Raw genomic sequence first — 138752 nt, forward strand, 5'->3', positions numbered from 1 at the left:
AAGTTCCTTGGATTTGGAAGGCCTTGCCCACCCCCACCCCCCAACACCACCCCCCAACACCCCCCCCAACACCCCGCCCCCCAACGACCACCGGAAGAATAAGCCAAACACAAGAGGAAAGGCTGGAACCTCCCGCGCGCCTATCACAGCGCTCACCGGGAACTTGTAAATGGAACGCCACCAGCCCTAGCGATCATGGCCAGGCCCCTTTAAGGGAGACGGGGTGGATCCCTGCCTTGAATCGCTTGCTAAGAGCACCGGCCAATGGGAGGACCGGCCAATGGGAGGACCGGCCAATGGGAGGACCGGCCAATGACAGGACCGGCCAATGAGAGGTCCCGCCTGCGTGCGCGGTCCGGGGCGGGGCTTGCGTGCGGTGAGACGCCCCAGCCCTCGGAAGTGAGCGGGATTGGAGGTGAGCGCGGCGCTCGTGCCCCGCGGTGGGAGAACTGCTGGGGCGGGTGCGGGCAGCCGGCCTTAGGGGTGTCGGGGGACGGCCTCCGTGGCCCGGGCACCCCGGGTCAGGGACCTGCCCCGCCCAGAGGCCGCGGGCGGGTGGCAGCGAGGGCCCGGTGGCGCCGGCCCTGGTTTGCGCGCCCCGTAGGTGGGCCCCTGGGCATGAAGAAAGGCGGGATGTCTCCGCGTGTCTGTTTCGGGCAACAGAAGCCTTTTCTGAACCGGGGCAGTTCTCTTGTAGTTCGTTCGTCAAGACAACCACCAGAATGTTAAATTTGAAATTTATCTTTCAGGTGATCAGAACCACATAATGTCAATAGCTCGGTCATCGGTCCATGCCAAATGGATCGTGGGAAAGGTGATTGGGACAGCAATGCAGAAAACCGCTAAAGTGAGGGTGACCAGGCTTGTTCTGGATCCCTACTTGTTAAAGGTGAGGAGCATTTCTGTTTTAGATGCCAGTCATAGCTCACCAACATTTTATGGGTTCTACATCTCCCTGTAAGAAGAATGTGTGGAGTCTCCACTGCAAGCCAGGTACTGCCCTGTCCTATGGATATGACTTGGTTGTCACTCATATCCAGGAGCGCAGAGTTAATTTCAACAGTATAACTACTTGTGGTCAGTCTATAAATAAAGCACCTTGGGAGCAGAGAACCGCACCCTTTTCCCAGATTGCCCTGAGAGAGCATCCTCAATTAATTAAGAGACATTTACACGGAATTTCACATGAGATTTTTATACCAAGGACCATATGGGGGGAGTCATTCACCAAACTCCAAACTTCTGCTGAAGTTTGCAGAAGTTCATTTTGCCACCATAGGTGTGACATTCAACAGCAAGTGGCCTGGCGAGATGGAGCCCAGAACTTGATACTTAGTAGGCACTCTTGTGAATGAATGGCAAAGACAGTTGGAGCTGAACTGCAAAGGGTGTTCTGTGGTTTGGATTTTATCTGTTACTTAAATGAAAGACAGACTTGGAGACATAGGAATGGGGATGAGGACTAGAGGTAAGGGAATGGGATATAGAAGCCATTGCACAAGTTTTGGATGGAAATGGACCTGAACTAAAACTGGAGCAGTAGGCATGCAGTGGGACAAGCAGATTTCAGGAAGAATGAACAGAGTCATGGACTTGTTAGATGTACACAGAGAGGAGGGCAGGTACCAAGGATGGTTTCTGCATTCAAAGTTGGGCCCACAGGTAGTCAGGAATGCTGTTCATTATCTGGGAACAAAAGCACAGGAGAAAGCCAAAGAATGGTGTGTGGTATGGTCATTGGCCTTGGAAGACCTTGGCTTGAATGCTGACCCTTGTCAGCTGTGCATGTTTCATGACTCTCGGCCTGCTTTTCTCTCTATAAAATGGGAATTCTTGCTACAGTTAAGATGTTATGAAAAATAGGTGATTCCAGTGTAATGGCCTTTTTTTTTTTTTCTTTATTAAACAGGATCCTGCTAAGTTGCTGAGGTTGGGCTGAACTTTAATCCTTCTGCCTCAGCCTCCCAAGTTGCTGGGAAAATACAAACAGTCTTTGCCTCTCCCATCTTAGAGCCTCTTTTTATGGTTTGAAGTGGTTCAGTGACTTGCAGCTAGTGGAGAGAGTAGCATGTTTGTAGGTTGAAGGGAGGCTTCAGGGGAAGAACAGTTTAGTGCAGGGAGAGATGACAATGGATAGAGCAAGGGAATGGACTGGAGACCCAAGGACAAGACCAGCTCTGGAGAATCCATGCTGGCTTTCCAGGAATTAGGCAGCTAGTCTCTGTACTAGTGGTCTTTAAGCATCCTGCCTTCTTGTCCCCAAGTCCTGGCTTGTTCTGTGTTTTAGTTTTTCTAAAAAAAACTGCATTGTCTGGTCACTGATTTGTTCCTCTCCTTCTCTCAACAGTATTTTAATAAGCGAAAAACATACTTTGCTCACGATGCCCTTCAGCAGTGCACTGTTGGGGATATTGTGCTTCTCAAAGCTTTACCTGTTCCACGAACAAAGCATGTGAAACATGAACTGGCCGAGATCGTTTTCAAGGTTGGCAAAGTCATAGATCCAGTGACAGGAAAACCCTGTGCTGGAACCACCTACCTGGAGAATCCCATCAGTTTGGAAACCAATTATCCCAAAACTCCAGAAGAACTTGATGTTTCTTCATCACCGTGAAGGAGTGGAAGAAGGAGCCAAAGGGAAAGATCTATGATTGCTTTATGGGGAAAAAAAATATATCAGTTTCATTCTAAACTGTGTCCAATTTTTCTTATTTATTTTTTCATTCAAAGGAATCTTGAGTTTCTCTAAGCCTCTCTTAGAGAAGAAAACCCTTCAATATAAACTGATAAAGTCATATTCTCTGATGGTATCTATTCAAAATTAAATTTTTTTTCTCTGATTTCACCAACTCACAAGGGGAAACAGTCAATATGTTTGTGGTCAAATTTTTAAAGACTGAGCTGTATTAATAAGAATGTTGACATGTAGAAAATAAAATTTTAGACATTGTGTTGTTTATATCCTAGGCTAGATGAAGTGGGTATGAGTTCTTAAAATGTGAAACATTAAGTTGTGGGACTTTTAATGTATTTAAGTTGGAGGTTTCTGGGTTTTGTGGCAATGTGTTAATAAAGTGAGATAACTTAGATTCTGACCTGAGGAAATACTGAGCTGTGTATCTCAGTTTTCAGATTCCTAGAAAGAGACTTGGGATATATTTCAACTCAGCTAATATGTGTGTTAAATAACAGGGTTTCAGTGATGGCCACAGACATTGGTCATAGGCCTCAACAAGGCAGGGAGGTATGTATAGGTGCCTTCATGGCAAACAGAATCTTTTAGGGGAGAGGTGGTTTTGTTGTTTTGTTTTGGTACTAGGGATTGAACCCAGGGTCACTTTACCACTGAGCCACATCCCTAGCCCCTTTTTTATTTTTTGAGACAAGTTCTCACTAAGTTGTTTAGGGCCTCGCTAAATTGTGAGGCTAATCTCAAACTTGCAATCCTCCTTCCTCAGCTTCCCAGTCACTGGGATTACAGATATACATCACCATGCTCTGCTGTTTGTTTTTGAGATGCTAGGGATTAAACCCAGGATCTTGCATATGCTCGGCAAGCACTCTACCACTGAGTCCTAGGGGAGCATTTAGAGCATTTTCCCAGGAGAAATGAGACAGTGTTAAGAGTCTTTTGGGGTAGGGGGTGGGCAGTGCTGGCAATGAACCCACGGACATTTAACCACTGAGCTACATCCCCAGTCCTTTTTATTTTGAGACAGGGTCTTGCCAAGTTGCCCAGGGTCTTCTTGGTAAGTTGCTGACCATCCTTGAATTTGAGATCCTCTTGCCTCAGCCTCCAAAGTTCAAGGATTATAGGCCTGCACTATCACACCCGGCTAGAACTGAATCTTGAAGTCTTTGGGGTAGTAGATGAGGGTTGTGAAAAAGGCGTTGGGGCAGAAGGAACAGCATGTAAAACTCCGAGTGAGAGAAAGCATAAGCAGGGGTTCTAAAAGCAGGAGAAAGTTATTGGGACATTTCAAACACAAGTGGAACTAGAGAAATAAAGAGTTATACTGTAAATGACGGTGGATTATTTGAAGTTCTAAAAATGGTAAAGTTTCATTTCAATAAAAGTTAAATAGCACCAGTGTCGAAAATGCACCGGAAGGAGAAAGGTAAGCGGATATCTTGAGACCTAAACTGGATAGCTGACATTGCAAAGTGGAGTTCTTGGTGTAGTGCCAGGATAGGTGAGCAAAGGAAACAGTATCTAAGTGTCTGCAGGTAGAGCTTTGTGACACTAGTTAGTTGGGAAGGGTTCATGCAGAGCATCTCATGCTTCCCCAAGTGGTCTCCCAATAGATGACAGGACACCTGTACCATCAGTTCTGGGACAGAGACCAAGCCATCTATAAACTGTTTTAAAGGTTTATGTGTACTCTAGAATGTATTTTTATTTAAACAAAAATTTCATGGGTTGGGGTGTAACTCCTACTAGAGCAGGAGGCTGGGGTTCAATCCCCAGCACTGAAGGGGGAAAAAAAAAAAAACTATCATTGGGTGTATTTATGTGTATGTGAAGGCATGGTCTCATCCACACCTGCTCTGCAGGACTGGGACAAGCCTCCCTTTGGGTCTACATAAGCTCACTAAACCAATGCTGGTTGAGGCAGAGAACTCCCTTGGCCACTCAACTTATTCCCACTGACCTCCAAACACAAGTGCCTCTCCCCAGGCAAATTGTTATGATGCCTCCTCCACCCACAGGACCCATCCCTGCCCCAAATGGTTGCTTCCCTTATTATTATGCTCACATTCTGCCCCAATCACATAGCTTTGTCCCTTGGTCCCCAGTAGTCACAGCTTCAGAAAACTTAGCCAAGAAACGCAATTTTTGCCTCCACTGTTCCTAGGCAGAAATCTCCAAGCGGCCCAGGCTGGCCTCCCTGGAATGCTCCCCTTTGGCAGCTGGGGCCTGCTCTACCCGGTCACTCGCTTCTTCCGCTTTGTGACCACCTCTTTCTTCTCGTCTGTCTTGGTTGAAGTGTTCGCCATGGTTACATTTGTGCCTTTTTTTTTTTTTTTTTTTATCTTCCCACGAATAAAGTTTTCTTTATACAGTGCCAGAGACCCGCGCCTGTTGCTTAGGTTCCTTCCCCCGGTAATGCTCTGCTCCTAGGATGGAGCGGTCCAGCCAGCCCCTCCAGGAGCTCTCTCCCTTCGGTGCCGACCTCGCGTCGTGTGAACACCTGATACTCCATCCAGTTATTCACGCCGGTCCCCATCAGACTGGACGGCTTTGGGACGGGCGCCGGGGCTGCCGGTGGCCAGCACCGTCTGGTGCCAAAATGCACGGGCAGTGTGGTCTACACTACCGGAGCTAGGCATGTGTCCCCGGGCACTTGGATTAGGATGCGGCTGTTTGCAACAGTAACGTTCCCTCGGTGCCGCACTCCGCAGCAGGCGGGGAACGCCGAGCTTCGGGGAACACCTGCCGCGTCTGCCCTAGCTGCGCGCGCCGCTGCCCGGACACCTGGCGCCGCCGTCACCTCACGCGGCTCCCCCAGGCCTCCGGCGGCAGCTCCCCCTGGCGGCGGCGGCGCTCACTGCGGCGGCCGCGGGGCCCGGCGCGGGAACGGGGGGGTCGCGGCGGCGGCGGCGGCTCCCGAGCAAGATGGCGGCGCGAGTGCTGTGCGCGCGCGCGGCGGCCGGGGCCGGGGGCCTGCTGCGGGCCGCGCCCTGCGGGCTCCGGTGAGCGGCGCCGACCTTCCGGGAGCGGCCGGGGTGGGGCCTGTGGCGGGGCCGGGCCCGGGGCGGCGGGGGGGCCTTGCCAAGGTCAGGAGGAGGCCTGCGGGCCGCGGGATGACGGCGGCGCTCGCGGCGGGGCGGGGGCGGCCGGTGCGCGGCCGGTCCTGCGGGAGTGGCCCCGCCGCCCGGGCCCCGGGAAGCTGGCTCCGCTCCTGTGCTCGGGACCCGGGCGCCGCGCGTTCGCCGCGGCTGTCCGTCGGGGCGCCGGGGAGCGCGCGCATCCCGGAGCTGTCTGTCTCGGCGCCGGTCCCGCGGCGGTGGACCCCGCGTTGCGTGGCTGGTCGGCCGAGTGCCGGGAGCGACCTGCAGGGAGGAGCGGGTGTGCGCCGCGGGCGGAGGCGCCCGGAGCAGGCCGGACCGGGTAGGCACTGCCGGCGGGGCCCAGGGAGCGCCCTTCCTGGACTGGTGTGCGGCCTGTGGGCTCCGTGTCCAAATCTGACGTTTATGTTTCCAGGATGGTTCACATAACAACTTCTAATTTTTAACGTCATCTGCATCTACCTTGTGGCTTTTTGCTTTTTTTTTCCCCTCCCCCTCACCAGTGATATGAGCCCATCGATTTTGTATTTTGTTCTTTGAAAAAGAGGCAGCTGAAACTGAAGGTGTGCACCCCACAGGTTTGCCCCAAGCCCAAGGTCACAGAGCTAGAGCACTGGGGATTTGGACCTGGGTCTGCCCAGCTGGTTCTTTGATGACCCTCCCAGGTTCCCCTATGCTTTGTGACCACTTGTTCCTAGCCTCTGGCCGGCCTTCACGGAAGGCATTTCCAGGACTGCACCTAGACCCAGTTAATTTGCTAAGTCGTGTGTTGCACTGTGTAATGTGTGAAGCCCCGTGGAACTGGCATGATAGCCAGGGCCACTGTACCTGGGAAGGATCGTTGGAGGTAAATCTACAGACTACAGCTAGGGCATGTTGAGAGAGAGAAGACCAGGGAGACTTGTGCAAATCCATGTGAGGCCTTGCCAAGAAAGTAACATTGAGCTGAGACCTGTGTGAGAAAGACTTGAGTGGGAAGGAGTCAGAAACCCAAGGAAAGTCCATAAGGCTGCAATCAGCAGTAAAGGGAAGAGGCGGAAAGGAACACGGGCCATGTAACCTCAGGCCTTATAGGCTTGGACTTTATTCTGAGAGGTATGTAAATATAAGATTTTAGTGTGACATGATATGTTTCTTTAAAAAGTAGTCTTATTTTGGAGAGAGGACAGAATTAAAGTTAATGACCAAGTGAGAGGATACTGGTGCCATTTACCTAGAGTCATTTGTTCCTTAAATATGTAAATGCTGCCCTGTGCCAGGCACTGATGGCTGTTGGGAACATCAGTGCATAAGGAGCACACAGCTTTCTGGGAGCTTGCTGGTATTGCAGAGAGGAGGAAAGGGGAACAGTGAGAACCTTGTTAAGTTTCAGGTGACTGCGTGCTTTCCAGATGGAAAAACCAATAGCCAGCTGGCTGTATGACTCCTCAGAGGAGATGTCTGGGTTGCAGGCAACATGTGGGAGTTACCAGCATATAGGAAGCCACTTATTGATAGATGAGGTTTGGTTTCTTTCTGTTGTTGTTGCAATGCTAGGGATTGAACCCAGGGCCTAGAGCATTCTAGGTAGGCACTCTACTCCAGCCCCACATGGGTTTCATTATACTGTTTTATATTGAGTCAAAAGTTTTCATAGTAAAGTACATTTAAAACCCAAAGGGATGGATGAGGTTACTTGAAAGAGAGTGGATATGGATGGTTAAAAGGCTGAGAAATAAGCCCTGGTATGTGCCAACATTTTCAGGCTGATTGAAGGAGAGGGGCAGCAAGGGAGACTGGGAGAGAGCAGCCAGCAGGTCGTTGTTGCCTGACAGCTGCCAGAGGGAGGCATTTCAAGGAGGGAGTCCATCTGCTGTGCCAAATACTGCTAGAAGGTTAAGTAAGATGACAGAAGAAAATGGAATTTACCAACAGGGGTGTTGTGGGTGACCTTGAAGATCAGTTTCAGCGAGGAGGTTGTCCTGGGAGACTTAGCCAACACGTGTTCCTTAGCTGTGCTCAGTACCAGGCCCAGCGTTCCCAGCTGCTTCCTGCACATGTGCACTGGTGTCCCACAGGTGCTAGAAAGGCTTATGTACCTGGGACTTAACTCCTACTCCACCAACAAAGCCTGCTGCTCCTGGATGGTCTTCCCAAGCCCCCCTGCTCTTCCTCCACATATGTCAGTTCTTCCTGGAGTATGCCTTGGCTCTCCCTCCTACATCCCCTCCACCCTCTCAGCGTGACTGTCAGCAACACTCCATGTGCATTGCTGTGATGAGTGTATACTTGAACACAACCAAAGGATTTTAAGACACAGGGCCTGTGGAGCATACCTGTACCCCCAGCTGCTCCAAGGCTGAGGATCGAAAGTTCAAGGCCAGCCTGAGCCCTGTCTCAAAATAAAATTTAAAATGGGGCTCTAGCTCAGTGGTAGAGCACTTGTCTAGCACATGGGAGGCCCTGGGTTCAAACCTCAGGCCTGGAGGAAAAGAAAAGAAAGAATTCTAAGAATTCTTTTATGGGGGGGCAGTTTGGGGCATTGAAAATTAAATTCAGGAGTGCTTTATTACTGTGCTACATCCCCTGCCCTGTTTTATATTTAATTAGAGACAGGATCTCACTGAGTTGCTTAGGATCTTGCTAAGTTGCTGAGGCTGGGTTTGAACTCATAATCCTCCTGCCTCAGCCTCCCGAGTTGCTGAGATTACAGGCATGGACTACCATGCCTGGCCTCCAAACACTTGTTATATTTTATTTTGAGACAAGACCTAAGCTGCCCAGCCTAGCATCAAACTTGATCCTCCTGCTTCAGCCTCCTGAGTCACTGGGTTTACAGGTATGCATCACCACACCTGGCTCTTTTTTTTTTTTTTAATTATTATAAAGGTCTCTATTATATAAATCTTGACTGTATCCTAATCCTTCTTCCATTTTTCTTCCATCACCCTTGGCAAGAAAAACATAAAAGACATTTAGGGAACAATTAGGGACATTTTAAGTAGGGAATAGATACTAGATATTATGGAATTATCTTTCTTAGATAGCATTGTGGATTTCTTTGTTCTTAGGAGATACACAATGCAGTATTTAGAGGTGAAGTATTATATCTACATTATTTTCAAATAGTTCTGTAAAAATTTTTTCAAAAATGTAGAACAGAGAGGAGACAAAAAGATAAGAGGGTAATAGGGTGGATATAGTCAGCATGGGTGATGTGCATGTGAGCGTTTCAGGGTCAGGTGAGTGAGGCCCAGGGTGTACTGCTTCCCAGGCTGAGGTCTACATGCAAATGGACTTCTCTTCCCCGATTTGCCCTGCACCCCTGACCAGGACCTGTCAGTCTTTTCACCTTGGACATGTCTTTTGAATGTGTTCTTTCCCTTCATCCCTACTGCCATCATCTTGACCCTGAGCCACCTCTGGGTCCATCCAGTGCGTGTATGTTGAATACCTCCTTTGAGCTGGTGCTGCTGGGCATGGCCACCAGTGGGGAGCCCAGGAACCACAAGCCCCGCCTTCATCACTGCTGCTGTCCGCCACATCACTGTCAGGCTGCTGCCCGCCACATCACTGTCAGGCTGCTGCTTATACTTTTTTGAAAACTTTCCAGCATAGCACCGTGTTCAGGAGAAAACCCAGCTGATGGTCCTGGTGCACAGAGCCTCACCACCCGTCCCTTTTGTCCTCCTGTCACCCCTCTCCATCCTCCTGCTCTGTTTTTCTGCCTTATTGAGCTCTTTTCTGGTCCAGAAACATGCCTTTTAGCTCTAAGACCCCATGCCCTTGTGCACATTGCTCCCTTTAGAATCATCGCCTTCCTCATCCACCTATCTTGCCTGCCCTCCAAGATGGCTGGGATGTCTCTGCTGAAGTCCCTCGGGCTCCTGAGTCCAGCCGGTGCCTTGTCCCCTTCAGCTCCCACCACGTGTCTGTCTGTAGTGCCTGAGATCGCTCTGGCCCTGACATTGAGCAGGCTCGTCTGGTCCAACCTGACATTCACAGAGCCTGGCCCATGGGTCACTTCCATCTGAACTCTGGTGTTCTGCAGAATGTGCTTCTCGCTGCCCTCTGTAAAGTGCCACCCAACATGTGACCTTGGCAATTGTCACTGTCACAGAGAACCTAGGCCTTGCCTGGCAGTCACTGGCATAGCTGCTGTTTCCTCCTTCTAGGGTTTGGCCTAGACAGCTGGATGGACTGGGCACATCAGGCAGCATTAGGCACCTGACCTTCAAAAGATTCAAAGTGTGACAGTCAGTTGAGGGTGAGATTGTGCCAGATGTTTTAATTGGCAAAGTAGTTGCCGCTCAGGCTCACAAACATTTGCATCAGAGATTCTTGTGTGCCGCTTGACTATTTCTTAGTCTCATTCCCTGCTCTCTCTTTCATTTGTGAAATATTTCCACATCCCTTACCTCATTTTATCCATCCTAAGGTGAATCCCTTTTACTAAAATATGGCAACAAACACCATCTGCTGATTTTTGCTCAGATGAGGAGGTTTCTAATTGGGAGCAGTCCCTGAGGAGCAAGAACATTTTGAGCTTTATAGTAATAGCTGAATTCCTATTTTTTATTTGGCTCAGGTTGTTGTGCCTCTCTGAGCCAGTTTTAAAATGCAGTACCCACCTTACTAGAGTGTTTTGAGGACCAAGGAGATGATATAGACAAAATACATAATTCAGTCCCCAGTAAGAAGTATATATTTGTTAACTTTTAATCTTGTTGAGTTCTAAAGAGGATGAAAATTTCACTGAACTTTTTTCCAGCCCTATTTAGCCTGCCAATAAATCTTTTTTTAAAAACATTTTTAATTAGTTGTTAATGGACCCTTATTTATTTATATATGGTGCTGAGGATCAAACCCAGTACCTCACGCGTGCTAGGCAAACACTCTACCACTGAGCCACAACCCCAGCTCCCAATAATTATTTATTATGCTCACTTATAAAGTATTAAAGGCCATAAAAATTAGATGTCAGTATGTACACAGATAATAAATGCTTATCTATGCATTCCTAGAAGAATACATTAAAAACAATTATCACTGTGGCTTAACTACTTGGGAGGCTAAAGCAGGAGGGTTGCAAGTTTGAGGCCAAGGTAACTGAGGTAGTCTCTCTCTAAAACACTTTTTAAAAGGGGCTGTAGCTCAGTGCACAGCACCCTTGGGTTTAATCCCTGTTGTGATTTAGATATGAGATGTCCCACAAAAGCTACGCGTTAGACAACACAAGAAGGTCTAGAGGTAGGCTGACTGGTTTAGGAGAGCCTTAACCTAGTCAATGCATTAATTCCCTGATGGGGATTAACTGGGTGGTAACTGTGAGCAGGTAGTGGCTGGAGGGGGTGGGTCATTGAGGGTGTGCCTTTGTCTATGGTGAGGGGAATCTTTCTCTCTGCTTCCTGATGACCTGTCCCCAGCTGCTTTCCTCTGCCACATCCTTCTACCATGATGTTCTGCCTCACCTCAGGCCCCAAGGAATGGAGTCAGCTGCCTATGGACTGAGATCTCTGAAACTGTCAGCCTCCAAATAAACTTTTCCTCCTCAAAACTGTTCTTGTCACCGGAATAGGGTTGTGGCTCAGTGGTAGAGTGCTCGCCTAGTATGCATGAGGCACTGGGTTCGATTCTCAGCACCACATGAATATAAAATATATTGTGTCCACCAAAAAAAACTAAAAAATATTTTTAAAAAACTTTTCTTGTCAGGTCTTTTGGTCACAGCAGCAAAAAAAAAAAAAAAAAAAAAAAAACTGACTAAAACAGAATTTGGTTCTGAGAGTGGGATTGTTGCTGTGACTAAACAGACCAGTTGAGCAGAAGCAAGCAGCACTCAGAAAGAGGAGAGCTCCAAACTTTAGTTTATATGGTGGGCCCAGAGGGAAACAAAACTCCAAATTCTGAGTGCTGATCCACGGTTTCTTACAACATATATTGGTATTTTGGTGTCATCTTAGATCCATCCTATCATTGGGTTTTTTTTTGTTTTTTTTCTCTCTTAAAAAAAAAAGAATCCTAATGTATGAGGCTGAAGGCCTTGTGCAGGGTCTCTGACATAAAGCAGTTCACAGAAATAGATGAAAAGAAACCTCTTTTCACAGTCAGCTGTTACATTTCAAGAGGGAGTAGTCAGACTCCAGGGGCAGTTATTTACAACCCAGAAGGTAGGAACCCAGGGTTAATTAGGCTTTCTTGAGAAAGAGGAGGGGAACTGACTCTTTCACCATGCATTGGTTTCTTACCATAACTTTAATTTTTTTTTATTTAGTTGTAGATGGACATAATAACTTTATTTTACTTATTTATTTTTATATGATGCTGAGGATTGAACCCAGTGCTAGACAAGTCTCACATGTGCTAGGCAAGCACTACCCACTAAATTACACCCCCAGCCCTACCATAAAGTTTTTATAATTTCATTTCATAACCAGGTCTGATTTTGCCATTGCAACCTGACCATGTGGGTTCAGAAGCTTTTGGAGCTTTTGTAATTTGTGAGCGGAATTTTGGAAAATTTAGCAATGGAAGCTGGAAAAGCTTTAGAATATTGTAAGTGGACCATAATGACCTATTCTGGTGGGAGTTCAGAATGTCTAGAGGACTGTGTACAGTAAAGACAGGGCTCAAGAGGTTTTAGAGGGGAAGGATTTCCCTATTGGAAATGGGACTAGAGGCCATTTGTGTTACATTCTGACTAAGAAGTTGTCTGCATTTTGCCTGTGTCCTGAGGCTTTCTATGAGGCTGAATTTAAAAGTGATGGACTTCATAATCTAGCAGAAGAGATTTCTATGCAGCATAGCATTCAGGCTGTGGCATGAGTATTGCTATCAGCTTTTTTTTTTAATTTTTTTTTTTTTTAGAGAGAGGATTTTTTAATATTTATTTTTTAGTTTTCGGTGGACACAACATCTTTATTTTTATGTGGTGCTGAGGATCGAACCCATCACCCTGCGCATGCCAGGCGAGCACACTATCACTTGAGCCACATCCTCAGTCCCTGCTATCAGCTTTTAACGAAGTTTATTGTGATAATTGGGAGCAGAAATCAAGGCAGAAAGATTTGAACATCTTGAGGTTTGACCAGAAAACAGTAAAACTGGAGTTAAGGAAATTGTGTTGCTAAAGACCTTATAGCCACTGAAGAAACACTAAAAGCTTTACCAGAGACAATAGCAAAGATGACTTGAGGACATCCCAGGAATTGGCAAGACCACACCCATTTCAGGCTCAAAGGAGTAAGAGTAAAAATTCTCTTGAGACCAGTGTGGCACCCAACTTGCACAGGAGAGTCTAGGAAGTTGTTTTACCATGCTCAGCTACACAGACACTTAGAGGCTGCTGCAGCCAGGGTCCCTGGAGGCTTAGCTACTGCTTGAAATAGTAGCAGGCCCTAGGGTCAACCAAGTGGTGCTGATTCTGCTGGGATGCAGGATGCTGGAGTTGGGGGGTCATGGAGGCTTCCACCCAGATTTCAAAGGAAAGCCTGGGAAGCCAAAGTGCAGAAGGGTCAGCATCCCCTGAGGGGGCAATTCGTGGAGCTGTGAGGAGGGAGCCAAAGCTGTATTGGAGTCCCCTGAGATTAAGAAATGCCAGTAACATGGACATTTACTGAAGAAAGCTGCAGGAATTGAGCAGAGACAAGACAACAGAAAGGTCATTTGGGCTACAACCAACAAGGCCATAGCAGCAGAACTACACAAGCCTTTTCAACAGAATATCACCATGCTATGTGTTCCAGATGCCCAACGTGGAACTACAGGACTTGTTTGCCCAGCTGGATTTCAGTCTTGCTTTGGTCCTATCCCTTTTTTCTATGCTCCTATTTTTCTGAATGGAAATGTTTACTATGTATCTTTATATATTGGATACATATAAATTGCTTTTGATTTTTAAAGGTGCTCACCCTGTGAGCTTGCCTTGAGTCTCAGTAGAGAATTTGGACTTGGACTTTGGGTGATCTTGGAACTGTTGAGACTATGGAGACTCTTGGAAATGGACTAAATATATTTTGTATTGTAAGATAGGCATGAGTTTCTGCAGGCCAGAAGAACTCATGTATGAGACAAGGCAAGAAAGTTCCAAGGTGAAGTGACTGGGTTTTGAGAGCCTTAACCTAATCAGTGCATTAATCCCCCTGATGGGGATTAACTGAGTGGTAACTGTAGGCAGGTGGTGTGTGGCTAGAAGGGGTAGGTATTGGGGATGTGCCTTTGGGGTTCATATTTTCTCCCTGATGAGGGGAGTCTCTCTCTGCTTCCTGGTGCCAAGTCCTGAGCCACTTTTCCTCCACCACCCCCTTCCACCATGATGTCCTGCCTCACCTGGAGCCCCAAGGAATGGATTTGGCCGTCTATGGACTGAGACCTCTGAAACTGTGATCCCCAACTAACTTATCCTCCTGATTGTTCTTGTCAGATCTTTTAGTCATGACAGAGAAAAGCCTGACTAAAATAATCCTCAACACCAAAAGGGAAACAATTGATAGTAGTCAACATGGTATTTCTTATTTTAAATTAAACTCCCTAGTGTAGTATTTTTGGACACTTTCTTTGTACTCCTTTTTTGTTTATCATTGTTAATCCTAAATCCTTACAAGTTATTTAGCCATTTTTTTAGATATTGATGGACCTTTATTTTATTCATTAATTACTGTGGTGCTGAGAATCAAACCCAGTGCCTCACATATGCTAGGCAAGTCCTGTACCACTGAGCCACAACTCCAGCCCCAATTTGACCAATTTTTAAAAATATTTTTAGTTGTAGATGGACATAATATCTTTTATTTATTTACCTTTATGTGGTGCTGAGGATCAAACCCAGTGGTTCACATGTGCTAGGCAAGTGCTCTACCACTGAGCCACAGCCACAGCCGTAACCAATTTGGGGGATACTGGTGCTGTACCATAACCCAGTGGTGCTTACCACTGAGCCACAGCCACAGCCGTAACCAATTTGGGGGATACTGGTGCTGTACCATAACCCAGTGGTGCTTACCACTGAGCCACATCCCAGCCCTTTTTATTTTGTATTTTGAGACAAGTTCTCATTAAGTTGCTTAGGGCCTTGCCAAGTTGCTAAGGCTGGCTTTGAACTTATGATCCTCTAGCCTCAGCCTTCTGAGTCTCTGGGGTTACAGGTATGGACCACTTGTCCTCCCTGCGAAAAGATTTTTAATACAACCTTTGTTTAAATGAATTTAAATCTCAAATAAAACACAAGAAACACAGAATTCCATAAACAGACCTTGACACTTTCTACTTTGTCACCAATTCTATATGCTTGTCATTGTGCTTCATGGTATTACTAAATAAATATCCCAAAATGTGGTATGTTGGAAACACTTGAAACAAATTAACAAAATGTTTTTATTTATTTATTTTTATGTTTTTAGTTGTAGTTGGACATAGTACCTTTATTTATTTTATGTGGTGCTGAGGATAGGTAGGCAAGTGCTCTACCACTGAGCCACAACCCAAGCCCCTGTTTTCATTTTTATTGAAATAAATTTTACTGTGATTCATTTGGAAAATTGCCTTTTTCTCGATGAGTTTATTTTTTATAATCAAAGAATGAATTGAAAGCAGAAACAGGGCCAGGGATGTGGCTCAGTGGTAAAGTGCTTGCCTGGCATGCATGAGTTCCTGGGTTCAATCCTCAACACCAAAAACAAACAAACAAACAAAACAGAAACAAATAGTGGATGATGTTGGTTTTTACTCAAGAACTAATAGTTTTAATTTTAGAAAAGTTCTATTGAAAAATAGTGTTAGAAACTTAACTTTTAAGAGGCTTTGCACATGTCAGGTGCTGTCCCCAAGTACTTTAGCACATTCTCTAGGCACACACACACTAAGACCAGTCGTGAACACGGAGCTGAGCCTCTCTTCTCCAGCCATCCGCATCAACATTTCCTAAGTCTGAGCCTGGGACCTCCAGTAAAGGCAGAAGGAAGGCCTCAGACTTCCTCCACAGGTGCAATAGGAGCACTTTTGCCAATATCTTGACAGAAAGGTCGCCTGCACTGGCCTTAGCTTGTCATTTCACTTGCTTAGTGTGAGTTTGCTGCTTTGGGGGAATTGAAAAAAATGCTTTTTTTGTTCTTGATCATTATTTATTAAAAACATACAACAGCTAGTTGAATTTTAAGCTAAAAAGAAAAAGGCTGCCAATAGCCTGTGAAGTTTAGAGTACTGTTATTTCCAAAATACCAGTGCTGGGTGAGAACAGGAATCGAACTCAGATGTTCATCTCCTGAAACAGTGGAGAATGTACTCCTCCAAGAGCTTTTCTTGTCCCTATTTGAACTCTTAGTCCTTTCCTTTGTATCTGGAGTTAACTCTTCCTCTTACTCTGCCTATTGGTAAGTTTGCTAAGCAGATTAGTAAGAGTCTTGGAAATCATCCAGTACCTACAGAGATCCCACAGAACAGGGCTGTACTGGCCGTCAGCATCCCACCTCGCTTTGAAGCACTAAGGACCATTTATGGTGGCCACTTGGCACCCCAGAACATTTCTGCACCTAGTATGATGTAGGAAGGGGCAGAAGAATCCAACAAAAATCAGAATTCTAGAGTATGCCACAAAGACTCTAGCCAGAGGAGATGGTCTCAGTCCTAAGGGGACCATGCGGAAGGCCGGGCTCATTGCTTAAAGGAGAGCCCTTGCCTAGCAGGATCCCCAGCATGCCCTCAGAAGAGGAGGGGAGAGAGTGCAGGAAGAAGGGCAAATTCAGAAGCCTGCTGGAAGTGAGAGACCTCTAGAGAGGCAGGGCTCTGGGCAGCATTCACTTGCTAGAGTGGAAGGGGTCAGTCATGAGAGGAGTGAGGAAATGTTCCTTGTCTTGTCTGAACTGTGTGGCATAGGTGACTGCATTTGCCAAAATTCATAGAACTGTAAATCTGAACAAAAATGAAGTCAGTGGAGGGGCACAGTTTGTCCTTTGATGCTGGTTATGTGAAGTTTGGAAGAGGATGAGTCTCCACTAGGTTCTGATTTCTTGCTTTTCTTTTTTCTTTTTTCTTTCTTTTTTTTTTTTTTTTTTTTTTTTTTTTTGATATTAGGAATTGAACCCAGGGTTGCTTAACCACTGAGCCACATACCAGCCTTTTTTTTTTTTTACTTTGAGACAGGGTCTCACTAAGTTGCTTAGGGCCTTGCTAAGTTCTAAGGCTGGCTTTGAACTCGCAGTCCTCCTGCCTCAGCCTCCTGAGCTGCTGAGATCACAGGTGTAATGAACACTCTGTGTGTCCAACTTCATGCACTTCCAGCTACCTATAGAATGCAACTTCAGGTGTAATTATTAGGTCAAAGGTTACATGGAGTTTCGGTTTCAATGTAAATAATTCACCCTGTACTTGAGGTTAGACAGATCTGTGTTCTCACTGGTGGGCCTGTGGAGTTAGACATGCACTAGAAAATTCAAGATGAAAAGTATAGTTCGTAGTTTAGCCAGATTTACTTGGGTATTTACTCATTTACTTCTCGGGGTGCTGGGGATCAACCCCAGGGTCTCCTGCATGCTAGGTAGGCACTCTGCCACCGTAGGCCCCCCGCCCAGCATTTCTACAGGTGCAGTTCAGTGGTGTGGATCAGGTTCAGTGACTCACAGCCATGCCTGCCATTTCCTGGCCAGATGCCTTTATAAATGATGGTGAGACAAAACCTATTAAAACACAGTGTTGTCACTCTCGCCATTCCTAAGCACACAGCCCAGTGGCCGTAAGAGCATTCACACTGTAGACACTTCACCATATCCATCCTCTGAATGCTTCCTCTTCCCACAGTGAAACTCTGTGTCCCTCCAGCAGTGACCCTGCCCTCCCCGCCCAGCACCACACTCCACTCATGTCTACAGACTGACTGCTCTAGGTTTCTTCATGTGTGTTCTATGTCAAAATGGCTTTGACAGCGCAGCTCACAATAGCCAAGTTATGGAACCAGCATAGGTGTCCGTCAGCAGGTGAATGGATAAACAAATTGTGGAATACATACACAGTGGAGTTTTACTCAGCCATAAAGAAGAATGAAATCATGCCATTTAGGAAGATGGATGGACCTTGAGAGTATTACATTAAGTGAAGTAAGCCACAGTCAGATAGTCAAGATTCATATGTTTTCTCTCATACATGGAAGCTAAAGACAAAAGGAAAAAACAAAGAGGGGGATTTATCTGGTAAATTAGAAAAGAGACAAGTAGGATGAAGGAAGTGGACCGGAGCCAGGGAGAGGAGGTACTGGGGAATGTGATTGACCAAGATTATTTTGTGTGCATGTGCAAATATATCACGATGTATCTGTTAGGTGTAATTATGATGCATCAATTAAAAAGATCTGGGCATGGTGGTAAATGCCTGTAATCCTGGCAACTCAGGAGGCTGAGGCAGGAGGATGTCAAATTTGAGGTCAGCCTGAGCAACATAGTGAGACCCTTAGCAACTTAGCAAGAGCCTGTCTCAAAATAAATAAAAAGGGCTAGTGATGTGGCTCAGTGGTAAAGTGCCCCTACATTCAATCCCTGGTACCAAAAAAGCAAGTAAATAATAAAAAGAAAATTGCTTTGGAGGAGAGGAAGCACAGAGTGCTAAGTAAACATGGGAACTGTTTGGAGTATGGGGAGTTACCTCTGCATGCCTCTCCTCACTCAGTGTGCGCTGGCAAGCTGGAGAGCACATGTTCTGTGGCACCTGCGTTCAGTGCCTGTGCCTGGAAGCCATCCTAGGCGAAGCTACCTGAAGACACTGAGGTCTTCATATTTCCAATTAGACTCAGATGGGTGTGTTTTTTGTTCCACAGGAAATTGACCTCTTCTAACAACAGACCTCGAGAAGACAGTTGGTTGAAATCCTTGTTTGTACGGAAAGTTGATCCGAGAAAAGATGCTCACTCTAACCTCCTGGCCAAAAAGGAAACCAGCAGCCTGTACAAACTACAGTGTGAGTTGCAGTTTTGCTGTCTTCGTAGCTGACTTTTGTTTGTATGTGTATGTTTGTTTGTTCGTAAGTTTATCACTGATTTTCTTTTGTTTCAGTTCACAACGTTAAGCCAGAATGCCTAGAAGCGTACAACAAGATTTGGTGTGTATCTCAAACTCTTTTCCTTGGGGGAAAGTAGTGATGTAGATGTTTGCTGTTCAGCTAGCACGTGGTATCTGAGAGATGGGCTCATCCTCATACAGCTGAATGTGGAGAGGGTCTTACACCAGGTTTTGTGGGACGGCCAGTGGCATTTTATTTTAAACACACACAGTTAAACCCTCTCATACAGCTTCCATGTATGAGAGAAAACATATGAATCTTGACTATCTGACTGTGGCTTACTTCACTTAATGTTGTTAGAAGAGGTCACCCTCATCACTTAGACTTCAGAATGCGGTGGAACCAAGGTTGGAGGAAGCCTTGCAGGGTCCATCTGTTCATCCCACACTCAAGTTTCGGCAGACCCTCCTGATGCCCAGATACAGTCAGCCTATCTGCAGCTCTGGGTGCTAGAATTAGAGCTCGTCCCTGCGACCCTGCTGTCTTTAGTCTTGCTCTTGAGGAAATTGCAGCTGCCATTTCCTGCAGATGTTCCCTCTCCAGAACCCAGGTCCCCTGCTGAGTATCCCAGGATGTGGAGCCACACCCTCTGAGGCCATTTGTACACCTTGAGATGAAGGGAATTAGCTCAGCACTTCTTTTTTCAATATATATATATATATATATATATATATATATATTTATTTATTCATTCTAGTTTGTTATACATGACAGCAGAATGCATTTCAATTCATAGTACACATACAGAGCACAATTTTTCATGTCTCTGGTTGTACACAGTTACACTACTCATGTCTTCATATAAGTACTTGGGGTAAAGACGGTAATTCCACTGTCTTTCCCTCCCCCTGCCCCATCCCTACCCTTCCCTCCCCTTTACCCTAGCTAAAGTTCCTCCATTCCTCCTATTCTCCCCCTCACCTACATTATGGATCAGTATCCTCATATCAGAGAAAACATTCAGCATTTGTTTTTTGGGGGATTGGCTTACTTCACTCACTTAGCATAATATTTTTCAACTCCATCAATTTACCTGAAAATGCCATGATTTTATTCTCTTTTAATGAAGAGTAATATTTCACTGTGTATATATACCACAGTTTCTTTATCCATTCATCTATTGAAGAGCATCTGAGTTGTTCACAATTTTAGCTTAGCACTTCTTAACAACAGATAATGCTTTAATGCTCAGTTCTTTTTAAAATATTTTTTTAATTGTTGATGAACCTTAATTTTATTTATTTGTATGTGGTACTGAGACTTGAACCCAATGCCTCATGTATGCTAGGTAAGCATGGCTACCACTGAGCCACAACTCCAGCCCCTTTAATGCTCAGTTCTGAGCAAATGTAATGAAAAAGTGTTTTTATGACCTTTAATATCTGTTATTTTCAAGAGAAAGTAACTGATTTTATCTATAGAATCAGCAAAATTTTCAGGAGCAAAACCCCCTGTTTTGTTGATTTATTTCTGGAGGTATTTAGAATTTACTGCACACCTCAGCTCATTTCCCTTTGTTTGAAAAGACCTCTAATGAAGTAGGTGTGTATTTATGAGTCTTTTCTCCTGAAGTGAAATAGTCTCTTGTGCTGGGTTCCTGACTCTCTTCCTGTCTCTGATGGCTTCATCTTCACCTCCATCTCTGGCCCTCTGGCCCCTGTTCCTATTTGTATTTGAAGGCCTCCTCTCGGTCCTCAGGCTCAGCTGGGAGGCACCCAGCTGTTCCAGCATCTCTGCATGGCCATGTCTGACAGGCTCTCTGCACCTCTGTGTGGTCAGCCAGCCCCTGAGGCTCTGCTGCCCCACCTGACCTGATTGAGCCCTCCGCTAGTTTCCACTCCTCCCCTCGTGCAGCCTCCCCTCATATAGGTAGCCTCCCCACCTGCAGGTAGCCTCCTCTCCTCCTCCAGCCTCCCCTCCTACAGGTAGCCTCAGGTAGCCTCCTCTCCTCCTCTAGCCTCCCCTCCTGCAGGTAGACTCCTTTCCTCCTCCAGCCTCCCCTCCAACAGGTAGCCTCCCCTCCTCCAGGTAGCCTCCCCTCCTCCAGATAGCTGCCCCTCTGGGCCTAAAACTATACCTGGCTCCACCCATCCTTCAGTTCCTTGCCCAAAATGTGTCAGACGGATTTGCTTGATTTCTCTCTTCTCCTCATCAAGTTCTTTTTTCTTTTCTCTGAAACATTGAGCTTCTCCCTGTTTCCAGAACATAAAGACTTAACTTCTGTTGGTTTTTAGGGGCCCTATAGTGAGATTTTGCTCAGCCCACCCTGTTCTGGGTACAAGTACTGCCTGCTTTACACCTTCTATTCAGGTAAGGCCAGGGCTTGTAAGAGCAGTTGGAGCCCCCAGAATAGAGGATTGACTCTGCTGCACATGGGCCTCTGTCCTGTCAAAAACCCAGCACCCCCAGGGCCTGTGCCTTCCTCAACCACAACTGCATTGTCTGTGTTGACTTCTTCCTTCACGGTTCTACTTCTGGCTTGTGCCATATGACAAAAAGGAAACCCCTTTTCATTTTCCTAACTTAATCTGTCTCTTCCCACCCCTGATTTTCATCAGACCCATTATTTCTGAACATTCATGGTTATTGCATCAGATACATTTAATATAAGATCTTAATTTAAAAAATAAATACCATCCTTAAAAGAACACATGGTGCGCTGTGGTGGTGCACACCTGCGATCCCAGCCATTCAGGAGGCTGAGGCAGGAGGAGCTCAGGTCCAAGGTCAGCCTGAGCAGCTTAGTGACACTTTCTCTCAAAATAAAAAGCGGGGTGCAGCTCAGTGGTAGAGTGCTTGTCCTGCGTGCTTGTGGTGCTGGGGATTAAACCAGAAAAAAGTAATAATAACAACACAAGGTATGCTACTGTAGACGACCACAGCAACTCAGCTGTTCATCCATACGTGCCTTGTCCTGGTGCCCAGGATCTGCAGCTGGTCACTAGCTTCATGAGGTTAACAAAAGACATGAACAGGTTCCATTTCCCACCGGGACAGCTTTCTGCATCCATCATTTTCCACCATCATTTTCCTGTTCACTTGTGCAGGTTTGAGCTCTCCCTTTCCTTTGGCTTCACCCTGTTCTAGACCCCGTGGGAAGCTCTCTGTGCGTGAGCCCTGGCCGCTGCGCAGGCTCTGCTGCATCCTTGCCCCATCACGGCAGGGAACCGCTTGCCGTGCTCCTGCATGAGACATCAGGGCACCTCTGGAGGCCCCGCAGCACCTCGGCCTACTCACGCTATCTTTGATTTTGATTCCTCACGCTGGTGGTGCCTTTGGGACTGCCTGGTCTGGGCTGCTTCCAGGCCCTGGCCCTGCACTCCTGAGTCCTCTTCAGGGCCACTGTTCCCCGTCCTGCTATGGCTGCCTGCAGGCACTGCTTTTGTCATCTGCCTCCACCTCAAACATTACTAACTTCCCTTTCCTTTTGCTTCCTGGTTCCTTTCTGCTATTCCCATGTCTCTCCTCTCATTCTTCTTATCTTTGGAACAGAACTTATCTTTTGTAAAAAGATTCCTAAATAGTAAGTAGTTCTTCTCTTTTTCCCCCCTCCTTCACCTAAATAGCTCCTGGAACCCTGGGACCTTGGCTCTTCCCTACCACAGTGATCACTGCACTTGACTTGCTCACACCTCTAGATAGTTGGGGTGGAAACCTAACATCGAGGAATAGGGTGTCAGAGTAAGCAAAATTCAGCTGAAAGGTGGCTTCATGTATCCTCTCATCACAGCCTGTTCTGAGCTCTGTGGCCAGACATGGAGTAGGCGACCTTCTTTGTGTTACTTTGTGCAGCCCCCTGGGATGTTCCACGGCTGTTGAATCACTGTTGCTGTTTCTTCTCTTTAAGCCAAGAGGTGCTACCAAAGATTCACGAAGATGCACACTACCCCTGCACGCTGGTGGGCACCTGGAACACGTGGTACGGGGAGCAGGATCAAGCTGGTATGAAGCCAGAGACTGGCTCACTCTCCACCCTTAGCCTTTCTGGGTCTCTTAGGCAATTTTCTGATTTAATGCTTGTTTTATATATACTCAAAACTTTCTAAGACTTAGTCTGGTTCCACTGTTAAAGTAGTTTCTTCTGTAATTCACTGTAAAGACTAATTATCATGTTGTTTTTAATGTTTGGATACCGGGAAGCTTTGTCATGTCACTGAGGCCAGTGGCAGCTAGATTCCCGATGGCTGACACTGCTCTCTAGGTGTGTTCAGGTGCCTGCTCTCAGTGTGTGCTCTCTTTTCCATGTGTTTCAGTCCATCTGTGGAGGTACGAAGGCGGCTACCCAGCCCTCACGGAGGTCATGAACAAACTCAGAGAAAATCAGGTAACTGCTTAGAAATGGGTTCTTACTCAGCCTAGTGATCCAGTAGATGTCAGTACAGAACCAAATGGTTCTTCTGTCATCAGTCTCTGTTAGTAAACTGCTCAGCTTTTTAGTAGAAATTTTGTCCTTTGGACTCTTGAGTTGTATTTAGACACAGTGATCATGTAGTGCTGTTGACACATAGTTCGGTTGTAAAAATCAGCATGGCGGGCACAGTCAACCTTGCCACCTCTAGTGTCTGCTCCAGTGGTGCGACCACATGTGTCTTCCCCTGCTGGCCTGCTGCCCTGCTGCCCTGCCTGACCTTCACTAGCAGGTGCGTGTCGGCAGAGGTTGACAGCCACACATCATAGGTCCCCAGACAATTGTAAATGCCTCTGAGCCATCTGCTGTTTGTAGTCACCATGTTGTCCCCATCATAGACCATCACACACTGCTTAGGAAGTCTACAGACACAGAAAGCGAAACTTGTCTCCTTGATGGCCTAAGTAATCAGGGAGCCAGCATAGCTCCTTATCCACCCTGGAGCTGTAGGGAAGGGAGCCAGCAGCCATTCCCTAACCATGCAGTAGATGATGGAATTGTCTCTGGCCAACTGCAATCTGCCCATCACCCCACCTGCACCCACGTTCTATGGGAATGAACGGTTACCAGAGTAGGTCCTAGAGAGTGTCTATACATGGAGCTACAACACTTCATGAGCGCGTTTCCTCCCCAAAGGAATTCGTGAGCTTCCGGAAGGCGAGGAGTAACATGCTGCTCTCCAGAAAGAACCAGCTGCTGCTGGAGTTCAGCTTCTGGAACGAGCCCATCCCGAGGCCGGGGCCTAACATCTATGAGCTCAGGTCCTACCAGCTCCGGGTGAGTCCCACGGCCTGGACCCGACATCCATGAGCTTGGGTCCTACCAGCTCCGGATGAGTCCCACGGTCCGGACCTGACATCCATGAGCTTGTGTCCTTCCAGCGCTGGGTGAGTCCCACGGTACAGACCCACATCCATGAGCTTGGGTCCTACCAGCGCTGGGTGAGTCCCAAGGTCCAGACCCATGAGCTCAGGCCCTACCAGCTCCGGGTGAGTCCACATGCAGTCGGACCTTGTTCAGTGAAGGAAGAGTGAGCTTAGGGGCAGGTTCTGTCAGAATCTGGTTGGTTCTCCTGTCAGTCCTTCTCCACTTCCTCTCCCTCACGCCTCGCTAAGCTCTTTTCTCTGTGATCTTCTACACATTTATTATTTGATTTTTTTCTAAATTGACACTTTTGAGTAGAAAGATCTCAGGTTCAGAACTAGGTATAATATATGGCATCTACTATAGTTGATTTAGAGCAACTAATGAACATTAATTAGCCAGGCGCAGTGGCACATGCCTGTAATCCCAGTGACTAGGGAGACTGAGGCAGGAGGATGGTGAGTTCAAAGCCAACCTCAGCATAAGCAAGGCACTAACAACTCAGTAAGACCCTGTCTCTAAATAAAACACAAAATAGGGCCAGGGGTGTTGGTGTGGCTTAGTGGGTAAATGCCCCTGAGTTCAATCCCCAGTACTCCCTGCCAAAAAAAAAAAAAAAATTAACCATTGTGGCTATTGAGCAAATTATTCAGCATGTAAAAGTAAAAGGAATTGTGTATGTGGAGGGGAGTGGTGCTGGGGACTCGCCAGGGCCTCACGATGCTGGTAGGTGTTCACCACTGAGCCACACCCCACCTGGGAATCACCTTTTGTGGTACTTTGTAGTTGTTCCCCAACCACTAGAACGTGAGCCTCAGACAGCAGAATTGACTTTCTGTTGACAAATAATGATTGTGTATTCCGTGGAGAAGATGGTTGGTTGTGCCTGTGATAAAACAGAACATCTCAGCAGCCCTCAGCGTCTAATAATCACCTCTGAATTAGAGGAGGTGATTGGTGACCTTCGGTGCATCTGCAGAACGGGCTCACTGTGTCCCTAATGATGGACATGGATACCTTGCTCTGATGTGTATGTGATGTCTGCCTGCATGAAGCTATTGAGTGCTGCTCTTGCTGTGGGGCAGGCACATGGTGAACAAGCATGTTTGCACTCCTATTTCTATTTTTTTTTTCACAGAAAAACTAACAAACCAAAATCTAAATCTCTTTTCAGCCAGGAACCATGATCGAATGGGGCAATTACTGGTGAGTATATTATCAATATTGAGTTTGTTAGTCATATTAGTCTTATTAATAGGTTTTTTTAAACCATAGTGTTAATACTAAGAAATACATCTGAGACTAATGCCATAACTTGACTCTAGACTTTTAAAAATGACGGGGGGAGGGGAGGGAAGCACAGGATCTTGCTGTGTTGCCAGGCTGCTCTCAAACTTTGACCCAAGCAGTGCTCCTGCCTCTGCCACCCAGGCAGTAGGGATCACAGGCATGTACCTTGCACCCAGCTTAGACTCTTGTTTTGTTTTATGTTTTTATTATGAAATTTTCAAAACATATACAAAACTAGAGAGAATAATACCATGGATCCCCCTTTCCACACCTATACTAAGCCTCAAAAATCATCTACCTATGGCCAATCTTGTTTAGACCTGACTCTTCCAGTCCAGACTATTTGAAATTACCCACATGGCCTCAAATTTGTGATCCTCCTGTCTCAGCTTCCCAAGTCTCTGGAATTACAGGCATGAGCCACCATGCCTAGCAAGATTCTTAATTTTTTAAAAAATATTTTTTAGTTGTTGATGGACCTTTATTTTATTTATTTGTATGTGGTGCTGAGAATTGAACCCAGTGCCTCACGCATGCTATGCAAGCGCTCTACCACAGAGCTACAACCCCATCCCCAAGATTCTTAATTTTTAAAACAAAAATATTGGTGAGGTTATTCCATGTACAAAAAGTTCAGTCAGGGTTGATAGCCACGCTTGTAATCTTAGTGACTTGGGAGACTGAGGCAGGAGGATCAAAAGTTAGAGGCCAGTCTCAGAATTTAGCAAAACCATGTCTCAAAATAAAAAGTAAAAAGGGCTAAGGATGTGACTCAATGGCAGATGACCTCTCGGTTTAATCGCCAATACCAAAAAAAAAAAAAAAAAGAATACAGATAACCCAATTAAAAATTGAGTAAGGGACTTGAGCAGGTGATTCTCCTAGAAAGATACAAAGATTTGGTTTGGTTTGGTTTTTTACCAGAGCTGGGGATTGAATCCATGGTCTTGTACCTACCAGGCACAAAAAGATATAGAAATTACTAATAGCATATAAAAAGATGCTCAACATCAGTAACACAAGAAAAATACAAACCAAAACTAGAAGGGGTATCACGCAACACCCATTAGGATGGCCGCTGTCAATAGAGCAGAAAGTAGCACCTGTGGGCAGGATGCAGAGATGGTATCCATGAGAATGTGAAGTCTCGCAGCTTCTGTGGGAAGCAACATGGAGGTTCCCCAAGTTAAAAATGGACACATAGTAGCATCTAGGAGTTCCACTTTTGGGTAAACATCCAAGAAGATCCAAGCAGGATCCCACAGAGGTGTTCACAGGCCTACATCAGTTGCAGCCCCATCCACAGCAGCCAAGAGGTAGAGGCAGCTCAGTGTCTAAGAGCAGATGCATCCTGAGGGGCACAGAGTAGAATAGCATGCAGCCTTGAGAAGGGGGGTCATCACTGCTGTGACGTGGAAAGGCCAGTCACAGCGGGACAGATAGGCAGATCCACCCACAGGACCTGTATCCAATGCAGGCAGGTCACAGGCCAGATGGAAAGGATCTCACAGGGGTTGTCAGGAGTTTCAGTGTGGTTCTGCCAGGTGGTAAGGCCTAGATACCTCGTGTACAGCAGTGCAGACATGCGTGGCACACTGAACTGTGCACTTCCAAATGGTTAGGTGGTAAAAATATATAACAAATAAAAAATAAAAAGGTTTTTTTTTTTTTGTTTTTTTTTTTTGGTACTGGGGATGGAACCCATGGGCACTTAACCACTGAGCCATATCCCCAGCCTTTTTAACTTTTTTGTTTTATCTTGAGGCAGGGTCTTGCTAAATTGCGTAGGGACTTGCTAATTTGCTGAGGCTGGCCTGCGATCTGCCTCAGCCTCCAAGTACCTGGATTCCAGGCACGCGCCACCTTGCCTACTGTACCGCTCCATTCGTGAAGTTTCCAAAGAGCCAGCTCTGTGCAAACATAGGATGGACTAATGGGTACTGGCTACATGGGAGTGGACATGAGTGCAAATGGGCATGAGGGGGCTTCGGCACAACTGGAATTGTGATCACAGCACCAGCCTGTGGATTTACTGAGAACCACAGAATTGTACACCAGTGAATTTCTTGACATGTAAAATATAATCCAACACACCTCGTTTAGTGTAATTTAGCCTCAGATCCAAGGATGATTCTGAATCAAAAAAGTGAGGCATATACAACCAAGACTGGAGTAGGTGTCCCTACACACGCTCCTGGAGGTGCCCCACACAGCTGCTGCACCATGTCTCTGCCATAGGCCGTCTGCAACTCTCTTCCACGCTTGGCATGTCTTCGGTGGTCAGTGAATATTGAGTGGGTGGACATGTGGGCATTAGAAGCTGTGGTTACATAAGAAATAGATCCACAGTACTTGCCCAAGTTGTGAACCACCTGGAAGCCGTGGAGAGAGAGACCACAGTGTAGTCACGCGTGGAACTTTTACAAAGTGGTTTAAATAAGCCAGATCTGCACTGATAGCACAAGAGAATCTTGAGAACGCCATGCTGAGGATGGAAAACTAAAAAGAGTACCTGAGGCTGATGGCTCTGTCTGCTGCACCAGCCACCTTATAGCCGCCATGGCATTATCTTCTCGCAGAAGAGGCCGAGCAGTGCTTGGGAGAATCCCAGGGTAGAAGCAACTTGGCGGTGCTGGTCCTTGTGGGTGCTCTTTAAGCCTGAATGTGTGGCTACTACTTACTTTCAATTTGTATTGAAGCATTCCTGTTTCAATCATGAAGTTTCTCACTTTATGTTACATCGGTACAGATCTCTTTGGCCCTGGCACGTGGTCCTGAGATTTCTATTTCTAACAGCTCTTTCCTCGGATGTCAAGCTCAGTAATACCAGCCACAAGATCTTTAGTCTGAGGCCAAGACATCCTCTTGATGGTGCGCTGCTATGCACACTAGTCCATTCGGGGATTCTCCTTTGTTCTTGTGCTTCTTGTTTTTGGCCTGTAACTGTATGTTCAATTTAATTTGTGCATATTACTAATTAAGATTTGGTAGGGAATCCACAAGGATGTAATGAGGTTATTCAGTTCCTTATAAAAATTTTCATGTTCCAGTTCAACCCTGAATTTGTATTCTGGCACATAGGTGACTATTGAGACGGTGGTTTCCTCTCAGTGCATGCTCTGGTCATTAGCAGGCTGAGGCAGGTATGTTTCCTTTGCCTTCCATGAATGAACTAGAAGAATCCAGAATGAAAAGAATAATCCGGAACACTTTATCACTCAATGAAATAGATTTTTCCTTCTGAGCAGACTTAGAATGCACATTAAATTAATTTGCTTAATTTCAATAATTTACCAATCTGATGTGTAATTTTCATGAAGTTATTGATCACTTACTTACAAATGTAAAGGTAAAAGAATCTAATACTGTCATGGCCAACTTGTGGGGGCTCTACCACAGGAAGCCGAGAACTTGGGCCTGGCCAGGTGCTGGTGTCCCCAAGTGGAGGAAGAGAACATGTGTGCAGAGTGGTCCCAGGCAGACTGGCATCCTCACTCCCAGGTTGTTCCTGTGCAGACTTCACGCCCTGTGAGATGGCATGATTCAGCTCCTATAGGAGGATGAGCTGACCAGCCAGCCTCGGAGTCTCAGTATCCCCCGGGGTCACACCTGCCCCACAGGTGTTGGTAGGTGGTGTCCTTGGCCATGTGCCTCCAGCCCATTGAAGACAAGTTATGCTGAGTGCCTTCCCAAGTCCTGTTGACTCAGGGTGTGCTGGCTGCAGGCCTGAGCCTTGGCAGCACTGGCACCAGTGTCCTGGGTGATACCTGGAGGGAGGGCTCTGACAGCTCCGGCTTTACTTCTGGTGGTATCCCTACATCTGCAGCCCCTGACTTCATTTTCACTTTCAATTCTAAAAAAAGGTACCCAATACAAGTATGAAAGAAGGTGCTCAAATTGAAGAACTGATGGCCTTTGGCAGCAAAATTTTAAACAACTTTTTTTTTTTTTTTTACTAAGGATTGAACCCAGGGGTGCTTAGCCACTGAGCCACATCCCCAGCCCCTTTTAAAGTATTTTATTTAGAGACAGGGTCACATTTAGTTCCTTAGAGCCTCACTAAGTTGCTGAGGCTGGCTTTGAACTCGTGATCTTCCTGCCTCAGCCTCCCAAGCCACTGGGATTACAGGTGTGTGCCACCATGCCCAGCAATTTTAAACAATCTTTAGCCACTTTAATCACACTTTGGTGTTGTGTGCAGATGAACTTTCTTGCATATACAGTACACGATGAGTGCCTCTTAGTATCCATTTTCCGATGGATTGCTCTGATTAGAAAGGGAACCATCGGTAACTTTGCTGGTGACAGTGATGGTCTGATGGCGCCTGCCCAGAAGCTGCTGTCTGTTCTCCCACTGTTTTACAGGAAGCTGCAGACCCTCTCAGTGCCATGCTTCTCAGGAGCTGCCCTCTGGCTGCTGTGAAAGTGTGATGCTCTCCTCTGTGCTTGGCCCCATCCTCCAGGGTGGGCTTTGTCTCCCATGGGGGAAATTCCCTCTGGAGTCCTGGTGTTTAGTGCCCCACTTTCTCCTGAAGAGTGTCCTTGGAGAAGCAATTATTTTTAAGTTGCCAGGTCATCTCTGCCAGTTTTCTTATATCAGGAATTCTGGCAGCCACATATGTACCTGATGTCACTGTTCATGTGAATAGTCATGAAATCCTTTTCACTTCTCTCAAAAATGATGCAGTTACAGAGAGGTGGGTTTGTCTTTCACATGCTCTAAAGTGACTTCTGATTGTGTTTAATAGTCTGGTAGCAATTTGATGACTTTAAGAGCAACTGTCTTTGTTCTAAACAACTGGCCTGCATGTGGGAGGGGTAGCCTACTGACTCCTTCTAACCCTGCCTACTTTTCTCTTCTAGGGCTCGGGCCATCCGTTTTAGACAGGACAGTAACGAGGCAGTGGGCGGGTTCTTCTCGCAGATTGGGCAGCTGTACATGGTGCACCACCTTTGGGGTAGGTACACCCCCTCTGCTCTGAGTGGCTGGAACTTAGGCGCCCATTCCTAATCAGGTCATGCTGGGTGATGGCGCAGATCAGCAGCCATGAGCACCATGGCACATCCCCAACCTCAGACCTCAGACCACCAAGTGCAGGCTTGTCCCAACACACAGAGGCAAAGGCCAATGGTCTACTGGAGACCAGGGGGCCCAGCAAAGGGGCAGAGGGATGGTGAGGAGTGGCTCACAAGCCCTGGGGCTGCGCCCTCTTCACCTTCTGCACCCTCCTCACCCCAGCCCAGAGCATCCCCACACTCTCTCCCACTTCCTGTGTTGAGAGAGTGCCCTGTTCCAGTACCTTCCTCCCTCTCCCTCTCTGCCCTACCCACCAACTTCTGTTTGGCACCTCCTTTGGTGTCCTTAGGGCCTGATTCAGATGTTACTCACCCCTGGGAATGAGTGTCACTGCCCCCCACACCACAGGAGTGATCTGGCTGATGTTACTGTCCCCAAGCCCCGTGTGATACTGGCTGACGCTCTGATGGCTTTGCACCTCCCTCCCAGCTAGAGTAGGATCCAGGGCTCAGTGTGAGGCTGGACATGCCTCTGGACATGGTCAAGAGGCCCCCAAGGAAAAGGATAACTCATGGTTAGGCTGGGTTAGTCAACGGAGAGGGGCTGGATAGTTTGCCTGATTGGGTTCCATGGGTCTCGGGGGCCTGTCTGCCTGCTGTGTCAGTGTTCAGGGTTTAGAGACTCCGCCAGCAGGTCTCTGAGGCATTGAACACCAGTGCCGTGACCTGGGGTGTGCATGGTCCACTTCCTGGGGAGGTGATCAGGATGCTCTAGAGGCCTAAAGAGGACTTAAAGTGAGAGGTATTTGGGGAAATCCTAAGAGCCAAGAGGTGAGCAGGACCTCAGGATCCAGGTGGAATTGACAAGCAAAGGTGGGAAGAGGGGCTGAATGGGGAAGAAATAAAGTCCTCAGAGAGCCACACAGTGCATACCGACTGCCTGGCAGCCAGCTGCTGAGAAGCCAGGTCTGAAAGGGTCAGTTTAGGCGAAAAGGTAGCCTTGACTTTGTGCCCCTGGTGCCTGCCCCCACAGATGCCCTGCAGTCTGAGGGAGCTCTCCCACCTCACCCCCAGACACCCTGCACAGCCCAGATGCCACTCACCTCAGCCCATGCACAGGGTGTCCCTGCAGGGAAGGGGGCTGAAATCCTACACCAAGTGACAGGTGCTGGGTGCCCTTCAGCTGTGTGGAGCACGGAGGGCAGCACAGCCAGCCCAGAGCTCAGTTCTCTCCAGCCCAGTTTCCACCCCAGGAGTGTTGGTTTTCCAATGCAGTAGGTTAAAAATATTTTTACACTGTGTTCTGCCTTTGGCCTTCTGAGATTAAGATACACGTAATTTAATCTTTAGGGCCTAATTTGAAGTGAGTATGGAGTCATTTTTATTATTTCAAAACTGGCATCTGTCCAGTGGATACAAACTGAAAAGTCAGGCCTGCCCCATGCCTCTCCGTTGTCTCTGCCTAAAGAGGCATCCAGGTGGGCCAGGGACACACTGAGGAGGACTTCTGTCACCTCATGATTCACCTGTCGAGAGGGGTCAAGCCAGGAGCACGTCCCTTCTCAGCACATGTCACCCACCACCCAGCTGGTCTGGATGGGACTCCCTGGTGAAGAGCTGGGGCTGCCACAGGCAGGTGCAGCGGAGCCTGGCAGGCCCTCACTGCCTCCAGGCCCCTGGAGCAGCAGGTGCTCCCTGTGCAGAGGCCCAGGCCCCTTCTTTGCCTTCCTCCCATGCCAAAGTGTCCACCTTTGCCCCAGTCTGCATCCCCCATACCCCTGCCCAGTCCCTTATGAGAGGGGACCTGGGGTGTGCAGATGTGCTCTCTCCATGGCCTGCCCCACAGTGCCATGTTTCTGGAGCAAGACAGCCCGCATTCATCAGGCCTCTCCAACCTGCAGGTCACTCTGCTATTTGACACATCATCCCTTTTTTCCTAACCCTGTGGCTCAAAGCTGGCAAACAGGTGCTCAGACCACACAGTTGAGTGGCCCAGCCAGGCTCCGGCTCAGCACTCCTGGCTGTCAGAGTCTCTCCTTCTCTTACCCCTGTAGGACTATCCCTCTCCCACCCTCCTCAGTCTCCTCCACCCACCACCCCACCGTGCCCCGCTTCCAGTGTGGTGTTGTGCTCAAGGCCACCTTTGAAAGTCATCCCACAGCTGGGTGCGACGCCCACACCTGTAATCCCAGCAGCTCAGGAGGCTGAAGCAAGAGGATTGCAAGTTCAAAGCCAGCCTCAGAGACTTAGTGAGACCCTCAACAACTTAGTGAGACTGTGTCAGAATAAAATATAAAAAAAAGGGCTGGGGAGGGCTGGGGTTGTGGCCTAGTGGTAGAACACTTGCCTTGCATGTGTGAGGCACTGGGTTTGATTCTCAGCACCACATATAAATAAATGAATAAAATAAAGGTCCATCAACAACATACCTATATATATATGGAGAGAGAGAGAGAATTGGTTAAAAAAAAAAGGATAGGGATGTGGCTCAGTGGTTAAACACTTCTGGGTTCGAGCCATGGGACAAAAAAAAAAAAAGAAAGAAAGAGATAAAAATGTCAGCCACCCCCCAAAGAAGATAAAGGCAGAGAATGGATAAGTAAATATGGAATATACATAGAATTAAGCATCATTCAGCCATAGAACAGGATAAAGTTCTGATCATTGTCAGTCACAGACGAGCCTTGCGACATCAGGCTAAGTGAAGTGAGGTGGTAGGGAAGGGCTCCTGCTTTGTGCTCCCCCTGGGTGTGACACACAGTGTCCAGAGAGCAGCAGGCTGGTGGCTACTGGGCAACAGGCAGGAGCTGCAGGGAGACACGGGTGGGAAGGCTGTGTGGACGGCAGTGCCGAGGATGTGCAGCCGTGGGATTTCCCACCAGAACCCTGCACTTACTGGCCACAGTGGTCAGTGCTGTGTAGGCTTATTTTACCATACTGAAAATACAACTGAAATTGTGGAAGCACCCCCAGGCTGTGAGTCCTGGGGGAAACCCTGTGTCCACATGGTGAGCTGACAGGCCTTCTCCCAGCCAGGAGGTTCTGCAGTTCTGTTGAGAACTGGAAGGAAGGAAGAGCCCGGGAGTCCTTCAGCCTCAAGCAACCCTGTGTGGAAATGCCCACGGGTACTTACCAGCAAGCAGTGCAAGTAGTGGGAAGTCCTTGCCAGGGACTCAGGGGTCAGCCCAGCAGGCTGCTGTGGACCTTTGGACCCCTCCAGGCAGCTCTCCAGGAGTGCTCCTACGTGCCCTGCACTCACTGGGCTACCTGGCCTCCACCTCTCTGTACTACACTCAGGGTCTCTCACCTAAAGTGGAGTTTGTTTTGTTTGTTTCTGTGGTGCTGGGACCTCACCTGGTCTCAGGAGCTGGGCAGGTGCTCTCCCCATGTGTTAGTCCCCAGAACCTCCGCGCTCAAAGTGGCTGTTGTCTGTGGTCCACAGTGCCCAGTCATGAGTCGACATGTGTGTGGAGTGGCCCTGCCTCAGGAGGCTGCCAGGGCTCAAGGTTGCTTTGCTTCTCCCACCAGGCCCAGACTGTTTTCTCAGGTGAACATGCCGTTTTCCCAGCTGGGTACTAAGTGCCCATGGTAGTGTCTGAGAAAACCCCGTGACCTGTCGAATGGTGACTGCTGCAATACAGGGCATGATGTCGAAGTTTTGCTTTTTCTGTGTGATTATTTTCAAGCTTACAAGGATCTTCAGACCAGGGAAGATATACGGAACGCAGCCTGGCACAAACACGGCTGGGACGAGCTGGTGTACTACACAGGTAACACTTGGAGGCACACGAAGCAGACCCTGCGTGAGTGTGCGTGTCTGGTTGTCACAGTGCTGGGGATTGGACCCGGGCCTCCTTGGTGCTAGGCAAGCACTCTCCTGCTGAGCTGCGTCCTAGCCCCACCCAGGTAGTATTCTAACACTCCTCAAGGATTTGATTCTTTGTATCTTGTGGCTCCAGCTATGTTCTTTCACCCTGAAGCTAATGTGTATTCTGTAAAAACAGGTGGAAAGAGTGGAGGTGTAGATATTTTCTGTAACACTTACTTGACTTTGTTTTTGTAAAGAAGAACATTGATTCTTTCACATATATATACTGCCTGGGACAGTTTTCAGACCCTTGGATGTTGTGAATTTTATAATATTACTTCTTTTGGGGGTTTTGTTTGTTTTGTAGATTTCTAGATTCTTTGAAAATTTGTTACACAAATTTTTTAAACTTTCTCTTTCTCATCAAGATTGTCAGTTCCAAAAAACATAACCATAGTAGGTCAATTGAGAAGAGTAATTTTGTCAGGCAAACCGTGACTCAAGTCTATAATTCCAGCCACTTGAGAGGCTAAGGTAGGAGGATCCCAAGTTTAAGGCCAGCCTCAGCAACTTAGCAAGGCCCAAAGCAACTTAGTGAGATTCTGGGTCAGAATAAAAAAATAAAAAGGACTGGGGATGTGGCTCATTGGTTAAGCACCCCTGGGTTCAATCCTGGTACCAAAAAAAAAAAAAAAAAGAAAAGAAATTAAGTTTGGTAAAACACATATGCATGCACACGTATACATACATGTATACATACACATATACACACATAAATCATGAGTACACCCCAGTGATACCAACAGACCCCCTGAATACCAACCATGTTGTATGTCAGGTATTTTTAATCCCATATATTACCAAGAAAATCAAAACAAAAATTTATTCAGGGAAGTAAGTATCACCTTGTCTTTTAGTTTAAAGATCATGTGATTCTGGCTACTCTTACCCTCTCCATCAGCTCCCAAAGCTATATTTGCCTTGAAGGGCAGTTTTACAAGTACGATCCCTCTCTCTCTCTCTCTCTCTCTCTCTCTCTCTCTCTCTCTCTCTCTCTTCGTACAGAATATATGCAAATATAGTATTGTTTGATTTTGTATAATTTTATTTTAATTAAAAGAACCTTTTGAGAAAGCACCTTTTTTTTTTTTTTTTGTCACAATATGGACTTTCCTACTTTCCCACACATGAAACACATTTCCAGGTAGGATCTTGTCCAGTTTTAATAACATCCTATAGGAGGCTAGCCAACCTGCCCTGAACTCAGTTCTGCCTCCGGGCTCGTCTTCTCAGCAGCCTGCTTGTTGGTGTGTGTCGTGCAGTGCAGTGGAGAAACCAGCACACTGACCTTGCTGCTGTGTTCAGTCCCACTCATTCAGGAAATGGAATCCAGAATCATGATCCCACTGAAGACCTCACCCCTACAGTAGAGCAGAAAATCCGTGTGCCTGTGCGAGTCTGGGGACAAGCATGTCATAGATGAATTTTGCATCGACGAGAGAGAAACATGGACGTGTAAGCTGCTGTACATAGCTTCTGAGAGACCTGCTCCTTACAACCCATATCATCTGTGAACGAGACACTGCCTCGGACTGGCTAGCAGGGCCAACCTCCCGTGTCTGTCAAACCACCTGGCAGTACTGGCCACCTGCCCCTCTCTCCAGCAGCCCAGTCCAGATTAAAATTTGAATCATATCTGAATAAGATTCCACCCATGAAAAACATCCAGGCATTGCTTTCTAAATAGCAAATCTGTTTTATAATTACAGATTTTGACAAATTTCTTGTATCAGGAAGAAATACAAATTTTGTCACGTTCCTGGAGCATTTTTTTCTGAGTCTCAAACTAGGAACAAATTATGAGTGTCCTAAACACCTGAAGCTATTAGCTTACCTGCATTTTTAATCAGCAGAGTCAGCAGTTTAAGCACCGGGCTGTGGAAGCTGGGGTGCTTCAGTCAGTGGCTCAGGTTCCCATAGGATGCAGTGATGTCTGCGGAGCGTGGCTTGACCTGTGTCGTGTGAACTTAAAATGAATGCCTGGAATAGCACTAATTTTTATTTGTAATATTTTTCTATAAAACAAGCAGCACTTGGAATAGAGGTTTTATTTTGTGAACAATCACTTATGACTTGAGGCACTGGGTTGGTATTTTAGTAAGCTCACAGAAGGTGCTCCCGGAGGCCTGTTAGGTCTGAGTCAGCGTCCAGCTCACCCTTTGTCCTGCCTGTTGGGTTCAGTTGTTAAACTAGTGTGCCAATTTTGTGACTGTAATCATGTGAAAGACCTGTTGAACTGAAAAATCATGTCTTCCCCACAAATTGAGGAATTTATGTGTAAAATAAAGTGTGAATAAATCTCATCAAATGTCAAAGTTTTACATGTGAATGGTTTTCTCCAAGAACATATAAAAGTCAATAAAATCCTCTTAGTTTTCTCATATTGTGTGTTTGTGATCTTATTTGTGTGGACTTGTGCATTGAAAGACTTGTGCTGCTGTTAGGGGTTGTGCAGGAGGAGGAGCTGTGGCACAGAGCACCGAGGCTCCCACTGGACCCTTCTGCCTACCTGCACAGCTATTCACATCTGCTAGCTGGGGCCTGACCTGCAGATTGAGGAGAAAACACCTGCTCAGGCCTGCTCATGGAGTGTTGGTGAAACTATAGTTCTTCTTTTCCCATCTAAGTTCTTGAAGACCTGGAGGGTCCTCCTGCTCTCCCTCCACCTGTGGAGTGCCTGGCCCAGGCCAGATGCTGAACTCACGTTGGCAGGATGTGTAGAGTAGAAGACGTGGAAAAGCGAGGTACTACTAGTGCAGGTGATGTGGCTGCTCTGAGCTGGGAGGGGCTGCTGGAAACGGACAGTCACGTAGGAATTGCAAGGACTAACAGGTGCTGGGGTAGAAGGATCATGAGCTTGAGGCCAACCTGAGCAACAGAGCAAGACCCCATCTCAAAAACTAAAAATTAAGTTTAGAAAATTGTGAATTTGTAATGAAATGCTGTTTAGAGGCCATTCTCCCTGTGACCTCATCCGGTTCCCACCCACAGGCCACTGAGTTCCTGGAGAGTACCCCTCTACAGGTACCAGAGGGAACATGCAAAAGCCACATGATCTCTTGCTTCTGTCTCTTGATATTGCTTCTGTAAAGGATCTTTCTGTTCAGAAAAGCAGGAAACTGAGTGACCCTCTGAAACAGAATCCCCTCAGGATGCACCCTTTCCTGGGAACAGTCATCCTACCCTAATCACAGGGCCTCACAGGGCAGCCTGAGACCTGGGTTTAGTCTTCATTCTGTTCAACAGATACTGAGCTTACCAGCAGGCGGGTTGGTTCACAAGGTGCTCAAGGCCCAGATGCTCGGCCTTGAACGCCTCGTGAACCAACCCGCCTGCTGCTCTTGTGAAGGAGAGGAGACAGAGAAGGCTGGCAGTTAAGATTTAACAGCACTGTAAATAATTCACATGGTGATAGAAGCTGATCAATAGTGTGCAGGAAGCACAGGGTGATGGAGGTGAAGTCTAAGGGTGGACTGGGATCAGGATGAGGTACCAAGAACACGGCCAAGGCACACTCACTAAAAGCTGAGACCAAGGATGGAAGACATGAAGATGCCAGGCGACACTGGGAAATGCCTCTGTGCCCAGAGTCACACCTAGTGTATGCTGAGCACAGTGGAGACCACTGCAGTGGAGCAGAGGAGAGGGAGTGCTGGGGGAGGTAACTCTGGTCAAGGGGTGGCCTCAGAAGGACCTTGACTTTTACCCTAAGCCAGAAGCTCCAAGCAGAGTTGGGGCATAACCGGACTTACATTTTAAATGGGGGCTTGGATGAGCAGTAGAAGTAGGGAGGAAATTCAGATTCTAAATGCCCTTTGATGGCAGAGCCACATGATTTCCAGAAGAATCAACTGTGGAGTGCAAATGAAAGAGAAATCCAAAGTGCCCTAAGGTTCTGGCCTGAGGACCTAAAAAGATGGGTAGGCTGCATATGGAACAGATTAGGGAGCAAAAAGTAGGAATTCTGTCTAAATCACATTGAGTTTAAGATCCCAGGCCTGTGCCCAGGTGGAGATGTCAGGAGGGATGTTGGTTCTGAATCTGGAATTCAGAAGTGTGGTCTGGCCTGAAGGCCGGTCTGGCCTGAAGGCCACTCTTCCCAGTTGACCGAACACAGAACTTTGGGTGACACAGGGTGAGCTCACAAGGGATGGATGCAGATGGAGAGCCTGTTGGGTGTGTGGAAGACCCCCTTCTCGGAGAACATCATGGACTCCCTTACCCCTCCCCCTCCTCTCCAAAGGGCGCCAAGCCAAGAGCACCAAATTCAAAGGTTTCCCCCACCAATCCCCACAGGACAGTGTCTGCTTGCTGTTCCTGAGTCACTCTGCCAATCAGCACCCACCACATCCCCTATGTAACCCTTCTGAAGCTGAAGTTTCTAAGCATACGCTCTCTTCTCTCTCCTCTCTTCCCTCTCTCTGCCCTCCTCCTCTTCTTTCTCTCTCTCTTTCTGCCCTCCTCCTCTTCTCTCTCTGCTCTCTGCCTCTCCTTCGGGCAGCCCCCCAATAAAATCTCTTGGCTGGATCTCTGTCTCTCGTGAGTCACTCACCTTTCAGAGCCCATGTGGGAAACCAGCAGGGAAGGCCAAGAAAGCACCAGGGAGAGGAGAACACCGAGAGGGCTACCTGAGGACAACTCCCCAGGTATAGGCGAGACAGCCCACTGGAAGCCACAGGCTGGGTCAGATGGGTCTGAAAACTCACCACTGACTTAGCAACATGGTGGTCACTGGTGACCCTCCACTCAAATGTTGTTATTAAACTGATTTATGAAACTGTCTCTATCATAGCAATTCCCACCCAGATTGTCAAATCGTTTATTAAACATATTCCTACTGCTATCCAAACTCATCTTCTGCTCACTGGGTGTAAGTCTGGTGGTCATTGCATGAACCAAGAAATTTCCAAGTACCATGCAGGAGGATGCTCAGGTCTGCTTCATAAAACAGGTGTCCCTTTCAGCTGGCATCACTGCCACTGTGAAAAGCCCTGGTACTGCATTCTTCCTTCCTTTCCTCTCAGCTACCCGTTGATAGAACCTGCCCCCTTTTTTTCTTTTCACAACTGCCAACAAAAGATCTTTTTTTAAATCATCTCATTATTATTTATTAAATTTATACTTTTGGTTTCTATCTAGAACATCAGAGATGTCCATTCAATAATATGTTAATGACTTAGTGGATGGGAGGGAAACAGAAAGTATGGAGACTGGCAGTTCTTTGGGTTTTTTTTTCCTTTGGTGCTTGGGATGAACCCAGACTTCATGCCTGTGAGGTGAGTGCTCACCACTGACCCACATGCCTGACCACCATCAGTTCTACTTGAAAAGACATGCACTCAGAAGATGGGCAGTGTCTTTGTTCACACCACTTACAATCCAAGTTCTAAAGTGCTAATAAATTAGTGAGATGTCTAGGTAAACTCAATAAAAACAATTCAAAAGAGGATTAATATATAGAAATATATTCAAAATTGGGAAATGTGATCAGCAAAGTACCAAACAGTCCTCCATTTCTTGTACTTTGTCTTCAGAGTTTAGTAATCTTAAAAAAGAAAACCTGGGGCTGGGGTGTTGCTTAGGGGTAGAGCTCTCGCCTAGCATGTGCTGAGGCCAAAAAAAAAGGAAAGCCACTTGGCTCTTTGCCCCCCCCCCCCCCCCCCCCCCCCCCCCCCGCAGGCTGCAGAGGCCTGCTGGGGGCCTGCTGGGTCGGGACTTGGGGCAGACAGAGGCCAAGCTGCCGGCTATGAACAAGGGCTCCAGAAGGGAAGGGAGCCCAGGGCTCTCCTTGGAGTTGCAGGTATTTGCCACCAAGAGGAACCACGCCCACATGAACACACAAGGAGCAGCACAGTAATGCCCAGCAGCAACCTAAGTGCAACCAGAGCCACCTCGAAAGTGACTGGCACCCTGCAGACAGTGGCAGGGACTGTGGCAGCTTCCCGCTAAAGGCCTGCATGGATGGAGTCCCTGCGCTGCCTCACCCCGGGAAGGCCCCAAGCTAATGAAAGGTAAATGGAAGTGAGTCTGTGCTTTGTATTTGTTGTAGAAAATGAAAAAACCACCCAACTTCTCAGCAGAACAGGCCTTCTACTGGGGAGTGAGGTTTCGTTTGCTGTTTCAACTCGATCATGCTCTGATCAGTTCACTTGGGCTGGAGATGGTAAATCTTTAACTCTCCAGTAGGCTCAGGCTGGAGGCTGCAGTGACACCACTGGCCTGGGCCGGGCTTGGGATGCGACCTCAGAGCAGCATTTTGCTTTGGTGAGCAGTTTCCCAACTGTCAGGGGACAGCAGGAGCCACTGCTGACCTCAGAGCTGTGAGAAAGCATGGGGACACCTTGGGTGGGGCAGGACCTGCGGCTCACAGGTGCCCCACTCCCAGGTTTCTGATCGCAAAGATCCACCCACACTTGTCCCAGCCTGGGGAGTGCAGCCAGGTGGGCCTCCCCACAGGCCTCCCAGACACTGGCCTCCAGGCACAAGGCTGCCAGTTGGAGGCCAGCCTCAGCAACAAAATTAAGGGCTGGGGAGTACCTTAGCTCCCCGGGTTCAGTTCCCAGTATCAAAACCAAACAAAACCTACAGCCTCCATCCAATAGGAGACAGAGACTGTCAAAGCCTTGACCTGGGGAGGGCAGGCTGGGGATGGGCGAAGGCACCCCAGCCTGCCTACAATTTAGAACCAGGACCCATACCGATGACACAACATCTTCGGTTTCATAAACAGTTCTCATAAAGTGAATAAACGTGTCAAGAGAACAGGAGGCCACAGGACACTGCCGCCATTTCCTGATCCCATCCTGTGCAGCCACCTAACTCCCAGGAGTCCAGAATCAGAGAAGCAGGAGACGTGGCACATTCTTGTGCTATTTCAGACTCAGTCTCCACAACAAAGACGCGATTGTCCAGACCGCCTTTGGCTTTGCTCAGCTGGCGCCATTAGGGAGGAGGGGCTGCGTGCTCTGCTCAACAAAAGACTGCAAGTGGGCTTCGCGACTCCTCTACTCGTCGGCAGAACAGAGCCCGGTCGCCCAGTGTCTACTGCTGGCGGCAGCTCCCCATCTGCGCGGCAGCTTGTTCATGCACAGGCAGCTCCCGAAGCTGGGTGGCGGCAAAGGTGAGGCCACGGCAGAGTGAAGGCCGTGGCAGCCCCCAGGCCTGCAGGCCAGGTCCAGCCCAGAGCTTGCCTCTGGAGCCAGAGGCCAGAACAGCCCAGGCGAGGTGCCAGCAGCGCTCAACGCCTGCGATCCATTGAGCTGCTGTTGTCAAGCCCGCTTCGTGCCGCTCCCACCGAGGTGGCTTTGAGGGCAGCTGCACTCATCTGACTTATCTGGCTACATAATTTGATTATTTGGCCAAACTTAATTATTTGGCCAAATTCTACAAGTGACTTCCAATATTCAATCCTGATTGGGGCTGGGGATGCAGCGAGGGATAGAGGCCCGCTCCACCATGCAGATCTGAGTCCCACCCCGCTCGGCCCGTGCAGGACCCCCCCCCCCCCCAGTCTCACCCCACTCAGCCGTGCAGGTCCCTGAGTCCCATCCCACTAGGCCGTGCAGGCCCCGGGGTCCAGACCCCACGGGAAGCAGGGGCTTCTGCCCTCCTCCTGGCCTACCTCTCCCCTTCCCTGGGTTTCAGCCAGGAAGGGCGCATAATCTCATACTTTCAAAACATTTTCTGCAATGACCCTCTCCTTGCATAGTTCGGAACAAAAGGGAGCCGACTCTCAGGTCTTTCTTCCCAAGCCACCTACAGACAGGGTTCAGACAGACATGCGGCTACTAGGTATTGCTCAGTCGGTGTGGTGTGTGGGGGCGTGGGGGCGTGCCGACCTTCCCTGGTGAGGCAAAACCTGTTTTCTTTCTTTTCCTTGATGTGATTTTCCAACATCTATCTTATAAGACCAGTAGTCTTGTTTAAAGCTCCATTGTTATTTTTTTAAGGCCTTTCAGCCCTCCATACATAACCAATCCTAAGAGGTGGGAAAGGGACTTCTCCCTGCCGGGCCAGGGCCTCGCAAGGGAACGTATGGAACCAGGATGCTGACCAATGCGCTGTACAGACCCCAGGCTCCTCCTTGCCTGCAGACACCCATACACCCATAGTCCTTGAGGTTGGGGTACTGGACTACATAAGAGGCAGAACTAAAGACTCCACAAATCTGACCTGGAGGGTGGATAGATTTTTATTTGTACACCAAAGGGGAAAACCAGGGTTCCCGTGAGGCTGCTGAATGGATGCTGCCAGAGGGAAGGTACTTATTTTACCATACACCCTTAAAAGGCCTCAAGTAAAATACAGCCAGCAATGTACACAGGGTACACAGGAATTCAGATAATACAACTCTCCAGGTAATTGATGGTCATAACAATACTAGAACTACAGTTAAAAAAGAAAAAGAAAGCAATCTTCTAGGAGTCCTAACTATAATTTACTTGAACATATAGAAAATCAGTACCGACTTTATATATTAAGTTGTCATGGGCAAGTATAATCAAATAGTATCAATCTGTGTTACTTGTAAAAATTAATCTGAAGTTGTCACGAGCTGTGTAAAAAAATGGAGATTATTCTTCGAGATCCCCCAAGAGCTCCACAAAATCAGTGATGTACCATCTGGCATTGTCCTTCACCTGCTGCCTGATCACATTTCCTCCAAATCCAATGAAAACATCCTAAGAAAAAGAAAGGGGGTCATTGTTTAAGCCAACACAGCATCACTCAGGGCAATGTTTGCCTGGAAGAACAAGCTGTCCTGTAGAGCTGAGCATCCTCACCCAGGGACACCAGAGCCTGCCAACCTGGGGCTTGGGAGGAGGCGACCTGCTCCTTACCCTCCTAACCCAAGGCAGACACAGACGAAGCCAAGCCACATGGAGAGACTGCCTGGGTTCTAAACATCTACCCCACAGCCCTGGGGAATAGCATGCATGGCTCTCAGGTGGCTGGCCCCACCGCACTGTTTCCTGCTCAGGGTTTAACTCCTCAGAAATCTCATAAAAGGAAGGTACTTCCTTCCCCAGGGCTGCAGGAGGCCTCAAGGGCAGGGAGGCAGTGCAGCTGCAAGGGGGCCAGTGCCGTGGGCTGAAGCCAGGCCTCAGAGCACTAGGCTCCCTCACGGTGGCACCAACCACAGACAACGGGCTCAGGTCTGGAAGACAGGAGGCCCGCTCACAAGTCCTCCTGGGCTTGCAAAGCCAGCCAACTGAAAGAGACTGCATGCCTTCTGGCTGTTGGGGTTTCTATTCTATGGTGGTATCTGGCTGTTTGGTTTAATTCCTATTGCAAACCTGATGGAGTTCTGAATCAGCTGTCTAAAACAAAACACCATCTTGAAAAACAAAAACAAGAGTGCCCTCAATACATACAGCAGGAGGACAGGCTTCCATGTCTGTGGCTCCATCTCCAATCATGATTATTTTCTTAAAGTGAAATTTTTCCTTTAGAAATTTAATAACTTTTCCTTTCCCACCAGAATCGGCCGTTGGCTGTGTCTCATCAAAACCTGCATATTCACCTTAAGAGAGCAGAGAAAACATGTTAAGTTCAGAGGAAAGTTACTAGGGCAAGCTTCCTGCACAGATGATGTCCCTGAGAGGCTAAAATGTCCCGGGTAAGTTGCAGCCTAGGCTCCAGCGTTACTCCTCAGAATAGATCATCTTGGCCTCTGAGTTACAGACACCTCCGCAGAGGTGGCTCTGTGAGGTCTAAACATGCTGGGTGACCCACCGTATCCTCCAAGGTGCCAGTGTAGGAATTCTAAACACCATAAAATAGTAATGTATTAAACTTACAATGTTGATATTTAATTTCACTTAGGAGGAAATTCTAATTTACTTTCAATTATTACTATTCTTTTTTTTTTTTTTTTGGTAGTTGGACACAATACCTTTATTTTATTTATTTATTTTTATGTGGTGCTTGGGATCAAACCCAGGGCCTTTCACGTGTGTTCAAACCCAGGGTCTTTCACAAGCTAGACAAGCGCTCAACCATTGAGCCACAACCCCAGCCCCTATTACTATTCTTAATAGAGTATCACACTCATTCCCTACCTTTTTCTTTTTTTTTTTTTTACACAATTTTTAAAATTTTTATTTTATTTATTTTTATGTGATGCCGAGGATCGAACCCAGCACCTTGTATGTGCTAGGTGAGTGCTCTACTGCTGAGCCCCAGCCCCAGCCCCTCATTCCCTACCTTTTTCAATGATCCATCTCTATCTATTGATCCTTTAAAAAAAAGTCATATTAACACAACTGAATGTGATTTGGTTTTAAGACTATCAGCTGCCCCTTGACCCTACTGGAATAATATCGAACCACAGCCATGACTCTGAGAGGACTCACCGAGGGCCAGGAAGCATCCCCAGGGGCTGCTACAGTGCGCTGACCCAGCTAACGAAACTCTCCTTCTGGAGGCTAAATAGCTTCTAGCACATAAGAGCACACAGAATGGAAAGGGGACACACAAGAGAGCCCCCGCCACCCAGGAGTCAGAACTTGCTGGATGCAGAATCTACACAGATGAGCAACGGCATGGACACTCAAGCTGGACGGAAGTCAGTCGAGGAATCACTGATCTCACATTTAACCCTGCTCAGGTTCATCCCCAGACGCTGCCCTGGGCACTCAGCGGCAGAGGGGACAGGATGGGACTCCCTCCCAGGCAGCTTACCGTTAAAGTAGAATTTCAGCCTGTTGGCAAAGACATTGGCTGCAGGGATGTTGAGCTTGGCAGCAACATGCTCTACAATGCTCCGAAAGCCACCAGAGATGAGGAAGACCTGGACGTTCCGCTCCTGCAGGCGACTGACCAGCTCCCTGCAGAGACAGAACACAAAACACGAACACTGCTCACCACACATGAAAAGGAAACTAACATATATTTTTTCCTCTGGAATGCATTTGGCCAAAGTTTATCTGATGAGGTATTTTGACTAGGGATTTAATGCTTTAAATTTAATGATTAAATGCATGCAGAAATCAATGGGTGAAGCTTTTCTGCTGTCAGAAACCATTCTACAACTCTATTCTGCCCATGGACCCAGAAAAACACAAGAAAAGAAACACAGGTGAGCTCAGGTTCTCCCTGAGGACAGAGGGAGGGAGGGAGGGTGGGCAGACGTTAGCCAGAAGAGACACCTAAGGGCCCGAAGAACAGGGCTCCACAGCGAGCACCACACACTCTCAGGAGCGCCAAACGCCAGTGCTGTAGGCAGTGCACCCAGCACCAAGGCCGCTCTCACCTGATGCCGGGTGTCAGGTGTGGGGGGTGCTCTGCCAGGAGCCTTTGCACCTGCTCCCTGGAGGGCTGGATCAGTGCCAGGCGCTCAGTGAGCGCAGCTCTGAAAGGCACTGCCCCACCCATGGCTCTCCGTGTCCTAGGAGAAAGACCCAACAGTCAGGCCAGTCACGTCGGCGGTCCTCAAACCCACATGCCCCGGGTTCTCACAATGCCCGTGGTGAGCAAGGTACTGGCAGGAACCCTGGGACCACAGCGATGCTGTTGCTATGGGAGGCGAGGCCTCAGAATAAACTCCTGAGGTTGACTAAGCAGCGCTGGGCCTCGGAGACCACACACTGTGCCTCCACAACCTGCCCTGCAGGCTCTAAGAAGCCATCGTCCTCTTCCAGGCACCTTCCCCGGAAGCCCTGAGTGCCTGTAAACTAAGAAGGGACCAAGAACAAGATATTCTTGACCTGGTGAGGAGCTATGACAGGTGGAGTGGCTGCTTCAGGCAGGTGGGGGGTGGGGTTCTGACCCCCCAGGATGCTCACAGATGAGCCTTTCCGAGAACCACCAAGGCCACACTTGCTTATTCATTTATTTCTGGTACTGGGGATTGAACTCAGCAGTACTTAACCACTGAGCCATGACCCCAGCCCCTTTTCTTTTTTGAGACAGAGGCTCACTAAGTTGCTTAGGGTCTTGCTAAGTTGCTGAGGCTGACCTGAAACTTGCCATCCTCTTATCTCAGCCTCCTGAGCTGCTGAGGTGCCCAGCTTGTTTTATTTTTGAGACAGGGCCTTGGTAAGTTGCCCAGGCTGGCCTGAAATTTGCAACGCCTCGGCCACCTGAGTCACTAGGATGACAGATGATGTGGGCCACCTCACAGGGTAAGGCCACACTTTCAGCCATTTCACAGGTGCTGGACCCTGAGGACCCCCAGGCTGTGTCTTTGGTTGGTCATGGTTGTGGGTGGCTCTCCTGCCCCAGCTCAGAACATGGCTGGCTGTGGGTCTGCCGGACCCAGTGTTCTTATTTTGTGCCCTGACACATGTCACCATCATTCACGATGATGGGTGAGTGAGTAAGGCACACTACCAGTCAACTCTCAGGGAGGGCAGGAAATGCTCAGTGCTTGTCATGCTCCACCCACAACCAAATCCAAGAATGGTGGCTGGGGCCTGGCATTTCTCCTCAGAGAGCTGCGCTGTAACCCTGTCCACCATGCAAACAGTGAGTGAAGACTGTCCCTACATTTCTGACACAGCATCCTCGACGCCGCAGAACCTGGCCAGCTCGTCGATCCCCTCCTCTCTGATCACAGTGCTGTCCACGTCGAAACACACTGCATCAGCTGTGCAGAAAAGCTGCTTCAGTTCTGAGTGGGAGACCATCCTCGGGAGATCTTTCCTCCTGGAGGAGAACAAGAAAGTGTGTTTGAGGACAGAAAGAGGCGCAAGAGGCCACAGCTGTGCCACAGGCGGCCCATGGTACCCAGGTCAGTGTGGCTCACAATGCACATCTTACTGACACAGTCTAGTGCCCTCTGAATCCCAGGCTATAGGGTCACAGAAATGAGCAAAAGCCAAGCTCTAACTTCAGGAGCCCAATTTAGTGAAGGGACGCACCTGCAAATATGCCGATGTTGTACCAGTGTCCAACTTTCCTTCTTTCTGGGGACTGAAGACACTACGGGCACATGGAGAAGCTGTTTAGCCCTGTCTGAGGAACAGGGCTGCAGGGAGGTCAGGACAAAAGAGGGAAGGACAGTGGTGCAGACACTGCTGGAAGCCATGATAGTCAGGCCCCGCCTGGCAGCACACAAGGAGCTCAGGTCACGAGGGCCTTGGGAGAAACCAAGGCTTTGGACTTTAATACTGGGACACTCAGGAGAGAGGCGAGAGGAAGTAGCAGTCGCTGAGGCTGAGGCGGAGGGGGCAGTCAAACATGGCCAGACTGAAATCAGTGGGGAAAGGAGAAGAGGTTGGGGGGACGGCCTGTCAGGCGCAGTGGTGCCTGTCTGTGATCCCAGAGACTCCGGAGGCCGAGGAAGGAGGGTCGCAAGTTCAAGGCCAGTCTGGGAAACTTAGCAAGACCCTGTTTCAAAATAAAAAATAACAAGGGCTGTGGTGTGGTTCAGTGGTTAAACGCCCCTGGGTTCAATCCCCAGTACGGAAAAAATAAGTTGTGAAACTGAAGGAGAATGGAGAGGAGGTGCCTGGGAGGAAGCGAGAGGGGCCCTGCTGTAGAAAAATGATTGTACTAGAAACAAGATGAGTGGGATCCCAAAGGCTGTCTAGAAGAGCCTCCCATCAGAGATATGCTGTCATGTGTAGAGCCAGCAGATGATGCCAGTGATCTACGCTTAGAACAAACTGCACATCCTCACCAGGCCCAGGCCCTGACACCAACATGCTAAGCTTCCCAAACACCTAGTCTGACTCAATTGTTTAAGTAGAAGTTTAATTAAATTCTGAGTGCTGAATGAGTAAAGTGATAAAACTGTAAATAGCATACTCATCCACATAATCATTTTTAAAGTTTCACTCTGGAAAAATTCAACTTCATAAAAAAAATAGAATGGATACACAAACCCCTGTGTATTCATCACCCTGCTTTAATAGCAGAGCTAATCTGACTCCACCAACTGCCCTACATACTTTCACCTTCCCGCACGATCTCAAAGCAAGTCATTTCATCCAAGAGTATTTTAGGCTATATTCCTAAAAGGCACAAACTCCTTTTAAAACTTTTAAAATTGGGCTGGGGTTGTAGCTCAGCAGTAGAGCACTCGCCTAGCAAGTGGGAGGCCCTGAGTTCGATTCCCAGCACCACATAAAAACAAATAAGTAAAATAAAGGTATAAAAAAGAAACCTTTAAAATTAATACATATCAATTGGTTAGTGCGACACTTCCACACATGCATATGGCATACCCCAATCAAACCCAGCTCCTCCAACCACTGCTCCTGCACACACATATAACCCTTCTCAGCCTCCAGTAGTCGCTGTCCTATGTGAGGTCAGTTTGCTCAGCTTCCACATGTGAGAAAAAATGTAGTGCTTGTCTTTCTGTGCTTGGCGTTTTTCACTTAGCTCCATATCTTCTAGTTCTATCTGTTTGCTGCACATGACAGGATTTCATTCTTCATTGCTGAATGATGCTCCTTTGGGTATATGAGCCACTCTCTCTCTGTCCCCTCATCCATTAATGGGCACCTAGGCTGACTCCACATCTTAGCTGTTGTGAATACTGCAGCAATAAACACCGGGTGCAGGCATTTCTTTGGCATACTGGTCTCATTTCCTTTGGACATATACCCAGAAGAGGGACAGCTGAATCATGTGGTAGATCTATTTTTTCATGGGTTTTTTAATTTGATTTTTTTTTTTTTTTTTGCAGTACTGGGAATTAAACCAAGGGGCACTTGACCACCGAGCCACATCCCCAGCCCTCTCTATTTTCATTCTCAGGGTAACTTTGATCCTCCAGCCTCTGCCTCCTGAGTAGCTAGGAGTACTAGTGTGCACTACCACATCCAGCTATTTTTAGTTTTTTGAAGAACCTCCATCCTATTCTCCATGATGGAACCAATTTACATTCTCACCAGCAGCATATCAGGATTCCTATTTCTCCATATCCTTGCCAGCATTTTTTTCCCCAGTGGTACTAAGAAGTGAACTCAGGAGCACTCTACCACTGACTCACATCCCCAGCCATTTTTTATTTTATTTTGAGACAGGGTCTCACTAAAGAACTTGGAATCCTCCTGCTCCACTTCCCAAATAGCTGGGATTTCAGGAGTGTGCCACCACGCTTGGCTACCAGCATTTATTAATATTATTATTTATAACAGCTGTGTTAATTGGAGTGCAAAGGTATCTCGTTGTAGTTTTGATGTGCCTTGCCCTGACAGCTAACGACACAGCTCTTTTTCATGTATTTGTTGGTTGCTTGTACTATTCTTTTGAGAAGTGTCTATTCTGATCATTTGCCCATTCTTAGCTTTATTAGTTGAACAATCTTTTTTTTTTTAAACACAATCTTGGCATTTTTACAATGCTACTGTACTGATTAGGCTTCACTGCTAAGGAATGGAACCTAAGGCCAGCTCCACAGAGTCAAACTAGGGTAAGACGTGCCCATGTCTGACCGTGCTGATCCATTCCCTGCCACTGACCTCCTCATTCCCCATTTAGCTCAGTCCATTCTACCAACATCATTCCCACTGCTCTTCTCCCCCCACAAACACACATACCTTGTGCCCAATAAATAAAAAGGACTTGTTCCTTAAAATGCCAATTGTTTTATCCTCGATGCCACTGCGAATGCTGCTCTCTGTGCCCAGAATCACACCTTCCCTAAATTCTGACTTATTCTTCAGGGTGAAGACCAAATGACCTTCCCTGTACCATACTATATTCCCCTTTCCCACCAGAGAATTCATATTCCCATTAATCCCCTAGAACTCGAGGTCCTGTTTACCTTTCTATCTTGCACCCAGAACCGGGCTGGTTTAGGTAAATGCTTCACAATTAGATGCAATTGGATCTAAACAGTTATCAGGACTCAACAAGGAACTGAATCGATTATTGTTTTGATAAAACAATTCCAAGTCATTGAGCTGTTGGCCTGAAGTTGAGATCTCCGACCAGCAATGCTACCTGTGCCCATGAGGCAGATCAGCACCATGCATTCCAAAGCTGGAGAGAACCTGGAAATTGTCATCTGGGTCTGGTCCCGAGCCTTGCCACAGGAGCCAGGTAAGCACATGCAAGCAAGGAGTTCTAACTTCCTCGTACCTGCTTAGCTGTACCCAAGGTCACTGAGTAACCCAGGTGATAACTAAAGGAACTAAAACTTGGATCTTGAATGCACAGAGATAGCACAGAAAGGCACATAAATTAAGCAGAGCTAACTGAGGCTAAGCACTGATAAGAACCTAACTGGACCCAGAGAACTTGTGAAATTCTGGCCAGAGCTCTGCTGGTTGGACAGCACAATGGCTGATGATTCACCACAGGAGAAAAAGGAAGGCTGTGTGTTCCTTGGGAGACCAGCAGCTAGAGGAGATTTCACAGATCATCAGTTCTCACTGAGCCAAAGATCCAGGGAGCTCCGTATCCTACTCCTACTCTGCTCAAAGCCCTCATTTGGCTTTGGATGGGCAGAATCAACCCCATTCATATGATATGGCCAGCAGGCTCACTGTAAAAGCCCAGGAAAGAGTCTGTCAGCAGAGAAGCCAGGCAATCCCACTGCACAAAGGCAGTGGGCCATAGGTGAGGGAAGAGGAAGACAGAAAACTGAGGTGAGCTAAATAGGGCAGTCCGAAGAACACTTCATGAACATGCAGAGGCAACGTGGCATGATTCAGAATGGGCAAGACCACTGAGGGTGACTGCCAGGCACCTACAGCCTCAAAGCCAGGGAAAGACAGAGCCAGACAGAGCCAGGCCCCAGGGCCTCACAGAAGACTTAAGAGAGGACAAAAGACAAATAATCACTGCTTATACTTGAAAAACCAAGTACTTGAGCTTTTTTCAAACCACTAACACCATCCCCAGCTTCCACAAGAACACCAGCCTTTAGTAATCCCAGCTCCTTGTGAGACTGAGGTGGAGGATTACAAGTAATAGGCTGGCCTGGGCAACTTAGAGAGACTCTGTCTCAAAATAACAAATAAAAAGAGCTGGGGATGTAATGTGGCTCAGTGACTAAACACTCCTGGGTTCAATCCCCAGTACCAAAAAAAGTGGGGCGCTGGGGTGTAGCATTCTACACTCAATCCTCATTACCAAAGACAAAAAAAAAAAAAAAAAAGAACATCAGCCTTGACTATGGCAGGAGACCTACATTCCCTCAAGTAATGCAAGGACTGAATCCACATCCCCAGCTGAACACTGGTCCTGACTTCTCTCTTGAAATTGTTGACACCTGCCCTCTGTGTTGCAATGAGGTCCCCAAGACAGAAATACAGGACGTCTGAGATAACCCCTCAACAGATTCTTCCCCTACACCCTTGCCAGGAGGCCAAGCTGTATGACATGACCATAACTCTCCTCAGGCAACACTCCTGCCAGGGCCTGTGCCTGCCACCTCGGTTTACAAGGGTTTCAGCTCCCTCTCTGCTTGATTGACCAGCACAGCAAACTTGATCTCAGATTCCTTTAGCTCTTCCAAACCTGCTCTGCCTCCTTGTTCACTCCCTTGTTCCCTCTTTTCCTTTTTTCCTTGTCTCCACCAGGAATGACTCACAGTTCATGCATATTCAAAAGTCTATGGGGGGGGGGGGGCTGGGGTTGTGGCTCAGTAGTAGAGCAGGAGTGAGGCCCTGGGTTCCATACTCAGCACCACATAAAAATAAATAAATAACATAAAGGTATTATGTCAACTACAACTAAAAAATATTTTTAAAAAAAGGCTATAGGGGAGAAAATCTGCTGAGTAAACTGCTTCAAAGTAAATTGTGTACATTAGAATTTCACACAAAGAAAAATCGTTGCTGGGAATGAACTCTGGATCCTCCAATCTGGCTCTTGGGGGAAGGGAGAAGACAGGACTAGGAATTTAAAAAAAAAAAAAAAATCCTGGAGGGAGGAGAAAGTACTGGGGAGTTACACTGGCTGAACTATACTGTTATACTGTGTGCATGTACGAATATGTAACAACAAATCCTACCATGTATACAACAATAATGCACCAATAAAAAATGTGGGGGGAAAAAATCCTGATGGAAGGATCTATGATTCAGGCTCAGGCTCAGTCCCAACCAGGGTGCCAGCGTGATCCAACAGATTTAAAACAAAACATAATAGAAAACATGCTGACAAGCCCTTCTTAGGCCTAGCTCCAAAGTACAAAAACAGGTTTTCCTTCAGGGCCAGTCTTAGGAGGCCTAATTTTAGATAAGAGGGGAAAAATATCTTCTTTCCCAAACAAACTCTCCCAACTTTTCCATCTAGTGCCTTGCAAGAGGCATCTAAGATCACTCCACCTCCTTCACCTTTTGAGGATCAACCTCTGACCTTCCCCTGTGAAAGGACAGATAGGAACCAGCATGGTGCTAGGAGGTGAAACACAGCAAGAGAGCAAGTATGTTGGGCACTCTGGAAGCAGAGGCAGATTTGTGCAGGCCCCTGAGCAGCACACAGTGAATTCTGGAAGCTTTCGAATCAGAGGAGAGGAAAAGACCCTTCCTGCAAGCAGGACAAGCGTCCAGTCCATCAGTCCCTATTCCAGGACACCTAAAGCAAACAGGACAACTGGCTAAGAAGCAGGCACTCCTCTGGCAATCCAGATGCTGTGCCCGCCTCCTGGGCAACAGTGGATGGTTGTCTCTTCAGGTACAGGCAACTGCTAACAGAGAGAAGCACCACAGCAACTAACTACATAAGACACAGTGACTCATATCTCTCCAGTGCTGGATTCCCTTTCTGAGGGAAACTGCAAACTTTTTTTTTTTTCCTTTTAGTTGTAGTTGGACACAATATCTTTATTCCATTCATTCATTTTTTTTTTTTTTTAATGTGGTGCTACGGATCAAACCCAGGGCCCAGCACATGCTAGTCACGTGCTCTACCTCTGAGCCACAACCCCAGCCCCAAATTGCAAACTTCTTTAGGAAGGATCTGTGGGTTCTGCAAGGGCCTAGAAAGAAAGAAGGAAGATGTGTACCTGAAGGTCCAGGAAATGACAAGAAAAAGGAGACTGGAGCCGGGCATGATGGCGCATGCCTATACATATATGTGTGTATGTGTGTGTGTATGTGTGTATATACATACATATAAACATATGTATACATACATACATATATATAAAAGGGCTGGGATGTTGCTCAGTGGTAAGCACTCCTGAGGTCAATTCCCAGTACAGAAAGAAAGAAAGAAAGAAAAAAGAGACTGTGGATCCACTGTCCCTCCTGTTGGGACAGTTACAGGAACAGTTCAGATGCCAAGTTCCCTAAGACCACTCCCCTGGGAGATGCCCTGCTTCTGCCTTCTTCAAGCTCTTCAGAGGAACAAACACACACTTCTAATGGCTTTGATTCTGCAAGTTTCAAGTAAGATAGAAAAGTAAAGGAAAGGGAAAGAGGATCTGTTGGAAGAAGAAAATGCAAATAAACAAAGAAGTAGACTCCTGACAGGAGTCTAGGCCAGGTGTGGGGGTGCATACCTGTAGTCCTAGCTACTTGGAAAGCTGAGACAGGAGGATTGCAAGTCAGGGGCCAGCCTCAGCAACTTAGTGAGACCCTGTCTCAAAGTAAAAAATAAAAAGGGCTGGGGGTGTGGCTCAGTGGTTAAGTACCCTGAGTTCAATCCCTGGTACCAAAAACAGAAAAAAAGCAGAAAAACCACAGAATGTAATTTCTTATTCACAATACATATCTCTGACACAGGAATTCTATTCAGAATATATAAGGAACTCCTGCAACTCAATAAGACAACCATCTACTAAAAATGAACAAAAAAGTCTTTAGACATTTCAAAAAAGAAGAAATGTAAATAAACTCAAAAGAAGAATGAATAAAACAAAGAGAGACAATGCCATGTGACTAGAGCCTCAACACTCATGAATTGCTGGTGAGTTTAGCAACTTCTGAGAAAATCAAACACACACTTACCACAAGTCCCAGCCATCCCACTCTTGGAGATGTGTCCAAGAGAAATGAAAACATATTCATAACAGCTCTATTTGGGATCACCCCAAACTAGAAACAACCCATGTGTCCACCAACAGATAAATGGATAAACAAATTGTGGTACATTCTTACAATGGAGCACTACTCAGTAATAAAAGGAATGAATGATACAGGGGACAACATAAATGGATATTAAAAACACACACACACACACACACACATACACACACACACACACTTTTTACGAAAGAAGCCAGACACAAGAGTACAAGCTGTATTATTCCACTCACATGAAACTCTGGAAATACAAATGCTGTAATGACAAAGATCAGATCAGTAGGAATGAGAGCCAGGTGGAAGGAGGCCCTTGTAAGGTTCAGAGGAAATGTCCTGTTGTGGTGATAAGTGTGTATAAATTTGTCAAAATTCATCAAAACGTGCACTTAATCTGGGTGCATTATGTTGCATTAAATTATACATTAATACAACACTGGCTTTTAAAAAGTTATTAGGGGTGTCAAATTATTTCAAAATGTTTAAATTCCTGACTGGTTTGTTTCACTATCATGAAAGTTAAGAGGACTATAATCATTATTATACACAAAACCTACCTGGTAGTTGTAATAAAATACAGAAATCTTGGATTTTGTTATTTTCTGCCCTGACCCTCTACCAATACCAGCCATCAAACATTCGACGAGTAACTAAAATATGCAAATCATGTATAAAAATAAAATTTAATGATTTTAAACAAATCTAATGAATGAGTTAATTAACTCCCAAGGTGAAGCTTTATCTTTATAACAATGTATCTGGTAAGCACTCATTTAAGATTCTACTTCTTATGGCAGAGGTGACAAAGTCAGACACTTCAAGTTTGGGGGATTGTCCCAATCTTGGGCTGATGGTTCTTCTAGGCGGGATTGCATCATTCATTCATGCAGTTTGGTAATATAACTGTGGAATAAAACAAGTGAAGGCATCCAAAAATAAACTGATGAAAATAAAGCCTTGGGATGCCAGGAATTAATTTACCTATGCCGACTAAGGAAAGTAAGCTAGTCAGAGAGGCCCTGGGGAGAAGGGTCAGACGGCACCTCGGGAAGTCGCGCACTCACCGCGCGGCTGCAGCTGCACCTCTCCGGCTGCACGGCCCAGCAGCCCCCACTTCCAGGCGCGGAGGCAGGTGACCGGTGCGGGGAGGCAGGGCTCTGACCCAGCCTCACAGACTGCTGATTCGTGGGGCGGCGCACAGCAGCTCCGCATGTGCTTTCCAGACCGCGGGCGGCAGACCTCAGCTCTGCACCACCCGGCAGGCCCAGGCCCCGGCCCCGCCCCGGGGAGGGGCTCCCGGTGCGCCCCTCCTCCCTCTCGGCTCCATCCCGCCTTCTTCTGGGCCCCGCCTCTCCTCCCGCCCCGAGGCTGCGGCGCAGACCTGTAGTACTCAGGCGGAGCTTTCCCGCAGAGCCTGCCACCTGCAGCACCTCGGCTTTGCCAAGGAACGAAAGAGCTCCCCCGCTCCCCACTGCCAGGCCACTTGGGACAAGGGCTGCAAAAGAAGCGAGGCACCTCTGCACTGATTTTGCAACTAAATAAGTCCCTCGGGCCCTTTTCTGAAATTCACATTTGGCATTATGTATGCTCTTGTAGGTCCAAAGAATTTTTTTTCCTGGGTGCTGAGATGGAACTCCGGGACACGCCTACCACTAAGCTGCATTCCAGCGCTTTTCATTTTGAGACAAGTTCTCGCTAACTTGCCCAGGCTAGTCTTGAACTTGCGATTCTCCTGCCTCAGCCTCTTCCAACAACTACTCTTACAGGTAGAGGTAACTCAGCGGTGGAGTGCTTGCCAAGCGTGCAGAGGTCCTGAGTTTGATTCCCCAGGACTTCAAGCGGGGGGGGGGGGGGGGGGGGGCACAAAACTCCATGAGTGCCAGAATGAGCCTTCAGGAGCAGAGGTCTGGAGCTAAGCACCGAGTACCCCAGGACACAGCCTGAAAGCTCTGGTGCTAACCATCTGGGCTCCAGGCTCCCTCTAAGCAGAGAGGATGCAGGCTGAGGCAGGCTACTTGGTTGCAGCATCCCTGCCCTTAGCCATGGAACCCCTCAAAATCAGTTCTATTCAGTAACAAACAAGAGTCCTGATGCTTTTGATCAGCTGCGCTTCTGAAGTTCTACATTCCCAGAGTTCAGTAGTAAAAGAAATGGCTGCAGATTTGGGGCACACCCATTTTAATTTCTCCCAATTCTAGAGGAGATGGTTCTGCTGAAGGATGGAGAGGAAGAAATTCTGATGTCTGTTGTTTTGGTTTTTGTGCTGGGGATTGAATGAAGGACTTCGGGCAGGCCAAGCACATACTATATCACACCAGCTATACCCCCCATTCTAAAGCTTTGAAAGAATGAGATAAAAATGGGGGAGGGGGAAAGAGATCTGAAATAACAATCTTGTCAAGAACCTACATATATTGTACTAATTTTCAAATAAGTGTAATAAAGGATACAAGATGGTAAACTCCAAATATCTGTTTTAAGTACAAATGGTAATTGAAAATTCATTTCAAGTGGAATATAATCTCAAGAATATGAATGACCATAAGTTAATTTATGCTGTTATTCATATTTTGTAGATCTTTATTTGTTCTTGTGGCAGTGGCCAGGGCTTTGTGCATGCTAGACAAGTGCCCTACCACTGAGCTTGATTACTGGCCCAGTTGCACAGGCTGGCCTCAAACTTGGGATCCTCCTGCATGGGCCTCCAGAGTATCTGAGGTTACAGGTGTGCCTCACTATACCTGGCTTCGCAGATTTTCTCTTTCAATAGATTTCAGACAAAATATTTATTTTGAACAAAATCTATTAGCTACTTAGGTACTTAGGTACTTGGATCCACCTCACATTCGACACCTGTGCTAATACTTTTGGGCATGAGAGGGCAGTATTGTAGACACCACTCAGTGATTGACTCACAAGCATTTAAAAAAAAAAAAAAAAAAAAAAAAAGCTGGGCTGGGGATGAGGTGAGGTGGTTGAGCACTTGCCTGGCATGTGTGAGGCCCTGGGTTCAACCTCTGGCACTGTGGGTGGGGGGAGTTGACCAGAAGGAGCTAAGGTGTGGCCACATACACATGTAACAATCCAGCTAGACCAGGCATAACTGTACAACCTGATTAAAATATGCTTCATTACTGTTCTGACTGGAATAATGTCAAATAGCACACAGAAACCAAATAAAACATAGTATAATGAGGCCATAATAAATAATATTAGTATATTCTTCCATAAAGTTTTACTCACAATTGGTTAATAAAAAATACCATAGGTAATATTGTTTTCCTGAAAGGTTTTCTATAGTTTACATTTTTATAAGCTAACGAATTTTCTGATTAATTATATTACAATCATGTACTTTAAAAAAGCCATGCAGTGCTAATAAAATATCCTTCTAAAATACAACCCACTGGAACAAGCACTCTAGAAACCACCAGGATGTGTGTATGCATACAGAAATGGAAATTTGCTTTAAAGAACTGGCTCACAACTTAGAGGTGAGGTAATCCCAGCTCTGCAGGGTAGCCAGCAGGCTGGAGACCCAGGGAGCACTGCAGTTCAAATCCAGAGGAATGATGCTGCCAGAGTTCCTTCTGGCTGGGAGGCCAGTCTTTGTTGCATTATGGGCTTGAACTGATGAGACTCACATTATGGAAGGCAATCTGCTTTACTCCACGTCTAGTGACTTAAATATTAATATCATTCAAAAACATCCAGGACAATCTCTGACCAAATAGCAGTGCAGTGTGACCTAGCCAAGCTAACATAAAATTAGCTATCACAAGCCTACCCTTTGTCTGCCTGGCACACATGTACAATTTCTTAAATGCAGTCTCCAAGCCAAGGTAATAAGAAGGCCATACTTATATCTAATAGGACACAACTGTCCTGTGAGCAACCAAAAACACTAACCCTGTCACCACATGAGAATGCAAAGTCCTTAGTGATATTTACTCTTGGTCTCTCATAATTGAAGCTCCATTATGGAAGGCTGACACTATTAAACTCTATGACACAAAATCAACACATCCTATGCAATATGATAAAGAGATGAGAAGGAAACAAAGGTATTTGCTTAATACACACTACCACAGTTTCAATCTCAGATGTCCACCAAGAGCACATACATTAAAGGCTTGGCTACAGCTCAAGCTGCTGCTGGGATGACGAAATCTTTAGGAGGTGAAGCCTAAGGTAAGGAAGTCAGGTCATTGGGCCACGCCCTTGAAGGAGATATTGGTACCCCAGTCATCAGGTAGTGATTTTTTCTGCCACTTGCTTCTGGTGCTAGCACAGGTCCAAAGTAATAGAGCCAAGCAGCCATAGTCTGAAATCTCTGCATTCATGAACCAAAAAACTTTCCCTTTTCCTTCTTTTTTTAAAAATTTTTAATTGTAGATGGCCATAATATCTTTATTTATTTTTATGTGGTGCTGAGTATTGAACGCAGTGCCTCACACATGCAAGGCAAGTACTCTATCACTGAATTACAGTCCCAGCCCTTCCTTTTCCTTCTTTATAAGTCATTTTTCTCTGGTGTTTGGTCTCAGTTATGGAAAACTTCCTAACGGGGGGAAAAAAAACAACTAAATGGAGTTTTTCCTGTGACCATTGCTGACAATATGGCTCAAAAGCATTTAGAATTTGTTTTCAGGATAAATTTGGAGAATTTTGAAGGAGCAGACTAGACAAAGCCTAGATTAACTGTAGGCAAAGCTTAAATGGGCAGTTCTAGTAATAGCTCAAAAGACCAGAATGATGACAGTAACGTGGGTAGGCTGTACCCATGAGGTTTCAGATGAAAATAAGAACTATCAGGAATTTGACTAGAGGTCACCCATGTTACATTCTGGCAAAGAGCTTTTCTGTACATGGTCCATGCCCTGAGACTTCGTGGGAGGCTGAGTTTAAAGATGACAGACTAGTTTATTTTCAGAGAAAATCTCTAGACAGTACAGCATTCAGGCTATGGAATGGGTATTACTGGATGTTTTCAGCCAGATTTAAAGTGAGGATTGGGAAAAAAAAAAAAAAGTCAAAAGAAAATTTTAGAAAATTTGCAATTTGGTTAAAAAAAAAAAAAAGTGTGACTAGTTGTGACCAAAGAGGGTGGAACTGATAAAGAGATTAGCAAGATTATAAAGAAGCCAAGTACTTTGCACTGGGATAACAGGAAAGATGCCTTGAGGGCATCTCAGGAACAGGCAAGACCAGACTCACTGCAGAGTCAGGGATGTAAAAGTGGAATCATTTCAAAGGCATTAATTTAAGGAATGAGCCTCAGGACACTACTCATACAGGGTGGCCTAGCAAATCGCTTCCCCAGGATTGTTTCCTGTGATCAGCTTTCAAGGTGCTCACGCTGCTACAGTCATGGTTCAAGGGGTCTCTGGAATGAGTCAGGTCAGCAGCAGACCTTGGCTTGGTCCACATGATGCTAGAAGCATCCACCAGGATTTCAAAGGAAAGCCTGACAGACCAGGCAGTGTGAGGCAGGATCTGAGTTTCTGCCAGCAGCCCCTGAAAGGGCAATGTAGGAAGCCACAAGAGTGAGGCCAGAGCTGCAATGGAGAAACCAGGGAGTTACGGATGCCAAGAAGGTAGAATGCTTGCCAAGAGAAGTTGCAGGGAGTAGGCAGAGCTAGCCCAAAAAATGGCCATCTTGGCTGCAATTAGCAAGGCCTAGGGACAGAGCTGCCCAAGTCCTTTGGAGCTCACATCACATCATGTGTCCTAGATACCAAACACACACGGAGCTATAGAAACTAACATTGTCCTGCTGAGTTTTAGTCTTGCTTTGGTCTGACCCTTCCCTTTTTTTACCTCATCCCTCCTTTTGGGAATGGAAATGTCTACCCTGTCCTATCATTGAATCTTGGAAGTATGTAACTTACGTTTTGATTTTTACAGGTTCACAATGAAGGGTTTGCCTTGAGTCTACCAGGAAACTTTGGACTCGGACTTTTGAGCAATGCTAGGACGCTCATACTTTGAAGACTCTCGGAGATGAGCTAAACACATTTTGTATTGTGAAATGGATATAAGCCTTTGGAAGTGAGTGCACTGGGTTTGATCCTCAGCACCACTTAAAAATAAAACAAAGATATTGTGTCCACGTATAACTAAATATATATATATATATATATATATATATATATATATGTATATATATATATTAAAAAGTTAGCATACAAGAAACGGTCCTTATTACTGTATTTTGCACCACATAATGAAAAATAACTAATTAACCATAAACATAATTTGATTCAAACTCTGACAACTGAGACTAGAATGATTAAAGCACATAATAAATGAACTTAAAATTTGAAACTCCAGAGAGCAGGTCTTTCCAACTCCCCTTTCTCTAGCTGTTAGAAGATGCCTGAAATTCCAGTCTTCACCTCTGCTCACGGGTTAAGTTTGTCTCCCTGTGCATCTTCACCAGTAAATGAAGAACTGTCTGCAGAACCAATCACTAGCCTCCTACTTTGCAGCATTATTTCTCAAACTTATATAGATGGCTTTGTTATTCTAATTTCACAAACCCACCTAAAAGCATCATATACTGGCATACTCGCTGCAGTCTATATAACAGAGGACTGAGGACAACTTAAGTGTCAGCAAGAAGACTGGCTCATTATATCATCTCGTCCCCCAACCCCACCCTGGTTTTGGGAATCCAATCCCGCCGCGGCAGGGAGAAGGAGCCCGGGTCGCGCAGAGGCCCAGCCACGTCCGTCCGCGCGCGGCACCTGCAGGCCCTGCCCGCCTACGTTCTCAGGTCTCGGATCCGCCCAGGTGGACCCCGGGCCCCACACTCCCTGAACCGCCACAGGCCCACAGCACAGGCCCGGAGAAGACCAGCGCAATGGCGCTGGGCCAGTGCGCGAGGGCGGGTCCGCAGGCGCCTAGCGGCCACGACCAATGAACGCACGCCGACCGGCCTATGGACCAATGGCGGAGGCGCGTGGCACGCTGGGGGGCGGGACCACGGGGGGCAAAGGCGGCGGTGCGTGCGCATGCTGGGGGCGGGTCCGGCGCGCCCGACTTTTCCAGAAGCTGCTGAGAGCGCCGCCCGGCCACGCGCTGCCGGCTCCGGTTCCGTGAGCGCCCCTCTTTCTTTCTCCGGACAGCAATGGCGGCCGTGAAGACTCTGAACCCGAAGGCCGAGGTGGCCCGCGCGCAGGCGGCGCTGGCGGTGAACATCAGCGCGGCCCGCGGGCTGCAGGACGTGCTGCGGACCAACCTGGGGCCCAAGGGCACCATGAAAATGTAAGGCGGACGGGCTTGGTCGCGTTCCCGCGGTGTGCGCTAGCTGCGCCGCCCCTCTCCGGCCTTCACTGGCCTTGGAGAGATGGGGAGGCGCCCCTGGCCCCGGGGGCTGGCGCGGGAGGCCGGCTGGGTTCCTTGACAAGGCGCAAGCTGACTTGGCGTTTCTGCCCCCCCCCCCGAACAGGCTGGTGTCGGGCGCTGGGGACATCAAGCTCACCAAGGATGGCAACGTGCTGCTGCACGAAATGGTGAGGTTCCCGTGCTGGTCAGGTCGTTGTCTGCCCCAGCTCATTTGCCTTACAGGAGGAATGGGAGAAAATCGTGTCCGTGATTCCCCGCAGGTAGTCCTGCAGACGGGGGAGGACCAGGAGAGCGGCGTGGTCGGGACGGAGTGCCAGTGCTGTGCAGCCAGGGGTCCTGAGCCTGAATACCGGCTCTCCTGCCACTTGTTGTCTGGGTTAAAGGATTGTTTTAGTTCATTGTCATTTGAGAAATTAGGGGCGGTTGACACAACCAGCTGGGCAAAACAGCAAGATGTTCTGTTTTCAATTAAAATCCCTTTGACTGGGGTCGTAGCTCACAGACTGATTGCTTGCCTAGCATGTGCGAGGCTCTGGTTCCTTCCCCAACAGCATACAAAAAAAAAAAAAAAACAGGAATACCTTTGATACATCTCTCCACCTTAAGTCCCAGGGATCGGTGTTATTGAAAGGCACTGTGGCACACACTTGTAATCCCACCAATTTGCAAGGCTGGGACAGGAAGCCAGCCTGGGCATTCTAGGGAGCCCCTGTCTAAAAATTCTTGCTCATATCTGTTCTTCCAAAACTTAGCAGCTCATACACATTTCTTTCTCTCTCTCTCTTTTTTCTAATTTAATTTTATTTATTTATTTATTTTTGGTCGTTGATGGACCTTTATTTATTTATTTAGATGTGGTGCTGACAATTGAACCCAGTGCCTCACACTTGCCAGGAAAGTGCTCTACCACTGAGCCACAACCTCCCCCCCACACACACACACACACATTTCTTTCCTCTAATTTAAAGTGAGAATAGAATTTGGAGTTTTGATAGTAGTATCCATGGCATCAATATCCAGATGTTTTTTAAGTACTTTCAGTAAGGACTAAACTACTAGTTATAGTTTTTACTTTTAATTATTTTTATTTAACATTACAAAGTTTTATTGTATTTTAATAATCACAGGATTATGAAATGTTTGTTTTTGCATGGCTAAATGGTAGCCTTTGCTAATGACAAGCAAAGTCATAACTTAAATTTGTTGTCAGAAAAGCCATATCTTTGACTTTTTAGTTTTGGTTGGTTTTTATTGTAAAATATGACAACTACAGAAAATCATATTAAACATTTATTGTTTAATAATAATTAACAAACTGAACACAGGAAGAAACTAAGAAAGAAACTGCCACCTCAGAAGTCCCCTTTGCCTGCACCTCTTCAATTGCCATAGATTTTTCTTTTTTTTCCTTGAAAGATTATAAATGAACAGAAAAGTTGAGAAAATGAAACATTCACATGCCCTTTAGAGGGTTTTTCTTTTTTTTACATTTTTGCTTATTTTTTCCCTCTTGATTGGAAGTGATTCACAGACATGGCATCTCATTTCTGAAATGTTCTTTTTATCTGGGTGATGGGAATTGAGCCCATTGTCCATCCTAAGTGTGCACTCTCACATTGAGCTATACCTCCAGCCCTTAAAAGTGCTCTTAATGGGTCCATCATCCTCCCACATGGCCAAAATGTCATTGTTGTACCTCTTAGCAGCTTTCCTTTTTCCTTTTTTTTTTTTTTTCCCCCCTCCTGGTAACGGGAATCACTTAACCACTAAGCCACATCTCAGCCCTTTTTTAATATTTTATTTAGAGCCAGGTTTTGTTAAGTTTATTAGGTCCTCTCTCTAAGTTACTGAGGCTGGCTTTGAACTCTTAATCCTGCCTCAGCTTTCCAAGCCACTAGGATTACAGGTGTGTGCCACTAGGCCTGGCACTGATGCAGCTTTACATATAGTCTGTGTGTGTTTCACATGTGTCTTTCCTGGCTGGCTGCTGGTGTTCCCCAGGTGCAATGGAAAGATCTGTCTATAATCTATTGCTGTGGGACTGACAGGTGAGCAGCATCACCTGCTAGCATCCCTGCCAGAGTGCTTAGCAGCCAGTTTAGGTGAAGCAGTGTGCAAGATTGTATATGTGGACAAACTTGAGATTAAACCCAGGGGTACTGTGCCACTGAGCTACATCCCCAGTAGCTGGGATTACAGATATGTGACCACCAGGCCCAGCCGATAGTCTTTATAGAGTCTGTCAAGGCCTATATTCTTTTTTTAAGGTGTAGTTGGACACAGTGCCTTTATTTATTTATTTATTTTTAAGTGGTGCTGAGGATCGAACCCAGAGCCTCGCACATGGTAGGCAAGCGCTCTACCACTGAGCCACAACCCTAGCCTCATGACCTAGATTCTTAATCAGCCAGGCTCTGTGATCCCAGGAACTTGGGAGGCTGAGGTGGGAGGATTACAAGTTTAAGACCAGCCTGGGCAATTTAACAAGACCTTGTCTCAAAATAAGAAGGGCTGGGAGTGTAACTCAGTGGTGGAGCACCCGTGGATTCAATCCCCAGTATCGCCAAAAAAAAAAAATGTATCCCCGAAGATAGAGAAGGCTGAGAGCTATTCAAGGTTAAAGGAGCATAGAAAAACCAAAGGCGGTGCAGGAGATTTTATCCTTTGTGATTAAGAACCTGGAGTGGCTTCAGAGGCATGGTGATTTTCCTGTTTTCTTTCCCACAGTGACTCCATGAAAGATCTTTGCTAAGAGGGTCCCACTAAGTTACCACAGATGACCTTGAACTTAAAATCCTCCTGGCTCACTTGCCCAAATAGCTGGGATTGCCAGTGCTTGTCTCCATATATTTTGATCATCATAGATTGATATGCAAAATAGCAATTTGCAAGTTTTTTATTAAAGGACTATTAGCCAAATATTTGGGCAATTAAGGTAGACAGCATTTAAAGAGGTTCTCAACAGATTGGTTTCAAGATATATTTATTTTAATAATGTAACTTAAGTAAATTTTTTTCCCTTTTCAGCAAATTCAGCACCCAACAGCCTCCTTGATAGCAAAAGTAGCAACAGCCCAGGATGACATCACTGGGGATGGCACCACTTCCAATGTCCTTATCATTGGAGAGCTGCTCAAACAGGCAGACCTCTACATTTCTGAGGTACATAGAATTGTCTTGTCTCGATTGTGTGTAAGAAATGAGATGTTTGTAAATTGATATGTTAACAGTAGCAGAGGCCACACAGCATGTAAAGAGCAGGAGGTGTAAATCTGAGAACCTGGGTCTTTATTATGGTGGAACAGAAATGTGTGATGATGGATATGTTATGGAATCTTTGTTGGCCTACAAGTTTTTTATCAAGTTACTTTCATTTTTTGTTTCTATCTAGCTTTATAGCAAATTAATAATATGAGATGTAGAGATCTGAACTAGCCATAGTTACAAGGAAAAGGTCAACTAAATGTTAGACATTTGAGTAAAAAGAATTCTACAACTTTTTGTGGGGTAGGGGTACCAGGGATTAAACTCGGGGACACCCAACCACTCAGCCACATCCCCAGCCCTGTTTTGTGTTTTATTGAGAGACAGGGTCTCACTGAGTTGCTTAGTACCTCGCTTTTGCTGAGGCTGCCTTTGAATTCAAGATCCTCCTGTCTCAGCCTCCCGAGCTGCTGGGATTACAGGTATGCGCCTCCACACCTCACCAAATTCTACAACTTTTTTTTAGCCCTGAATAGTTCCAAGTTTAAAGCAAACCTCCGTGAGTACTAATCCACTGTCAGAATTCCCTATGAAGAGAGAGCGAGCAGATGTTTAGTCTACATTTATTTTGATTGCTAAAGATGTGAATTAATTTCAGATTGCTTGTAGAAAAGTTAAAATGTTCCTACTAGCTGGGTGTGGAGGTGTACAACTGGAATCCCAGATACATGGGAAGCTGAGGCAGAAGGATTTCAAGTTTGAGGCCAGCATTGGTAATTTAGCAGGACCTTGTCTCAAAAATAAATGGGACTAAGGATGTAGTTCAGTGGTAGAGCACTGCCTAGCATGCATGAGACCCTGGTTTAATCCCCAGAATGGGGGTGAGGGAGTTCCTACTAACAACAGATTTCTAGGGATCACTTTTAGGTTTTGATATTATCCCTGGTGATTTGCACAGCAAACACCCAAGTGTGCTTTATAGTTCACTTGGCTTTGACGCTGTGCTAGAGCAATGTCTGTTCTTTTCCTCTGCATTGAAAGGTATATTCTGTTCTTTCAAATGTATTCAAAAAGTCAGCACATCATGCTGTTTTGGTTATGTTAAAAGGCGTGAGTGATACCAAATCACCCTTCAGAAATTATCTGAACTTCCACGAACAATTGCATCTAATGGAAGGTGCCAGGTTTAGTGGCAGTGTTTTGGTTGTGTGTTTATTACAGGGTCTTCATCCTAGAATAATCACTGAAGGTTTCGAAGCTGCAAAGGAAAAGGCCCTTCAGTTTTTGGAACAAGTCAAAGTAAGCAGAGAGATGGACAGGGAGACACTCATAGATGTGGCCAGAACGTCTCTCCGTACCAAAGTTCATGCTGAACTTGCAGACATCCTGACAGAGGTATGTGTTCAATTGGTGTGTGTGGTGTAGTAAACACAGAAAATACCTTAGAGCAGAAGCATCGGTGTTCTTAGCAATTCCAGTTAGAAGGTGCTGTCTGAAACCTTCAGTGTCCACCATTTGAAGTAACTAGGTTCATTTCTGTCCAGGCAGTGATATTTAATCCAATTCCCTGAAACATGAAGTGAGAAAATACAAAGAACAACTCTCCTCACCAGGTTATAAAAATACAATTGGAACTTTCATTAAAATGCTGATAAAACAATTTTTTGAAAAGAATATAAAATGAAGGTTTAATTAGAAAGCTCCTAGTTGATCAGTAATTTAAATATGGTGCATATGTGATGGTTTAATACATGTGTCCAATGTATAACAATCAAATCAGGGTAATTAATTAGCATTTCTGCTTCCTTGGGTATTGACCTTTCCATGTTGGGAATCTTCTGACTCTTAGTTCTTCATGTAATTGTAGTAAGCTATAGTTATTAGTATTTTCAGCAAAATAGGAGTGATTATTTAATATTTTAGAACTGTAAATGACTAGGGCCTTTTATTTCTACTGTAGTCTCATTACTCGTAGGAAAAAATCAGATTTTAAAGTAAAGAAACTTAAAACTTCTAAAGAAGAACTTCAATATTTTAACATTTTATTTTATTTTGGGGGGGTATTATTTTTTAGTTGTAGTTAGACATAATTTCTTTATTTTATTTATTTATTTTTATGTGGTGCTGAGGATTGAACCCAGGGCTTCACAAATGCTAGGCGAGCCTACTTTACTGCTGAGCCACAACCCCAACCCCCAATGTTTTTAACTTTTGCAAATTGAATTTATATAACAGTTGTACTCCTGTTGTAGGCTGTAGTGGACTCCATTTTGACCATTAAAAAAAAAGATGAGCCTATTGACCTGTTCATGGTTGAGATCATGGAGATGAAACATAAATCTGAAACTGACACAAGGTAGGAGGACTATTTGCAGAATTTTCCATTGAGGATAGTGGTGTTACTTTTGTTGGAATAGCCTGTCTTGCGCTCTGTAATACTGCTTTTTCACAATTGACCATCCCTAGGTTTCACTAGAAACTTCAGATAATTCAAGAGAGAAAACTAATGGTATAAAAATTGTCAGTATAATCTTTTGAGTGTTTCAGTTTTGTCAGTGAAAGACTCCTATTTTGGAAATCAGTAACTTTAGCCCACGGTCAGCACAGGCTTCATAAATGAAGGTTCAGCTACTTGAGAAATCCGAAGGGAGTTTGAATTAAAAAGACAGACTCTAATTACCTTTAAACCAGCTCCAGGACAGCTTCTCCTACCTCCAGCTTCCAGCTACCTATTAGGGTAGCGAGGTTTACTGAACAGGCCAGTGAGAGAGAACACTCCAGGGAGTGGACTTTTATTGGGGAACAAAAAATTCTGGGGAAAAATCCCATCCAATGAAGATTAAGGGGGGGCAGTGTCCCAAAGTCATGGTGCGACAATTGGGTCTTTAGGGGTAGTGGCCAGACACACCTCCACATGGACAAGCCCTTGGACCTGAGAAGGGTGGGGAAAGCTCTGGACACAAAGATGTGTCTAAGCGCCTCTCGCCCAGCTAGGGAGTAACTCAAATCACGTACGAGGATAGCCTCCCACAAGTAACTATGAATTCTTGTCTTTTAACAGCTTAATCAGAGGGCTTGTTTTGGACCATGGGGCCCGCCACCCTGACATGAAAAAGAGAGTGGAAAACGCATACATTCTCACATGCAATGTGTCGCTGGAGTATGAAAAAACGTGAGTGGTCGCCCCTTTAAGGGGGAGTGGAGGAGCTTGGTGTTTTGCAGCAAGTTCCTTTTGAGATTTGTTTTGCCCACTGTGAGGGCAGTAATAACTCATTTGGGTTTGGGAGGCCAGGAGCATATGACTACTAACAGTGTACAAGGGGCAGGATTGGGGCTCAGGGGCTTTGTAAGCTTTAAGATGAATCAAGTTTCTCAGGCTGCTATCTTCTCAGTAAACATTTTTTCTCTTTTTCTAACAGAGAAGTGAATTCTGGCTTTTTTTACAAGAGTGCAGAAGAGAGAGAGAAACTAGTAAAAGCTGAAAGAAAATTTATTGAAGATAGAGTGAAAAAAATAGTAGAACTGAAAAAGAAAGTCTGTGGTGATTCAGATAAAGGTTTTGTTGTTATCAATCAGAAGGTGAGAATGAAAATTAGAGTTACAAAAGAAAAATTTGTTGTTCTTTTCTACTCTCAAGGCAAGATATACTGAAACTGATTTTACTTTTATAGGGGATTGACCCCTTTTCTTTGGATGCTCTTGCAAAAGAAGGCATAGTAGCTCTGCGCAGAGCTAAACGGAGAAATATGGAAAGGTATGAACAGATCATCTGAATAACGTAAATTTCACTAGTTGGCAAGTGAATTAGGATTTTTCTTTTCCTCCTTTATTTTTCGCTTTTTTGTGGCATCATATAAATAACATCTCACACTTTAAGGGCTCCAAGGAGTGGCATTACTGCATTCACACTGTTGTGCAGCTGCCACCAGTGTGCATCTTGAAACTTTTATCATCCACATAGGTTACTCCCAATTCTCCCTCTCCTTACCTTGGTGAACACAGGTCTGAGTTCAGTGCCTCCTGTAAATGGAGTCATGGTGTTTGTCCTTTGTATCTGGCTTGTTTTATTTACTTACTTGGCATAGTCTGCATGCTGTATCAGGCCAGAATCTCACTCTTTATTTCATTGTATGTGCCATGTTTTATCTTTGATCTGTTGGTGGACATTTGGGTTGTAGCTACTTTTTGGCTATTGTGAATAATTCTATGAGCATTGTTTAGAACAAGACACACCCTACCCCTGGTTTTTCTTGTGAAAAGGTTCCAGAGAGCTGGGTGTGATGGCACGCACCTGTAATCCCAGCGGCTTGGGAGGCTGAGGCACTGAGGCACAAGGATTGCAAGTTCAAGACCATCCTGAGCAACTTACCTAGACCCTGTCTGAAAATAGAATTTTAAAAGGCTAGGATATGGCTCATTGGAGCACTTGGCTAGCACATGCAAGGCCCCGAATTCGATCCCTAATACCAGGGGTGCAGGGTCATATTTGAAGCCTGTTTGCTGACTTTAGGGGAGGGTGGCTTTAACAGGTTAAAAGAAAAGATCCTTTTCAGCTGATTGTTGATGGATGGAAAGGCTTAGGTTGAAATATTTTTGAGAATGCAACTTTAGCCTGTAATTCTGGAGATTTCTTCCTGACAGCGGTTAGTCTTCTCTTTGAGCGTAACTGCTGATACGTTTCACACTTCGCCCTTTCAGGCTGACTCTTGCTTGTGGTGGGGTGGCTCTGAATTCTCTTGATGACCTCAGTCCTGACTGCCTGGGCCATGCAGGACTTGTCTATGAGTATACCTTGGTAAGTGTGTTTTCCTCCCAAACCTGAATTCCTCAGTAGAAAATTTTAAATTCAGGATCAGGTTTTTCTTTGTTTATGTATGTTTTGTTGTTTGATTTTTTTCCATTGGCATGGAAAAAAATCACAATCTTTACTAAATTTGGCTTTAATATGGTCAGTATAATTAGTATGATTAATATGATATTTATCCTCTCCATACACTCCTCTCCTGTTCACTCTTTGTATATATTCTGTTTTTGAAAATCTCTCTTACAGGGAGAAGAGAAGTTCACCTTTATTGAGAAATGTAACAATCCTCGTTCTGTCACATTATTAGTCAAAGGACCAAATAAGCATACACTTACTCAGATCAAAGATGCTATACGTGATGGCTTAAGGGCAGTCAAAAATGCACTCGATGATGGTAAGAGTTCATTGTGTTTAAATCTTGTTCTTTTTGCTAGTGTAAAAAGCATGGCTGAATACTGTGTACTTTAGTCAGTATTTTACACAGCCAGACACCATGCAAAAGTAAAGTCTTCCTTTTATGATAACTGTGGTATGCTAAGGTTTTTCAAAGTGTGCCACTATTAAAAGTGAATACAGACAAATGAACTAACACATGCTCACGAGAGTTGCCAGAATGCCAGCTCAATTGAACTGTTGTGCTGTTAGGTTTGTCCCTTTGCATGTGGGCTGGGTGTGTCACTCAGTGGTGGAGAGCTTGTCTAGTAGCATGGGGCCCCAGTTTAATCCGCAGCGCTGCAGAGCAGACAAGTGCAATGCTGTTGTTAAATTGTTATGAAAACGGCGGATTCCTAAGAAGTTAATGTCTTTCATAAGTGGTTTTCTATATGTATCTTGTTTCCTTGTAATTGGTTCTTCGTTTTTCTTGAGCTTATTATCATTTCTCCTCTTCTCCACACAACAGGCTGTGTGGTTCCAGGTGCTGGTGCAGTGGAGGTGGCCATGGCAGAAGCCCTGATTAAGTATAAGCCCAGTGTGAAAGGCAGGGCCCAACTTGGAGTCCAGGCGTTTGCTGATGCATTGCTCATTATTCCCAAGGTGTGAAAACTTGAACAGTTATTAAATACATCAAAACAATTAAACTGAGCAAACCTTTTTTATAATATAGGTTTTCTTCATAATGTGAATTTTGAGTGAGCAGGTTGAATCCTTTTCTACTTGACACATGTACTCCCATCGTATCTATATACTTTTTTGGGGGGAGGGGTACAGGAGATTGAACCCAGGGATACTTAACCACTGAGCCTCATCCCCAGCCCTTTTTACTTTTTAAAAAAATATTTTTTAGTTATAGGTAGATACAGTGTCTTTTTTATTTTTATGTGGTGCTAGGATCAAACGAGTGCCTGAGTGCTCTCCTTCTGAGCCACAACACCAGCCCCTCTTTATTTTATCTTGGCTAAATTGCTGAGGTTGGCCTTGAACTGTGATCATCCTGCCTTAGCCTTCTGAGCCCCTGCAATTATACTATCCACATCATCTCAAAGCCTTTTGTTCTGGGAGACTTGACTGTCCTTGAGGTTTTGGATAACAAGAGAACTGTTTTAAGAATATTTGCAGTAAAGGCATTATGCTTGAGTACAAGCTTGCTTTTTGTTATTTTAAACTGATGTTAAAAGTTATAGAATAACTTTGTTATTTTAAACCACTGTTTTCTGTTTGTTTGGGGTTTTTTATGGTGCTTGGGATTGAACCCAGGGCCTTGTGCATGTAAGGCAAACACTCCACCATCTGAGCTATATCTCCAGCCCTCATTATGAGGTTTTGTGTTTTTATTTTTTGGATTGTAAGTACTGTTCATTTGTTGTAGAGCTTCTTAATTCCTGCCTTTTCAAGAATTAAATTTGTTTACTTTAGGTTCTTGCTCAGAACTCTGGTTTTGACCTTCAAGAAACACTAGTTAAGATTCAAGCAGAACATTCAGAATCGGGTCAGCTTGTAGGCGTGGACCTGAACACAGGTAAAAGAAGGCCTCTCTATAGGGCAAGAACAATACCAAGCATGTGAGGTCACTCTAGGAGGGTTGGAAAGAGTCTTGGCAAGCGGCTCTCCAACTTGATGCCAGTGCTGTCCGGAGCTCAGGGCTCTGCCGGGGTGGATGCCTGAGTACAGATTTGTTGGAGATGTTGCTGAGTGGTGGTATGAAGCTTTGTTGATAATGAAGGGTTTATGTATTAACCCCATCTTTTAATCAGGAACTGATTAAAAGACTATATTATGTGATCAGATTGACAAATGAAAATATAGTAAATAACAGGGATGTCCAAGCATGTGGTAACCCATGAGAGTACCCTGTCACTGGAAAGCATCTAAGCAGAGGTTAGCCACTCATCAGAGGTGTTGTGGAGGATTTTGTGTAGTTACAGAGGAGAGAATGAGTAATAAGCAAGTCAGCACCAAACGTTCTTTTATATTTTAAATGTTTTCAATGGCTTTATTCTGTTTTAGAATTGGCAACACTTCATAAAAAGTGTTCACTATACCTTTAGACTGCGTCTGATATAATGATGTACTGTATTTTAAGAAGACTTGGTTACCTTTCAGGTGAGCCAATGGTTGCAGCAGAAGTGGGCGTATGGGATAACTACTGTGTGAAGAAACAGCTTCTTCACTCCTGGTAAGTTTGGGGAAATAAAAATTAAAACATCTTTCAGAGCTAGGTGTAGGGGCAAATGCCTGTAATCCCAGCAGCTGGGAAGCTGAGACAGGATTGCAAGTTCAAAGCCAGCCTCAGCAAAAGCAAGGCACACTAAGTAGCTCATTGAGACTCTGTCTCTAAATAAAATACAAAAAAGGACTGGGGATGTGGCTCAGTGGTTGAGTGCCACCCAAAAAAAAAAGCTTTCAAAGGGCTGAGGAGGATAGAGTTTGGTGGTTGAGGGCTTGTCTAGCACATGTAAGGCCCTGGGTATAGTCCCCAGCACTGCATGGGCAGACAGGATTAAGACTTGACCAAGACACAAGCGTATTAGGTAGACGGGCAGCTTGCTTGCCTTTGGGAATCAGCATACTCTTCATGGTGGTACCTTCTGAGTTTTGTTATCCTCTGAAGGATGTAATCTCCTGTAAGGTAGAGACTCAACCAGCCAGCCCTGAGTAGAAAGAGAACATCAGCTGGATGTGTTTTGTATAGTCTAGTTGGGAACAGCAGTTTGAGTTAAGGATTCCTTTTTGAGCCATCTGTTTCCCTTTTAGCACTGTGATTGCCACCAACATTCTCCTGGTTGATGAGATCATGCGAGCTGGAATGTCCTCTCTAAAAGGTTGAATTTAAGCCACTCTTGTGTCATCTGAAACTGAAGACTATGGAATGATCCTGAGGGATATAGTGGTGGATTTTTGTACCAGCCTCAAATGATTGTTCAAGGAATTTTCTTCTCCCATATTAAAAAAAAAAAAAAAAAAAAGATTGGTCACATATTCAAATTATGGTGTGAAATTATAATTACAGTATTTTTTAAATTGCACTGAATGTACATGCATAAAGCAGGTCCTTTTTACCCAGTGAACAGGATGTTTTGTTTATTACAGTGACATAAAATTACATGTCAGATAAGCACGTCATCTGCCTTATTAAATATTCCTTGAAAAAAACATTTAAAAGAGTTGATTATTTCTTTGGGTTTACTTTAATGAAACAGTTTCTTGTTAAACCTTCAAGTTTTATGCTAGTGTAAAGTAACACTAGATGCTGCTGGGAACATAGCTCAGGGATATAGCACTTGGCTAGCACACCTGAGGCCCTGGCAAAGAACATGAAAGCGTTTGGGTTTTGAAAGAATTTTTATTTGTGTGATGTAAATTTCAACTGGGTCAGTTGGACCTTTAACATGCTTTTGAAGTAGCTTTCCTAAAATGCTCACTCAGAACACTTACTCTGCCAGGTGTGGCAGACACACCAGTAATTCCAACAACTGGTGCTGAGGCAAGAGGATCCCACGTTCAAGGCCGGTCTGTATGATTTGGCCCAGTGGTTGAACCTCCCAGGACCACCAAAAGGGGGGGAAAGTTACTTGGTAGTGAGCTGCAGGCCAAGAAACAACGCAAGTATAAAGTGTTAAAATGGACGGCTGGAAGACAGATGGAGGTGGTCGAGAGCAACTGGATGAGATGAAAATTTTTTTTAGGCTGACAAAATGATTTTGCAAAATACTCAAGCCCACTGTAGTCAGCTCATGGTACTTTGGCTTCCTGGAATTGTTGGCGCCAGCGACAATACCGCATTCTCCAAGGAGAAGCTGTGGCCGGCTTTGCGCACAGCTCGACAACGTCCCCGCGAGTGCCTGGCAGTGGTCTTGGCAATGGCGGAACGCTGACACCCTGTCGGAGGCCACGGCCTGCCCGGCGCCAGGCTGAGTCCGCGTTCTTGGTGCGACAGAGTCGTGCGCATGCGCAGGCGGCGTGCGTGCGCGTGCACAAAGGCCCCATGGAGTGCGCGCCCTATGCGCCCTGCGCGTCCTCGGCATGGGGCTCTTGATGTCGGCGCTGTGGCTCCTGTCGGTTCCTTGGCTCGGGCTAGGTGGGTGTTGCAGCGCCGGGATGCGGGGGGCGGGATTCGCTGCTTCACCTTCCTGTGGGGCGCCTGCTGCGCACGAGGAATCTCATCCCTCAGGCCCATGGCCCCGCTTAAGGGCGGGCGGGCGGTGCGGGTCCTGCCCCTTAGCGGCGCGTCCTCCTTGCGGGCCGTGCCCCCGGTTCTCAAGCCTCCCGCGAGCCCAGCGCCCCCGCACTGCGCCGGTCTGCAGGCGAGACCGCCGGAACACGACCAGCTGGTGCTCTTCAGGGTCTCCATCTATCCAGAGCCACCTTTTAGCTCACAGGTGCTTTCCCAGTTAGCTCGTTTGCGGAGTTATGGCAGAATCGTTTATGGGCGCTGCAATTTTATGTTCTTCTTTAATACTTTCTAAATTTGAGATTCCACTCCCTTTCTTTTTTTCCTTGAAAAATATTTCTTGAGGAAATAAAGTGGATGAAGTCAATGTGAGATGAGACAGGAGTGCCAGAAACTGGACTCTAGGGAAATGCACAGTGCTTGGATATCCTCCGTGGAAATCCTGAAGGATGTGTCCAGCCAGGAAGTGCTCCTCCTGGGAGCCGCACTGTGAAAGTGGAGACTGGACCCTGGATCTAGTCCTGTCTTTGCTGGCCAGCTACCCTCTCGCAGCCCCTGGCATGCTTACTACGCTCACGCTTGACCACTGCGCTACACCCCCAGCCGTCAGTGGGCTCATCAAGTCACCCCTTTTGGGGGTCTTGGTTTCCTCCTGTGAAGTTTTTAAAAAAATTTTTTTACAATACCTTTATTTTATTTATTTATTTTTTATGTGGTGCTGATGATTGAACCCAGTGCCTCACACATGCTAGGTAAGCACTCTGCCACTGAGCCCCAGCCCCAGTTCCTGTGAAATAAGTTTAAGATCATTTTTATTGCATGATTTTCTTCTGAGGCAGTCAAACAACACTTTTTTTTAAACTATTTTTTAGTTGTCAATGGAACTTTATTTATTTTTATGTGGTGCTGAGGATCAAACCCAGTGCCTCTCATCTACCACTGAGCCACAACCCCAGCCCCAAACAGCATGTTTTTAAAGGAGTTCATCCAGTTTTTTTATAATAATCATTTTACATTTGTGCTAACTGCTAGGGGTACACTAGCAAAATAGATGTCCTTTCCATTTCCTCCTGGAACAGATGATAACAGGTGATGTGATTGTGAGGCTACTGAGCATTCAAGCCTGTAGTCCAGCATTCAGGAGGTGAAGGTAGTGAGAGCACTAAAGCCCAAGAATTGGAGACCAGCGTGTGACATAATAACACTGTCTCAAAAAAAAAAAAAGTTGGTGGTGTTAAGTGGAGAGGAAGAAACAGCATGAACAGGGTGGAAAGTGCTGTTGTATTTGAGGGTATAATTCCTGGATTTGCCTAGCTGGCTGGGGCAAAGGGTTGTGTGGAGAAATGAAGAGGTGACTGAGGACCTACCATGTGCTCAACATTCCACACATTATTTTATCTTGGGTTCCCCTCCTCTAGGTTTTTCCAGAGCCTAGGACCCCAACTCAGGGCTTTGTGTGTGCTAGGCGAGCTCTGCCACTGAGCTTCATTCCCAACCCCAACATTTGACACACTATTTTAACCCATATCCCTATTTTATAATGAGGGAATTGAATCTCAGATTGAGTCATTTGCTTGAATTTTCCCAGCAAATTAAGTAGCAGAACAAGAATTTAAAGCTACATTTTTAAAGCTTCTGGTTTAGTTTTGCTGTGCCTAAGTATTGCATGTGATCGAGCCATTACCACTTGGCCTGTGAACACGTTTGCATAACACATTGCAGGTAACTCCCCTCCTTGTCCACAGGAAATGCACAGGCAATGAGCATGGTCCAGCTGCCTGGTGGGAAGTTCCTGATGGGAACAGATGCTCCGGATGGCAGAGATGGAGAAGGGCCCATCCGTGAGGTGACAGTAAAACCCTTTGCCATCGACATATTTCCTGTCACCAATCAAGATTTCAGGTACATCAGTGTTTTCCGGGGGAAGTAAAGGCTCTTCCTAATCATTTGTCACATCTGAAAGGAACTAGCTTGTTCATTGTCATATCATCTCTGCACTGGTACTGTGGGGCTTGCCATGCTTGTCTCACATGGAGAGCCTGAAGGACCAAGAGTCCTGACCCACTCTCTGCAGGAAGAACTGAATTTGGCACTCACATCCAATTGACCCAAGCCAGTACATTTTCTTCTGACAGCATAACTGAGAAATGCCAGCAAAGTCAAACACTCCAAGAACCCTCCTGTAGAGGTGGAGATGAGGGGTGGGAAGATCTGGGAGAGGGGTCACACTAGCTAGAAGTCCCTTGAATTGCCTTTGTATTTGTTGAAGGAAGCAGCATTGTTTTAGGAGTCAAATATAATGGCTCCAGCCCAATCTAAGAAGCTATGATGAGTTGCCCTAGTTTCCCCAAGGCCATGTTTTGAGTAAGGTAAAAGAAATGATCCAAAAGGTACTTGTAAATGGTGCAGGGGAAGATATATAGATAGATAGACAGATAGATAGATAGATAGATGGATGAAATATTCAAAAAATATTTACAGTGGCACATACCTGTAATCTAAGTGACTTGGGAGGCTGAGGCAGGAGAATCACAAGTTCCAGGCTAGCCTCAGCAACTTATCAAGACTGTCTCAGAATAAAACATGAAAAGGATGGGGGTATTGCTCAGTGGTTAAGCACCCTTGGGTTCTATCCCCAATACTGAAAAAAGGAAAAGAAAAATTATATTCAAGAGAGAGGGAGGGGCCCTGGGGTTGTGGCTCAGTGGTAGAGTGCTCGCCTCGCACGTGCGAGACCCTGGGTTCGATCCTCAGCACCACATTAAAAAATAATAATAAGTGAAATAAAGGTGTTGTGTCCAACTACAACTAAAAAATAAATATTAAAAAAAAAAGAGAGGGAGAGAGGGAAGACAATAAAGTAAATATGGGAAATTTATGGAATATTATAATTGGTGGCTAAGTCTTTTTATAATCCAGTTGTTACTTTAAATGGGTCAGAATTTTGTCCCCTGGAAAGCAGGGACCTTGCCTGTCCTGTTCCCCTGTGGCTTGCTTCTGAGGTCCTGTAGCAGGCTCAACACCTCCTTGTCTCTCAAGATGTATTTGTTGAATGATCAGCAAATCAATACTGAAAGTTTCTGGAGGGAGTTCTAAGTCTGAATGTTAGTATTGTTAGCAGTTGTAGCTACAGGGACATGGTAATGTGAATTAGGAAGAAATGCTATTTGGTGACTTTCTAACCTGCATTTTTCCAATTTTGAAATCCTGAGAAGTTTATCTCATATTTACAGGAACTGGGAAGTTTTCTTGGCAAACTGTCTATAAAATGCTGTTTGTTGCTGGTCCTTGCCAAAAGACTGAGTATGATGACACTTGAAAAATCACAGAAACATTCTATAGCCTACTCCTTGCAATGCTATAAGGAACAACTCTGTACCAGCCCAAATCTCTGGAAATTTAACTACCAAACAGTGTCATTTCTCAAAGAATGTTTTCACAAGGAGATTCTCATACATCTTTTCTGTATGTTTGTTTGAAAGTTTGGAAAACAAAAACATATCATTAATATGTGCGTGACTTCAGAATTAAACATAGGAAATGAAATTTAACATTATGCTCTTGAAAAACATGTCGTATTTGTAGACTTAAAACATGTTCAAGATAAAAATAACTTGCAGGAAAGCCAGGTATAGTGTATGTCTGTAATCCCAGCTCCTTCAGAGGCTCAGGCAGTGGTTCAGAAATTTGAGGCCAGCCTGAACAACTTAGTGAGACCTGCCTGAGGGTAAAAAGGGCTGGGGAAGCAACTCAGAGGTAGACCTTGCCCAGCATGTTCAAGGCCCTGGGTTCACTTCCCAGGCCCAAGGAGGGGAAAAAACAAACTTTGCAGGGAAAAATTGATTCGGAAGCAAGAATTGGCATATTTCTCAGGCCCTTGGACTCAGTGATTCCACCTCTAGAGGTTTGTCCTAAAGAAAGAGTTAAGATTGTCCAAAAACACAAAGGTGACATTGTAGACTAATATTTAATAAGTAACAATCACTCAAATATAATGTATCAATGTGAGACTGCTCACCAGCAATTAGGTCCTATGGAGTTGGCCCAGCGCTGTGCAGTCCTCCCTGCAGTCTGCCTGCTGGAGTCCACAAACCATACCCAGCCATGGGAAAGCCACTCTGGGGACTTGGTGGGCTTCCTTCAGCCCAGTATCTTTTATATGTGTTAAATGCAAATTATGTCCCGACTTACGAGAAAACCCTGCTTGGGTGATAGGGTGGATCTTTTGGGGCTCTTGAGACCTATGGGGTGTGACTGAGGACAAGGACACAGGAGATTTCCCAGAGTGGGTAGGAATGGGGCACGGAACCTTGTTGGCAAGTGAAACTCTCTCTTCAGGGAGTTTGTCAGGGAGAAGAAGTATCGGACAGAGGCCGAGATGTTCGGGTGGAGCTTTGTCTTTGAGGACTTTGTCTCCAGTGAGCTAAGAAACAAAGCGACCCAGCAAATGGAGGTGAGAGTACCTGGCACGCAGCCAAGGGATGGAGTGGGGCCTGGTCAGCATGGCCTAGGCCGTGGTGGGGGAGAAAGAGTCAGATGAGCAGTGCTCCTGAAGTTCACCCTGAGCTGGTTCTGGTGTAGTGAAGCTGAGAGAATCTAGGTAAAGACCGGGTGTCGGTGCTTCCTGAAGCTTCAGGAGAGCACCTTGAGGAACCTGCCTGCAGTGAGGTTGATCAAAGTCCAGCCACAGCTCACCAGGACCCCATCTCAGTCGAGGCCTCTGCTCTGCTCCGCTCCCGTGGCTGTTGGAAGGTGCCCTTCCTGGGCAGAGCATCTTCCACTGTGTGTCTTCTCTTTTGCAGCCTGTTCTCTGGTGGCTTCCAGTGGAAAAGGCATTTTGGAGGCAGGTAAGTGTTGATTCCTCATTTTCTACCTCTTCCCTTATTCTGGAAGCTGTCTTCCCTAGATCCCTCAGCCACCAGGCCAGGCACATCAAGTCCTAAAGGATGACAGGGATTTCAGGGAAATAGCCAAGCAATCCCATTTCCTCTGCTCCACTGTTTTCCTGTTGCCCTCCTATTTCTCCTTTAGTCTGCCTTCTAACTGGAAGTCCCTCACTCACCAAGCTGTTTCTCCCAACTTCCTTTCTCCATCTAGTGGTAAACACTTAACTCAGGCCCCCTAAGCCTAGCCTTCCTCAGACTTTCATGAGCTCCCAGAGCCTGTCTCACCTAATCCTGGCTGTCAGCCTGCAGGTCCTGGCTCTGGCATCCGAGAGAGACTGGAGCTCCCCGTGGTACACGTGAGCTGGAACGACGCCCGGGCCTACTGTGCCTGGCGGGGGAAGCGGCTGCCCACCGAGGAAGAGTGGGAGTTTGCTGCCCGAGGGGGCTTGAAGGGTACAGATGTCAAGACAACTTCTTTGTTCTCCTCCACATCCCACCCTGCCTGGGGGACTTCTGAGGGTGGGAAGAGCTTGTGCTCCCTAGAGCAGTGCTTCTTAAACTCCCTGTGGAGAAGGGCCAGGGTTCCCTGTGTTGTTTCATTGCTAACCCACCTCAGACCAACACGCATGTGCAATGCCACAAAAAAATGAATGGTTGAAAACACGGAGTGAAAAGGAGACCTAATGTTTTTGTTGTTGGAGATTCCATAGGTACAAGATAGATTTCCATAGATCTATTTAGAGCAGCACAGCTTAGGGAAAGCACAGTTTCCAAAGTAGCAGGGGTTGACGTCAAAAAGCACCACTTGCTCATAGTTTTGTCTTGGTCAGTCTTGGCTGTGCAAAAGGTCACAATAATAAAGAGCAGTTTCCCACGTTGAACACCTCCACACCTCTTCAGACGAACACTTGGGATATCAGTAGTTGAGGTGCTTAGTGTGGCGGACGAGGTTGCTTCTTGCTTGAAATCCAATGAACTAACCTCTCAATGCGCACTCTCTATTTCTATACTCATCTCCACGTGAACTGGCAACAAGGCTTCTAGGCTGACCTGATCACAGCACCTCAAGGGGTACTGCAGAGCCCTGGGGGTGGGGGTCAGGCCAGTGCCCCAGCAGGGCTGGGTGGGGCAGAAGTAAGCCACCTTCTCTCCCTCACCTCCCAGCTCCCTCACCTCCCAGCTCCCTCAGGTGCCCTCACTGTTTGATTTTGTTTTTCTTCCCCAATTCCTCCTCTCCTTTCTGGCCTGTGTCCTGACCCTCCTGACAGGTCAGGTCTACCCATGGGGGAACCGGTTCCAGCCAAACCGTACCAACCTGTGGCAGGTAAGACCCACTTCCTCCTCAGCAGCACCAGCCTCCTCCTGCAGGAGGTGGGCATCATGGGAGGGGATGTGGGGCTCAGAGGGCTTGTGTCCTGATGGAACTGAAAACTCTGCACTGGTAAGGCAAAGCAAGAGGGTGTGGGGGAGACTTCACCACAAAGGGTGACACTGGAGCTGGTCAGGTAGGAGGTTGCCGAGTGAAAAGTCCAGGCATTCCCAGCCAAGGGAGCACCAGGGCATGTTCAGAGGTGTGGCCGTTTCAGGAAGTAAGGGGCTACAGGAGATAGGAAAAGAGCAGGTTGGAGACAGATTGCGGAGGACCCAGCTGCCTAGACAGGGTCTTAGGCTTACCCTTCAGGCAGTGGGGAGCCAGCAGGGGTTTACTTGTTTGTTTCTGGGGACGGAACCCAGGAATCCAAGGCCTGGGCTTGCTGGGCACGCAGTGTATGGCTGCAGGTGTGCGCTGGAGCACCATCATTCTGAGGCAGGAAGAAATGCACTGAGGCTGACTTGTGCAGGAGCAGGTGAGGTAGAACTGCAGATGTGACGGGATGTATTGAGTCCCAGGCTATGGAAGTGGCCCAGGGGTCATCAGTTCTCAAATTAAGTGGAAACAGGATCAAGAGAAGAAGCCAAATGGGAGAAGCATGTGTGAGAAGGTGGCTAGGGTTTGATAATTCATCAAATGTGGAAGGGTGGAGGAGGGTGGACTCCAGCCTGAGCCCAGGCTTGGGCCAAATGGCTAAGATGCTGCCTCATCTACACAGATAACCTGCACATCAGCAGTCAGGGGGGAGTCTATGGGCTCAGGGTCAGCCCAGGTCAGGTGCTCTTGTCAGTAAAGACTGAAAACAGGAGGGGAGCCCCTGTCTGGCTCCCAAGGCCCAGGTTTGTTCCCAGCAGGGAGTCATCAGGCATCTACCTTTTAGAGGATGGCTGGAGGCTCTAGAGTTGGGGGATTCCTCATCAGCCTGTTAGGGAAAGCATCAAAGAGGGCCTGCAGTTATAATGACCTATTTATGTTTTTGTTGGTGTGTCTGTGTGGTGCTGGGGATGGATCCCAGAACCTTGCACATGCTAGGCAGGTGCTCTACCACTGAGCCACACCCCAGTCCTTTCTATTGTTTGAGATAGGGTCACACTAAATTGCCCAAGCTGGCCTCCAACTTGTGATCCTCCTCCCCCAGCCTCCTGAGCTGGGGTTACAGATGTGTGCCACTGCACCTGGCCACTTTGCTGAGTTTTTAAGGAAGGCAACACGTGGCACTGAGGATAGTCACATTAAGGGAGAGAAGTGTAAGTGATGTAGTGCATGGTGGTGCTGAGCAGGTCACCAACCGTCACCCTCCTGGTGTGAGAGCTGCTTACAGGCAGTGGTGCCAACCACGCCCCAGGTTAAGGAAAGGTGACAGAGCTCAACAAGTTATGACAGCAAGCATCAGTCACGTTTTTAAGGATTTTTTTTGTAAAGAGTAGGAGAGAGGAACAGTAGGGTGGGGTGGATGAGAGGGCATTAAGGTTGTTGTGGTGGAAGGGAGAAGGCTCAGGGGGGTATCCATGGTCCTGCGAAGGCAGCAGGTGCAGGACCTGGAGGAGAGTGGGAAATGCCGCTCCCAGTAGCTCCACAGCTCGAGGGTATCAAGGCAGAGGGCAGGAGGTCTCTGAAAGCCAACAGTAGGAGGACAGGCTGGACGTGGACTGCTGTGGGCATGGAAACGCACTCTTCCTGACCCAGCCTGAGGGGAGCCTTAGGTTATGGCCCCAGCCCCTTTTTTGGACCAGCTCTGCAGCAAGGGGACCGTGGATTTTTCCTCCAGGCAGGGTTTCCTGTCTTGGAATAGGCTGACAGACCCTTCAGGGTTAATTTCTCCCACCAGGGAACATTCCCCAAGGGTGACAGAGCTGAGGATGGCTTCCATGGAGTCTCGCCAGTGAATGCCTTTCCCCCACAGAATAGCTACGGTAGGCTCTCTCCCGAGTTGCCAATGGTCCTCATGCTGCCCATTCTCCCCAAGCCGCAGATGGGTTGGGGGATCTCATGCTTCCCAGCCTGGCTGATGCTCCTGCTATGTTGCAGGGATCTATGACCTCATGGGCAATGTGTGGGAGTGGACTGCATCACCCTACCGGGCAGCTGGCCAGGACATGCGTGTTCTCCGGGGTGCGTCCTGGATCGACACCATTGATGGTTCTGCCAACCACCGGGCCCGGGTCACCACTAGGTGAGAGCTTGGTCCTGTGGAACATGGCTCAGCAGCCAGGGCCCCGGGGTCTGTCCTGGCTGCAGGAGCCCAGGTGGCTGATACGGGTGCTGCTTCTGGGCACCAGCCTCTGCTGGGGTTGTGGGCACAGAACAGGAACAGGCAAGAAGAGTTAGGGGCCTGGGGCAACTTGCAGCATTTCCTGCCAGCTCGCCACCCCAGGGGGGGACTATGTGGCCCACTAACTGTATGGGCATCCCTCTCATCCTCCCTAAGCAGGTGGGAGCAGGGGGATGGGGGTAGAGTGGCCACATCAGGTCATTGCCAGTGGACATGGAATTACTGACTCTCCAAGTAGATGGGCACATGAAAAATCATTTTTTATAATCCTTTGCTTTACAATCAAGAAAAAAAAGGCTCAGGAGGTCCTGGGGCTTCCTTATTTCACACAGATGTTTAGTGGTGACACCTGGCTGCCGAGTTCCTGAACCCCCTTCCAGGACCCTCTTTCAGCATCTGCAGGTTTAATTTAGCTAATAACCTCTGCAGCTCCTTCCACTGGATTCCTTAAGGTCTTAGAGTCTTCTGTCTGTGGCCTCACAACATCAAGGCTACAGAGGTTTATTTGATGCTTTGAAATTTCTGGATTTTCTTCGCCTTTCTCTTTTGAACAAAGTAGTGGAGAATCAGGAAGGCCTGGAACAGGAATCTGGGTTTTCTGCTGACTGCCCCACCCCGCTCCTACCATACACATGGCCTTCCTGGCCTCTGATTCTGGATCTAGGAAATGCTGACATCTTGCCTTGCAGAGCAGGGGAAATAGCATGTGAAGGAAAGCTGGGGAGGGTAACCTCCCCAGTGCCATTTCACTCGGTGCCTACAGGGTTTGGGGCTGTGCTGTTCTAACCCCCCACAGTGGAGGTTGTTATAGTGATAGCCAAGCCCTGTCCTCCAGTCCCATCCCTCAGGGCCACTCCGCATACCCTACTCTGTCCCACACCCCGGGAGTGGTTCTCACCCAGGACTTGCCCTTATACCAGGTCTCTCCTGGCCACGCTGCTGCAGGCCTCAGACACACCAGCCTCAGCAAGCCTGGGGTAGGCAGGAAGGGTGGGATGGCCACCAGCCCCTCTCAACACAGGCTTCTCTCCCCTTCTCTGATGGCAGGATGGGCAACACTCCGGACTCTGCCTCAGACAACCTGGGCTTCCGCTGTGCTTCAGGAGCAGGCCGCCTGCCTGGGGAGCTGTGAGTTGCTGGCAACAGGGGCAGGAGAAAAGTTCCCCTGAGACCCAGGTCATTCCATGGCCATATTCCAAACGCAGCTGACCCTAAGCTCTTAAACTGCAGCTTCAGGGACACCCTCCCCTCCCTGCCCATCTTCCATAGCAGGCGTTTCCCAAGGCAGGGTGGGCTCTCCCTCTGAGAACTGCCCCTGTCTCAGGGAAGGAGCCTGACTGCAATGACTGGGAGCTGGGTGTCCCCTGGAGGCCAAGCATTGACCATACAGGGCCAGATAGGAAAACCATTGTTGGAACAGAGGGCTCCAAAGTGCAGTTCCCAAAACATTTGTAAATCTGTTACCTTCCCTTTCTCCCTGATTGAGAGATCTGACATTTGTGTTGAGACACAAAATTTTCTAAGGTGGCTGTTTTCCCAGCATATTTTTGTAGAAGGAAAATGCTTCCTTTATCTGCTTCATCTATAGTGTTTCTTGCTCCTTTCAAGGAACTATCTGTAAAAATGCAATGGGTTAGGCTGGGGTTGTGACTCAGTGGTAGAGCACTTGCCTACCATGTGGGTTCGATTCTCAGCACCACATGTAAATAAATGAATAAAATAAAGGTCCATCAACATCTAAAAAAAATTTTTTTAATGCAACGGGCTTCATACACACACACACACACACACACACACACACTCACACACTCACACTCAGAGCCTACAGGTGCTCTACCACCGAGATACACCAGCCCTTTTTATTTTTTATTTTGAGACAGGATTTCGGTAAGTTACCCAGACTGGCCTTGAACTTTACAAGTGTGTTGCCATGCTGGGCCCAGTGTCAATCTTAAATAATTTACCAGGAAGCTGTGCATTGTGGCAGTCACAAAGCAAATAATCCAGAAGCTTTCCCTTCTGATGTTTTTTGTTGTTGTTTTGTTTTTTGGTACCAGGGATTGTACTCAGGGACACTTGACCACTGAGCCATATCCCCTTTTTTGTATTTTATTTAGAGGCAGAGTTTCATTGAGTTGCTTGAAGCCTTGCTTCTTGTTGAAGCTGGCTTTGAACTCATGATTCTCCTGCCTCAGCTTCCTGAGCTGCCTGCCACTGTGCTGGCTCCCTTCTGGTGTTAATTATATGTCTTACTTGTATAGGAGCTTCTGATGCCTCTAAAAACATCCCTAGCAAAAAACCCGCTCCATGTCATCAGATGTTCACCACATCAATAAACTTGCAATTGTGTATCTCAGACATTTCTCTCTTTTGGTACTGGGGATCGAACCCAGGGTTGCTTTATGCCTGCCTGAGCCCCATCCCCAGCTTTCTTTATTTATTTTGAGACGGGGGTCTTTCTATGTTGCTCAGGCTGGTCTTGACCTTGTCATCCTCCTGCCTCAACCTCCAGAGTCGTAGGCATCATGGTGTACGCCACCACACCTGGCTGATCCTCACCCTGGCACCCTTAGGAAGGGTTCCAACTGTCAGTAACCCTGGCTCCCCATGGATGGAAACTGGGATGGTGCAGGCTGGGCCGTGGAGAAGCAGGAGGACTCGTGGTTGTTTCAGACCACACCTGTTCTACATTTATCGCCATGCGGTGCACACGCACACGCTGCTCTTCTTGTGGAGGCCTTGCAGGGACAGCCGCCTGCATCCGAGGATTCAAGCCTGGCCCTGGTGCTCCTTGCACACAGGCCAATGCGGGGTCTCATGGCTGCCTGCCCCACCGCCCCTCAGTAGTCTTCCTCAGCCAGCGAGAGGAGCACGGCCTTGGGTGTGTTCTCGAAGAGCGCGGCCCTGTTCTGCTGCTGACCCTTCTTCACCCAGTGGCCATAGATGCGGAAAGCGTAGGCGTCGATGAGGCGGCGCAGTGGCCGCAGCGCGTACGGGTCGCGGATGACGATCTCCCGAGTTACCGGTTTCACGCGGCGGTACTGGTAGTAGATCCTCACTGCAGCCAGCACGGTCAGCGCGATGGCCTGAGAAGGACCTGCTCTGAGAACTCCCCTAGAGTAACCCCAGCCCTGCGCAGCCCCCCAGGTCCCCAGCCCGCCAGAATGATCAGAGTGATCCTGCCGAGGGGCCACTCAGAGTGTCCCCAAGCAGCCCACTGGGCCCTGCGCAGTCCCCCACGTCCCCAGCCTGCCAGCATTATCAGAGCGATCCTGCCTAGGGGCCACACTGAGAGTGTCCCCCAAGCGGCCTACTGGGCCCTGCACGGTCCCGGCCCACAGAACCAGCCAGGTGCCATGCTCTTCTGCAGCCAGGAGTTGAGCTGGAACCCTCCCAGTTGAGGAGCAATGCACTGGACAGCATGGATGTGAGAGCCCCTGGGTGTCTTGGGGCCAAGACCTCAGGAGCAGCAGCACCTACCTTAGGGCCATGAGTCAAGGGAAGGACAATACCTTGAACTTGCCACGAGGGCTGAAGTGCCGCACCTCTTCCACCACGTACTGCTGGAAGAAGGGGTGTGCCAAGGCCTCCTCCACAGTGCAGCGGTTCTGGGGCTGCACTACCAAGAAGCGGGATACCTGAGCGAACAGGAGAGAGGAGCTGAGCACCAAGGCGGCCCCCCCAGCACATCAGAAGACCCCTCCCCAGGCCATGCTGGACCAGCCCAGAGTCCTGGCCTCTCACCAGGTCCTTCACGGTGTCTGAGTAATCATCCCATTCCGGGGAGCCAAACTGGTAGTTGCCACTCATGATCATCCTCAGCATCAGCATCTGCTTCCGGTGCCAGAAGGGTGGAGAGCCAGCCAGCAGGGTGTACATGATGACCCCTGTGCTCCACCTGGGTTGTGCAAGGGCTGCTTATTATCCCTAGCAGATGGGCAGGTGAGTGCAGGAGGGCTAGCTGCCCCTCCTAGCAGCATCAGGGAAGGAGAGGGAGCATCTCTGTTCCAACCTAGTCCTGCCCATGGATCCCTCCTCCCTCCCCACCTCCTGCACTCACATGTCCACCTCCTTCCCATAGCCTGGATGGTCATCGTTCATGGAGCACTCAATGATTTCAGGGGCCAGGTAACTGGGGGTCCCACAGACCTCTGCAGAAGAGTTACTGTCAGGACCAGTCAGCATAGGGCACTTAGAAGAGGAAGGCCAAAGATACAGTGGAGATGTCAGGGAAGTGGGGCTGGGACTGGGGTCGGCCTAACACTGGCCAACTTCAGGGCTGAGGGCAGGGGCAGGGTTCACACAGGCCCAAGGGCTGCCTTTTGGTTCCCTTTTACCCATCCCAGCCTGGAGCTTAGGCAGTGGCAACCTGGCTCAGTGCAGTCCCGGAAAGAGGACTCAACCTGAAGAGGCACCTAGCCCTCCACTGGCAGGACTTTATTCTGGTGGAAAATGGCAGGTAGAAACCCAGGCTCTCTGGTCCTGGAGAACTGACCAGGACCAGAGAGCTTCAGAGAGCCTGAGCCCCTGACATGTCACCAGACCTCTCAGCTTCTCTCCCGGCTGCAGCTGACAGGAAAAGCCAAAGTCCGTGAGCTTGATATTCATGTTGTCATCCAAGAGGATGTTCTCAGGCTTCAGGTCCCGGTGTACGATGTTGAGCTTGTGCAAGGCACTGATCACTTCCAGCAGGGCTCTCATGATCTTTCTAGGGTGGGCACATATGTTGCTCCTTTCTTTTTCCTTTTTAAAGTTTTTAATTGGCTGTGGTTTTTCTTTTACTAGAGCATTATAGTTATACATAATAGTTGGGCTCATTTTGACAAAATGATACATGCATGGAATTTGATTGACTCCATTTCAGTCCCTGTTACCACCCTTCCCCCACCCTAGTCTCCGTCCTCTGCCCTCTGTTCTACATGTCTTCCTTTCACTCATGTATTTATGTTTGATTGGTACTTTGTAGACACACAAATCAAACACTCCATAAGACAGACCGCGTTCCACCCCATGTTATTTTACTCTGCAGGGTCAGGTAGTAGCAGGGAGAGCAAAGCTCACATACCAGCCACACTGCCAGCACGGGGAGGAGGGCTTGGGACAGGCTGGGAGGGTCCAGACCCAGCCAGGGAGGCAGGGCACCAAGACAGGGCACACCATGCCTCCTAGACCTCACACCTATGCTGCTAGGACACTGGAAGGGGCTGGAAAGAGGGGCAGACAGACCCTCACCTGGTTTCTTTCTCACTCAAGGTGACCTTCTCAGTGAGGTAGTCAAAGAGCTCCCCTCTCTTCATCCTGTGGGAACAGGTTCTAGTCATGCTTGTCCCAAGATCACCCCTCACCCTGCTCCCAGAGGGACAAGATGGGCTGCCGTTCCTCCTGAAGGACCCAAGTCTGGGGAGAGGAACTGGGGGAGTGAGTACAGAATTTGGCAAGAATTGGAAGAAAAGAGGAGGCTGGAAAGGTGGAATGCACACCAGTGCCGGGGTCCCTGTCTGTGGAAGTGCCATCATAGGCTGGGACCTGTCAGAACCCAGATCAAAGCTGGAGGTCAAAAGGCCCCCTGAGCCCAGGGTTCCAGGTGCAGATCAGAAGGACTCAAGTATCCGGAATTTTCCCAGGAGACAAATGGGAGGAATCAACACTCAATGTTAGGAAGGTTTGCCTGTTACAGGGTCAAGAACTGCCACTCAATCTCTTTACCTCTTGGGAGGATCTTGAAAGGGTCTCTGCTAGAATGATCTAGTTATGCCCTGAGGGCTCCTGAGGGCAACAGCAAAAATAGATTCCCCAAGCAGCCTCTTCAAAGGTTAAAGACATTTGAGCTACCCACAAAGGTGGGACAGGATGGTGCAGGTGCTGCAGATTGGGGAGAGCAGCAGCTGGTCAAGTCTGGAGGGGTCTTTGGAGAGTCTGCCAAGACTAAGTAGGAAAAGGCACATCCTGTCCCTCCTTCTCACCCCTCCAAGGGTCAAGGGATCCCCATGGCAAAGGGGAGGAGAATGAATGGAGGAACAGATTTATGGCCAGCATCACAGAGAGGAAGAAAACCTTCAGCTTGGTGGGCAGCTTGAGAAGGGAAAGGGTGTCTTTTTGAGATGACCTAGAATTTACAGAGGTGAGCCTCATTTTACACAGTACCTGTAATGTGTTCCTAAAAGGTAATGTGTGAATCCAGTCTTTATCCTCGTTTGTTTCCAGTGCTGGGGATTGAACCCAAGGCCTCCCACATGCTAGGCAGGCACTCTAATCACTGAGATACACCTCCAGCCCCAGTCTCTATCATTTTAGTTTATTTGAAAGATACTAGGAGAACTCACTATCAGCAGCAGCAGCAATGATTGGCCAGTGAACACTGGGGGCCATGCACTGCACCTCAGTGGGCTCTACCTTCCCGGAGCTAACCATGTATTTATGCTTACATGTGAGGCTAAATTGTTTCTCTAAGTAAGTAAGCCTGGTGTGGTGACACACAACTGTAATCCCAGAGACTCAGGAGGCTGAGGCAAGAAGACTGAAAGTTTGAGGCCAGCCTAGGCAACTTAGTGAGGCCCAGCCTCAAAATACAAAATGAAAAGGGCTGGGAATGTAGCTCAGTGGTAAAGTGCCCCTGGTCCATTCCCAGCACCACAAATTTAATTAATTAATTAAAAATTTAAAAAGTCAAATAATACTGAACATAGTATAGCTACAATGCAAAATATTTCAGCAATACATAACTTACTTGAATAATTTCTCAAGTAACCCCTGTCCCTAAAACTATTGCATATGGAGAAATCATACTTGTTTTTGCAGAGGTTGACATTCTCAGTGAAAAGGCAGTGGAGGGGAACAAGGAGCAGCACATTCCCTTCCCCAGGAAGCTTTAATAACAAAAACAATGACGAGTTTGAACACAGTTCATAGAGTACTTTGTGTTGCTCACACTTGACACTCAGTGACAAGGAGCTCAAGCAAAGGGGTGATCTTGATACTAATGATATTGACCTTTGAACCACATCTTGGATGCAGCCTCTGCCCTCCACACTGCTGGCCCACATCCTGCCACTGGGATCCTCATCAGAAACCAACAGATCCATGGTGGAGCACCTGCCCAGGTGCACCAGGCCCTCGGGGGAGAGTCAGGATTAGGGTTATCATGGCTATAGTGCCTGCAGCACCTGCTCCTTGGTTCTAGCCTCACATCCTGCTGTTCTGCACAAGCTCACTCCCCCTACTCAGGGGCCTTGCAGATCCCGGCCACGGGGCCCACGAGCCAGCTCTTCCCTTGGCTGGAGACCTGCTCGGGGCCTTTGCTCTGGTCCTTCCATGCCTTCCCCCTACACCTCTACTCAAGTCACCTCCTGGAGACTCTGCCTGAAGTCCTGGTCCCCCAACCCCTTACTGTGCCTTATGTGCATGTTCATGTACTCGACTACAAGTCAGGACCTGGTCTGGCCTTTCCATTGCCATGTCCTCTATGTCTAGAATAAATATGGAGTGGCCCCCAGCACAACTGTCACTGCAGTTAATAATCACTATTACTTATGCTGTGCTAAGCACGGTGCCATTATTGCTCCCATAAGACAGATAAGAAGACCAATATTGAGAGAAACCACCTGGCCCATATGTGGTGGACCCAGGTTTCAAAGCCTGGCATCCTGACCCAAGGAGCTGCTTGGCCACAGCATCTGTGGGCCTCTTTGGCCTCCTTGATATGGGGGCCAGTGCTGGTCTGCAGGCAGCACTGGCAGGAGCCAGAGTGGAGGTTCTCCAGCAGGCCCAGGTGTAGCTGGCTGCAGTTTGGGGTACTTACAGGTCGAACACCAGGAAGAAGAAGGTGTTGGTCTCATAAGTGTCCTTCAGTTGTACTGAAATGGAAACATCTAGCTGGTTTCAATTGGAAGCGGGCAGGGTATAGGGGCACAAGGGATGAAAGCTAGGGGAGCATGGAGGGAGCAGGTTGGGGGTCAGAGGAAGTCAACCTGGACGTGGGCAGGCCCGGGACTTGACACTCCACCTTCCCACCCATACCCACTCCAGCCCTGCCTGTGACCCTGCTGTCAGCAGCGAAGGGAGGGTTGGTGACTCCGAGTCATGGGACCCTGAGGCTGCAGACCCTCAGTCTGGGCAGCCACTCAGTGGGTCACAAGGCCCTTTCTGGGCTCTCAGAGCAGGATCCTGGCAGAGTATCTGCTGTGGCCTGGGGCCATCACTCACTGATGTTCGGGTGTCCGGAGACTTTGCGCAGGATGTCCACCTCCTTCAGTGTGGCCTCTCGCAGCTCCTGCACTTCCTGGGGGCTGAAGCTGCCTCCACCAGTGATATCGATGATCTTCACAGCGTACTCCTGACATGTGGGCTTGTGGATGCAGCGCCTGACCACACTGCTGACTCCCCTAGCGTGCAGAGCACAGGTGACAAAAGGGACCCTACCCTAGGGAGTCCCAGGTCCAGGCCGGGGCCAGGATGCTCTGCCCTTGTAATTCACACTTTCCCCAAATCCCTGTGAGTTTTGGGGGAGATGGGGTGAAGAAATAAAGGCACAGGGGTGATTTTCCTAGAGCTGGGCATAGCAAGCCAGGCTCAGTACTCGTCCTCAGCAGGTAGAGAGAAGGGGTACCCTCCCTGGGCCACAGCCTTCCCTAGGATCCCTGACCCTAACCCCCAGCCCAAGACCAGGTTTGGATGTGCTGAACAACAGCACCTGAGAATCTTTTGCAGGAAACATATCTGATCTCATTCCTCTTTCCTGTCCTGGATTCAGGAGGGCAGGCCCCTAAGCTGAAGGATTCTCCAAGGGGACAGTGCTTAGGGGATGGACATGGGTCGGTGTTCAGGGTTAGCAGAGTTGGCACAGCCCACAGGGCCTGCTGGAGCCCAGACGCACTCCTCAGGACAGTATGGCTCCTACCTGCCCAGAATCTCCTTGGGCTCGTAGTTCTCGTAGAAGCCCTGTGTGGAATGAGAGTCTGGCAGCCCCTCATCCCGCGTCATAGTAGCTCCTCAGGGTGAGTCCCAGGGTCCCTAAAGGAGAGCAGAAAGAAGCCATCAGCCTCCTGACACTGGTGGTATGCTCCTGAGGGCTGGAACTGTTTCTCATTCCCCCTTTTTTGCTTTTTTTTGGTACTGGGGATTGAACCCAGGCTTGCTTCACCACTGATCCACGACCCCAGCCCTTTTTCAAGGATTTTTAAATTTTGAGACAGGATCTCACTAAGGCCCTAGGGCCTTGCTAAGTTGCTGAGTCTTGCCTTCAACTTGCAATCCTCCTGCCTCAACCTCCTGAGTCTCTGGGATTACAGGTGTTGATCACCGTGCCCAGCTCTCATTCATCGTTATACCTTTTGGCACAGGACAGGCCTATAGTGAATGTTCAAAATAAATACTAGTGAAAAAAAATCCAGCTGCCTCTGACTGCCCAGCCCCTTCTGGTCCCCCAGTGATGATCACCTTTCCTCCCTGTGACTTCTCTTCCTCTCTGCTGGAAGCTTTGGAAAGAGCCCAGCTTGCTCCTTCCCACTGGCTAATGCTCCTGTGATCCTCAGGATACTTGAGGCTCCTTATGGTCACAGATGGGGGTAGCAAATTGTTGGCCAAGCCCAGGCTTAGCCCTGGGGCAAGAGATCAGGTTAGCTCTAGTGAGGCCAGCACATCCTTGTTTTTAGAAAGAGCCAAGCTAAACCACAGACGGAAAATTAAAGTGCAATTTACTTTAGCTTTGAAGGAGACTAGACCAGTCCTGTTTTTCTTCTGCAACTGTGGAAGAGGTGAGAACCTCGACTTGGTGCTTGCATTCTGATCCTTGTTCATCATGCCTCACTTCCTTTCAGGAAGCCCTTCTCGTTGCTCCTCCCTTGCTTTGCCCACAGCCAGGGCTTCTGTAATCCCTCCCTCATCCATTTTCCCATCTTTCATTCTGTAGAACATAATGCCTATGCTTGGCCAAGCGCAGAGCCAGGTGCTCTGAGGGATGCAGAGCTGGGTGGCGAGTCCCAGCCCGGCATCTGCAACAATCTGCCAGTGTGTGCAGTCATCTCCGTTGGACTGTGACCTCCCCTAGGATGAGTCCATCACCTCTGCCTTCTGTGCTCGGGTGTGGGAGATACTGCTCCTGAAATGGGAGTCCATGGCTGGGTAGGGAAGCCTGTGGTCCAGGGTCCTACCTAACAATGGGGAGGACTGTTGAGCCAGTGTGGCTCTTCTGCAGTGTGGGGAAGCATAGTCAGGAAAGTCGAGCCTGTACCTAGGGAGCTGAGCAGGCCCACTTGACCAGGGAACTGGGCTCCTACCTCAGGTGCAGGCTTTGACAGGTGCAGACAACAGGAAGAGGGGAAGATAGAGAATGGGCACAAGCTGCCTCTGACCCCACATCAACCACACTCTGGTCTCTCAGGGAGGCTGGTTTGCTGACCAGCCAACCAGCAGCCCTGGCTGCCTTAGGACCCAGGCTGACCATTCCAGAAGGCCTGGTGTCCCTGCTACTGGGTGCCTGGTTACCAGAGGGAGGCTTAGAATAACAACAGTCTCCTTGCCAGGAGCAAGGGCTGGACTGCACAAAGGTCTCCTCTGCCCCGTCAGCAACCAACAGAGCCTGGGAGAGTATGTTCCCCCAAACAAGCCCCTTTTCTGGCAAGTCCTTCCAAGTTCCCAAGATGGGCATTCGTGCATCTCGAAACTGAGCAGCACCAGGCTCCTCCCTTCCCTGGGCCTCCATGGGCAGAGGGTATATCCGGACCCATGCCAGGAGGCCATTCCCCGACAGCCAAGTGGGCCAGGTCCTGCTGCGCTCACCTTTTCTGGTGTGTGTGTTCCTCTGCTCGGAGGCCTGAGCAGAGCCAACTTTGTGTTCTTATCCACTGCCCATCAGCCTTTCACACCTTTCCCAAGCCCCTTTGGAGAAGGTTCCCAAACAGAAGTGGGTGGTCGGGTCTTTTAGGAACATAACAGCCTTCCCCCAAAGCTAGAGTTGGAAAGCAGTCACCAGGGCCACTGTGTACAGACTCCCCAGCAGTGTTTCAGGAATCGGTATGGTCATACTCCCAGGCCTCTCTGCATTTGGAAGGGAAGAAAAATGGGCCTAATGGGCCCAGGAGCTCTGATTTCTCTACCTGCAGCCTCCCTCTCCCATCTGTTGCTTGGCCACTCACCTGTTAGTCTTGGCAGGCCCTTGAGTGAATGTGAGAAGAATCCTAAAGGTCCCAGAGCTCCTGGAGGAGAGGGGACAACAGAAGGCTGAAGCTGTGTCCTGAGCAGACACTTGTGGCCGGAGTAAGATATCCTGTGCTTTTCTTCGGGGTTTTGCTAACTGATGACGGAAAGCTGAAGTGCCAAAAATAAATCACAACTGCAAGCCTGGGATGCAGGCCAGGCTCAGCAGGGCTAGGCCCAGGGCCAAATCCTGCCAGGGGCAACCCCTGGTGGAGGGCGACGGAGGTGCAGGTAGCCCAGGACCATGGCACAGCGAGGCAAGGCCTTCCTTCTGGAGCACACCTGGCTTCCAGGCCCAGAGGAGGCAAAGCCAGAATTGTCAGGAACATGCACATTTCTCTGGGAGTGATTCCCCTGAATGCCAAGAACAGCTTGGTACACAGGTGTGGCAGCTGTCACAGGGCAGACCCCAGCATGCACTGCCTTCTGTGTGGGCCCCTCCAGAAGACAGGCCCTCAAAGCTTAGGGACCCTCCCCTGGGGAGCCCACCTCTGCTATGCCTTCCACAGGTTTATCTAAAACACCCTCCTTCTACTCACCTACCTATCTGGTGACCTCGAGCAAGTCACTCTTGTTGTACTGGAAAGAGTCCCACGTGCCAAAAAATGTCAGAGTGCTCCTGAGACTGGGTCCATTTAAGGGGTGGACAAAACTGGGAATGAGATTTGCAATGTGCTGGCATCTAGTGGATACTCACTTTTATTGTTGGGTGGGGCACTGGGGATTGAACCCAGGGGCACTTTACCACTGAGCCACATCCGAAGCCCTTTTCCCTTTTTGAGACAGATTCCAAATTGCTTAGGGCCTCGCTAAATTGCTGAGGCTGGCTTAGAATTTACAATCCTGTCTCAGCCTCTGGAGTCTCTGGGATCACAGGCATGTACCACTGTGCCAGGCCAGACACCTGTTCTCCTTATAACCACCCTATATCTTTTCTCAAACCCCTAACATTCCAAAGTGGAGAAGAATGTTGTCACACAGTGCTTCACACAGCATTTTAAAAGAGTTTCAATCTCACAGACCCAAGAATCCTGGTATTAGGCATTCTAGCGTGACTTGCTTGAGGTCACCAAGCAAATAGTAGAAAGGCCTACACTAAGCCAATGCAGTGGGAGCCAGCAGTCTTTCCACATCAGCCCATCAACTCACATTCTGAATTGCCATAAAGAAAGGAGATAAAGGGCTGGGGATATTGCTCAGTTGAGAGTACTTGCCTTGCATACACAAAGTCCTGTGTTATTTCCAGCACCACAAAAACAAAAAAGAAAGGAGTTGAAACTGACTTTACCAGTGAGCCACAACCCCAGCCCCTACTACTTATTTTTAAAATGGACATTTCTTTCTCCTCTCTCCCTGCTCCTCCTTAATCTCTCCCCCTCTCCCTAATCTAGGCAGAGTTAATCTGTCCTGAAAGCACACCCACCATAGGAACAAAGTAATCCAGACTTTGGGGGGTACCAGAAGATCTCAGAAATGTCTATCTCCCAAATTCACAAGTGAATTGCAACTCCAGACAGAACACATGGAATGTGGCCTTTGAGTCATCTCTTTAAGATGCTCTGGCTGAGGGGCAGAATCACAGCCTGTAGGACAGGAGTCCCCTGTGTTTCTCCTTTGCTCACAAACCAATAAACTTTTTTTTTTTTGAACCCAGGGCCTTGTGCATGTGAGGCAAGCACTCTACCAACTGAGCTATACCCTCAGCCCAGCAATAAACCTTATTCCTTTTTCTCAAAACCATGTCCTCATTGTTGGATCAGGGACAAGGACATGTCCTGGGTTCAGCAACAGTTTGTCTATATGGTGCTGGAGACTGAACCCAGGACCTTGCACGTGCTAGGCAAATGCTCTGCCACTGAGCTACACCATGACTGAAAGGTACTTTTGAGAATAAAAAATGCCGAAAATGAGGGAAGATCAACTCCTAAAAAAAAATGAAAATTCCACGAGGGATGTAGCAAGGCTTCTTTCACTTAAAAATGGCATGAGGGGTCTGGAGCTGTGCGTGTGTGAGGCACTACGTTCAATCCTGAGCACCACATATAAATAAAAGTGTTGTGTCATCTAAAACTTAAAAATGACCTGGGGCACAGGGAGGGGAGTTTGAGGTGAGTGGACACACTGGGGGACAGCACAGTACTGACCTGGCCCCAGTAAACCCATCCAGTAGGAAGCCTGTGGCTGCATCTCCTTTGCCAGTCACTCCATTACAACAATATTTTTTAGGATTTGTTACTTTTTCTGGTGCTGGAGATCAAACCTGAGGCCTCAGGCAGCTAGGCATGCACACTACCCGGCCTTCACACCCCAGCCCCCAAGGCAGGCCTGCATGCTCCTCCTGATGCACCCCTCAGGCAGCTGTCAGACCTTCTAGGTGGATGCTAATTTAGCATCCAAAGCCTAGAGATGAGTGGAATGGAGACCCGTGGAGACTACTGTGTTCTGTTGTGAGATTCATCATGTTTGGCATGCAGATCTAATTTATGAACTCATACTTAAAAGGCCAACCATTACCAAAAACCTCAAGAGGAAAATCATTTTATTCTAATACTCAAAGAACATCAGAACAGTTGACTTCAGGAGGCCACATATTTGCCAGTCCCAACTCTGTGAACTTCCATACAGTTAGAATATCATTTGCTGCCATTCACAAAAACTGAAGCTATTAAATGAGGCTTTACATTGCAGTTTTATATTCATACTTTCACTATCAATTACATTTTTAGGTTAAAGTAACTTGGTCATCAGAGCCGATTTTCCAATTCTTCAATTTAAACTTCTTGATTAGACTAATCCTGCAAACAGAAAATGTAAGTTAGAAGTGCACTGGCTGCAGATACTGACAAAACAAATGTCTGAGATAAGCTACTGAAGGCTTCTTTCAACTAACAAAGTTTCAACTCTCCAGCCGCCTCAACAGAAAAGACAAGGTGTATGTGCTTCTAGGAATAAAGTTCTGAGAGAGAAATTCAGCTATTCTGGTACTGTATGTAATGCCAACAAGTCTTCTGACAATCTTGGACAGGCAATCTCTTAATTCCATATTTCAACCACCTAAAAGGATTTAAAAATTTTCCCCGACTTCCTACCTAAATGAAGGAGGAAAAATAAAATTCTTAAAACAGGCAGGAGACACTTACACAAAAGTAAGTTGACTACGAATTTCAGAAAGCCAATCTCAAGAGTTTGAGGAACTTAATGTAATTTTATACTCACAGCCTTAAGGCTAAGAGATCACTCACATGTAGTAAAACATAACAAGATCTGGCATTTATATTTGCTTAAGGAAGAGTCATAGTTAGAACACAGCTGGTGAAAGCACAGAGAAATTTAAACAATACTTCTTCTAACTTGTTAGTGTAATTTATCAACAGACTCCCTAAGTTCCACAGGCTCAGGAATACCACTGTGAACTGAGCACATGCAAGCCTGCCGGATCACTTACCATTAGCAATTCTGCACTGCTTCAACACCTCATTGAAACCCTCACAGAGCTTAACATCAGCCTGGTTCTGGGCACACTCCAAAAATTGTTTTATCTCATAAAAGCAAGGGTCACTAAGCTGCTGCTGCTGTGCTGGTTGGGTTCCCTGAGGCTCCTGTAAAGTCAAGGCAAAACATCTGGTAACTACTGAGAAAGAAAATCATATAAACATCTAGACAAAGGCAGCAGCTACAGTCTTTGCAGTTAACTGGGGAAACAACCAGGATCAAATACAAATTAATCAAAGTGTCCACATAATAACACTGAAAGTGAAAAATATTAAGAGGCAGAAAGCAAGTGAATTTTAACAAAACTTCAGCTGCAATAAGAAAGTTTCATGAAAACAGATGCAAATAAGGCAGAATGGTTATCTGGGCACCTCAAGATTAAATGGGGCTAGGGTTACAGTTCAGTGGTAAAACACCTGCCCAGCATGTGTGAGGCCCTACAAAATGAACAGAATACAAATAAAACATACCGGGGAAGTAGCCCAGTACAGCACCCACACAGGCAAAAAAAAAAAAAAAAAAAAAAAAAAAAAACCTCGATGGAGGAAAAATGGGACTACTATGGGAAAAATAGGGGTGAGTTTCAAGAACACCAGAATTATAGAGTCCCAACTTGTATTCATTAGTAAAGAAAATCCACACACTTCAGAGAGGTGCTGGAAAATATCAGGCAAGGGATCAAAAAGCAGATTTTTGATTACTTAAGATTGAGATTAGATTAATAAGAAAAATCATTGAGATAAAATACTTGAAGGGGAAAATGGCTATTTTACAGGGAGTCAGGCTGGACTGTCCCAACAGTACACCTTAGGAAGAAACCCAATTTGCACAGTACTTGTTGGTGCTGGTCTGAATCACTAACTCAATGTCAGATAGGGCTTTTGACAACACACTTTCTATTAATGGATTGTAGATTCTAACCTTAAAGACAATTCCTAGGCATAAGGAACTTATAAACAGTTATATTTTCCCCAAACATACCTGGTAAGTGATATCAGGCTTTGCAGGCTCGGCAGTACTTCCTCCACTGAAGCCCCCAGTGATGGCATGGCCCAGTGTGTGCCCCACAGCAGAGCCCACTGCCACACCAGCAGCAGTGGTTGCCATCTGGGCCATCAGACCTGGCTGCCTGGGTGCTGCAGCAGGGGACCCGACTGCAGCTGGTGGGGCTGCAGCTGGTGGCTGAGCTGCTGGTGCTGGCCTGGGCGCAGCCCTCATCTGAGGGGCTCGGCTGTGAGAAAAAGGAACAAGGATGAAGTACTTCTAACTGGTTTTGTGAACTGCCAACTTAAAAATGAACTCTCTTCCCATCCCTACCCCTGCAACCATTTCAAAGTTTTCATATAGGTAACAGAATCTTTTCAAAACACATTTATTCCAACATTCATAATGAAAAAAGTAAAAAGGTCTGGGGTAGCTCAGCACTAAAGCACCTGCATCAGTCTTTGGTGTCACCAAGAAAAGACAATGAAGGAAGAAAAAAACCTAGAATTCATCTACTCAAACATTAGGCAGCAGTATTGCAGAGGCTGGGAATATAACAGAGGCAAAAACCTCTGCCTTGGTGGAGCTTACGTTCTACTGAAACTTCCAAGAATTACTTCATATAATTTAAAATGTCATGATGCCTTTTGATACAGTGGGCTAAAAAAACTAAGTTATATTAAATATTAAGGACTAAATTCATTTTCTTTTGTTTGCACTGGAGATTGAATCAGGGGATGCTTTATTATTTACTTCCAGACAGGGTCTTGCTAAATTGCTGAGGCTGGCCTTTAACTTGCCATCCTCCTGCCTCAGCCCCCAGAGTCGCTGGGATTACAGGTGCCTGGCCAGGAGAAAATTTCATTAGAGAAGCTATGTTGGGGTATATCAAGAATCTCAGAAGAACCAAGGTGAGCCTCACCGTGCCAGCTACATTCCAAGGCTCTAGCCCTGGGCTGTCCCCAGGAAACCAAGCCGGAGGGTCGCTCGGGACGAGTATGGGAGCAACCTGGGCAACACCGCGAGACCTGTCCTCAAACCACAGGAGACTCGGCTGGGGAGAAGTCTGGGCTAGCATCTCGTTTTGGACTGGAAGGCGGCCAGCGCCAGCGACTGCCGGGCTGCAGCACGTACCTGCGCTCCCAGCTTTCCCACCGGCGCGTCAAACACCGCTGCGCCACCTTCTCCCAGGTCAGGCCCTCGGAACCTCCGGGTCCCCTCCCCGCAAGTCCCTCCCGCAGAGCGCCCGGGTGAGCTCGCGCCCCGGCGTGACAACCGCACCAGCGAGTCCCGCACCACAACAGGAGACGCCGTGTCCTGCGCTCCCCGCACCCTAACCCTAACCCGGACCCGCTCGCCCCGCGACCCCGCGTCGCGCAGCCAGCAGCTGGGCGTCCAAGCAGGGACCCCGCGCCCCGAGGGGCCTCACCTGGCTGGGGGCGCCACGCGCGAAGTGCGGCTCCGGCTTCCACGCGGCATGGTAAGTTCCAGAAAGCTCGGCGTCCAGAAGGTGAAGTGCAGTGCACAGGCGACCACCTACGAAGGCTAGCGGAAGCTGGGGGCGGGGCTGTCCGGGGCGCAACCAATCAGCGCGTAGGCAGGGGCTGGACGCCGACGTCCACGGGCCCTGAAGGTCACCGGAAGAGCAAGACGTCACCACGGCTTGGCACGCGCCGTGATGTCATGAGCGGGCGCCGGCGCTCTGGGAGACCGGAAGTTGTTGCGGGGCGTGTTGGGCGCGGGCAGAGAGCCGGCGGCCTTAGGTTCCTTGCGAGGGTTTCGAGAATGGATTCAGGAGACAGCGCAAGGAAGCCGCGTGTCCGTGTGACCCGCTAAGGTCGCGTGGCATGAGCGCCTCGTGTCCGTCACGACAGCCCCTCTGCGTGCCGCCGTGGGGTTACGGTCCGGAGCGGGACAGCGTCCGCACGCCGCGGGCCCCGCGTGACGCCCCCGGGCCGCGAGGCTCACCCTGCGGTGACTAGCTGCGATCCCGGGCTCCGGCCGAAGTACCGCAGATAATAGTAATTACACACAGACACACCCCCAGATCTGCCTTCGCGGAGCTTGGGTTTTAGAGAGGGGAACTCCAAAGCCTCCCTGAGTCAGGCGGTGGTGATGCGAAGAAAGCGCAGGAGGCGAGACCGCCGCACTAGAGGGGAGGCGGATCGGGGCCTGCCGGGAGGCGGCGGTGTTGTCCTGCCCTGCCCTTGACCTCCCCGTGGAACCTTGCTGCCTCATCCTGATCTTGCTTTTTTCTTTTCTCTCTCTTTCTGGTTATTGAGTCCAGGTCATTCAACCACTGAGCCACATCTCTGGCCCTTTTAATTTTGAGGCTCTTTTAATTTTAATTCCTTGTAGCTGGAATTTAGGTGTGGGCCATCTTGCAAATTTTGTTTTTGAGCAGCAGATGCAGGTAGGCCAGGTGGGCTCCTCAGGTGGGCTAGCCAAGACTGACTGGATCTAAGGTGTTGCCAGAGTGACCCAGGCAACCTCTAACTTCATTATTGTCTTGTGTGATTGCTAAATGACAACCTCACACACCTGACACCAAGAGTTGACAGTTGCTATGACAACTAGTAAGAACCATAAAAACGAGTGAAAGAGGTGGGTATTGTTGTATAAGACTGTTAACAACGCTCTATCTGGTTGGCTAGTTTTTTTTATTATTATTTTAGTTGTAGGTGGACACAATACCTTTATTTTTATGTGGTGCTGAGGACCGAACCCAGTGCCTCAAGCATGCTAGGCGAGCATTCTACCACTGAGCCACAACCCCAGCCCCTGGTTTGCTAGTTTTTTGTTGAGAATTTTTGTATTAAGATCCATAAACAAGAGCAGTGGCTCAAACGGATGAGACAGGAGGATCACAAGTTCAAGGCCAGCCAGCATCGCAGGGAGACCCTACAAAAAGGACTGGAAATGTAGCTCAGTGGTAGAGTACCCTGGGTTCAGTCCCCTCCACCTAAATTCACTTACAGTGATCAAAATTTGAACCAAGAAACTTAAAAGTTGTTATAGATAATTTAGGTGAATGGACTCAATGATTGCAGTAAAAATATTCAAATTAGGCAATAAGCAACAATTTTATTTTTAGTACTATCATTTAGAGAAGACTGTTTCTATTTTTGTTTTGAGAAGGGTTCTTGCTACTTTGCCAAGGCTGTCCTCAAAATCCTGGGCTCAAGGGCTGGGGTTGTGGCTCAGTGGTAGAGCACTTGCCTTGCATTTATGAGGCACTGGGTTCGATCCTCAGCACCACATAAAATAAATAAAAGGTATTGTGTCCATCTACAACTAAAAAAAATTTTTTTTTTAAATTCTGGGTGTACAACCAAAGATATGAAAAAATTGTGCTTTCTATGCATAATATGAATTGTATTCTGTTGTCGTATAAAACAAATTAAAATAAAAATTTTTTTTTTTTAAATCCTGGGTTCAAGCTATCATAGGACTACAGATGTGTTACTACACCTAATGGCATCAGAATTTTTTTTCCAGAGGCGGATATCAAACCCAAGGCCTTTAAAAGATAGGCAAGGGCTCCACCACTAAACTACATCCCCATCCCTAACAGGAAAATTTAAATTGTATAATGTTCCTGATTGTAGAAATTAGCTGTAGGAATGTTCATTTAACGGACTTAAAATAGAGAAAACCTGTAAACAACTTAAGTATACTACAACATAGAATTATTTATAAGTTAAATATGATGAAATGTACACTGTCATTAAAGTTATGAAAGGGTTCTAGGGATGTAGCTCAGTGTTGTTGGTACTAGGGACTGAACTTAAGGGTGCTTAATCACTGAACTACATCCCCTTTTTATTTTTTAATTTTAAGACAGGGTCTTGCTAAGTTGCTTAAGATCTCACTAAATTATTGAGGCTGCCATTGAACTTGGGATCCTCCTGCCTCAGCCTCCCAGACTGATGGACTTATAGACGTGCACCACCACACCCGACATAGCTGAGTGTCATAGTGCTTGCTTATCATGAGCAAGACCCTGGGTTCAATCTCCAGCATGGAAAAAATTTATAAAAGAACATTTGACATGATATATATACACATCTATATGATACATCTATATACATGTCTATCTATATGATACATCTATATACATATTTATATGATACATTCCATCCCCAGACCTTTTTTATTGAGACAGGGTCTCCCTAAATTTCATTCGCCAGCTTCAAACCATTAAGTTCCCCTTGCTTCAGCCTAGTGGGTCACTGGGACTGCGGGTGTGCACCACCATGCCTGGAGTTGTCACAGTATATTAAGTACAAGAGCAGATTACAAAGTGGTTTTCACAGTAAGTTTATTTTGAAAACTTTAAAGTAAAAAAACACCCAACTGAGTGCCACCCTCATCTAGCACAGGCAGCTGAACTAGGTTGCTTGAGCTAGCTGGGCTCTTTTTGATTTTAGTTTAAAGTCTCCAGGATCATCAGATAAATCTCTTTTTTTTTTTTTCTGAAGATGTGGAATTGCCCATGTTAATTTTTTAATGTCCCTTACTCTTCATTTATCTGCTTCTTTCACAACCCAAAACATGTTTCTCTGAATTTTTAAAGCGTGCTCAACCCAAGTCAAACCTACAAATTCACATTGAGTGTCCCTGTTGGGGCGCCAACTGCCACCCCCATCCTGCACGGGCAGCTGAACTAAGGTCGTATGAATCTGTGGTGACGCAAAATAAAACAGACACATTTACCTTTACACAATCATCAGGACGGCTTCCCCAGGCTCTCAGCCTCAGGCTCCCCGAAAGGGAGAGCATGGTGGAAGTCAGCTTTTATTTGGGGGCGGGGGCACTGTTCTTAGAAAGTTCTATTCATAAAATGGCAGAAGAGATAGGATTACAAGGGAGCAGGTGAGTGTAGCTCAATCCCTGCGGATGATGCCTACACCTGAAGACCTGCCTTGCTATTCAAGCTGGGACAATTCCCAAGTCACCACGAAATGTAGTGACTGGTCAGAGCTTTGTGCTTCAGCACTGGAAGGCATGGTCATACAGAGCGACTCCCCACAATTGGGTACTGGAATTATAATTTTTCTGCAATGAATACACAATAATGAAATGTACAATGGTAGTTCAAAATGCATCCACATGTAATGTTTTGAATAACCAATAAAAAAAAAATTAAAAAAAAAAAAACAGTAAACTAAAATGCATCCACACATCCTTAGACATTCCCTTCAAAAGATGGGGCTGGGGATGTGGCTCAAGCGGTAGCGCGCTCGCCTGGCATGCGTGCGGCCGGGGCTCGATCCTCAGCACCACATACAAACAAAGATGTTGTGTCAGCCGAGAACTAAAAAAATAAATAAATATTAAAAAAAAAAAAGATGGAGCCTTATGTCTCACTTTGAATATGGGGGTATTTAGTGACTCACTCCTGACAGGAAAATCCAAAAATGAAGGTCTCACTTTGGAAACTAGTTCATAAAAGTTCTGCAGCTGCCTCTACACTCACTCTCTTTGGGTTCCTCACTCAGGAAAGCCAGATGTCATGCCATGAAACTCAGGAAGCCTTTGGATAGAGCCTCATGTGGAAAAGAACTGAGGCCTGTCACAGTCACTGGAGTATGCCATTTTGGAAACAGCCTTCAGAGGTCTATGAGCCAACAGCTTAACTGCAGCCTTAGGAGACACCTGAGTCAGGATGACTCAGAATGACCCCGAGGTGAGTATAGTCAAGAAGACTGCACTGTCAAGTGGCACTAGCCATCTTCATTTGTGCAAGTGCACCACTGTGTTCACACAACAAGGAAATTGCCTAGTGCATTTCCTGGAACACATCCACTGGTTAAGCAGTATGTGACTTGTTTTAAACCACTAAGTCTGGAGTAATTTATTACACAGCAGTATATAATACACATTTTTCTACAGCCACCATGTTTTAAATTTAATTAAAAAGTTCTAGCATCTAAAACAAGCAAACTCTATTAAGCAGATCATCTTACAGAGTGTCGGTTTGACACGGCCACTGACTGGGCATGCTGTACTTAACAGTTGGCTGTGGAAGAACCAAAATGGTAAGTTGCTCTACATGTCATTTTTCTTTGGAGAACTGAGATATATGAATATAGTGCCTTTCACATATCTGACACGCACACAAAAAAATAACAGCTGGAACTGCTGATCTGAAAGTACTAAGAACTATACAAACAGGTCATTAAGTGAAGTTTTAAGTTAAAATCCAATATATGATTTTTAGGACAATATAAGGATTTCAAGCTTTTTACACTATATGGTTAGAGAAACCATTGAGGGTTTTTGTATGGTTAAAATTTTCTCTAGGAAGATTAATCTGGACATGGTATTTGAATGGCTACTGCAGGTTTGGCTAGAAGTCCAATGCTCTATCCATTGCACCATAGAGCCAATTTGTACATTATATTTGAGAGGTAGAAAGGGGACCAAGCAATGAAAAACATTATTAAAAATTACCTTTAGGCCAGGCATGGGGCACATGCCTGTAATCCCAGCTACTCAGGAGGCTGAGGCAGGAGAATTTCAAGTTTGAGGCCATCCTGTGCAACTAGCGAGACCCTGTCTCAAAATAAAAATAAAAAAAGGGTTGGGGATGTAGCTCAGTGGCAGAATGTGCTTGCCTAGCTTGTATGAGTTGGGTTCAATCCCTGATACTGGAAAAAAAAAAAATTAATGCCTGCTGTGTGTGAGTACGGTACCGAGAGGTGTTTTTTTTTTTTTTTTTTTTTTTTTTAAGTGGTCCTGGGGATTGAACCCAAGGCCTTGTACATGTGAAGCAAGCACTCTACCAACTGAGTTATGTCCCCAGCCCTGGTACTAAGAGCTTTATACCACTATTTCATTTACACTTAGAGACATTACAATTACTACCATTTTATAGTAAGGGAAAGATGCTTAGATTTTAAAAAACTTGTCCAAGGCTCCATAGTGCTTACCTCCAAAGCCAGACTACTACCATACTACATTGCTGGAGACATTTTAGCAGAAGAATTAAAGTAGTTAAGTAAAAAAATTTAAGATTTCATTACTCAAGAGTAAGTAGAAGAAAGATGATATTCTATAAATTTAAAATTAGCTACCACTCAATTTGAGTACCTATCATGTGCTGGCTCTTAACTGTGTTAGATGCTTTCTACATTCTGTCTAATACAGTTTTGCAAGGTGAACCAATAGCATTTCCACTTTACAAATGAGAAAACGAGCTTGGTGGAAACTGAGAAAAGTTTTCTGGATGCCAGAGTGGCAGATTATCTCAGCCAGTATTCACATGAGCTGTTCCTTTCAATATATTATCTTCTGTCCCAATCAAGGACGCACTGATAGGTGCAGAAGGCCTGCCTGAATGCAGACTAAAGAGGACAGTCAGCCTGCCATATTCTGCATAATTTTACAATTGTAACTCTTTTCCTTAAACATGGAGTTTGTGAGTGGTTCTGAAACATACAACACTAACAGTTAAGAAAAATTGATGCTGGAAAAGTGAATGCCTTTATCTGCTGGTTTGGGGCACTTTAAACTTTTTTTCTTTCTTTTTTTGGTACTGGAGATTGAACTCAAGAGCCCTTAACCTCTGAGCTACATTTCCAGCCATTTTATTTTGAGATAGGATCTCACTGAATTGTTTAGAACCTTGCTGAGTTGTCCAGGCTGTCCTCAAACTTGCCTCAGCCTCTGGAGTTGCTGGGATTACAGGAAATGCACCACCAAGCCTGCCTGAAACACTTCCTGTATCTTGGGGAAAATTATAAATTTGAAAATGCATTTGAAAAAAAGCTGCCTTTTTTTTTTTTTTTTTTTAGTGCTGGAGATTGAACAGGAGCACTGTACCACAGAGGTATATCCCCTTTTACTTATTTTTGGTACTGGGGATTGGACCCAGGGGTACTTTATCATGAGCCACATGCCCAGCTCTTTTTCTCTTTTGAGACAGGGTCTTGCTAAGTTGTTTAGGGCCTTGCTAAATTGCTGCAGCTGGCTTTGAACTTCCAATCCTCCTCTGTTGGCCTCTGGAATCACTGGATTACAGGTAAGCACCTTACCCAGCCCCTTTTCATTTTTTGAAGCAGGGCCTAATTAAATTGCTGGGGCTGACTCAAACTTATCTTTTTACCTTGGCCACTAAAGAGTCACTGGAATTACAGGCTTCACCTCTGTACCCAGCTCCTCATTATTCCTTTATCAGTTAGCTTAAGGAAAATGAGCCTCCTGTAAATTTTTTCTTTCCCTTTTTTTTGCAGGGGAGATGTACTGGGGATCCAATCCAGGGCTTCACCAGCGCTAGTCAAGGGCTCTTACATTCCAAGGCCTTTTTTATTTTGAGACAAGTGTCTGACTGTTGCCCAGGCTGGCCTCCAGCTTGTGATCTTCTAGCCTCCAGAGTAGTTGGGATTATAGATATCTGCAACCACAAAATATTTTGCATTTTCAGAAAAGTGTTCAACTACAGTATGGTTTGCATATATGTATTAACATACCATGTAGAAAAATTCTGGTTAAAACTGAATGAAATATTTACTGCTATACTAAACAAGGTCTACTGCCTCATTAGCTGTGTAATCTCTGGAAAGTTACTTGAATTCACTGTGCCTTAGAATTTCTTCTCTAAAGTGGGGATAGCTGCATCTACCTCAAAGGATTGTTAGGACATCAGTTAAGTGTAGAGAATCTACCTACTGTTCAGTGTGTCCTATTATCACAAATTTTAAACCTTCAGTGTGGTCTGTGACATTTGGATAGAAATCTTGTACAAATTCCTCTTTGATCTCCCCCATCCGTCTCTATGACCTCTTCTTTGCATATAAGAACCCAAGTATTTATGCACCAGAAACGAGTTACTATAGTAACTAGAAGAGGGAAAAAAGCCCAGAAGAGTTGAAAATGCCATTCTTGCTGTTCTGTTTTAATTAAAAACTCTAAAAGGCATACCCACTTGGACGTTACTTAATTAACAATTGGTAAGGAAAAGATTGAAGCAGCAAACTTAAGGATGTCGAAAAGTTCTGTTGACCAACATGGAGGACCACAGTTACAGTTGGACTAAGTGAAAATACTTTTATCAGGTCCTTTGAGTATCCTGTAGAAAATCAGACAGAAAAAGAAATCAGTACTCTAGTGTGAACGTGAGCGCTGGAAGAGCGCTCCTGTCTTCCAAGCGGTTCCTGCGCTTCGTTGCGGCTTTGGGACCGGCTGCGGTGTGGCGGAAGGTGGCCTTTGCACGCCTGCAGCGACAGCCACGAGAGGCGAGCTGAAAGACGAGCGTACTGTTGCGTGGCCGGGCAGCCCCGGCGGGAAGACGGCCCCGGGTCGCGGTCTGCATCTACCAGCGCTTAGGCGAGGCAAGTGCGCGGCCGGGGCTGCAGCTGGCGTTGGCGACGCTTGCGCTGGCCGTTGAGGAGCCTCTGCGCGACCTTGCGCTCGTGGCCGCCGGGCACCGGCCGGTTGGTGCGCAGTTCTTGCTCGCGCCGCGTCCGGCCCTTGCTACGCCCCGCCCCGGAGGCCGGGAAGTCACGCAGATAGTGGTAGTCGACGCAGTCGTACAGCTCCTCCTCGTAGTTTACCGGCAGTTTCGCCTCAGCTGGCGGCGCCCGGGCCCGGCGGACGCCGATATGAGCAGGCTCGAGGCCCGGGTCCATTGCGCCCCGCCGCGGAGGAGCCAGCCCTTGCGGGCCCCTGGAGGGCGGAGCGGCCCGGCCTCCGATTGGCTCCGCCGGAGGGGCGGGGCGAAGGGGCAAGTTGCCCGCCTGGCGCTCCCATTGGCTCCGCCTGGAGGGGCGTGGCCGGGTGGAGCTTCGCCGACGTCATAGAGCCCCGAAGGTGCGGACCTGGCTTCTGCGGGGCTGGCCGGCGATGGTGACAGCCTGGTGGTAGTTGCTGCGGGCAGGAGAAGGTTGGCTGGCGAACTCCTCTCAACATTCTGTTTGTGCTGGCCTGCAGGCGAGAACCATACAGGTGTGCAACAACGAGGGGCTCCTGGGGAACGGCGGGCCCAGTGCTCGGGAGGACCGCTTGGTAACGATGCCCAGCGAAAGGCGGGCTTCCTGGAGAGGTGTTGGTCACCTCGGAAGCGTGCTCTGAAAATGCATCTGCCTGTACAGCGACTGCAAGGAAGTTGTCAAGGGCTGGGAGCTCCTGTGGCTGGCGGGGCCACACGTTGTTTTTTCCGTTCGCCCTCTCCCCTTTGCGCAGTTGCTAGGGCAGCCGAGGCGGGAAAGAGCCCCGCGCGCCGCTAGGCTGACCTCACGCAGGCCCAGAACCTGGGGGTCTCATTGCCTAGTCCTGCCTCTTTCATCCCGCTTGTAGGGAATTGGCGGGAAGGCCTACCTTTGGTTCTTCTTGGCTTGCTCGGATAATGCTTATCCTGCGAAAATTGCAGATACCCCTAAGGGTAGATCGAAAAGTATTCCCTACTTAAAAAGGAAAAAGAAAAGAAAAACAAAAGCTTCTCAAACTTTGGGCTTACAGAGTTCCCACCTGTGACAGTTGCTGATTTGAACTTTTTCCTGCGCACTTTGGGGCCAGATCGCTGGTGGGCACGTGGCCTGCCTAAGTCCTTAAATGAACAAATCCCAGAGTATTTTAAATAAAACACTGAGGGGGTTTCAGTTTCCACCCACATATCTTATATCTGTGTGAAGAAGGAGAACTAATGCTTGTTCACTATACCACTCTCCTATACATAATTTTAAAAAAACTTTTTAAAATTTTTTATGAAAATGCGCATTCTCAAAAGCAAAGAGAACAATGAACTCTCATATCCCATCACAAAGGTTCCCAAGATCCTGAAACCTCATGTATTCCCGTTTTCTTCTACTGCTGCATTTTAGAACAAATTACAAATATAAAAAGTCATTTCACTTTTGTACATATCAGTGTACAGCTCTGAAAAAGTAGAAAAGTGGATCTGTGTTTTGCATAACTACAATGCCTTTTCACACCGGAAAATCAGCTAATCCTGGAGTTATACCTAGTCCAGATTAAATTTTCCCTAGTAGTCTGGCTGCACTCTCTTACAATTGGTTTGTTCAACTCAGATTACATACAAAATCTACATATGAAATTTACTTCCATGGCTTTTATGTGTCTCCTATTCTAGAGCATTCCCTCTCCCACCCTTTTGTTTTCTCCCTGTCATTGCCTTTTAGAAACTGGGTCATTCTGCTTGTAGTGTTCCATTTTGTGAATTTGACTAATTTTCTTCCAGTGCCATTTAAAATTGTTCCTCTCCCACATTTCCTGTAAATTGAGGGTGAATATAGAGATTTGGTACCTGGATTCAATGTAGTAGGGTGAGTAAGAATACTTCCCAGGAAATGATGTGCACTGACAACACGCAGTGCTTCACTGTTCAGGTTTCAGTGACACTGGGCTCCTCTGGAGACAGCATGCCTCTGTGATGCTCTTCATTATACTCTGTCTAATGGTTTTGTCCAATGTTCATTGCTTACTTGCTGTTTTCATTTGCTGTTATTTCATCAGGGATTGTGGTAATTTTTTCTTTTCTTTTTATGCAGCACTGGGGATCAAACTCAGGGCCTTGTACATACTAGGCAAACACTCTGTCAAGTGTTCGCCCAGCCCAGTTAATTTTTTTTTTTTTATAATTTTTTAAGAGAGAGAGAGAGAGAGAGACAGAGAATTTTTTAATATTTATTTTTTAGTTTTCGGCGAACACAACATCTTTGTATGTGGTGCTGAGGATCGAACCCGGGCCGCACACATGCCAGGCGAGTGCGCTACCCCTTGAGCCACATCCCCAGCCCCCCAGTTAATTTTCTAACTCAATCATTCTTTCTACATTTATTATCTATAATTCTTTCTCTCATGAACTAAGGCTACTATTTCATTGCCCTTAAATATACCTTGAATAGCAAAGGAAGGACAAATGTTTAATTCTTCATTATATGAATGTTATATATGGATACAATACCTTTATTATCTTTATGTGGTGCTAGGAATGAACCCAGTGCCTCACTCATGCTAGGTAAGCACTCTATGACTAAGCCACAACCCCAGCCTCTAATTCTTCATTTTTAAAGTGGATTTTGCTTTTTTATCCTATGAGAATCATTATGAAGCTGTAGATCTTTTTAAAGTATAATCAATGTGTTTCAATCAATTTCATACATTTTTTTTTAATGCTCAAATTTCCCTATATGTAGCCAAGGAGAGCTCCTTCTTATGATCCTTTTTCTCTGGCCTTAACATAGTCTTGGAGAATGAACTTGCTCTCTGACACATCAAAGTGTTCATGCTCATCCTATAAATTTCTGCCCTAAAAAATGCTCATACTCATCTTATACATTTCTGCCCTACTGCCAAAACCAGTCATTAGCATCATATTCACCTGATGAGCTATTTTGATGCTAAGCAGATCACACCCTATATGATCTATAGGAGTCCATTGGTTTGGATTAAGCTTCTGAACTATGCCCAGCAGATCAAACCAAAGTGGAATTTGCTGAAGTTCCACACTACCAGGCCAAACTAAGTTGTCTATTTGACCTTCCAAGAAATTGAGAGATGTTAGCCAAATCCCCAAACAGACCAGTTCTTTCCTGATAAAAGTCAAAAGTAAGGAAATTCCCTTACTTTTGACTTTTATCAGGAAAGAAAGTTTGAAACAATCTCTTTTATTCTCTGTGGCTGCTTTATAAAACCAACTTCCTCTGCTCAGCAATTTGTTGCCTTATTCTATAAATGCAAATGAAAGTCAATTAGATCTTTAAATTTGTCATAACTTTGTCTTTTGACAATTGTGCTAAACACTTGGTTGATAGCTTTGCCTTTAGGAGGCAGAGCCTATTTATTTGGAGACAGGCCTTTGAAGGGTATATTTTGTCCCTGGCCCCTTTCTCCCTCTCTTGGCCACCACTAAGGTGAGCAGCTGTGCTATATCACACATCCCTCATCATCATAATCTGCCTCACCACAGGCCCAAACACAAGGAAGTAGACAGGGACTAACATCTCTGAAACTGTGAGCCAAAGTAAGTAATGGAAAGTTGACTAACTCGATCATTATAAGAACTCTGTGAGATACGCTGTCTTGTTTTTTCCTGATAAGGAAAATGGTAATAACTTTCCCAAGGTTGTATAATTAATGAAAGCAGACTGAGACTAGGACTAAAGTCTTCTGACCCCAGCATCATTACTTCTTCCTTTTCGTTGTGTTTTAATCCACAATTGCTAAATATCCATGCCCTGCTGGCTTCTGAGAAGATATATATCTTTTATTTTTAAAATTTTATTGTTATTATTTGCAGTGCTGGGGATTGAACCCAGGACTTTGTGGATGCAAGGCAAGCACTCTACTAACTGAACTATGTCCCCAGAAAGCAGTTTCCAATATCTCTTGTTCTCCTGCCTGAGGACTCTAAATGTATGCTGATTAGATTATTGGGAAGCATTTTCCCCCTCCACAGTTCTGGGGATTGAACCTGGGGCCTCATTTGTGCTCATCAAGCACTCTACTTTTGAGGTAAACCTCAGAGCCTGGAATAAGATTTAAAAGTAGCTTTTGTGCTGATACAGTAGTACACACCCGTAATCCCAGCGGCTCAGGAGGCTGAAGCAGGAGAATTGTCAGTTTAAGACCAGTCTCAGAAACTTAGCAAGACCCTGTCTGTAAATAAAAAAGAAAAAGGACTGGGATGTTGCTCAGTGGTTAAGCACACCTGGGTTCAATCCCTGGTAAACCTCCCCCCACAAAAAAAGTACATTGTTTAGGAGCCGGAGCTGTGGCTCAGCGGTAGAGTGCTTACCTCGCATGTGTGAGGCACTGAGTTCAATCCTTGGCACCACATAAAAATAAATAAAATAGATTTTTTTTAAAGTACATTGTTTAGTGGTTTGACCCCATACTCAGTGGGACAGAGACAAGCAATGCTCATGCTCTGGGAGTGGTCTCTAATTCCTCATGTTAGCCTACATGTGCACAGATTATAAAGCTTTGTTTCTCTCATTAGGATTCTCAATAAATCATTGCAGCAACCCTGTGAGTAGTAGAAAAAGAAAAAAGAAATGAAGATTCATTTTCTTCATCAGGCTTGGTCAGGATCCATAGCTGAGTGACACTGCACACCCATGTTTGCTTTTGAACCTAAGCAGAGCTTGCTTCTGTCTCTGTTATCCCTCAGACAGGACTTAAGTGACACTGGCTTTACCTCACATCCAACACTGCTCTTCTCCACTCATTTATGCCTTTGCCATGTTCTTGTGGTTGCCTGGCACCCCATCAAGATTGTCCCTCCCCCAGCTATAGGTGTAAAATAAGTTCCCATTCATTAAACATATGTATGTGTGTGTATATGAATAGATAAACACTATAGTATTGAAAAGTATTAATGAAAACTAGCAAAATTCAAATTGCTGTTTAAGCCCTGGTCATTCATTCAAAATGTATTGATCAAATATCTACTATGTACCCGGCATTGCTTTAGACTTCCAGGATAAAGTTTCCTATTCACTTGCAGTTTATATTCTAGTATGAGACCATGAAATAAACAAATTTTTCAGAGATGCACAACATGTCTCCATTGGTGATGAGTGCGATTAGGAAATATGTAAGTTTGTGCTAGAGTCAGTAGAAATATATTTAACAAGAAGAAATAGAAACATGGGCACATTGTGGATGTGATATTTCAGAGGGATTGGAAGACCTTTATGAGAAGGTCTTGGCACTTGAGCAAAATAAAATAAAGAGAGTGAAGGGATGTAACTAATTGGTAGAGCATGTACCTAGCATGCAAGGCCCAACATCACAAAATAAGTAAAATAAAATAGAGCCAGGCACAGTGGTGCATGCCTGTAATCCCAGCAGCTCAGGAACCTGGGGCAAGAGGATTGCAAGTTCAAATCTAGCCACAGCAACTTAATGAGGCCCTAAGCGATTTAGCAAGACCCTGTCTCAAAATAAAAAATAAAAAAGCCTAGAGGTGTGGCTCAATGGTTAAGCACCCCTGGGTTCAATTCCTGGTACCAAAATTAATAAAATAATTAATTAAAATAGAGAAAAAGAAAGCGACATCAGCAAATGGCAGGCCTGGGTATTCCAGACTTTGGAGAGAATAATTTTAAGACTATTAGTGATACGCAATGATACCAATAACATATCATGGGGGAAGGCAAATAATGTGTGTGCCTTTTTATGTGATTCAAGTCTAGTTTGTATAAATTCAAAACAGATTCCCATAACTAGAATGTCATATTTAATCCCCATGGTAACCAAAAAGAAAATATCTATAGATTATTCATGGGAGAAAATGAAGAGAAAAACAAAGACATTAACTAAACATGAAGGAAAGCTAGTAGTGGAGGAGATGAGGGATAGAAAAGAGAAAGCATATGGAAAACCAGAAACAAAACAGCAGAGAACTTCCTTCTGATGACTTGAAACATAAATGGATTAAAATCAAAACTCATGGATTAGCAGAAGGGACAGAAACACCCATCTATATCTATCCTGTGTACAGGAGACTCACTTTAGGTATAAGGTCACAAATAGGTTGAGAGTCAACAGGAAAAAGAAGAGATTTCATGTAAAGGGAGAGAGCTGGGTTGGCTATCCTAGTGTCAGGAAAAAACAGGCTTGCAGTCAAAATGATCATAGGAGACCAACGAGAGTTCTGGGTCATGATGAAAGATAAACTCACCACAAATATGTTGCAATCATAAGCACTTGTTCATCACACTCAGGAGCTCCTCAATTACATGAAGCAAATATTGACAGAATTGAAGGGAGAAATAGATATCAATAAAGTAACAATAGAGAAATCGAGGACTTAAACAATACTACAGAATCATCTTTATCTAAAAGAAAGTGTTACTTCTGGGAGCTGGGGTTGTGGCTCAACAGTGGAGCACTCACCTAGCCTGTTTGAGGCCCTGGGTTCAATCCTCAGCACCACATAAAAATGAATAAGTAAAATAAAGGTCTTATGCTCAACTACAACTAAAAAAAATACATATTAAGAAAAAAAGAAAGTATCACTTCTGGGGCTGAGGGTGTGGCTCAAGCGGTAGCTCGCTCGCCTGGCATGCGTGCGGCCTGGGTTCGATCCTCAGCACCACATACAAAGAAAGATGTTGTGTCCGCCAAAAAATAAATATTAAAATTCTCTCTCTCTCTCCCCCCCTCACTCTTTTTTTTGAAAAAAAAGAAAGAAAGTATCACTTCTGGTCACAATAAAACAAAATTAGAAAACAATAGCAGAAGAAAAACTGGGAAACCACAATGCATGGAAGTTAAACAGCCTGAAATGACCAATGGATCAAAGAAGAAGTCACAGAGAAATTAGGAAATATCTCCAGGGAAATTAAAATGAAACACAATGGACCAAAACTTATGAGACGAGGCAAACAGTCCTAAGTAGGAAACTTATAGCAATAAACAGAGAGAGAGAGAGAGAGAGAGAGAGAGAGAGAGAGAGAGAGAGAGAGGGAGAGGGAGGGAGGGAGGGAGGGAGGGAGGAATGACAATGTGATAAGGAAACAAGGAATGGTGTGTTCAGATGAGGGGCAGCAGGGTCGGGGGCAACCAGAAGCTGGTGGAGAGATAAGGAAGGTCCAGCTGACCTGCATCCTGGATGACAGGCCCCATAACTGAGAGAATAAAATTCTACTGTCTCAAAATTAAAAATAGGGGCTGGGGTTGTAGCTCAGTGGCAGAGCGCTTGCTTAGCATGTGTGAGGCACTGGATTCAATTCTTAGCACCACATAAAAATAAATAAAGGTCCATTGACAACTAAAAAAAAATTAAAATAAAAAATAAAAAGGGCTGGGGATTGGGAATGTGGCTCAGCAGTTAAGCACCCTTAGGCTAAACCCTCAGTACCAAAAAAAAAAAAAAAAAAAAAGAAACAAAAAAGAAAAATAATCACCTTTATCCCAATATCTTAACATACCCATGATCATTTTTTTTTTTTAGAGTGAGAGAGGAGAGAGAGAGAGAGAGAGAATTTTTAGTATTTATTTTTTAGTTTTCGGCAGACACAACATCTTTGTTTGTATGTGGTGCTGAGGATCGAACCCGGGCCGCATGCATGCCAGGCGAGTGCGCTACCGCTTGAGCCACATTCCCAGCCCCCCATGATCATTTTGTGTATCATTTTTTTGTTTTATAGTACTAGGTATTGAACCCAGGGCTGCTCTACCACTGAGCTATAATCCCTACACACCCCAGCCCTTTTTATTTTTTATTTTGAGATAGGATCTCACTAAGTTGCTGAGGCTGGCTTAGAACTTGTGATCCTCCTGCCTCAGCCTTCCAACTTGCTGGGATTACAGGCATGCACCACCGTGCCCAGCTGTTTGCTTTATTCTTTAGCTCTACATACTGTCTCTCCTAGGAAACTGGAAAGATAGGTACAAGGAAAATCTGTTTCTCCACTCACATGCTTCTGACTAAACCAGCCAATTCTCCAAGCCTCTGGAGACCACTGGGTGTCATGTGTCCAGTTCTGAGGCTGCCTGGATTAGCTTAGACCCCACAGGTTAGGAACTCAGCCCTACAAGCCACCCCTACTTCCAATGCTAGCTGCAAGTCTCAAATTACCCCCCTGGACTTGTGACCAACCAGTTGTCATCCAGGGGTTCCCATTCTTGGGTAAAATCACTTGCTAGAATGGCTCAGAACTTGGGAAAACAGTTTACTATTACCTGGATGCCATGGACATATCATTTTATCGTGATAATTATCCTTTCAGGTTGCAAGAAAGAGCCAGACAGTCTTAGACTTGGAGACTTTGTAAAGAATTCTACTCTTGGGGTTGGGGTGGTAGCTCAGTGGTAGAGCACTTGCTTCACACGCATGAGGCCTGGGTTCAATCCTCAGCACCACATAAAAATAAATAAATAAAAATAAAGATTTTTTTTTTAAAAGAATTCTACTTTCTAGCCTGCTATTCTGCTGAGGTCTCTCTTGGGGGTCTTTAACTCTTTTCCACCATCAGCCTTTCTTTGGATTTTGCTGGCTCCACTAGTCAGCCCCCAACACAGAAGACTTACTTTGATAGAAGAAGACCCCCACTTCACATGGAAGACCCACACAGTAGGTGCAGGCTCTGCTCGAATACACTGCAATTACACTGGGCCGGCAACAGGCTCCCCATAGTGCATGGTGGTTAGCAGCATCTAGTGGCCCCTAGTGGCCAGGGCTTTCCAGGCGCCCTTCCTGGTAAACTTGTTAGGTTCAGCTGATGAACAACCTTAATTTCATATGTACCCTTGGTTCCCCCTTTCCCTGTAACATAGCATAATTGTATGGGATAAGGCCATGACATCTTTAGGGGCTGCTGTTTTGCCTACCACAGTGACTATTTTGTGCCAGGTGCTGAGCTAAGCACTGGAGAATTAATGAATTCTCCATAGGGAACACATTCCCTAACCTCCCTGGTTCATGGAGGAGCAGCTCACCTCTCATGCTCTCCAGAGTTGGGGCTTCTGGAAGGAGGCGATGCCAAAGGGGGCAAGTGACAGGTGAGCCAACTAGAAAGCAGTGTTTACGGGGGAAGAATACCAACAGAGAGAATGGCACACTCAGAGGCTCCCTGAAGAGACAATCTGGACACTTAGGGGGAGGAAAGTTTCAGTGGGGCTGGGAAGCAGGTAAAATGGTGAGACTCCTGGTTGAGGCAGGATGGAGTGTGGGCTGTTAAGGAGTTTGGAGTTAATCCAGAAGGCCAGAGAGAGCTGTTTAAATCAGGGTGACATGAGCAGATTCGTGGATCAGATCATCCGTGGGAGCAGAGCGCTCAGCAGGTGCTGGCTGAAGACCTAAAGGGGAACCCTCAGGTTAGGGAGGGCTTTTTAAAATGGAAGAACATAAGTGTGGTGAGGAAGATCTAAAAGAGGGAACAGGTTAGAGATACAGGGAAATGGGAGAGAAAATGGTAAGTGTGGTCACAGAGGAGATCCCCAGGGGGTAGCACTTTCCAACAGGAGGGAGAGAAGGAAACTAGAAGGGAGGACTGTGTACATTAGAGGCAAAACGTCCAGGGGGTTTGGTCTGGTGGTTTCTGAGTCTTTGCGAAATACAAGATGGGGTCGTGGATTACAGAGGAGAGGGAGCTGCTAAGGGTTAGGGACACAAGCCTCTGGGGAACATGGGCTCTCTGCGGAAAGACCAGGGGTCCCATGGAGGGTACAGTTATGAAGTTAGAATGGCCCTGAGCCTGTGGTTACTGGGATTGCTCTCCTGTTTTCCAACTGTGTCTGTAGTCCTGGAAGAACCCATGCCCTCCCCTCTCTTCTTTCTTTCCCAGGGTGGAAATGGGCCCTGTACTAGTTACCACTTCATTTTATCAGTTCCAGATTCACCTTCACCACTGGCTCAGAACCACACAGATGCCTCCTTTACAGGTTTCCTGGCCACTGACACATCATTAAACAAGGTCAGTAGAGGGCGCTGAAGGGCTCTCCGGTTCCACCACCCAGGAGGGATCCCCTGCTCGGGTACTCGGTTTAGGATTAATAGTTGCTCCTTATGTTGACATTAGTGTAGCTCCTAATCTTAACCCTCTTTAAAGTTCTCTCAAGCCAATCTCTTGTTATGCAGGTCACTTGCTATAATTAATAATTATTCATATTAAACTCCATTTATGTAAACCTCTGTGCTTTGTGTCTCCTCTCTGAATCTTGAGAGGCACTTGCCACCAGGAGACAGGAGCCAGGATCTGGGTGCAAATTTGGTTTGCCTTTTGCCTTGAGATCAGAGCTGAGCTCCAGGGGAATGAGGTGTTTGTAACAGGAAGTGACCTTCCAATCAATGTGCTACCACCTGCTGACTGTGATGACAGGACCCAGGCTGATGCCTGGGGAGCTGAGTGGTGACTGTGCTGCAGGATGACCCTTTAGTGCAGTCAAGACCTGGCAGAGGAAAACATTGCTCAAGTCTAACTCAGCCTGAGTCAGGCCCAAGAACCAGAGCACTCTCCTGGCAGCTGGAGAAGGACCTCAGACATCTCCTGTTTCCAGGGCTGATGTCTTCAAGATCAACTCCGAGGTTGCAGAACTACAGCAGTTGGATTCACAGCATCACCCAGTTTCACATGAGATCCCAACACGTGATCTGGTGTGAAAGTGAGGGCACCAGTAGATAAAAAATGGGACCCTCAAACTTGCAATGAAACGTGGTTTAGACTCATGAAAGCTGAGAAACCAAAAGGGTGGATTATGCCAGTTATTAATATATTGTCTCTCAGCTCCAAACCCATCATTTCTTGCTCTGCAAAAATAAAGATGGGGGCTGGGATTGTGGCTCAGTGGTAGATCACTTGACTAGCATGTGTGAGGCCCTGGGTTCGATCCTCGGCACCACATAAAAATAAATAAATAAAATAAAGGTATTATGTCCAACTACAACTAAAAAATAGATATTTAAAAAATTAAATAAAATAAAGATGGATGCTTTAACTATGGTCCTTGCAGCTGGCATGATGTCAGACCTTGCCAGTCACCTGAGATGTCCAGGAGGGACATCTTTGCACTTGTGATCCTCCTGCCTCAGACTCTGCAGGAGGCCTGTTCCTCTGCTCGACTGTAACTGTGTTCTTTTTTTTTTTTTTTTTTTTCATAGCTCAGATTTTATTTCTCAAATTTGGGAGACTGGAAGACCAAGACCGGGGGCCAACTTGTAAGAACGTTCTTGTTGTGTCCTCCTTGGAAGCAGGTGAAACAGGGACAAGGGCTGCTTTGAGAACCCCCTTCCCAGGAAAGAAGAATCCATGGCCTAAGCACATCTTCAAGTTCCCACCCGCTAACACATCATAATGCAGAGACAGAATAGAATGACAGCCCATGCTCCCCAGAACATCCCAACTTCTTGGCATGAGTCCATTTCTGCAACATTTCACAAGTCATGATTTTGGATAAGACAAGAGCTAAGCTAAACACATGGGGAGAGGGCTCCCTTCTCATCTGCTGCTTGCAGTGTTACATGTGGCCTTACAAGCCATCACTGAGGTTCTGCACAACAGCTCCGACTGCCCCCCTATCACATCCCCATGGGGCTGACTCACACTCAAGTCCTGAACACTCCCAAGTCTCCAAACCAGAAATGTTACAGGAAATCCAAGGGAGATTTGTTCAAAGTCCTCCAAAAACACCATCCACACAGGCTCAAGTCTCTTACAAAAATGCCAGAGTATTTGCATCTAAATGCTGCATATCTTCTTCCTGTAGCACTTCCATTATCTCTAGATGACTTCTGACACCTAATACAATGAAAGGGCGGTGTCATTCTCTATAACACTGTAAGATCCAGGAAACAATGAGGAGAGAAGTATCTTTCCAGAGAGACAACTCCTTTCCTGATAGTTTGGATTTCCAGCTGGTGGGGATCATGGATGCAGAAGAATGGGTGCAGCGCCAACTGCACTTTCTTGCTTTGCATTGAGGGGAGGAAACACTGCAGCCAGAATGAGGGCTTCTAGGAGCTGATATCCTTCAAGTCAACATCTGGACACATCTGACCTTCAGGCCGGAAGACTTTCTTGCAGGGGATCCAAGGACTTGCCTACTCTGTGTGGAACTTTTCAGGAAAAGGGGGATCAAATCTCATGAAGCATCTCTTCTCTCTTCTAGCCCATGGGCAATGCAAGGAACCTGCATGATACCAGAGGCTCACTTCTCTCTTCTCATGTCCTCTGGAAAGGAATCATTAATGCTTCCTTCAAGGTGAAGCAGAAGCCTGCATTCCCAGCTGCACAGAAGTGTTTGAGGGCACTGTCTCCCAAGTGTAAAGATCTAGGAAGAAGTAAAGTCTCCATACGTGAGTTCATCATCAAAAGCCTTGAGTCAACAGGTGCTTCACAAAATGGCTTCTCGGCCAACTGGATGACCTCCTCCTCCGGCAGTGTTTCCACCAGCTGTGACCAGCAGCTCCGCTGAGGAGAGCCCTCAGGTGAGGACCGGACAGCGAGGTCGGGGGTGGGCGCTGTGGGGACCACCCTGGCGGCTCCGGGGACAGGCAGCCAGGACCGAGGCTCCAAGGCGGTGGCAGCGTCCTCCCGGGTCGCACCCTCGTGTGGGCACGTAGACCGGGGCCGCCCCGGGCAGCGCACCTTCACTTAGACCGGGCCGCTCCCGGCAGCGCACCTTCTCCTGTCACGGACCCCGCGAGCCAGACCTGACATCCGGGACCTCAGCCCCGCCGCCGGGCGCTTGTAACTGTGTTCTTTAAAGTTATTTTTGATCCTCTTGCAAATCTTCCGTGTTCAAGTTACTCTGTGGTTTCTGTCTCCTGTGTGGACCCTGACTGATGCAGAGCAGGGGTTCAGAAAGAGGATCAGATTTGGAGATCTAGACTTTTTTTTTTTTTTTTTTTGAAGCTTAATATGTCCAATAACCTACTCCTTTTTCCTTATCCTGAATAGCGATTCCACTCAACCACAGGCAGAAATTGAGAGTTCTGAACATCTGCTTCCCTGTTGTCCTGTGCACAGATCCCCAGGTCAGGTGGGTTCTGTCTGCTGCCTGTTTCTCACCTCTCCCCCCATACCCACTCACACTGTTCCAGCCCCAGCCCTTGCTCAGAGAACCCCAACAGCCTCTAAACTCTGCCTGGACCCTCATCCCAACTGAATTTCTTCTTCAAACCTCAGACAGACTGTCTTACCAAAATAAAATCTGATCTTGTTGTTCCCCAGGACGATTCTTCAGCCGGTATCCATTGTTAATAACAGTAGCTTCCAATCCTGTTCCTGTGCTCCCATTAGTGAAAAAGTTTTAAACACACATCCATGATACATACACATTAAATTACACACGTGTGTTACTCTACTTAAAGTTGATTAAAATAAAATATACAAAAAATTAGAATGATCAAGATTTAAAAATATACATAGGTGTTCTAGTACTTTCTTCTCACATTTTGATAGTTATTTTTAGTTATCCCTGGGAAGTACTTGCCTGCTTTGGAGACCACTAAATAGTTGGACACAAGAACAGCTTAGCAAAGCCCTCATGGTGATCCTTATCTGACTTTATTTATTATTGCTATTATTATTACTACTATTATTATTATTTTGTGGCTCTTAGCATTGAGCCCATGGGCACTTTACCACTGAGCTAGACCCCTCCCCCACCCCCCCCAACATTTTTATTTTTTATTTTGAGACAGGGTCTTGCTAAATTGCCCATGCTGGCCTAAAACTTGTGAACCTCCAGCCTCAGCCTCCTGAGAAGCTGGAATTAAAAGCAGGCACCACCACGGCTGGATCTTATTTGACTTTAACACTTGACTTAACCACGGTTTTAGTCATCTTTTGCATCTCTATAACCAATTGACAGACAAGAACAACTTTGAGTAGGAAAAGTTTACTTTGGCTCCTGGTTTCGGAGGTTCAGTCCATGGTCAGCTGACTGCATAGCCCTGGGCCTAAGATGAGGCAGAACATGATGGTGGAAGGGCTTGATGGAGGAAAGCAGCTCAGGACACGGCACCAGGAAGTAGAGAGAGTTCCACTCACCAGGGACAAAACCTAAACTCCAGTGACACACCCCAGTGATCCACCTCCCCCAGCCACACCCCACCTGCCAGCAGTTGCCACCCAGGTAATCCTTCTGTGGATTAACCTACTGGTTAGGTCAAAGCTCTCATAACCCAATATTTCACCTCTGCCCCTTCTTGCACTGTGTCACACATGAGCTTTTGGAGACACCATGTATCTGAACCATGGCAACTGCCTCCCTGCACTTCCACCTCTTACTTTGCCATTGAAGTTGGGGACTTTCCCATAGTCCTTTCTCATATTTCTTTGGTGGCAGCTCTGGAATCTCCACCTCTGAAGACTTACAGTCCAACATTTGGTTGGGGCAATTTGCCTTTGGAGCTACTGCAGCTACTAGACTTGTCTCAAGGATGCAGATATGCTTTTGACCTAGATGGTAGAGACTCGGTGTGGCGTTAGTGGAGGATATTGAATATGGTAGTCGTATGGAAGAGCCTCCCACAACCCATTGCTGCTGTTGGCCCGTCTTTGGGAGGACCTGATGCCGGGACAGTCCTGGGAGATCAGGAGGTTGGTGCAGAGGTCTGTTGGGGTTTGTTTCCTCTTGATCAAGAGGAAAGAGTGGCAAGGTGTGGATCAAGAGTGACAGACCAGGGCTATTGGAAGAGTTTTGTATGCCTGATTCAATCTGTTCTCAACTAACTCCAGCCTGAGGCTGTTTTAAAGATGATGTTAGAGGGAGAATTGTTCAAGCTAATAAAAAAATAGTCCAAATGACTCATGAAAAGCAAATTCATTTCATGAGTTCCTCCCAGAGATAGGCCAACAGCGGCAATGAGTTGTGTGGGGCACATGAGGATTTGCAGGTTGTAATGAACCACTCAGGGTGTGTGGCTTTGGAACCAGGGGATTATATGGTCTGGTTCACATTGTAAACATCTCTCCCTGGCTGGCTTGAGGAACTAGATCATAGGGGACAAGGGGCAGTAGGGTCATCTCTGTGTGGGTCCTGTGGCAGCTATGGTAGGCCCTGTCCCTGGCAGCTGTTTCTACTCTGAGCCCCAATAATGCCAGGAGACAGGACTCAGAATGTGCTACATCGGGGGAGATCCAGCAGGGTAGCCAAGAACACATGTGACTTGTGCCCTGGGCAGTCAGGATTTTAGAGGAAGTGGAGTTTGCAGAGAGCAGGTGGAATGAGGGTGAACCCAAGACAGCGCTCTAAGGGCCACGACTGTGTTCTCACTCTTCACCTCGTAACAGTAATGACCTGATCTGGGCAGCTTGAGCCACACCTTCACTTCAAGCAAATGAAAAGCATTTGCTTTTCATGAGTCATTTGGAGCTTATTTTTTTATTAGTTAGTGTGAATGTATGTGAGGCCCTTTGCATCCTCAAGTTCTGCAACTATAGATTCAACCAACCAAGGATTGAAAATATATGGGAAAACTGTCAGTACTGAATGTGGACAGAATTTTTTCTTGTAATTATTCCCTAATCAATCTAGTATATGTCATACTAAGTATTGCATGTAATCTAGATAATTTAAAGCATATAAGAGGATGTGTGTGGTTACGACCAGATACTGCACCAACTTACCAAGGTTCTCACTGTGGAAGAGACGTTGGCTTGCTTCTAGGACTTTGGAATCCACTCTTAGCACAGACACTAGAGTACACAGTACTGTCATCCATGAAAGTGACAGAGAGGATGGTGAGTCACTTGTCCTTTGCCCTTGGCCACCTTCCAGCAGAGTGTCCCAAAGGGCTGGATGGATTGGACACCATCGCATTCTACGTGGAACAGGAGGTGCTGAGAGCGTGACCCTTGTCAGGGTGGAATCAGCGCCTGCATCACAAATCATGAGACATTGGATGACAGCTTTGTCAGGTGACAGAAATTGCGTTTGCTTTCTCACAGTAAATCCCGGCCCGGAAGATGTGCACTGAGGAAGTCGTGTGGACACATGTGAGGGTGGGTGAGCTTGAGCAGACCGCAGCAGGAGGCTGGCAGAGGGGCACTGGCTTTGACCCAGGCCCAGCTCTGACCCCGCCCTTATCTGCTGTGTGATCCCAGGGTTAACAAATACCCAGGAACCTCAGTGTCCTCCCCTGGAAAGCTAAGGTCATGATTCCTATTTTGATGAATTATATGTGGGTCCAATGTGTGCAAGATAGCTAGTATGTAATGTGTGCTGAGTAACTGTGATTCCTGTAGTCACAAAGCTCATCTATCTACCCCCCACCCTCTCTGCAGAACTGGGGATTCATCCCCATCCCTTTTTGTACTTTTTATTTTGAAACTTAATCTTACTAAGTTGTGATCCTCCTGCCTCAGTCTCCTGAGTTGCTGGGATTACAGGTATGCACTGCCACACCTGGCTCATGAAGCTCATTTTCTTTCTTTCTTTCTTTCTTTATGTACATCATTCTTAATAATTGCTTAATTTAAAAAAATTTAGAGTGTTTTGTGAAATAATTTGTAATTGTTATATAAAATTCAAGTCATATAAAAATACAAAGAATAAAGTAAACAATCATGAAATTTCCTACCACCAAATATATCATTTTTTAACATTAGGTGATGTTCATTTCATGCCTCTTTATGTGCAAATAGGTGGTTAAAATATTAGGCAGATAGACAACAGAATGCATTAGGAATAACTCTTCTGTATAGCAGAAGCTAAAGAAATTAAGTACAGTGAAAGAATTTCTTTAGATAAGTGCTTGTGTATAAGCCATATCTGTTCTCAAGATTCATGAAAGCTGTGAGAGAAGATAGAACCACGATGCTGTTGAATCTGCAGTTTCCACGTGGGAGCTCATCGTTGCTATATTTCTGGTACACGTTTGGGGGTTCTTGCTTCATGCTTTCATTCATAGCTGACATCTTAGTAGAATGTTCTTGATTCACTTCCTTTCTGTCAGTTCTTCCTTGAAGCTAACTCTAATATCCTCTGGCTCCGACTGGGACTGTGAGAAAGCCTGTGCTGGCTGAAGGTCCTTCTGTTCTCCTGCTGGAAGGCCTGTGGAAGGTTTTTCTCCTTATAGTTTCAGTGGTTTGGCAGGGATTGGCTCTGGGAAGTGCCTTTGTAGGTGTATGGTGTGCCTCTCAGTCTCTGCAGGTCTGTCCTCTCTCCTTTCTTAAGTTCTCTATCTACTCTCAGGACCACCAATGGACAACCCAGGGTTAGGCTATTATTTCTGTCCAATTTCCACAATTAGTATTTTTTTCAATTGCTTGAATCTCTATTATTCTGTGGCTTCGCTGTGATTACATAGGGCTTCTCCTGTGTCATGAGTTGCCAATCTTGCGGGTGCTCCTCTTAGTTCCCAGTTGACTGGATGTAGATGGTGATGTTCAGTCCCCTCTGCTTCCTTGGTTCTCCACGCCCCCTTTTCCTTACTCCATGGTGTCATTTTCTTATCCTTGCATGCCTATCTCCTGACTCTCCTACAGTAGAAAGCTCTCTGGGGCATTTCCTCCCATTCTGGGCTCCATTTTCTTCCCAGCAGGAATGCAGCACCTTAAGGGCACACCTCTTCCCTGTCCACCTCACCTTGCTGGGTGATTTCTTCTAGCCTATGACTTTAAATGCCAATTTAATGCTAACAAGTGCCAAATCGACACCTTTAGCCTACACCAGTCTCGAGCATTCAACTTAGATCCTGACCAATTCCTCCACATTTCAATTTGTATAACTAAAGTGCATCTCAAAATTAGAATGTCCTAAGTGACATTCTTGTTTTCTATCATCTACCTTCCCATCATCTGTTCCTCCATCTGTCTCCTCCACTACAGTGAGTGACACATGTTCTCCCTGTTGCTCAAGCCAAGGACCTCAGAGTCGTCCTTCTCCCTGTTCCCCACATTCAATTCAAGTCCTGTTTTTTCTCCTTTCCAAATATCTCCTGGGATTCTGCATTTCTTATCTCTAATAAGCTTCCGTTTCTTTCCCAGATACTGCAGCTGGCCGCCTCCTTCCAATGTTCCTTGCCCATTATTTTTGGTGCTGGGGATTGAACCCAGGGGTGCTTTACCACTGAGCCACATCTGTAGCCCTTTTCTTTCTTTTTTATTTTCATTTTTGATGGTGTTGGGGATTGACCTCAGTGCCCTGTGCATGGGAGGCAAGCACTCTACCAACTGAACTATATGCCCAGCCTCCCAGCTCTTTTTATTTATTTATTTTTTAATATTTATTTTTTTGTAGTTGGGCACAATACTTTTTTAAATATAACTTTATTTTATTTGTTTATTTTTATATGGTGTTGAGGATCAAACCCAGGGTCTCACGCATGCAAGGCAAACTCTACCACTGAGCCACAACCCCAGCCCCTTTATTTTTATTTTGAGACTGGGTATTGCTAAATTCCTGAGGCTGGCCCCAAATTTGCAGTCCTCCTGCCTCAGCCTCCAGAGCTGCTGGGATTACAAACATGCATCACCTTGCTTGACAGGATGTGGTGATTTAAATCATATCCTCAAATTCTTAGACAGTTGTGTTATCCAGAGATGGAATGTCCTTGAATACCAGCTTAGTCACATGCTTCTGAAGTGCCACGCAGTGTTTCCTGTGATGTCAAGGCTAGTTCAGAAAAACCCATTTGGTTTCCACGTGGCTCTCCCTGGGGGAGGGTTGCTCTTAGACCCATTTGTCCTTCTGTCTGGAAGCCCAGGCCACAGGACGGCATAGTGAGATCCCAGCTGACTGCCACATTCAAGACAGCCTGAGCAAGGAAACCTGGGAAATGATTTCAACCTCAGTCCCTGCTGGAAGGCAGCCACATAAATGACCTGAGCAGGAGCTTCCCTCTTCAGCTCCTCCCACTGCAGACAGCAGGTGTCTCTCCCTTCACTCAGGAGTGTGCTGTCTCCAGAGGCTCTCAGCCCCTGTGTCTTGGTCATGACCCCAAATAGCCCTTCAGCAGGCACTGGCCCTATATAACAGAAGCTCCCCAGTCTGAAGGTAAAGTCCACACTTGGAGAGGGAGACAGACAGGGAGAAGAGAAAGCTTCTCTCTAGAAGACAGAGAGGCTTGTCTATAAAAACACCAAGGGACTTAAATTGGTTTTACTTCTACTAACACATCTCATTAAGCTTCTGTTTTCCGTAGCCCTTTTCTTTCTTTTTTATTTTCATTTTTGGTGGTGTTGGGGATTGAGCTCAGGGCTCTGTGCATGTGAGGCAAGCACTCTACCATCCCCAAGCCCCCCGAGTTGTATGTGTTTTTAAAAGTCTCTACTTGGCATGTAAATTGTTTTCTCAGTAAATTTGAACATAAAGTGTCTATCCTGTCATTGAGTGAAGCAAATATTTTATATTTGGGAAACTGTTTTTAAATGATTGTATTATATATCTGGCATGGTGGCACATGCCTATAATCCCCAGGACCAGAAAAAAATTTTATTATAGAAAGGTATGGATAAGACCAGGATGAGGCAGGGGACCCATCACGAGGGCTGTGTGCCTGTTCTTCCTCCACTTTCTCAGTTTCCTGTGCCCCCAGGCTGCTCGATAAGGGCACAGAGAGTGCTGAAGGAAGGGTAATAGAGGGAACGTCCTGGCTTCATGGAGCCCGCTACTTTGAACTCTTTTGTTTACTCCAAAATAAGGCAAGCACTGAAGGCCTCAATGTGCCTGGACCTTTGTGACTGCAGGTGTTTTTCTCCCTAACAGCATCGGGGATTGAACCCAGTGGTGAGCAGCACTGAAACACATCCCCATTCCCCTGCCCTGCTTTTTAAAAATTTGCTAAATTGCCATGGCAGTTGTCCAGGCTGGCCTTTAACCTACAATCCTCCTGCCTTGGTCTCCCGAGTGGCTGGGACTACAGGTGCTCCACCGCACCTGGCACCTGTGCACCCTCTTTGTCAGGGTGGGGACTGACTGCATGAAGGCATGCATTCCTCCTCCTTCACATACCTGCTCAGGGACCCGCACTGCCACATGTACCTGGGCATCTAACCTGGAGCCCTGGGAACCTTCCTGAGTTTTCCCTTCACCCGTGCCACCAGATGTACTTGCTCTCTAAGCTCTTCCCGGTTACCCCTTGTCTGCTTCTCCTTTATCTGCATTCTTCTCCCCAAGGATATTATTCTAATCTGGCTATAATAATTTCTGGCTTCGACTATTGCAGTAGGTGCTGGTATGTTAGCCATTAAGTAAAGTGGGAAACTTCAGGGGCAACTCTTGCATTAAAACACCTTCAAAGTTGTCCTTTCTTTTTATTTCAGTTAATGCTCTTTGGAAAACTTGCAGAGAACCAACAAGGGTCACCAAGCCACTCTGGCTCATTCTTTGAGGTGACCTAAAGTTGCCTTATACTATTGGCTCCTTATACTATTGAATTGAGCATGCCCAGAAGCATTTGGGGGCCACCATCTTTATGACCCTAAACTGAGCTTGCCCAGAAGCATACAGCTTGAACTGAGCATGCTCAGGAACACTGGCACCCTTAGTGTGCTTTCCTATAGGAATACGGACTCCCTGAAGGAAACCCCATGCTTCCTTTCCCTAAGGAGAGCATTGCTTTGGAAATAACCCCAGTGCCATCCCAGTGCAGGTGGTAAATCAGTCTCCACTCTTTTACCTTCTGGTTGTACTTTTTGGCTTTGCACTCATTAAAGTGGGAACCCACTGCATTTTATTACACGGTTGGTGACCTCAGTTAGGACTTTCCCTTGATAGCTCCCGGGTTTTTACTGCTTGACTCCCAATAGGAGAGAGATGGAAGGTAGCCTATCCCAGGCTAGCCACCCTGCACTGCTGGAAATGGGTCCTGCTAAGGAGAACCCCTCTTGGTGTCTGATGGAGACCTGCCATGCCATCCTGTTTCCCAGCGAACTTGACAGCTGTTCCAAGCTGTCATTTGGAAGTTTTCCCTGATAGATGGGTGGGGCTGCTCCCTTGAGTCACGGACAGAGGTTCCACAACAGATGGAAGCAGGCAGGGGTCAGCTAAAGGTCCAAGAGTGCCTCTTGGTCTTGACAGAAAACTTCCATCCAGGCTGAGCCCAGGCATCCAGGACATTACCAGGGGACTCTGTCCTGAAGGAGAGGCTGTTCAGGGTCGACCAACCACAGAAGCCCTCAGAGGAGGGCCTGGAGAGTTCTGTGCTGGCTGGAAACCATTTCTACCCCCAGATCTACAGCAAGGTAAAGGGGTCCCTCCAAAGGATGTAAAGGAGGGAAGTGTGGGGGTCTCTGATTTATCTTGTTGTTATATTCCAGAACCACCAGATGTGTAATTTTATGATTTCAATGCCATGAAATACCAGAGCCAACATTCACACCTGCATAAAGAATTGTGGAATCTGTGCTTTGGCTAATCATTCTCTCTTCCCCCTCAGGCAACTCATATGGGCAATCACATGTCCACAACAGAAGGCAGACCACTCATGTGTCTCCCCCATCATTGACAGGGGTTAGCTACTCAGTGATGACCAAGGGACAGATGGTCTTTCTCTGTAACATGTTATGGCTATAGTATGATTAGGGAAACCAAGAACAATGGCCCGATGTTGGGTATCTACATTACAATACTAGACCATTCTGCAACAGTGAGGAAGAAGGGGAGAAAATTCCCCTTGCAGTGTATTATGGCTTTATATCAAACTGAAGGACTCTAAAAGAAATGTAATTAACCAACCTGAAGCTTAAACCTTTGATGAAATAAGGAAACCCCTTCCTGCTCTTTGAAAGACCTCCTGAGGAGGAAGACCTACTTTACCTTCCCATGGGTGGAGAGGTGACTCCCCTGCTTCTCAGTTCCTGCTGAGCAGGTGGATCAGCCACCCTCCTGATCCTGAGCTTCTTTTCCAGATGCTTCTCCCAGAGCCTCTGCACCCAGACCCTCCCTTAAACTAAAACCCCTTCTTCCTGAAGCACCACCAGGCAAGGGACCAATTACCAGCCAGGAAAGAATTTTTTCTCCAGCGACAGGTTCCCAATGGACAGGGGCATTTTGTTTACATGCATGTGCCTTGTGTGACCTCTGATTTGTACAGCTGGGAAGCACATGGCCAAGGTCTGAGGGCAGACCCAGGAGGATGCACTTGTCTTATGAGGGGTATCTACAACCCACAACTCAGCCTGGGAAGACAGTCACACTTTCCTTTCCACCTTCCAACCAAAGAAGTCAAGTCAGATGCACTGGAGAGGCTAAAACGAAGGCTGATAAGCTGCATGCAAATCGTGAAACCAGCTTGGTGACCTGGTAAATAGCTCCAGGGGACCCTCATTTTTAAAGTCCCAACTAAGTGGCAGGAGGAGCCAGTTTCCTACATCCTCAGAGAATGCAGGAAGCTAGCAAACCCAAAGTTAATTGGGGCAAACAGGGAAATTCACCAGAAGCCAAAGAAGGATCCTTCAGCCTTCATGCAGAGGTTGAGAAACCATCTTCAAAGAATATACTCCTTGGCATCCAGAAGGGAACAGTAGCCAGATAACCCCAAATACCTATCTCAGTGTGCTCCTGATGTCTGAATAGAATTCAAAAAATTGGTCATGAGTCCAAAGACTAACCCTTCTCTACTGATAAAGATTGCCTTTAAAATTTACAGCAGAGATGTGACTGGAGAGAGGGAATAGAACAAAACAGAAAAAGCAAGCCGTCCCCCTGGCAGTGGCACTCCTGTCCCCTCCAATAACCCAGAAGGAAGAAAGAAGCTGCCTCAGGCGAGTGCCCAGCCATCTATGTGGGACCCATAAACCACCAGTAAAGACGGAACCAAACCAACCAGTGTGCGTTCATGAGCAAAAGGGATAGTGGAAGGAGGAAGGCTCAAACTGTCCAGGTTCGGGGGGCTGTGGGTGGACCAGCACGACTCCTCTTGGGCCCCTCTTGCAGAAGATGGGCGGTGAGAGGCCAGGTAGAAAGCCAGCTGTCCTCTGGGGAGCCCTGGGGAGCCTGAGAAGACAGCTGGGGGGCTGGGGGGAATTTGACTTCACTCAGTACTGGAGTCACAAACTCTGTTGATTACTAAGAAGGCCTTCTGCATCAGGAAAGGAGTCTCAGAAAAGGTGTTCCTTAGACCTGCCCTGGCAGTGTGCCCAGAGGTTTACCTAAGGCTCTCTGTGTGTTCCTGAGCACCACACTCCCCTCCTACAAATCATCCAGCAAACTCAGGCAACTGTCAGTCTTCAGCAGGATAAGATGGAGGTGCAGGTTCCTAGGCATCTGGATCTGAGTTCACGAGACTCAGGATGCTCACCCTGTGTTTCCAGTCCCATATTCATCTGTCCTTCCTGCACACAGCGCTGTGTGGGCCCCGGCTATGTGTACGTGTGCATGTGTTACTGGGGTTGGACCAGGAGAGTTCTACCTCTGAGCTACATCCCCAACTATTTATAAAATTTATTTGATTTTTTTTTTTTTTTGAGTACCAGGGATTGAACTCAGGGACACTCAACCACCGAGCCACATCCCCAGCCCTATTTTATATTTTATTTAAAGACAGGGTCTCACTGAGTTGCTTAGTACCTCGCTAAGTTGCTCATGATCCTCCTGTCTCAGTCTCCTGAGCCGCTGGAATTACAGGTGTGCACCACTGTGCCTGGTCTTAAAACTTATTTGATTTTTGAGACAGAGTCTTACCAAGTTGCTGAGGGCCTTGCTAAGTTGCTGAGGCAGGTCTTGAACTGGCAATCCTCCTGCCAAGCCACAGGGATCACAGGTGTAGCCACCATGCCCAGTGCAGTCCCAGATTCAAAGGGTGCTTGCTGTGTCTCAGGGGTGGTTGCCATGCTCAGGGCAACAGCTGTAACTTGGGTGCCACTGACAGGTGGACCTCACACCAGGCCTCCTGTGTTCTTCAGAAGATAGGCTGCTGCTGGCAGAGTGGTTCGCGAGACAGTACAAGACTCATTACCCGACCCCTGCTATCAAGTGAGTCCAGAACCTTGCCAGACCCTCAGCCCAGCCACCCCACTGCTGGGTCACTCCTGTATCACTCCTGTACCCCCTGCTGGAGGCTGAAGTGTGGCAAATAGGTGGCAGCATGTCTCACTAAAGGCCAGCCTGGCTGGTTACACATGGTGTCTCTCCAGGAGACCTCTGAGGCTAACAGCCCACCACAGCTAAGGTCTTCAACTGAAAAGGCTACAATAACAGTCCTGTCTCGGGACTGAAATCAGAAAAAGGAAGGACGGTGACTGCATACAGATTCCAGGTGTGCCTCCTCAGCAGTCCTGGCTCGGGGTGCTATCTGGAGAGAGAGCAGTCTTCCCAATGCAAGCAACAAGGGAATTGAACACAAAAAGGGAGTTCTTCAGACTGCTTCAGGAAGGAAACCACACCTAGGAACGTAGCCAGTGTCTACTGCCGAGGGCACCAAAGGGAGACTTAAAATCAATAAAGACACCCATGAGTAGACACGAAGAAATGTGTGGCTTTGTCCAGGAAATTCTCCAGCGGCCTTCCTCCCCTCCCTGCCTCTCTGCAGGTTTTCTCCCTCCTCCTCCAACGAAGAAAAGACAGAAAGCAAAAAGGCCAAGTCTTCAATGGTCTCCTGTCTCACAGGGTGGACGACAGACAAGCAGGGAAAGATCTGGTTGCCAAACAAGGTGGCCTTGGCCACAGCTAACTCTCCCTGAAAGAGGAGCTGTACAACAGGCTTCCTGGAGGACCGGGGATGCCACGTTCAGAGATCGCAGCTAATCTAACGAAACAGCTTGCTCCAGCTGGCAGCAAATAATGTTCAAATGAGGCTTCCTGCAACCCATTAGAAAGGGCAATGCTAGCCAGAGCCATGCAGCCTGGCGGGTGGCTTCTACACTCATGGCAGCCACCCCAGCAGGATTTAGTATCTCTCAGTTTCAGTGGTACTTGTTCTGGCTGGATAAAGCCTTCCCTTGCAGAATGGAAAAAGCAGAAGTTACAAAAGGACTTTTTCCTCCCAAGGAGTGCTCTACCACTGGGCTACATCCCCAACCCTTTTTATTTATGTATTTATTTTATTTGTATTTTTTATAACTTTATTTATTTATTTTTATGAGGTGCTAAGAATAGAACCCAGTGCCTCACATATGTCAGGCAAGCGCTCTACCACTGAGCTACAATCTTAGCCCCCTTTTTATTTTTTGAGACAGGATTTCCATAAGTTGCCCTGGCTGTCCTGTCCCTGAACTTGCAATCTTCTTACCTCAGCCTCCTGAGTAGCTGGGATTACAGGTATGTAAAGTTAGTTTTTTTGTCACTATGACCAAAATACCTGATAAGAACAACTTAGAGGGGAAAATGTTTATTTGGGCTCTCAGTTTCAGAGGTTCAGCCCATTGTGGCTGACGGCGTTGCTTTGGGCCATGATGAGGCAGAATTTCTTGGTAGAAGGGCATGGCAGAGGAACTCTGCTCCACTCTTGGCAGCCAGAGAGCAAAGAGAGACCAGGGAAGGTGCCCCAGGGAAAATGAGCCCTTCCAGGGCAACCCCCAGTGACTCATCTTCTCTAGCCATGCCCCACCTGCCTACAGTCACCACCTAGTCAGTTCATTCAAACTGGATTGATTATGTTACAGTTCTCATAATCTAATCATTTCACCTCTGAACATACCTGCATTGACATAGCATTGCGGGGGGACACTTCACATATTAACCATGTCATTCTGCCCTTGGCTCCCAAGAGCTCATCTCCATCTCACAATGCAAAATGCATTTAATCCATCTCCAAGAGTCCCTATAACCTTAATAGTCCCAACATTTCCCAAAGTCCAAGTCAAGGCAAACTCTTGACCGTAAGCTTCTGAAAAATCAAAAGCAAAGTTATATATATCCAATACACAATGGCATGCAGTAAATATTCCCATTTCAAAAGGGAAGTGTAGGGGCAGAGAAAGAAGAGATTGGACCTAAGCAGAACCAAAACCCAGCTGGGCAAACAATCCTGTAGCTCCAGGTCTAGTGTCAGGGACACATATGGTGGTAAGATGTGATTTACATAAGGTTCGGGCAGGCCCATCCCCTTGACCTATCTGGTTGCAGTCCACAAGGGCTCTCTTTTAGCCTGGCTCTGTCCACAGTCAGCAGCTTCCCTTGGCAGGTGTTTCACATTACTGGCACCTCTGAATCCAAGGGGTCTCCACTGTAGCTTTGGCTTTCTTCTCACAGATCCATACATTGCCCTTCCAGGGGCTGCCAGCAGGGGTTATGACTTTTCCACACTTTTCCCAGCCTTCCAGACCTTCCTTGGAAAGGTGGAAGACTCCATGACCTCTTAACTCCAGTGTCCTGCATTCCTGCAGAACCAGCACCATGTGGATTAGGCCAAGGTTCACTGCCAGCTTGGCTTGATCAGTAGCCACACCTCCTGGGACCACAGCTGCAGCAACCTCTGCGTGTCTGGATGGCTGAGAGTGGTGAAATAACGTCCTAGGCTTTCCTGGGCAAGCAGAGTGTCTCAATGGTCTCTTCTCAAAGGAATTTTTACTTTTAATTTTATACCCTTGGTCTCACCAATTCTCAAGTGCCTCAAGGCATCTTGTATCTATGTATTGTATTATTGCTTTAGTAGTCTCTATAATCTCGTTAACAACCATACCTTCTTTGACCCCAGTTTTACAAACATTTTTCTGACCAAACTGCAAGTTTTTTTTTAGTTTTTCTATAATATTTTATGTTTTAGTTGTACACAATATCTTTGTTTTATTTATTTATTTTTATGTGGTGCTGAGGATCAAACCCAGGGCCTTGCACGTGCTAGGTGAGCGCTCTACGGCTGAGCCACAACCCCAGCCCAAACTGCAAGTTTTTAAAATCCTTTCACTCTGCTTTCTTTCTTTCTTTCTTTCTTTTTCTTTTGATACTGGAGATTTAACCCAGGCTTTCTTCTGGGTGCTATATTCCCAACCCGTTTTCATTTTTTATTTTGAGACAGACTCTTAGGGCCTTGCTAAATTGCTGAGGCTGGCCTTGAACTTGAGATCTCCTGTCTCAGTTTCCTGAGCTGCTGGGATTACAGTTGTGCATCACAGCATCTGTCTCCACTCTGATTTCTGCTCCTGAATTTTCACAATAAATTGGCTAAATCCTGCCAACAATATCCATGTCACTGCCTCTTCATTAGTGCTGCCTTGAAATTCCTCCATTAGGTTAATTGTTCCATCAACCTTAAATTTAGCCTAATAGAAAGTCTTAAGACATAGACAAAATGTAGACAACTTCTTTGCAATGTGAATGGTCTATAGTCAAATTCCCAATAGAGTCCATATTCTGCTACGAAACCTCATGAGCATGGTCTATACTGTCTGCATTCCTTCTGACATTCTGGTTGTCTGAGCTTCTGCCATAATCATTAACTTCTGGTTATAACATCCTAAGACTTTGCCAGCCTGCAACTCCAAACTTTTCCAAAATTTTCTCCTGCAAACCACTTCCAAAGTCTTCTGAACCACATAGTCAGGTTAGTCACAGCAATGATCCCACTCCTCGTACCAATTTCTGTGTGCATTAGCTTTTCATCACTGTAACCAATGAGTTGATAAATTGACTCAAAGGAGGAAAAGTTTATTTTGGCTCATGGCTTCAGAGGTTCAGTTCATGGTGAGCCAATTCCATTGCTCCAGGCCTGAGGGGAGGCAGAACATCATGTCAGAAGAGTGTGGCAGGGAAGCACTGCTCAGCTGGTGGCAGCTAGGAGGCAGGGTGGGGTTGGGGGAGGCTACATGGCAAGTGAAACCTTCCAGGGTACACCCCTGTGACCCACTTCCCTCGGCCATAGTCCATCTGCCTACAGTATCACCCACAGTTAGCCAGTTCAAACTAGGAAGGACTATTTAGGATTCAGTGCTCATAGTCATTTCACCTCTGAATATTTCTGCATCAACCCAGGAGCTTTTGAGGGACACCACTTATCCAAACCATAACAGAATACAATTAAGATCACATGTAGTTGGGGCTGCAGTTGTAGCTCAGCGGTAGAGTGCTTGCCTAGCATGTGTGAGGCCCTGGGTTCGATTCTCAGCACCCATAAAATAAATAAAAATAAAACAAAAATATTGTGTCCTATCTAAACTGAAAAAAAAAAAGAAAGAATAAAAAAAAGGGTTACAAGAAGTGAGGGGAAAAAAAAGATCACATGGAGCATGGAGAACCCTGTTATCTGTCAAACGAAAAAGGGCCAATTGTACACTTAAGATAACCTTGGTCACACTGTAATAAGAAGCTAAAAACCTGGTTAAAATTTGTCTATGTTGCTCTGACCTGCATCTTGAGAGTGAAGCTCAAGTGTAGCCCTTTACAATGCTGTACAGGAGGTCATTTCTGGGGAGAATTAGCTCTGAGGTGCACCCTGATTAAACATCAAACTGTCAATAAAACGTATAATCAGTGTAGGCAAACAGGGTTGACCTCCGTTAGGTCGGTAAGCTAGAACTTCCCTCTTCTACAGGGTAAGACTTCACCTCTGTGAACCTAAAGACTCCATGAGTTTAAAACCTTGAAGTCAGGGTCCCCTCAGGACCAGCTTTACCCGACTTGGAAAGGCCCTACTTCATCTTACTAATTAGTTGGTCTTCCCCTAGATCACAAGCGATGAGTCCCTGGATTCATCACACTGAGTAACAAGAGCACAGAAGCCGAAACTCGCATGAGCCTACAGGTGCCTACTCCTGTGAAGCAGGCTTGACACACACCCCAAAGCTAAGGAAGCCCAGCCACGAGGGAGGCCACACAGAACGGGACTCTTCTGCTCACTGTCCTCGGTGGTCGGCCTCTCTGACAGCTTTGATCTTCTGTCTGCTTTTTCTCTTTTGTGTCCTGCCAGAAGCTTATGATCTTGTCCAATGCAGTTGTGTTATGACTAATGGCACTTGCACACTATCCTAAGTAAGAGAAAACAAAAAATGGCCTTTTGTCTTAGCCTTTTAGTTCGCTTGCTTGATTGACAGTGTCTTGGCCTGGATTCCCCCAGGACATTAAGCATGTTTTCCAGGTTTCTTAAATATCAATTTTTCTGATTTGATTCATGATTTAGATAATAATTCAATGTACTTAAAAATGTTGCAATAAGGTTGGAGATGTGGCTCAAGTTGTAGTGTACTCACCTGGCATGCCTAAGGCACTGGGTTTGATCCTCAGCACCACTTAAAAATAAAATAAAGATATTGTGTTCACCTAAAAAAAACTAAAAAGTAAATATTTTTTTAAAATGTTGCAATAAAGCAACTGCAAAAGGGCCTCAAACATGATGTTGCAGGCTGCTCTGATGGTTCGAGGCCTGTCTCACTTCAGCATGAGGAGTTTCACTCCTCTAACAAGGAGGACACAGTGCCCCACTCAGTGTGAAGGACCTCTGTGCCTAAGTGCCACAAGAATGGTGAGGGCAAGGTCTCAGGGGAATTCTTCATCCACCAAGGGGTGCAGCCACCTTGGGGGTCAAACTCTTGCATCAGCGCACCTTTTTATTTCAGCTAATCCTCTTTAGAAAAACTTGCAGAGAACAAACCAGGGTCACCAAGCCACTCTGGTTCATTCTTTGAGGTGACCTAGAATAACTTGGTTCATTATAATATTAAACTGAGCATGCCTGGAAGCATTTGTCCTGATCATTTGTGCTTAGAAACACACACCTTAAACAGAATGTGCTCAGTTCAATGCGCTTTCCTATATGAATATGTGAAATATACTCTTATTCAGAGTGCCTGAATAAGACCCCACACTCCCTTTCCTCAGGGAGGGCATTGCTTTTGAAGTGATCCCAAGGCTTTCCTTACCTGCTGTAGGTAATAAATCTGTCTCTACTCTTTTATCTCCTGGTTGTATTTTTAGTTTTGAACTTAGCAAGATGAACCCACTGCATTCTGTTACAGTTGGAGTCTTCAAAATTCCTCTTATAGTGGAGCATGGTGGCACACATCCATAATTCTGGCTACTCTGGAGGCTGAGTCAGGAGGATTGTAAGTTCCAGGCCAGCCTCAGCAACTTAGTGAGACCCTGTCTCAAAATAAAAAGGGCTGGGGATGTAGCTCAGTGGTAGAGTGCTCCGGGTTCGGTCCCTAGTACTGTAAAACAAACAAAGCAAATTTCCCTCCTTAAGCAAAGACAGTCTCTATATCAAACTTAGACTTTTACTATTATTATCACACACTGCCTTTTAAATGATCTAGGTAGCATTTTCTATATTTCTAAACGTTGAGCATTTAAATTACCATGGAATCCAAAAGGCCACAATTAAAAAAACAAGCAAAATACTTAGGCCTCTTTTTCATTAACTTTCATCAATATTAACTTACTTCAGTTGGTATCTCATTAAGCCATATGAAAATGATCTTTGTTAAGTCACTGGATTTTCTTAGACCCCAAAGCTATCACTAATGTATTTTCCTCTATGTAGACATGGAAAATAATATTCCAGTTCCTCTTTGCTTAAGTCACTCCCCAGCATCTTTTTAAAAAATTTTATTTATTTATTTTAATTAGGCATATATGACAGCAGAATGCATTTTGATTCATTGTATACAATCGCAGCACAACTTTTCATTTCTCTGGTTGAACATGACATAGCATCGCACCATACATGCAGTCATACATGTACCTAGGGTAATGATGTCCATCTCATTCCACCATCTTTCTTGTCCTCATGCACTCTCCCTCTCCTTCCTCCCCTTTGCCCCATCAAAACTCCTCCATTTTTACCATGCCTCTCCCCCATTATGGATCAGCATCCACTTATAAGAGAGAACATTCAGCCTTTGGGTTTTGGGGATTGACTTACTTTGTTTAGCATGATATTCTCCAACTCCATCCATTTACCTACAAATGCCGTAATTTTATCCTCTTTTAATGCGAATAATATTCCATTGTGTATATATACCAGAGTTTCTTTATCCATTCATCTATTGAAGGACATCAATGTTAAGGTCTATAAACAAGTCAGATTGGCACCTGTTATTTTGCCAGAGAAATGTTAAAGTCTGTAAACAAGTCTGGATGGTGCCTGGCAAAATGCCAGAGGGAG

At 46.6% G+C, this 138752-nt stretch overlaps 8 protein-coding genes, 1 long non-coding RNA gene and 2 other non-coding genes across 17 annotated transcripts; 7 read left to right on the top strand and 4 right to left on the bottom strand.

The window, feature by feature from the left end:
* The first annotated feature begins 313 nt into the window (after positions 1 to 313).
* Mrps17 (mitochondrial ribosomal protein S17) lies at positions 314 to 2692 on the top strand. 3 transcript variants are annotated; one of them, XM_076840198.2, is made up of 3 exons: positions 314 to 415; positions 750 to 889; positions 2348 to 2692. In XM_076840198.2, the coding sequence occupies exons 2-3, from the start codon at positions 767 to 769 to the stop codon at positions 2612 to 2614; spliced, it is 390 nt and encodes a 129-aa protein (XP_076696313.1). In that variant the 5' UTR covers positions 314 to 415; positions 750 to 766; the 3' UTR covers positions 2615 to 2692. The 3 variants fall into 3 exon arrangements, with proteins under 3 accessions (XP_076696313.1, XP_076696314.1, XP_076696315.1); XM_076840199.1 differs by lacking the exon at positions 314 to 415 and adding an exon at positions 425 to 604; XM_076840200.1 differs by lacking the exon at positions 314 to 415 and adding an exon at positions 425 to 600.
* Positions 2693 to 5580: 2888 nt separating this feature from the next.
* On the top strand, positions 5581 to 35722 carry Nipsnap2 (nipsnap homolog 2). Its single transcript, XM_076840713.2, has 10 exons — positions 5581 to 5694; positions 18569 to 18708; positions 18804 to 18849; positions 22658 to 22752; positions 23064 to 23134; positions 23855 to 23995; positions 25257 to 25288; positions 30236 to 30330; positions 34075 to 34158; positions 35562 to 35722. Exons 1-10 carry the CDS (start codon positions 5618 to 5620, stop codon positions 35624 to 35626), a joined length of 846 nt encoding a protein of 281 aa, XP_076696828.1. The 5' UTR covers positions 5581 to 5617; the 3' UTR covers positions 35627 to 35722.
* A 6707-nt stretch (positions 35723 to 42429) lies between these two features.
* Psph (phosphoserine phosphatase) lies at positions 42430 to 55459 on the bottom strand. Of its 3 annotated transcripts, XM_076840362.2 has the most exons (7): positions 55252 to 55459; positions 47120 to 47180; positions 46746 to 46904; positions 45511 to 45645; positions 44940 to 45085; positions 43631 to 43779; positions 42430 to 42937 (listed from the first exon to the last, which is right to left on the bottom strand). In XM_076840362.2, exons 1-7 carry the CDS (start codon positions 55397 to 55399, stop codon positions 42830 to 42832), a joined length of 906 nt encoding a protein of 301 aa, XP_076696477.1. In that variant the 5' UTR covers positions 55400 to 55459; the 3' UTR covers positions 42430 to 42829. The 3 variants fall into 3 exon arrangements, with proteins under 3 accessions (XP_076696477.1, XP_076696478.1, XP_076696479.1); XM_076840363.2 differs by lacking the exon at positions 45511 to 45645; XM_076840364.2 differs by lacking the exon at positions 47120 to 47180 and having other exon boundaries at positions 55252 to 55343.
* Positions 55460 to 61221: 5762 nt separating this feature from the next.
* Positions 61222 to 73145, top strand: Cct6a (chaperonin containing TCP1 subunit 6A). The gene is made up of 14 exons (XM_076840081.2): positions 61222 to 61456; positions 61641 to 61704; positions 64565 to 64699; positions 65963 to 66136; positions 66994 to 67097; positions 67803 to 67913; positions 68161 to 68320; positions 68413 to 68495; positions 69440 to 69536; positions 69792 to 69939; positions 70447 to 70580; positions 71400 to 71502; positions 72087 to 72159; positions 72738 to 73145. Exons 1-14 carry the CDS (start codon positions 61320 to 61322, stop codon positions 72808 to 72810), a joined length of 1596 nt encoding a protein of 531 aa, XP_076696196.2. The 5' UTR covers positions 61222 to 61319; the 3' UTR covers positions 72811 to 73145.
* On the top strand, positions 65692 to 65826 carry LOC143385527 (small nucleolar RNA SNORA22). The gene has a single exon (XR_013089481.1). It is a non-coding gene; the product is annotated as a small nucleolar RNA SNORA22 (small nucleolar RNA).
* Positions 69988 to 70123, top strand: LOC143385523 (small nucleolar RNA SNORA15). The gene has a single exon (XR_013089478.1). It is a non-coding gene; the product is annotated as a small nucleolar RNA SNORA15 (small nucleolar RNA).
* An 819-nt stretch (positions 73146 to 73964) lies between the features above and the next one.
* On the top strand, positions 73965 to 85134 carry Sumf2 (sulfatase modifying factor 2). 2 transcript variants are annotated; one of them, XM_076840901.2, is made up of 9 exons: positions 73965 to 74061; positions 75900 to 76056; positions 78493 to 78607; positions 78957 to 79001; positions 79343 to 79493; positions 80309 to 80364; positions 82241 to 82325; positions 82441 to 82585; positions 83732 to 85134. In XM_076840901.2, the coding sequence occupies exons 1-9, from the start codon at positions 74007 to 74009 to the stop codon at positions 83814 to 83816; spliced, it is 894 nt and encodes a 297-aa protein (XP_076697016.1). In that variant the 5' UTR covers positions 73965 to 74006; the 3' UTR covers positions 83817 to 85134. The 2 variants fall into 2 exon arrangements, with proteins under 2 accessions (XP_076697016.1, XP_076697017.2); XM_076840902.2 differs by lacking the exon at positions 82241 to 82325.
* On the bottom strand, positions 84421 to 94010 carry Phkg1 (phosphorylase kinase catalytic subunit gamma 1). Its single transcript, XM_076840900.2, has 10 exons — positions 93817 to 94010; positions 91581 to 91693; positions 90887 to 91065; positions 90483 to 90537; positions 87917 to 87982; positions 87229 to 87392; positions 86745 to 86835; positions 86429 to 86582; positions 86197 to 86322; positions 84421 to 85770 (listed from the first exon to the last, which is right to left on the bottom strand). Exons 2-10 carry the CDS (start codon positions 91661 to 91663, stop codon positions 85525 to 85527), a joined length of 1164 nt encoding a protein of 387 aa, XP_076697015.1. The 5' UTR covers positions 91664 to 91693; positions 93817 to 94010; the 3' UTR covers positions 84421 to 85524.
* A 2389-nt stretch (positions 94011 to 96399) lies between these two features.
* Chchd2 (coiled-coil-helix-coiled-coil-helix domain containing 2) lies at positions 96400 to 99933 on the bottom strand. The gene is made up of 4 exons (XM_076839900.2): positions 99783 to 99933; positions 98351 to 98600; positions 97323 to 97476; positions 96400 to 96672 (listed from the first exon to the last, which is right to left on the bottom strand). The coding sequence occupies exons 1-4, from the start codon at positions 99830 to 99832 to the stop codon at positions 96662 to 96664; spliced, it is 465 nt and encodes a 154-aa protein (XP_076696015.1). The 5' UTR covers positions 99833 to 99933; the 3' UTR covers positions 96400 to 96661.
* A 3953-nt stretch (positions 99934 to 103886) lies between these two features.
* LOC143384776 (uncharacterized) lies at positions 103887 to 122030 on the top strand. 2 transcript variants are annotated; one of them, XR_013089423.2, is made up of 5 exons: positions 103887 to 104042; positions 106153 to 106187; positions 106284 to 106379; positions 117613 to 117741; positions 118926 to 122030. It is a non-coding gene; the product is annotated as an uncharacterized LOC143384776 (long non-coding RNA). The 2 variants fall into 2 exon arrangements; XR_013089424.2 differs by having other exon boundaries at positions 117656 to 117741.
* Nupr2 (nuclear protein 2, transcriptional regulator) lies at positions 107219 to 108017 on the bottom strand. Its single transcript, XM_076839901.1, has one exon. It carries the CDS (start codon positions 107983 to 107985, stop codon positions 107680 to 107682), a length of 306 nt encoding a protein of 101 aa, XP_076696016.1. The 5' UTR covers positions 107986 to 108017; the 3' UTR covers positions 107219 to 107679.
* Positions 122031 to 138752: the final 16722 nt, after the last annotated feature.

This window comes from Callospermophilus lateralis, chromosome 19 (assembly GCF_048772815.1).
Source record: "Callospermophilus lateralis isolate mCalLat2 chromosome 19, mCalLat2.hap1, whole genome shotgun sequence".
Lineage (NCBI taxonomy): Eukaryota > Metazoa > Chordata > Mammalia > Rodentia > Sciuridae > Callospermophilus > Callospermophilus lateralis.

What these genes read in the sequence shown, in the direction of transcription:
- Chchd2 (XM_076839900.2), bottom strand. Translation starts at nt 99,832, where the DNA reads ATGCCGCGTGGAAGCCGGAGCCGCACTTCGCGCGTGGCGCCCCCAGCC. An exon ending in CGCGTGGCGCCCCCAGCCAG is followed by an intron (nt 98,601 to 99,782) that starts GTGAGGCCCCTC and finishes TTTTTCTCACAG; the next exon opens with CCGAGCCCCTCAGATGAGGG. An exon ending in AGCCTGATATCACTTACCAG is followed by an intron (nt 97,477 to 98,350) that starts GTATGTTTGGGG and finishes TTGACTTTACAG; the next exon opens with GAGCCTCAGGGAACCCAACC.
- Phkg1 (XM_076840900.2), bottom strand. Translation starts at nt 91,663, where the DNA reads ATGACGCGGGATGAGGGGCTGCCAGACTCTCATTCCACACAGGGCTTC. An exon ending in CCCAAGGAGATTCTGGGCAG is followed by an intron (nt 91,066 to 91,580) that starts GTAGGAGCCATA and finishes TCTGCACGCTAG; the next exon opens with GGGAGTCAGCAGTGTGGTCA. An exon ending in TTCTTCCTGGTGTTCGACCT is followed by an intron (nt 87,983 to 90,482) that starts GTAAGTACCCCA and finishes CTGTTCCCACAG; the next exon opens with GATGAAGAGAGGGGAGCTCT.
- Psph (XM_076840362.2), bottom strand. Translation starts at nt 55,399, where the DNA reads ATGCGGAGCTGCTGTGCGCCGCCCCACGAATCAGCAGTCTGTGAGGCT. An exon ending in GGTGCAGCTGCAGCCGCGCG is followed by an intron (nt 47,181 to 55,251) that starts GTGAGTGCGCGA and finishes ATGTGCCCGTAG; the next exon opens with TGTCTTCAGTCCCCAGAAAG. An exon ending in GAGGATGCTGTGTCAGAAAT is followed by an intron (nt 45,646 to 46,745) that starts GTAGGGACAGTC and finishes TCTTTCTCCTAG; the next exon opens with GACACGGAGAGCCATGGGTG.
- Nipsnap2 (XM_076840713.2), top strand. Translation starts at nt 5,618, where the DNA reads ATGGCGGCGCGAGTGCTGTGCGCGCGCGCGGCGGCCGGGGCCGGGGGC. An exon ending in CAGCCTGTACAAACTACAGT is followed by an intron (nt 18,709 to 18,803) that starts GTGAGTTGCAGT and finishes CTTTTGTTTCAG; the next exon opens with TTCACAACGTTAAGCCAGAA. An exon ending in ATCGAATGGGGCAATTACTG is followed by an intron (nt 25,289 to 30,235) that starts GTGAGTATATTA and finishes TTTCTCTTCTAG; the next exon opens with GGCTCGGGCCATCCGTTTTA.
- Nupr2 (XM_076839901.1), bottom strand. Translation starts at nt 107,985, where the DNA reads ATGGACCCGGGCCTCGAGCCTGCTCATATCGGCGTCCGCCGGGCCCGG.
- Sumf2 (XM_076840901.2), top strand. Translation starts at nt 74,007, where the DNA reads ATGGGGCTCTTGATGTCGGCGCTGTGGCTCCTGTCGGTTCCTTGGCTC. An exon ending in AAGCGACCCAGCAAATGGAG is followed by an intron (nt 78,608 to 78,956) that starts GTGAGAGTACCT and finishes TCTCTTTTGCAG; the next exon opens with CCTGTTCTCTGGTGGCTTCC. An exon ending in TGCCCGAGGGGGCTTGAAGG is followed by an intron (nt 79,494 to 80,308) that starts GTACAGATGTCA and finishes CCCTCCTGACAG; the next exon opens with GTCAGGTCTACCCATGGGGG.
- Cct6a (XM_076840081.2), top strand. Translation starts at nt 61,320, where the DNA reads ATGGCGGCCGTGAAGACTCTGAACCCGAAGGCCGAGGTGGCCCGCGCG. An exon ending in TTGTTGTTATCAATCAGAAG is followed by an intron (nt 68,321 to 68,412) that starts GTGAGAATGAAA and finishes TTACTTTTATAG; the next exon opens with GGGATTGACCCCTTTTCTTT. An exon ending in AAACAGCTTCTTCACTCCTG is followed by an intron (nt 72,160 to 72,737) that starts GTAAGTTTGGGG and finishes TTTCCCTTTTAG; the next exon opens with CACTGTGATTGCCACCAACA.
- Mrps17 (XM_076840198.2), top strand. Translation starts at nt 767, where the DNA reads ATGTCAATAGCTCGGTCATCGGTCCATGCCAAATGGATCGTGGGAAAG. An exon ending in TGGATCCCTACTTGTTAAAG is followed by an intron (nt 890 to 2,347) that starts GTGAGGAGCATT and finishes TTCTCTCAACAG; the next exon opens with TATTTTAATAAGCGAAAAAC.